Source organism: Phragmites australis, chromosome 2 (genome assembly GCF_958298935.1).
Source record: "Phragmites australis chromosome 2, lpPhrAust1.1, whole genome shotgun sequence".
Lineage (NCBI taxonomy): Eukaryota > Viridiplantae > Streptophyta > Magnoliopsida > Poales > Poaceae > Phragmites > Phragmites australis.
The window spans coordinates 43,138,710-43,257,142 of NC_084922.1; the positions used below are offsets into that span (position 1 = coordinate 43,138,710).

Below are 118,433 nucleotides of genomic sequence, written 5' to 3' on the forward strand. Positions count from 1 at the left end.
CGCAAAGGTGCAGCAGAGAGGCCTGGTTACTGTCTACGGCGCAGAAGAGACCGTCAAAAGGCACCCCTGTTGATGATCTTGTGGAGACAGCACTTGGATCTGCAAAAAGGGCCACTTTGAGAGTAAAGAACATGGATATACCAATACAGCATCACACCTGCATCAGCGTGATTCATATACCGGTAGATCAAGCAGGGCTTGTTCGGTTATAATCTTATAGTGACCATTTGAAGTATCAGGTTTGCGTGCTAAATCAAATATATCCATTGTTGGTTCACGGTTGAAGATAAAAATGTGCCTGTAGCTCCAGAATTGTGGCAATCAAGGCCTTGTTTGAGGTGATCGATCGACCTGTTGGATTGCTCGGTTCGTCGATGTGCTCAGAACTGGGCCAACCCGCTGGCTAGCTGCCAGGCGAGTCAGGATCGAAGTGACCGAAACGCGCACACGTGAACGCACCCGGCGCTGTGCTGGTGCCCTTGTTTCTCTTGTGATCGCTTGCTTGCTTGCTGAGTGCACTTCATCCTCTGATTTGTCAACTCCCTTTTGTTTTCTTGGCCCTACATGCATGGTGGCCTCTGACGCGGCCATGGCGTCACGGTGACGTTACCGGCCGCGGCGCGCCCCCACGACCGCTGTCGGGGCACGTCGGTATCGGCTTGTTCGAATTCATTGTTTCGCCTAAATGCTTGACCCGGCGCCAGCAGGAGAGAGTACCAGCGTATCATTTGCATGCGCTGGGGATGGATGGGCTGGATTGGCTGTCGCCATCACGTCCCGGACCCGACGCCTCTGCGAACTGAATGACCCACGGTCTCCATGCTTTTGCTGTTCATAGAGAGCCCGCGACTGATTTCGATCGAGTAGAAAAGAGTCAGACTTTCTCTCATGTCTTTCGCAGCAGAGCAACGTAACCACCGTTCGGTCTCCCAAACAAACTGCACCAACCCCACTGCGACCGCCGTGACTGCCGCGCCGTCCCATTCCAAAACGACGTCGCGGTTCACGTTTTCTTCCCGCAAAGCCGTACCCGGCGCACGCTCGACTCCCAGACGATTCTCGTGGTGCGCCGTGACCCGCCAATCCACCACCCTTTGTGCCGCTAGCGCTTGGCCATGGACGGCTCGGTCCACTGGGTTCAAGACCCACCGCCCGGCCGCCCGAAGAGCCGTGCCCTCTCGGGCGAGCAACGACGCTGCCCGTGCCGAGTCGGCGCGCGAGCCAACTCGATCGGCAGAAGGAACACCCACAATAACGCTGCGTTCTGTTCTACCCCTGTCGGGCCGGCCACTGCCGTCACGCCGCATCCGTTGCTTTCCTTTCCGCGCTCGCGCATTACGGCCTGTCACCGAGTGAGTGCTCTCCTTTCTGCTCGTTTGGTCGCTCCTTTCCTTTTTCGCTTATACGGCTCGAGTGAACCGAGTTCATACCGCCTTTCCTTCGCTTGTACTCACTCATGCACGCCTCTTTTCCTCACGCGCGCGCGCACACACGATAGGAAAGTGTCCGGCGTTTCCATGGATGGAATCGACCACTAACCGACGTTATCGATGGAGTGTGTTCGTCTAATCTTTCCGGTCCGGACTCTTCACCGTCCAGTAACATAAAGCGCACGCACGCACCGGTTCCATCCATACAAATCTCGCGAATTCGTCGCTTTGCATGTAAAAAGAAAGGCTAGGTCACGGCTACGTACGTGCGTGCGGATTAAAGGGAAATGCAAAGCGATAAACGGATGGTCACCAAGCTAGTCAGTTCACCGGTACTACTGTAAAAGGTTGAGGCGTTCACTCATCCGCTAAAGCTAAAGGGATTAAGGGAATCAGCGAAGCGTGCGAGGACGTACGTAACCGCCATTATCGTTATGAGCTAACCTACGCGCCCATCCGTCCCGTCCCTTTCCATCGTAGTACGACGGACGATGCGGCCTGCCTTCTGCGCGTGCTCTTGGCGTTTTTCATAGGTAGAGCAGTGAGCAGTGGAGAACTGGACCACCACGGGCCGGCCACATGCCACGCGATGCGACCGACCGATCGAGCCCTCGCGGGGGAGAAGTATCAAAAGCTCCGCGGTTACAGGACACGGGCACGGGGGGAGCAAGAGATCGTCATGAGCTGCGTCATACGGTCCGCCGGGGCCCGGGGCAGGTCCAGGTGTACCTTTCACCGTCAGGCGGTGGATACTACTCGATCGCTCGATTTGGCTGGCCCCATGTGCGGCGATGCAGAGCTGCAGACACCGCGCGTGCTGATCCCCAGCCGACGCGGCGCTGTTGCTGCCCAGCGCTCCCTCAGACGCTTGTCCGTGCGCAGGTTTTCCGCAGTCGATGCTGCTCCGCGCAATGCGGATAAGCAGCTGGCCGGCCTGTATCTGTCGTACAAGGACTAACGTTGCACGACCTTCCCTCTGGGCCCTGTTTATTTTAGCTGAAGTTTTAAAAAAGAGTCAATAGATCGAGAATTATAAAATGTTTATAGATTATGGAGGATGGGTAATTCGGTAAAATGGAGTTTCTTAATATGTGAAAAATTAGGGAAGATCACCTCGTTGGATTGCAATAATCTAATAAACGGATCGTAAAAAGCTTTAAGTAAGAAATTGACTCTTTTGTTTTAATTTAGGATTGTAAAAATTAAATTCACAATCTCAAATTAAAACAAATAAGGCCTTAGTGAAATACAACTCCACCTACCCTTAACTATATCCATTCCTCCCAACTATTATTCATCTTTTTTTGGATAAAGGAAAATTTTAGTAAAAGTTTCCTATTCTCCATCGTTGCCATGTTGTGTTCAATATGGACCAATTTAAGGAGAGAAGTCTGGCTTGGTTCATCTGAGATGTGGAGCACGGATCGGTTATTAGGTCGCTTAGCTAAGTAGATAACAACCTGGTACCTGGGCATTTTTATCATGTCATGCTAACCGGAGAGGATGTCCCGATACTTCTCAACGAGCACATTTGGGTTCTGTTTCCTGTCACGACCAGTTGAGCCCAGCAATAGCCGGCGCTGCTGCTGCATTTAGAAAAGGAGCATCGCCCATGGCAATCTAACCATCGCAAAAACTGAATCAAATTTCTCCAAGTGACGTGTAGGATTTTTGCGGCTGGGAAATTAAGGGTGCGAAAGGGATCGATAGCTCTAGAGCGAAAACGAGATCTGCATCAGGCGATGTGATCGTTTGAGGCTCCGGAAGAGACCAACAGACGCCCTGCTGTGTTAATTTGGATTGTGATTGGATGTCTGTATGAGCTGTGTATGTAGATTAAGTGAATTTATATTTGTTAAAAAAAGAGTATTTGATTGGTGGTATATGTCTGTGCAGGCTGAACTAATTTTTTATTTATTTAACTGAATTTGAGACTGTATGAGTGGATGCAAGAATTTAGACCATGATTGATTGCTCACATGAAAATAATTTTGATACTGACAAATAGATCCGCCTGCATGAACAGATGCAAAAGCTTGTATGTATCAGGCCAGGTTGTAGAGATAAGCTCGAATCGTTCTTTCCTCCCGAACCAGACTACGGATATATATTTATATCCATCAGACCAGACAAAAACAGTGTACATGAATAACTAAACATATTTTTCTCTAAAATTATATGTATCACCAGATTAAATTACTCGTATACAAATAACTAATTACACCCTTGATATACATGTCCAGTCCAGGAGGAATGCTGATCGAGGTCGTTGGTTCATCTCCGCAATTGTCTTATTCTCGTCTATGGCAATAATTGACACAGGAAAGTGATTTCGTCACGAATCAGAAATTTGTCTACACATATATATATGTTGCGTGATGGCTCGTGTGTACACATTTCAACATCAATCCATCATTCCAAATGTGATAATTGGGTGGTTCAGACTGAGAGCAAACAAGGTACAACTAGCTATCTGAATAATCTGATAATAATATTACAAGTGTACAGCAATGGCTTTTTACAGGAAAAGAAAAGAACAATGCTATTTATCTCTCAATAAAAAGAGAGGAGACATCTGTCAATTTTCTTATTGTAGGATATGCGCCAAGATTCACGTGGCTTTCTTCCCGGTGATTTCTTCAACGAGCTCAAATCTTCTCCAGCGAGGGCTAGTGTTAGGGTTCTGGTTCAATTTTCAAGTTGGGGTTCGGGTTTTCAAGATTTTGAGGGCTATCGGCTTAGAGGAAGGCTCGGGGAGGCTGCTGGCCTGGCAGTGGTGGTGGATGGTGGGTGGGACAGCGAGGTGGAGGGGGCGCCGCACGTCGTGGTGGTGGGGGCGACTGATTGGCCTATGGTGGTTGCGGGGGTGTCGGGATTGAACAGGTTAGCGATGGGCGGTGACTCCGGTGGTAGTGGCACCGTCAGAGCCGGGTGGAGTGGCGACGGAGGCGAGGGAGCTTAAATCCGTGGCCAGAGACGGCAAAGAAGAAGCGCGGTGGAAGGGGAGGGGATGTGGAGAGAGGATGGGCGACGAAGGAGGGAGGGTGATGGAGGTGGGCGGGTCGTGCCGGTGCAGGGTGGTGGCAGAGCGATAGAAGCGATGATAGGGCAAAGTGGATGAGATCGGGGAGTTAGGAGCTCGGGAGGATGAGTTAAAGAGGTGAGGGGGATCTGAATCGTTGGATTCTCGTCTAAGGGCTAAAAATTCGACAAATTTTGTCCTCTAAAATCTGTTGACATATAACTAGATAGTTCCAAAAGAAAAACAACTAGAAAGAATACTCAAAGTTCAACCTAAAGCCCTCGCGTCGTCTCCGTCGTGCGACACGGGGGTGACTCCTCCACCACCACCTAAAGCCTCCTCCACCTTGAGCCTGGGTGGCTGTCGCCGCCACCTCTAGTCGGCGACACTGCCAAATGGTGGCTGCTGCGTTCCTCCTTCTTCCCCTTCCTCCCCCTTCTCCCCCTCCATTTATCTAGGTATTGGCCACACGGTTTGAAGGTGGTGGACCAAATCGGTGTTGTGGCGGCCAGTTCTTGAAAGTGCATCAAGGCCCCTAAGTAGGTTTTGGTGATAATGACAAGATAATTAAAAACTAATGAGTTTTCTGAGTTATGGAAAGGTGTTAATTCCATCAAGTAAAAAATGTGACGCATTGTGAACCTCCCAAAAAACGGATAAAGGAAAGCGTCTTGGCTCCTATGCTTTTTAAATTCTTTTATGCTTTATATTTGAGTTTAGGATGCCGTACTATAAAAGGGGATATGGAATCTACTTGGTTGTACAGAGACAATGTTCAAAAGTCCAAATAAACCCATGAGAGTCATAGAAAGTTAGCCCTAAATCTTTTGTTTCAGAAAAATGCAGAAGGTCTGCACTTTTCTGCGGAGTATCCGCACTTGTGCGGAAGGTCCGCACTTTTTTGCGGAGTATCCGGACTTGTGCGGAAGGCCCGCACTTTTTTGCGGAGTATCCGGACTTGTGCGGAAGGCCCGCACTTTTGTGCGGAGGGTCCGCACTTTAGTGAGTTCTCGGCTAACTACGGAAGGTCCGCACTTTTCTCAGATTTCGCTTCAGTTCAAGTTTCCCCAAAAAAGTCTGGAGTATCCGCACTTTTCTGCGAAACCTTCGGACAAGTGCAGAGGTTCCGGACAAAAGTGCGGAAGGTCCGAACTTTATCTGATCCGCTGTTTTAAGTTTGCAGAATTTTTAGGTTTTGCCTATTCACCCCCATCTAGGAGACATTTCAATGGGTATTAGAGCCCAACCTCCTATAAGGTTTCACCGCTTGGAGGAATACGAAATGTCAACATCCGGAAGTCCGAAGAGTCTAAAAGATGATCCGTCAAAGAACGGCTGGTGGTGGTAAGGGAAAGAGAAGTGAAATACCTTTCAATTATGATCGTTTAAATTCTTCTAGCATGCACCATTCTTAGATGGTACACATTATGCCATTTGGAGGCACAAGATGAAAATGCATCTAATATCTCTTCATCCAAGTATTTGGAAGATTGTTTGCACAGGTTGTGACTTGCCGGATGAAGATCAAGAGCCCACTTCCAATGAAGAGCAAAACATGCGCCACAATGCTCAAGCTACAAGTGTTTTACTTAGTGCATTGAGTCCAGAGGAGTTCAACAAAGTAGATGAGCTTGAGAAAGCTAAGCAAATCTGGGACACTCTCCAAGTTGCACACGAAGACACTACAAGCGTGAGAGAGTCTAAGATAGAGTTACTTGAGGGCAAACTAGGAAGATTCGTCATGGAAGACCATGAAACTCCCCAAGCCATGTATGATAGGATGATGGTGCTTGTAAATAAGCATAGTGAAGACATTGATGATCACAAAATGGTGAAAAGATTGCTTAGAGCTTTTACCCCTAGAAATCTCACTTTAGTAACACTTCTCCAAGAAAGAAGAGATTACAAAAGGCTCACACCGAGCAATGTGCTCGGAAGGATACTTGCCCATGAGCTCATGGAGGAAGAAGCCAATGAAGTGAAGATTCATGCCAAGCAAAGCTCAACCTCCAAAAACAAGGAGGTTGCATTCAAGGCAAGTAAAGCCAAACAAGTTTAAGAATCAAGCTCAAACGAAGAAGAGAACTCCGAAGATGAAGAGATGGCTTTCTTTGTGAAGAGATTCAAGAAATTAATGAGGAAGAGTGGCTATGCCAAATACAAGAGAGATATGCCCAAGAAGAGAACATCTAAGAGGGCATGCTATGAATGTGGCGAAATTGACCATTTCATAGCCGATTGCCCCAACAAGAAGAAGGGAAAAGACAAGGAAAAAAATAAGAGCAAGCCATTCAAGAAGGACAAGTACAAGACCCATAAGAACAAATATTCGGGTCAAGCACACATTGGAGAGGAGTGGAATTCCAATTCCGACTCCGATGATGAAGGGGTTACCATCATCACCATTCGCGAGCCTACACCAAGAAAATCACTCTTAATGAGTGATGATGATGACTCCCCCAAGTGCCTCATGGCTAAAGACCGTAAGATAAAATCACAATCCAAGCTCCTAGATAGTGATAGTGATTATGATAGTAATTGTGATAGCATGTTTAAGAGTTTAAGCAAAAATGTTATGTCTAAGATAAAAGAGCTAATGAATACAATAGATAGTCATGAGGAGACCCTTGAGAGACAAGATGACTTGCTCATCCTTGAAAAGGAGAGAAATCTTGAATTCAATGAGCTCCTTGCTAAAAAGAAGGAGAAAGTTGAGAAATTATCCAATAATTATGATTTGACCAATTCCTCAATTGCTAGTCTTGAGAGTAACAATTCTACACTTCAAGAGAAATTATCTTGCTTGGATAAAAATTATAAAACTCTTGAAATGCAAATTGATACCCTTAAGAGTAGCTCATTCGACTCTAATGATGCAAACTTGCTATCAAGTGCTTCCACTAGTAATTGGTGCTCTCGTTGCTTTAATATTGATATAAATGCTTGTACTACTAATGTTGATTCTTTACAAGCTTTACAAAAAGAAAATGAGAAGTTAAATGCCTTGGTCAAGTATGGGTGCATCAAAACTTATAAATCCAAAAATGCACTATACAAGACCATTCAAGCTAAGGATAACAAGTAAAAGAGAGGGCTTGGATTTGATCAATACACGAGCAAGTCAAATGGTCGTGTGATGATGAATGGAGTGGAGTGTCTCAAGTTCATCAAGGGAGGCAAGCAAAATGATCACACTGCTCAAGCAAAGCAACCAAAGGCCTATACTTCTCAATCTACCTTTTATGCCTCTTATATGTTTAAGAGAAACCACCGTGGTAAAATGGTTGCTCTTTATGTTAGTCCCCGCACAAAGGATAGAGTTATCAAAAGGAATGTGTGGGTACCAAAGGTACTTGTGACTAACGCTAAAGGACCCAAACAAATTTAGGTATCTAAAATAAAGGTATAAACTTATTTTGTACCTGGGTGATCGATAGTGGATGTACAAATCACATGACCGAAGAAAAGAGTATGTTCTCATCTTTTGAAGAAGATAGAGGACCACATGAAAACATCATCTTTGGTGATGATGGAAAAGAAGAGGTAATAAGTTTAGGTAAAATTATCATTTTCGATGATCATTCTATTTCAAATATTTTGTTAGTTAAGTCTCTCAATTATAATTTGTTATCCGTGTCACAATTATGTGAAATGGGTTACAATTGCCTTTTTACTAATGAGGGTGTGATCGTCTCTAGAAGAGAAGACGCATCAATAGCTTTCACCAGTAGGTTGAAGGGTAAACTTTATCTTGTTGATTTTTCAACGGATGAAGTGAAGCCTAAAACTTGCTTGATCGCTAAGTCTAGCATGGGTTGGCTATGACATCGCCGACTAGTTTATGTTGGTATGAGGAATTTGTCCAAACTTCAAAAGGGCGAGCACATCTTAGGACTAACAAATATTTTTTTTGAGAAAAATAGAATTTATAGTGCTTGTCAAGCGGGAAAGCAAGTCGGAGCACCTTATCCCACTAAGAACGTGATGAAAACCACGAGGCCATTGGAGCTTCTTCACATGAATTTATTTGGACCAATCGCCTACATAAGTATTAACGGTAATAAATATGGTTTGGTTATTGTTGATGACTATTCTCCTTTCACTTGGTTATTCTTTTTGTATGATAAAAGTGAAACACAAGCCATATTCAAGAAATTTGTAAGAAGAACCCAAAATGAGTTTGAAGTGAAGATAAAAAGGGTGAGAAGCGACAATCGAAACGAGTTCAAGAACACACAATTTGAAGAGTTTCTTGCTGAAGAAGGGATTAAGCACGAATTCTCGACAACTTACTCCCCTCAACAAAATAGGGTTGTTGAGAGGAAGAATAGGACTCTAATAGAGTTAGCAGGACGATGCTTGATGAGTACAAGATCTTGGATCAATTTTGGGCAGAAGCAATCAACACCGCTTGCCATGCCATCAATCGACTATATCTCCATAAGATCTTGAAAAAGACTGCCTACGAGCTTCTAACCAGTAACAAACCGAATGTTTCATACTTTAAAGTCTTTGGTAGCAAATGCTTTATTTTGAATAAGAAAGCAAAGAGTTCTAAATTTACTCCTAAAGTAGATGAAGGCTTTATGCTTGGTTATGGGTCAAATGCCTACGCCTATCGTGTTTTCAACAAAACCACCAGTTGTTGTTCAAATCGCAAGAGACGTGACATTTGATGAATCTAACGGCTCCCAAGTGGAGCAAGTTGATCTAAGTGTTGTAGGTAACAAAGAACCTCCTTGTGAAGCAATAAAAAGGCTAGCTCTTAGAGAAAATAGACCTAAGGAAGCTCAAGCTCAAAAGGAAGTCAAAAAAGAAGGTGAAAATTCCTCAGCTGCTGGTAAAAGTGCAGAGGACCCGCACAATTATGCGGAGGGTCTACACATGTGCAGACAGTCCGGAGAAAAGTGCGGAGAGTCCACACTTAGCCAGAAAAATTTGAAGGGTCCTACACATGTACAAGATCAAGTCCAAACTCAAGGTGGAGATCAAGTATTTGATGAAGATGATATTCAAGGACAACATCATGGCAACAACAGTCAATCCATCCATGATGATGAAGATGAAGGACCCATTCAAGCTCACTCCCAATTGCCCCACCCACGAGTTCACCAAAGCATCCAAAGAGATCACCCCGTCGATAATATTCTTGGTGATATACAAAAGGGGGTAATTACTCGTTCTAGAATTGCAATTTTTTGTGAATATTACTCCTTTGTTTCCACTTTGGAACTTTTGAAGGTAGAAGATGCTCTTAGAGATCCAGATTGAGTGATGGCCATACAAGAGGAGTTAAACAACTTCAAAAAGAATGAAGTCTGATCTTTGGTGGAAAGACCGAATCAAAACGTAATCGGTACAAAATAGGTCTTCCGCAATAAACAAGACGAGAACGGGATCGTGACAAGGAACAAGGCAAGGTTGGTTGCTCAAGGATTCACGCAAATAGAAGGTTTGGATTTTGGTGAGACTTATGCTCCTGTAGCTAGGCTTGAGTCAATTCGCATATTATTAGCCTATGCTACTCACCATGATTTTAAGATATACCAAATGGACGTGAAGAGTGTATTCTTAATAGACCAATCTCCGAATTGGTATATGTGGAGCAACCATCTGGATTTGAAGATCCTAAGTATCCTCAACATGTCTATAAACTTCATAAGGCGCTCTATGGGCTTAAGCAAGCACCAAGAGCATGGTATGAATATCTTAGAGATCTTCTTATTAAAAAGGGCTTTGAAATAGGCAAAGCCGATTCTACTCTCTTTACAAAAAATATTGATAATGATTGACAAGACAATTAAATAACTAATGAGTTTTATGAGTTATGGACAGGTGTTAGTTCCATCAAGTGAAAAATATGACGCATTGTGAACCCCAAAAAACGGATAAAGGAAAGCGCCTTGGCTCCTATGCTTTTTAAATTCTTTATGCTTTATATTTGAGGATGCCGTACTATAAAAGGGGGCATGAAATCTACTTGGTTGTATAGAGACAATGCTCACAAGTTCAAACAAATCTTTTGTTTCAGAAAAATACGGAAGGTCCGCACTTTTTTGCGGAGTATCCGCACTTGTGCGGAAGGTCCACACTTTTTTGCGGAGTATCCGGACTTGTGCGGAAGGTCCGTACTTTTGTACGGAGGGTCCGCACTTTAGTGAGTTCTCGGCTAACTGCGGAAGGTCCGCACTTTTCTGCGAAGTGTCCGCATAAGTGCGGAGGTTCCGGACTTGTGCGGAGGGTCCGCACTTTTCAGAGTATAATGGCTAGTTTTTGAGTGTGGAGGATAAAAACCCCCACACCCTTCAATGCAACAACATCTGAGCTTTTCAATTCCGACCAACTTTGAGACAAAAAGGCTTCTAACTTAATAAAAGCTCCTTTCCACTCCCCCTTTGTGATTCTTGTTGAGATCTTTGCTAGGGTTGAGTGAGTTTGAGCAATAGTGCTAGTGAGATACAAAGCCATTCTTTTGAGCACTCGTCTCTTCGTCAAGCCGGTGGTTTCAAGTTCGTTACTCTTGGTGGTTAGTCCACCTAGATGGCTAGGTGTCACCCGTTAAGCTCCCAATTTGCGGTGAGCCCCGGGACGTTTGTATCACCCTGACAAGTTGAGTAAGAAACCCGAAGCTCGATCTTTGTGGTCGCTTTGGTGAGGATAGGGTTGAAAAAGATCCGGCTCTTTGTGAGCTCCTCAATGGAGACGTAGGCACTTCTTTGTGGAGTGTGTCGAACTTCGGTAAACAAATTCTTGTGTCAACTTTGTTCAATTTCTTGCATTTGGTTATACTCTTTTGTTTGAATAGAATTCTAGGGTTTAAACCCAATCTATCTCGTTGTAAAGTTTGAGTTGCAGGTATTTGGTCTTATAGGTTGGCATACATCTACTGATGCTTGGTAACCTGTAAAATTGTCACACCTTATCTCAGATTTCGCTTCAGTTCAAGTTTCCCCAAAAAAGTCCGGAGTATCCGCACTTTTCTGTGGAACCTCCATACAAGTGCAGAGGTTCCGGACAAAAGTGTGGAACGTTCAAACTTTTTCTGATCTGTTGTTTTAAGTTTGTAGAATTTTTAGGTTTCGCCTATTCACCCCTCCTCTAGGCGACATTTCAGTTCTACGAGCTGGAGGCATGCGAGCTGGTTGTGGCGACGTATCTGCTCGGCTCCTCTGTGGTTCGGTCGTCAATGGTATGTTCTGCGTGATGCCAGTTGAAATCCGCGCGTGGGTGTGAGTAGGTACCCTTTTGCGCGTCGTCAGTGCGCTACTAGTATAGAAGCAGTCACATCTACTTGGCTCGTCTGTGTTCTGAGCCGCTCGGGTTCTGCGCGTGGGTAGCTTCCTTGTGCTCCACTGCCAGGTGTGTGCCACTAGCTGGCATGCCACTGTCTCTGCACCTGGTGTGCCCCCTTCATTAGGTGTGGTTGCGCTTGGCGAGGCCGTGGTGCGCTGGTTCGCACGTAGTGGTGCAGTTCGGTGGCGTGGCATCCTAGTCCACACGCTCGGCTGGTTCCATAGTTCTGCATGGTTGGTTGGTTTGGTGGCCCAATTTTTGTGTGCTCTCGCGCGTGGCGCCCTCTATGTCTGAGGGCGGTGGTGGCTTGTGCGCTTGTCAAGTGTGTGGCCGATGTGTGCTCCGCCCTTAGTATCTCGATGGCCCCTCTTCTTGCTGGATTTCTCTTCCCCGATCCTGCCTGTGGGGTGCCTCATGATGTAGGGGAGTGCACTTGTTTAGCCACATATTGTGCTTGGCGTGCTGCGACTTGGCTTCGTCTCACTGCTTCTTCGGTTGGCCTCAGCCCCTCTGTGCCATGATGGCTCCTCCCCCTGCCGAATTCTCTCTTTCTCCGGTTCGACTCATGGGGAGAATTGTGGCGTGAGGGGTTTTGGGGCGTCTAGTGCTCGTGGTGTGCTGCCGTGCTGATGATGGGGCTCGCCATGTGCCGTGCTGTCATTGTGCCTCTGCTGCTGCTCGCGCGCTCTCTCAACATTTCTCTCGTGTCGATCCCGACCACTGGCATTCTACAATGCTCCTCCCCTTGCCCGGCCTCCTCCTCTTCGGCAGGTTGGGCATGTGGGGAGTTTCATTACGCTGGGTTGGCCGTGGGATGGCACGGCTGCATAGAGGCTGTGTTGCTGCTTCTTTGGTCTTGGCCTAGCATGGGCTGCCCGTTCCACCTTTTGTGCAGATTTACGAGGCAAGGAGTCATGAGCGAAAGCTTTGCCTGTCTTGCTGGTGCAAATGTTGTTGACGCCCTCGGGTGTCATTCCCTCCCTGGAGGCGACATTTCACGTCTCCTTCACCCTAGATGCTTCTCCAGGTGAAAACCTTGTTCGGGTGTCCGGACGGGCGGCAACGACTTTGATGTCATTCCTTCTTGAAAGTGTCGCTTCGAAAAACCCCTGCTCTCTTCGTTTGTTCCGCTGGCTTCTTCTGTAGGTTTACACCTTCGTCTTCGATCCGTGATGGCTCCTCATTCTCGATTGACGCTTCTCGATAGTGATTTGGTCCAATGCACGCTCCTTCGAAGCGTCGTGTTGTCGGCTTGTATGTCAGAGAGGTGCGGTGTGGGAGCAGGACCCCATCAGCCGAGTTGTGAGGGAGGTGCGGTGTGTGAGCATGGGCTCCACTGACTTAAGTTGTGATGTTCTTAATTGTTTGTTTGGTTGGTGCGTGAGTTGAGTTGGATTGAACTTATTTATTGTATGGTTGTATCTTTTGGTGTGAGGGTTTGTTTCGAGTTGATGTCATTTTGTCGTCTCGAGGTTATGTGTCAGGTTTTTTTCTGCACAGTTATGAGGTTTTTTTAGCTCGATTTTTCTCAGACAATTCTCTTTTTCTATAAAAAATTTCAGCAATACTTGTACCGTCCTTTCGAAAAGAAAAAAAATACTACATCAATGTTGCAGCGGTTCAATAAAATGTTATGTTTGTTACAAATATCAAGTGTAACACTATACGTTTGGACACTTGCATTTTTCTATTTATTTTGGTTTATGTTTCATTTACAGTTCGGTGCCATTGCAACCTTCCACGTGAGCAACTAACGCAATCTTTTTTAAACCATCTCCGCACTAGCGAAACTGCAAAACAGTATGCGAGCTGGTACCGCAGCTAGTAAATTGAAAAATAGCACCAAACATTTACCCATGATTATAAAAAAAAACACCATAAAAGACACCGCTCAAGTGAGTATATTTGCATTCAACAAACATGGAAATAAATGTGCCCTGTCATGTTCTTGCAGTCTGCTCGCCACAGTAGTATTATACATATACCGTTGCCTGAGCTAGGAGCAGCGGAGTTACTGCGGTAGATGGGGGTGCCGGTGTTGGTTGGATCTGGTTCCGCTCTGATCATTTCGGTAGTTTGTCTTTCAACGTGTAGCCTAGGAGTAGTGTTGTTGCCGTTCTTTTTATGTTGTTTTTTAGTCGTTTTGGCTGTTTTTTTCCGTGTTGTCTCTGCGATGTTTTAGTAAACTACTTTTGTAGCCTACTATATGATTTTTGATTTTACTCAGTTTTTCTTTAATTAATTGAGTATGTCAGTCCGTCAAATCTTCCTTCTTATTAATATAATTAACAGTTCTTCTATAAAAAAATATGAAAATATTCATATGGTTTCTCGAATAGTTTTTTTTAAGACTAAGGTAGCACGCCTCTATTTAGCATGCTTCCCAATACCACCATTCACACATATTATCAAATATAAGAAAAAAAAACATACATTACATTACGCAATGACTACTCAACTTGAGGCGGAGCCTACTATTTCTAGCTCTCTTGTGTCTACAACATCAGAATGTAGTGTCAATTTCATCAATGGACAATTAGACATTGTGGACGAACAGTCGAACATTATGAAAAGATGCATATTATGCCAGGAGTATGGATGATGCAGAAGCTATGATAATCTTTATTCCTTTATCAAAAAAAAAACCAAGGAGGTGATTCAATTATCCAAAAAAACAAGGAGGTGATTCAACTATGAAATGAACAGTTCTCAATATTCAATGACAATTATGTATGCTCACTTGCTTTCGTAGGGATACAAGTGATGCCTCCCATTTTATGATTGGACAGATAAGTATCCTTCTCTCACATGATTTGACGATGTGGGTCGCGAATACGCATGTCCTTTATATCAGTTTTCTCATTTTATTCATCCCCAAATCCTATACACACACACACACACACACACACACTAATACTGAGATTTTAATTTCTGTTTTTTTGAAACAAACATGCGTGAGGATTGCCCGAGATATTTTTGTTTGCTGACGGCATGCTTCCAGCAGCAGCATTACCGAATCTACTCCGGCCATTAGCGAGCAACAGCAGGAGACGAGTTTATCATCGCGTCCACAAACAAGAGGTGTCCAACAAACCGCGCGGGATCGATGGCAAATCTGCATTCACAAATGGACAGAGAAGAGCGCGCACTTTCACTTCGTCCACAACCTCTTTTCTCTGCCCTTTTGCGCTCGCGGGCGCTGTCTGCCCTGCATCTGCATGCATGCCTTCTCGGTGCGAGGCATGTGACTAAGTGTAATCGAATCAGATACAAATAAGTCATCATATATTTTATTTTATATTTTTTTCGAGCTACATCAAACACGTATAGTACCAAATAATTATTTTTTTTTAATCATGTATCATATTATATATATTTTTTTAGTTCGAGTCGGAGCGAATAGTACAGCAAACTTTTAGTTAGTATGACATGAAATTTTTTCACTTCATTTACATCCTCACATATCACATTAAATAATAGAGTGTAATTAAAGTGAGCACAGATAGTAGTCGTTGAGATGTGAAAAAAAGAGTATTAAGTATTATCTTTTTATAGATGTATGATAATCTATCTATATATTATAATGTTTTTAAATAAAATCATAATATGTTATCTCGTAACTCCTAATATTTAGATACTTCGGACAAATACTAGTTATCATGTATTGTATTTTTTTTCTTAGGTTTGAAATCGGACACGAATAATATTATAGATAGTCGTTATTACATCTTATATTTACTTCCGAGACTTCAAATGAATGGAAAATATCCAGTCATATTTTTATAACATGAACACATGTGGTGAATGACTTTGGCGCATCGGCCTTCTCGCTCATTCAACAACCACCGCCGCCACTACGCCCTCCACCAACACAGACAATCCCATCTACCACACTAACTCCGCTGCTCCTGCACTGTATATGTACAGTATAATACTGCAGCGAGCAGACTGCAAGAACATGACAGGGCACAGGGGACTGAGCTTAGTTTGAGCTTGTACCGATGTACCACAGAGATCCATCTAACATAGCTGGAAGAGACGAGATGGCTTGGATGCACTGTTGAACTATAAAAAAATACTACTGAAAGGTAATAATGTCGAGAGTCACTGTCCAGGATTAAAATTTTGTGAATTTTAGAAACTTTGAAGAGAAACGAAATATCTGATTATAATTTTTTTCACGTGAGATCAACAAAACATTAGACGAAAAATGATCAAATTTTCGGTAAAATTTAAAAAATTCAACCTTTTCAATTGTGAACGAAAAAATATAAAATAAAATTGAAATCCCTGGTCACTGTGGCAGCTTACGAGATTTGAGTTTATGAAAGTGAGTCCGAGCTGAAGTGAGCGATCGATCGGACGAGCCGTCACCGACGTAGGGCACGTTGCAGTCTCGCCGATCTGGCCAACCAGGCACATAGACCATAAATGAATCAGCTCAGCTCACCAGAAAAATATTGGAGGTCGCTAGCTTAGCCCATCCGTCTGGGCTCGATAGATTGATGGCTCTGCATGCTTTCGGCGAATAAATATCATTTGCACATCCAAGTACGTACACGGCTGCGAAGACGGAACTGAAGTTTTTTCATTCGCAGTGCCATCGCACAACATGTGAGAGGACCACGAGAAGCCGATGGATGGATGTATCGACCTACCCATCGATCCTTTAATGGCTAGCTCCGCATCACATGCATGTCAGATGATCAGTATCTTGCTGGGTGGTAAAAAAACTAAAAAATAGGAATTATGCAGTTATGTTTCGTGTTACTGCTCTTGTCGGAAGGAGTGACGGGTCATTGCGAGTGTTCGAGGTAAATGAGCTACCCGAACTGGTCGGTCATGGCATTGAAAGACGCGACAGGTGGTAATGCATTTGGAAATGTCCAGAGAGGTCATCACCAGAGATGGGCACAGGTACAATCTTGAACCGTTGAACGTTCCTTCACTAGATCTTTCATGGGCCACTGCTGCGTAACTTTCATCATCTATCCGATGTCAGTAGCAATATCACACGCGTAAAGACTGGTCGACACGGGTGTGGAAATCTTGAACAGGGAGGGGTTCATCTCTCTATCAGATCAGGGGCCACGCCCAGAGCCAAACCAGACGCGCGCATGCTTACGGAATGTGGAGACGGCTACGGCAGAACCACGCCACGGACACGGGATTCTCTTCGGCGCCGATTGGAGGAGGAGGAGGCCTGAGTATGACTCTCCAGCCGTCCAGCGCTTCGAACAGCACGGAGCTGACGGACAGTTATCCTGACTTTACCTCATGTACTGACGACCCCTACAGATCTGGCGTTGTACGCCTGTATAACTAACAATCGGGTTTGGACACGTATAGCTGCCTAACAGTACCTCAAAGTACGTACTTCGTATCCAACAACATTGTGCTGGTGTCTACATAAACAAGGAGTATAAATACAACGATTCGAAAAATAAGAGGGTGGAAATTGTCGCTGCCATATGCCCTCACCTTGCATTCAATAACATGGGAATAGCAGTATAGCGCTGCCTGCAATGGACCACTCATATGTAAGTAGTTGCGCACCCATAAATAAGTCTATATAAGTCCAAACAGATCATTCATGGTTGCTTTGACGCACTAAATGCGAATTCCAGATCGACGAAACCTCTTAGGACTGCAAAGTAGTACTGTAATACCAAAAGGCCAACATGAAAACCTGAATTCCTTTCAAGTTTTAATTAACCATTGATATAGGCATATACATGCACTGAAAAGGTGACCACCCTGCTGCACAATATCTACTCATCTCCGGCTTTTCTGTATCCCCCTCGGGATCAGTCAAGGAACCAAAAAAGACAAGAAGAAAAAGAAGAAGATCAAAAGAAACAAAAGCTACATCGCCTACTGGCAGATGCTTGATGGCTGTATGGTCACTAAGATTAATCGACATAATTAATCAGGCCCTCAGATCAGAAACTTCTGGAGCCTTGTTACCACCTACGAGGTTAGCTAAGCGGGCAAGGCATGGCGTCCTTGCTGCGGCAGCCGGTAGCCTCCCGGCGAAGCTGCGGGACCGCGCGTAGAGGACGGTGCAGAGCAGCGTGCCGACGGCGCACGTCGAGCCCCAGACCACGAACGTCTCCTGGTAGCAGCCGGCGCCGATGCACCGGTGGCTGCCCCTGGCGCCGCGCTGGTAGAGGTAGGCCGCGAAATAGCCGAAGCACAGGGAGCCCACGGGGATGTTGGTCACCACCACGTTGTGGTTCACGCCGAAGTTCTTGGTGCCGAACAGCTCGCTCGTCGCCGACACCGCCACCGACGTGATGGCGCCCGTGCAGGTGCCGATGATGGCCGTGCTCAGGTACAGGAAGAAGTCGCTCGTGTTGAGCAGCAGAAAGAAGGCGCCGGACATGGGCGCCATCAGCGACGCCATTGACGCCGTCCTTGATATGGAGTAGCCGCTTCTGCAAACGCATATGAACAAAACCATGTCAGCACACATTTTTGAAGCCGATAATCAGACGGGGCAAAAACAGAGAAGATGCAAACTCTATATGTAGCAACAAGTTAGTTAGCACGTCAATTAAAAACGACCTCGTCGATCTTGAAAGTTGAAACTACCGAGTCTTTGTGGACTGACTCCAAGATCTCAGGATGCTAAATCAAACAAAAATCGACATGTACTCCTAAATTTCATAGTAGTAGTATTAAATTACGAAGTGGTGTGAACAGAATGCATGCTTGCTTACTTCGCGGAGTAGTAGTCCAAGAACGACGGGAGCAGGCGGCCGAAGAATCCAAACGAAGACGACAGGGAGACCAGCGTGGAAATCTGCCCGAGCCGTCGCGACTCGGCGATCTGTCCCAGGTTGTTCAAGAAGACCAGACCCAGGGTGCCACTGAACATGTAGCTGAAGAAGTAGAGCCAGAAGTCCGGCTTCCTTAGCAGCTGGAGACCCCCGACCTCCTCTTGCGGTTTCTCCGTGACACTGTCTCCCTCCTTGCTCTCGACGTCGGCGACATCGATAGCGACGACAGTGTCCATGGCTTCGGCCTCGTCGGTGCCGAGATCGTAGATTCTGTTCTCCCGCTTTGTTTCCCATATCTTGTTCATGCTCTCCCGGACCCTGAGAGCCAGCGGGATAAGTATGGGAGTGGCCAGTAGCACGCTGAGGCTGATCATGTGCTCCCTCGACGACAGCCCGTTCGACGTGGAGCCTATGCTGCCGACGACGGCGCATGCTCCGGTGGCGAGCGTGATGGCGAACATGACGAGGAATGCGGCGTCCGTGCTGGCCTCGCTCTTGAGGTCCACCACCCTGAGAGACGGCGCCACCACGACGGTGACGAGCATCGGTACGACGGCATTGAGGAGGAGGTACGTCTTCGCCTTGGAGTTGGCCAGGCCGGGTATCGAGTCGGCCAGGCTGGTGTAGACCTTGGCGCTCAAGCCGAGGTAGCTCGTCGCGAGGCTCACCGCGACGCGGCTGCTGGACCCGAAGTTCCGGATGCAGAGGAGGTAGCAGACGGTGTTGATCCAGCAGATGCCATTCCCGGCCAGGGAGGTGAGCACGAACAGGTGCCAGTACCGGAGCCCGGCGCTGTCCAAGAACAGGTACTGGACGCCGTAGCCGACGAGGCCGAACGCGGCGCCGATGAAGGCCACGAGCCACAGCGGCAGGTACAGGGCCGCCACCCCGGAGAACCAGCCGAAGAGCTTGCCCGCGTCGGACGCGAAGGCGAGGAAGTTGAGCTGCACCTGCGAGATGTGCTTGAGGTCCTTGAGCTGCGACGAGTACACCGGGAAGTCGGAGTTGGGCCCGTTGATGGTCTGCAGCCAGATGCTCCCGACGAGGCTCAGCCAGTGGGCCGAGGAAGGGGAAGGCATGGTGAGGAGTCGTGTCCCGGTAGTGGTGGCACTTGAGCTGTAATGCCTGTGCGCGCTAGCTAGGTATTTATGCAGCTCCGGTGGTTAAACCGGCAATTGAATGGTCGATTACGATGGTTGTGGCTGCAAGCCAGATATGTGGTTTGTTGTTAGCCAGTATGGGGGCTTAGCCCAGTAGCCTAAGTGCGATTAGGCCAACATAGGCGGACTAATGGCGGCAGCAGTGCCAAGGCCGGCCGAATAGAGTGCTTCAGTTCAGAGTTCAGACTGTTGGTTGCTTGGGAGCCTTTCAGTCCCGCTGTGTTTTTTTTTAACGAAACAGTGGCAGGAGCACTAACATCCATTAAAGAAAAACATATGTTTTTACATTAACAGAACTACTGCCGAACGAAATCGGCAGGGAGTAGCTGCTAAAAGGAACAACTAGAGATTACTGAACACTATGTTTTGCCGTGGCCTCATCTATCAGCCCTGCCGTAGCGGGACATCTGTTGCTCCTTGCTTACTGAACACTATGACAAGTTGCTGAATCTATTTTCTGGCCGAAAACATTCAGGCTGGTTACGGTTACCCTGCAGCCACGACGGATCAACACTCAGCAGAGGCTCGCAGGCTCGCAGCCAGAGTTATTGCATTGACATAGTCTAGGACGTCGTCGCGATTTGCCCGTCATCAGAAGCTACAGCGAAATCAAACACTTCGCTGGCCAAGAACACAAGTACAAAGCTGTGCTTTGTGTGCCGAGTTGGACAACCAGCTCGCTAAGCGAGAGAAACCGAATGTTTAGGCGTTCAGCACCGGAACTAGAAGTTTCCGAACTGCGACGACAAACAGTTTACATCCTGCATGCGTATATAGCAGGGGTTCTTGGCCTAACTCAGGTGATCTAAGATTCTAATCCGAGTAGGAAACCTGAAATAAACTACTTCTCCTAGTTCTAACCCGAACCGGCACTCCTAACCCTGATAGGATTCGATTTCAACAGGTTGCAGGAGAGGTATTCGTTCCATGTTGCTCTGATGCCTAGTAGTTTTTCAGCAACAGTTTGGCCCGGAAGCGCAAGGATCATCCCCCGGCATTTCAGCTCGGTTCGTCTGTCGACGTGAAGCGTTTCCCGCCATCCAGCTCATTGAGCTCCATGTTTAAAATACATTGAATCACGAGCAGCACCGGCTGTGACTTGTTCTCCGGATCTGAATCCATGGTTCGTTATGCTCTGACGGTCACGCTCGGGCCACTTTCTTCACGAAATGTGGGCACCGGCGGCATTAGGACAGTTATGAGTCGTGACATCACGCCCCGTGTAAACAAGGCATGGTTAACTTACTCGCCCTCGCCGGGGTGCTCACCCGTGTCTGGCCATCCTCACCGCTGCGGTTACTATCAGGTATCAGCTCGCCTTTGGCGCCATTAAAACCCGAGACCAGATCACCGTGATCGACAGCAAATGGAGATATCAGGGTGCTCAGAAACAAGCATGGATTCGTGTACACATTTCTAACCATGTCTGCAACAGAAGCCCAGGGGCCGGCACTCACATTCAGACTCTCAGAACGCCTTCTACGTGAAGCTGAGATGCTGAATGACCGTGGCCATAAGGTCACGGTGACATCACGCGGCGCAGCAGAGCAGGAGCTGATATCTTGGACTGCTGTACGGAGTGCAACCTGACCATACCTGAGACCTAATTCTCTGAATTTCTGCATTCAGACCGCCACCTTGGAGTTGAAACTGAATTGCTGTTGTCGTTCGGTAACTGGTGGCATCAAAGCATGTTGGGTCTGGGCTTGCAAATGGAAACGTATACTCATGCCCAACCACGCTTTCCAAGATTCCTGAAACCGAGGACTGGCGTCCAGATCGATCACCTTCAAGCTCTGTGACCAGACAAGATCACTCCGAGCTAATGCTGATCTCATCTGATGCAAGATTAAGCTTACTATGCTGCTCGTATGTATACTGTCCTTTTCTTCTTTAAGTGAAAAACAAAATGGAAAGGTAAAAAAGGAGACCAATAAGCCCGATGTCATGATATGTGAAACACAAGCACATGATAACACCCGAAAAAGCAGCAACATATTCTGTTGAAGCATCACAATAGTAGTTTATTTCAGGTTTCCTACTCGGATTAGAACTAGGATAACGAAAAAGCAGCAACATATTCTGTTGAAGCAGCAACATGATAACGAAGTTATCTCACCGTGAGAACGAAAAATCAGATCCCTGAGCCAAAGAACTGCTTCATCAAAGTGCCATGGACTGGGAAAAGATGAGAAATCAAGTTGTTGAATACACTGCAACCGTAAATCTCTGTGTGATATAGGCTAATATTTTTTTTCTCTCTTGAACGGACGATTACGCTAGCTATTACGATTAGCATAACTTCTGTTTCTCGAACGGGTGATGAGGCTAACTAGGCAAAGTGCTCCGACCTGTTGCCGTGCCGCTGAGCATTGTTCAATGTTCCAATCTAATGAGTTGACACAAAGCTTTTGCGTGTTCGAAAGAAAACCTATGCATCCCGTTCGCTGATGAGCTTGCTTACTGGATATGACGTGCCGCTTCTGAATACTCGAATTTCAGTTTCATGGAGAGAATGACACGCTGTGATAGTGTGATGCACGATCTTACTGCGATGCGATTTCTACAAGCAAATGGCAACTCGAAAACTCACCTCGTCCCTTTCACCTTGTAACTAAAATCTCAGCAGAAGGGAAGCGATGAAAAGCTCGACACCACATTGACAGAGAACGAACATTGCAGATTTCACTGGGGGCAATGAAAGAAAATGTGTGTACCTGCGCAATGGCGTCTGGAATGCGGCGCCCGAGAAGAATCGGCCGTCTCCACCGCGCCTTTGTCCGGCAAAAATCTGGACCGCGCATGTGGACAATGCGAATGCCGCTTACCCCTGCTGCCGGAGTGCCGGCAAGGAGGGGGAGCCCTAGCCGGCTGCCGGCGGACGGAGGCCAAAGGCAGGCGGAGAAGGCCGCATGGCCCGCGCGCGTCTTGTAACTGCTCTGCGGTTGCCTGGGCAGTGGGGCCGCAATGTCAGAAGTAAGTGCTAGCAATTCGAACAATGAATTGGTCTGGGCCCAAGAAGCGAGCCAGGCTGCCTGTATTAGCTGGGCTTCTTTTTTACTCGTATTCGGCCTACCCAACACAATTATTGAGATGGGCCTTTTCTCTCTCTTTCTTTTCTACGTACTAGCATGGCCTGTAACTTTTTTTTAAATACAAGTCAGACACATATACATACCCACACCACCCTGTAACATTTTGGTGTGTGTACAATCTTGTTTCTAAGAATAAGATTTGCATGAGAGTTCAAAACCTTATTCAACGTTGGTGTAATGTTTATATATGATGAGGCCGGAGCGACAATAAAAATGGCAACAAGGAAGTCCCACAACTAGAATAAAAAGTACATACAACAATATATTTAGGATGCCAATATGTGTGGTGAGGAACGGATAACAAGAGAGGGACGTCAGGGTCGTGTGAACGTGAACAGTATTGAAATGCAGTGTGAACACGTGACGGCGACAGAATACCTAACGAACGGCCGATCGAGCGTGTATACCACGTGACAAACAAATGCACACTCGAAAATTAGACTTTACCATATGTTTATTCCATTTTGATTAATGTTCTTTTTATACGGACGTAAGAATATGTTTATCACATTTCCATGAATAGAAAATGCTAGCGTGTGTATTAGAGGCACTGCACGGGCGACATGGCCGCCGAGATGGAAGTCTGACGACGAGAGGGTCGCTTCTTGTTGGTGGAGCACGGCCACGGGGAGAAGCAGAAAAAACCATGTGCAGACGCGGTGGCTTGTGGCCATATAGCCATCGCGGTGGTTTGGAGAATTCTTTTTTCTCGTTTAGATATGGGGAAAGAAACTTCCGCAAGAAAATTGCAATGGATTCGATCTACTTTCGTTACAAGTGTTTGTGTTTACACTCCAGGTTTGAGCTTCGAAGACTTGAAATGTGTGAAGAGGCCAGATGGTTTAAATTTGCAGGAATTAACCTGGTGGCATGATTCTCATTGAAACCTCCGCAGAATACGATCAAATTTTAATGGTTTGAATTGATTTTATTACGTCAAGACATATAGGAAGTGGCATCGCTGCCGCCCAGGTAATTCAGAGAAAAGGGGGCATATTCCCCTGATGTCGTATGTCGCACCCACATATACATGTATGCTTTATTGTGTATGTCTGTATTTTTGTCAATCATCAACATATCAAGAAATGGTGTTTGTGTGTATGTGTATGTGTACGTGCACACGCGCCTGACTCAGTGAAATATTTTTTCCAGTAACCTTCCAAGTACTTCCTGGTAGGGGTTTGTACCGTCTGGTACAGTTTGAATTTGGACAAATTTTGCTCATTTTTTTACATTTTATTAAGATTTGGTAGTTTTTCCCCGAAAGATCATGTCTCTAGGTAAAAGTTGGATCCGGCAAAGTGGACTAAGACTAGTAACCTATCAAATGGTCCTGGTAACTTTTCAAACCAGTACATTTAGCACTTGCATGACTCTATCTAAAATAAAGATTTTCGCGTAACATTAAGCTGTCAGGGGCCAGCTCCCAGTACGTAGGTAGCGATCTCTAGTCGCCGTCAAGCTCAAAGGAGCAGAACGCCAAGGACATCACCTTGTGCAGTTCTAGCCGTCGAGGAACATGAGGTTGCCGGTCTTGCGATTCGGTGAAGAACCTGCGTGCAGATGTGCCATTGTCAGAGCCTTAGAGGCAGGCTAGAAAATCTGAACATTCAGTCTGCACGATTCATTTGTGAATACATATGCTTGTGTTTATCCCACTTTCATGTGTATTCTTTTTCTACACACAAAAATATGTTTAGCCCATTTTAATACAGGTGAATGGAAATACGGTGGCGCTCCACAGCACACGCATGCTAACATTTCCATTCTATTCTTGAATTGTGCACAAAGTTTCTCTCGTGCGTGCACATGCTCTTACGCACACAAAGAAAAGCGAAATGGATTCGATTTATTTTTCTTGCAGGTGTTTGTGTTTACACTCCTAGTTTGAACTTCGAAGGCTTGAAATGTGCAGAGACCGAGAAGCCATCGGGTTTTAAATTGGAAGGAATTAATCCGGTGGCACAATTAGTGTTTAGAAATGGTAAACGCTATAGCACCGTGTCTTGAAAAAAAAAACTCTGAAGTGCTCCAAAGAAAATGTTAGCCGCGTGATTCGTTTGCACTGAGACTTCTGCAGAAATTTGAAAACTCAAATGGATTTCGTACGTGAAGATAAACAGGGAAAGCACTGCTGCCGCTCAGATGATTACGAGAGAAGGAGCATAGTTTTCGTGAGGCCTTGGTCTTTCTCTTTCAGATTCAAAATCGTGAAAATTAAGAAAACATGAGGGTTGAAACAAACGGAAGAGCTGGATCGTGCCAACTGTTGTGCCCTCTGCCTGCGCGGCCTCGTTTCTGCCCTCACGGGGTTCGATCATGCGTGGCGGTGCATGTAGCCATGGAGATAAAAAGGGAAATGAGAAGTAGTATAAATTTTACGTCAATGGATACTTTTAGTTATAACATGACAACAATGTAAATATATGTTTAGATTTCTTGTTAGTGACGGATGCAGTAAGCTAGCCTAGAGTGGGTCATCTCCTTCCTCCTCTAGTTCGTTCTTTCGGGCTTGAGCCCCTTCCCCTGCCCGTGGATCCGCCGCTGTGCTCATGGATGGTGAGGCAGTTACATTTAGCCGTGTGCAATGACAAGATGATTCTGCATATTGCATCTAATAATAATGTTACATATTTCTCTGTTACAGACCATGTTTTATGGCGCACCCACATGAACAAGCATAGTGTATGCCACACCTGTGTTAGTTATTAAAAATTTCAGAAATGTTATGTAATTACTGTAACATAGACTCATCTCAATAGTCTAGAATAAATGGATAGAGAGAAACTATAAATGGCACACTTATCGACATCCTAAAGCATATATTCGTAGGATCTGTTGTCAGAGTTCCTCCAAATTCTAGTTAGAGAGTTGCTCTAGGTGCTCTTTCAAATATCAGTTTTCAGTTTTTTTCTCAGAGTGAAATTTGTAGGAATGATTATTTGAAATGAACTAGATGCTGTTAACTGAAAAATAGCTTTTTCTGATTTACTTCTTATATAAAATCATATCATCCATATAGTTTATTATAGTGAATCACTTTCAGCTATATAATTAATTTCTTTAGAGAATCAGTCATCTAATACGAGAGAGCTTATCAAATATGCCCTTAGTTATTCACCTAGCACTGCTCTAGATTAGGTTTGTACAGCCCTACTGTTCGGTACTATTTTTATCTACGGCCTCGACCTCGCCCTCTCGGGGCTCGTCGACCGCAGCCGCGAGCTTACGAACACGCGCAAATGTGCAAAGCAATGAACACCACGAATACCGACGCACACCCCGCAGATCATTAGGATCTTGGTGATCATGCCACGAAAACTGGCGCTTGCACCCTTCTCCTGCCGCGCGGAACTTCACCCAGTAGCTGTACCGGCGGCTCCCGCCGGTCACCTCCCTGGCCCCCGGCGTCAGCGTGACAGCGTGTAGTGCGAGCACACGCCATGGTTGACACTGCGTGTAGTGCGAGCACACGCCATGGTTGGCAGTGGCGACGCTGGCGTTATCCTTCACAGCTCCACGCGCCGCCGCAGTCTGAGCACCGTGGTGACGCCCCTTAAGTGGACCATGCACTCATCAGCGCATGTCCCTTTGCAGAGGTTGTTGCTGCCATTGCCAGCACGCGCCGGTCGCCTGACGGTGTTCACAGAGAAATAGACGCATTTAATTTCCCGCCTTCCCGGCGGCGGAGCAGACATCACGGACGCCGCAGGAGAGCGGGAGCTTGCAGAACCCCAGATCCTTGTACGAGGCCCTGAACTTCTGGTGGTGAGCGTCGTAGCAGTACATACCCAGGTTACTCCGTTTCTGTCGTCGCCCAGCGCCAAGAAGCTGAAGCTGACCGGTGGCTTCGTCACCGGCGGCGAGATCTGCGCCACCATATCCCTTGCGGGTCCAGCATCCTCAGTCCCGACCCGTACAGTCTCGCCGATGCCATCGTCCAGTTGGCGATAGGGCAGGGGCCAGCTCCCAGTAGCCAGTAGGAGTAGCTGGTCTGCCCGAAGTTAACGTAGGGGGCGATCTTGTTGGTGTCAAGCTCGAAGGAGTAGAACACCGGCCGAGGACATCACCTTTGTCGAGGACGCGATGAAGTGCACAGGCAATCTGCGTTGCTGGCCGCATAGGAATTTGTCCGTCGGATCCTCCAAGCTTTGCCACCTTGTGCAGTTCTGGGCGTTGAGGAGACAAGGCGGCTGGTCTTGCCAATGTGTAGAGCCTGCATGCAGATGTGCCGTTGTTGTTAGAGCATTTTAGAGGCGAACAAGAAGACCTGAACATTCAATTCGATGATAAAGATCTGCTTATGTTTAACCCACTTTCATGAAATTTTTTGTACACACGCAATAATATGTTTATCTCCCACGTTTATCCCAACATGGGCAAAGCATGCATACTCTCCTTTTCTTTCGTGTACAAATCAAGCACACGCACGTATACACATCACACTTACGCCCACACCGTGTAGAAAATATTAAGACTATCTATATATTATTCACATGAATATTTTTGTCATTTTAATACTCTATTTTGCCGATATAAAAAGTATCCACAGAAAAATATATAGCTGGTCTGCCCGAAGTTAACGTAGGTGGCGATCTTGTAGCCGTCAAGCTCGAAGGAGTAGAACGCCGAGGACATTACCTTTGGCGTGGATGCGATTAAGTGCGCAGGCAATCTGCGCTGTTGGCCGCGTAGGAATTTGTCCGTCATATCGTCCAAGCTTTGCCAATTGCCACCTTGTGCGGTTCTGGGCGCCGAGGAGGACGAGGTTGTCTGTCTTGCGATTCGAAGTGTAGAGCTTGCTTGCAGATGTGCCGTTGTTACAGCATTCTATGGGAAAACAAGAAGACCTGAATATTCAATTCTCATGATAAAGATCTGAACATTCAATTCGCGTGATAAATTTGTGAATACATCTGCTTGTGTTTATCCCACTTTCATGAATATTCTTTTTTTTTCTACACACGTAAGAATATATTTATCTCATTTTAGTACTGGCACGTGGAAAAACGGTAACACTCCTACACTGAATATTCAATTTGCATGATAAAGATTTGAACATTCAATTTGCATGATAAATTTATGAATACATCTGCTTGAGTTTATCCCACTTTTGTCAGACCCTACCTTTGGGAATACACTTGCTTGTGTTTATCCCACTTTAGTCAGACTTCACCTTTAGGTCTTCCTGTGCAAACATTATCGGTCCCTGTATTAGTAGTTGATAATCACAATTTCAACAAAAATGAATATCATAGACATACTTCGAAAACTATACCTGATTTAAAACCTTACGATATAGCGGAACTCGACGGGTAGATCCAAGCCTTATAAGCAACTAGGGTGCGGACGAAACTTTAGTCTTCTACTCTTCATCTCCATCAATATAGATTTTCTCTGAATCTTCAACTAAAGTTCAACAAACCAAGAATGAGTACATAAGATACTCAACAAGTCCTACCTTAAGGAAATAAATAAATACATAAGGGTGGAACAAGAATAAGGCTATAGAATCTTTAGCTTTTGGCGAAAAGCCAGTTTTGATGCAAGGGTTTAGTTTTGTAAAACCTTTTTCAAAACAATTGAGAAAAACACAATTGAGTTTAAGATTATTGGGTTGTTGGCCATGAGGGAGATGCAATTCGTCCCGCGAGTTCCCAAGTGTTATAGTTGATGGGCATCTTGTCCTCGCCAACTCAAGGCACACAGCCTGTACTTTCTAAAACATAGGCACTTTGTCCACACACACACCAAGGAATACTCACAACATGGAGCTAATCATCAAGACAACACTGTAGCATCATCTATGACCACGGGTACGACTATTTGAATAAATGTATACTCTGTAAATGTTGTACAGCTTTAACCACACGATATGCACAAATGCACACCACATCGTGGTTGGAACTAGCATAACAAGATGCAATACACTTTCAACCTAGCCACGATATCCACCCACGGGACACTAAGATACTAGGGGCTTAGAAAAACATAAGGGGAAGATCCTTAGCCGCCTCATGGCTCAAACATGGACTGAATAAATCAAGGGAAGGACCACATAGCAATCCCATGAATCAAATGGTCGGACCTCGGGTTGTACATTGCATGAGTCTTTTCCTAGTCCCCGTTGCTACTATCGGCCTATGAGTGGGTATCGAGCTAAGTCGAAAGGGGTTGGATCAAGTTCTGCCCATACAAGACGTGTGGTTGCACAATGGTCGCTAGGTGAGATGTCAAAATGAACCGATCCTTATACGACCGAAGTGAGTGTCTCCCAACATCATGCTCATCATACTCACCCCTGTCAAAACATCTTTGGGGTTTCTTTATTAACACACTCACTCACAACACCGAACACTCACACCACATTTTACACATTTCAAAAAATATGATTCATGTTATTATGATAATTTCTTTGTTTAAATAGAGCAGTCCTAAGCATGCTAGTAGACAAGCAATCATCCAAACAATCAATATAGTTATTGTTGGGGATCTTCTAGGGTTTCAACGGAATTAAGTTAATCAATAACAAGGCATGGCTATAACAAGCTATGTTATAACTATCTCAACATTTTAAATTAGAGTTAACAATTTAAGTATGCAAATTATTATAGTTTAAAACAAGGTTCTACTAGTTGTGTTTGAAATCATAGGTGCAGCATGATCAATGGTTAGGACTTGCCTTCGTTGTAGTCCTCATCTTCTTCTTCTAGTAGCTCGGTCATCAGCGCCTTCTTTGAACACTTCTTCTTCTTCTTCTTCTTCTTCTTCTCCTCCTCCTCCTCCTCCTTCTTCTAATCTACGCAAATGAAAGTCGATAAGCGCTTGATCGGAAAAGCATCTACACGGATTTCTGACGAGGAACGAACATAAGGGAGAGTGGGTCTACCGGCTCTAAAGCAATAGGCTCTATTGCTATCTACTACTATTTGAAATTGAGGCATGAGGTCTAAGTGATTACTCTACACTATTAAGTGCATGTGTGACATATTCTCTAATTCATATTTATCTATCATTTTTACCTAATTAACATGTATTTACTTATTAATTATTCCAATTAAGCTACTATTTATTCTAAACAAAAATTACTTTTAGTTATTATCTACACAAACTAAACTAGCATGAACTAGGCACTAAGATTTCTTGTATAGCCTAGGTCATCATTATCTAACATATCTACAACTAAAACAACTATAAAAAACTAGCTACAGGGCTAATTCTAGGTTTTTAGCAACACATAAATGATTTAAACAAATTATATAAAAAACTAATCAGATTACAGATATTATGAAATTAACATGTTTTGATAGATCTTGAATTTAGATGAATATCAGTGGAAAAAATCGTCGAAAACAGAGGTAGAACGGAGGAGAAACGGGCTTTAGAAGATTTGCCGGGAGGTTAATTTAGAAAAAGGAGAATGGCGGTATATTCCAATTTTGGGCTCGGCTTGGGCTCAATTATAGGTTGGCTCAGGTCATGGCTCGGATCAACTGGGTTTTGGAGGTGGCTCGGCTCGGCTCACTATTCGGCTCGGGACTTGGCATGGCTCTGGACCTTCACCCCTGCATCTGTAGGTGCCATGGCCACCGCCTCATGGATATGAGCCTTCGCCCTTGTTGCGACGCGCCACTCCATCATCCCAGCGGAGTATGACCACCGAAATCATCCGCTCCAGAACGTCGTCCCAGTTGCAGATGAGGAGGCAGCCCTATCGCGCGAGGTTCGGCTACTACGTCGAGCACGACGTCACCCAGCGCACCTACAACAGACACCCGATGCTTAGGCTCGCGTGCGATGGTGACGAGCGTGACAAAATCGGCAACAAGCTCATGGGCTACTCTAGCGGCCAACCGATGGTGCTCAACACCAATGTGCGGGTCAACGACGACGGCAAGAAAAAGCACCCTGCAACCACGCCTACCATGTGTTCGATAGAAGGCTTCATCCACGTGCTCCACCTTGTCGAGCTCACCACTGGCCGCGCCTTCGACATACTCGTCGGCCACCATCATGCCACCAATGACGAAGTGCTGCAGAGTTGCTGCCATAGCTGGCGTAGTGCAGGCACTAGAGCAGCAATGAGATTATATTCAGGTGACAAGCACGACTTAAGGATGCTCTAAATGAAGCATTGAGCGATGAAGTGTAGTGATTGAGATATGTTGCCGACTCTATGTCAAGGATCCGAGTTTATGTGGTTGGAATTCCTCAGGGCAACGATGTTGAGCGAAGTGTTGGGGCTAACCTTTAACAGACTGATGAGGCACCTGTGTTTGGAAAGCCTCCTCGGTGGTTTACTTACGCTGAACTAGAACTTGCAACTCGTGGATTCTCCCAAGCAAATTTCTTAGCTGAAGGTTGGATTTGGCTTTGTTCATCGAGGTGTCCTTCCTGATGGCCAGACAATTATTGCTATTAAGCAATACAAGTTTGCTAGCTCCCAGGGTGACGTTGAGTTTTGCTCAAAGGTGGAAGTTCTTAGTTGTGCACAACACAGAACTGTTGGAGAAATACAAATAAACCTAGCTAGCAGTAGAAGTCACTGCTTATACATTTTCTCATTACACCAGGGATCCACTTCAAATGAGAAATCACTTGCAATCAATGGAGTGATAACAGGTGTGGTTGTCAGCTATCAATTTACTAAAGTCCAAGGTAATGTACAAGATGGGAAAAACATGCATGGTGTACTGCTGGTGGCTTCTTCAGTATACTTGTCGAACATTTTCTTGAGTTTCAGAGTACATGCGCATAAAGAAGAAGAAGCTATGATTTACTCTACACAAGGTGCAATCATTGATGAACTGGGAGGGTTTTGGAGGTTCATCTTCACAATACCAATTTTGCTATTTTGGAATGAAGGTGATTTGTTCCTCTCCTTTGGTTTGGCTGGTAACTCAGTACCGATTAAATTGGAGTTTTGGCATACTGGACATGAGTATATGTGCAGCAAAAGCTTGGTGAAATTGTCATTTGATATAGGGGATTGTCTATTGAAGTGTTTTGTTGTTGATCAGTGGGTAGTTGCATCACTGGAGGTGTGGCTGTTGGGATGTGGAACCTGCTGCTAGCATAGTGGGGGGTATTGAAGTGTTTTGTTGTTGATCAGTGGGTAGTTGCCATTCCTTGCAGCAACTACTCTTGCTCCCTTCTGCGCCATTGATGTGGAATCTGCTGCTAGCATAGAGGGGGTATCTAGGAGAGCATGTTGCGAAAGTGACAGATTTTGGGCTAGCTTGTCACCAGGATCACGGTGTTGGTGCTATGGCAGCTGATGGTGCAGAGCTCATAATTACTTCCGGGAAGGAAGAAACACCCTGGGATCTAAGAGGGCTCAAGCAAATGGTGTCGTTCTTCATGTGCCAGTGTTCATAAGCTCGTGAGATCGGCTTGAGAGCAAGCCAAATTTCAAGGAGGGTGAATGTTATGAGCCAACTGACAGGTAGGGCCTATACGGCTGATAGGCGGGGGCTCAACTCACAGGGAGCAGATACAAAAGAAAGCAAGACCGTGGCTCAAGACATCGAAGAACATTTAAGAGAACAATATCTTCTTCCTCCTCCAGCCTCCGACTTCCTCTGGACTCTCCTCTCGATCCCACTCCCCCCTGTTGTTCTCTTCTCTGATCCTAGCCCCTTTCTCTTCCTCCTCAATCTAGATTGCTTCCCCCATCTATGTTCCACTGCTGCCAGTTTGTACCGAGATATTGTGAACTGAGTTGGATCCGGCAGTAAAACTAGCTGAGTTGTGGTGATTTGGGTGTTTTTGTGCTTGATTTGTGTGTTGGATCATGTGGGGTTGCTAGAGAGTTATTAACGGTAGCATGCAACATGCCTTTAAAAGGAAAACCTGACGTGCTCCAAAGAAAATGTTCGTCGTGTGACTCGTGTCTGCTGAAACTTCTTTGCAAATCTGATCGAATAATGAAAACTTGAATGGATTTCTTACGTCAATAGGCAGACATGAAGAAATGGCATTGCTGCCGCTCAGAAATTGAGAGAACGGAGATGGTTTTCTGTAAAGCCTAGATTTTTTCTTTAAAACTCGAATGAAATTTAGTTCTCAAAATGGGAAAACGCAAAATTTTATTTGGAGCATATCTAAGCCCTCCACGGCATTTATGCTTGGAGATATTTGCACATTCATCAGCATCATGTCGAGTAAACTAAAAAGTTGAGAGCTGATATATATACGAATGTGGTATTCTTGGAAGTATGTACTTTCACATATGTACCTTATTACGTAGAGAGTATCTCATGTGATAAATGGTATGTACGTGGAACATGTGAGGATATAAGATTGTCCAAATGGTATGTATAGTTTTTTTTTAGTGATTTGCACATATTTTGTTGAGTGTATTACATTTTATGTACAAATATAGAGGTATAAAATTGATGGACTTCTTTTCTATTTTTTCATGTAATTCACATTGGATTAGAATGAGTATATAAGTATATTTATAGTGATAAATGAGTATATCTAATTTATTTATGTGGTATATTATAGTAGGAGTATGCACTCTCGAAAATACAGACTAGTTTTCTTTTATATATATATATATAGTCACCTTCTATTTAAGAAAGAAAGGTGGTTATTTCACACAAAAAAAGAGAGGGAGAAGCGTGGCGTCAAATTCAGCATGCCAACGTGAGGGTTGAAAGAAACGGAAGAGCTCGATCGTGCCAATTGTCATGGCCTCTGCCTGCATGGCTGTGCTGTTACGTGCGGCCATGGAGAGAAAGAGGGGAATGATGAAGGGCCATAATAAAGAGAAAGTATATATGGACAACTACAAATTCTGCACCATTGGATACTTGTAGTTAACAGCATGACAACAATGGAAAGACGTGCTTAGATTTCCCGTTGCTCATGGTTTCATGGATGGCGAGGAAGTTGCATTTAGCAGTGTGTAATGACTAGATGATTGCACCTGATAAAAAATAATAATACTCACGAATGAAAAAGTTGATTTATGGTAAGATTCTTTGGCCAAGATCCAGTTGATTTCAGTTTTCTCTTTGCCCATATCTTGGTTCATTTTAGATCATCTTCAGTAGCTATTTTAAATTTTCATCCTCAAAAATACTATTACAGTATCATCTATCACTATTACAGCATTCCTTATTTTTTTCATCTCCAGCAGCTAACCCATTTTTTACCTTCTACTCTCCTTTTCTCTCTCCGGTCCCGCCGTCAGTCTCTGCAAACAGTACTACTACAGTGTTGCTACGGTGTTACTACAGAACCCGACAGTGTTTTCCTACCCCGGACTCACCGGTAGCCTCTGTAAACAGTATGCTACAGTACCCGTGAAACACTGTAGTGCCGCATCTGCAAATTTAAAAGATCTGCTGGAGTTGGCCTTAACATTTGCCAGCCGATTGGCTGCTACAGCCGCTATTTTTTAACAAAATACAGGGGTAAAATATCATGGGATCATGGGCTAAAGAGTCTCAAATCCCAAGACCTCGCTGTCGCTACCCAGCATCCAGAATTCCAGAACCTCTGTGGGCTGTTGTATTCTGGGTTTGTGCCTAAGTGCCGTAGCGTACAACCAGTCAGTCCTGAGAGGATCCCGATCTTCTGCCGTGTATAAGGTAATGCATCTACTGTAGTAGATGAAACAGTAAAATGTGACTATATGAACAGTGCTTTGCAGTGGAACCGTAGCAGAACACTGCGGCAACAGTATTGTATTCTGTAGCGACGATTCCTACTGCTCATCAGTTACTGTAGCATCACTAATATATTTACTTTAGCAGACGAAACAGTAAAAATGTAAGTATACGAACAGTGCTTGCAGCGACTGTAGCAGAAACATTGTGGCACAGTATTTCGCTATAATGTAGCAACGATTCATACTGTTCATCGTTACTGTAGTATCAAATCTGATATTTTGATTCTAATCTAACGGTCGAGAAGAGGACTAATATATTTTGCTGTAGCCCCGATCAATCGCATTTTACTGTAGCAGACGAAACAGTAAAAACTGAGTACGTGAGACGGGGAGAATCAGCGCACAAACAGCATTTTACCTGGTGGTACGAGCAACAGCAACTCAAGAGATGGGGAGAATTTAGATACCAACAGATTTCGTCACAAGCATCCACCTCTGAGGATGCCATGCTAGTAATCATTTATATGTACATCAACAATCTTCTACATCTCTGTTTAACTTAAAACTGTAGCACCCACGAATCAACCAATGCAACCAAACGTGTCAAACGAGGGAACGGTGATATACAGCAAATGTACATTGAATACCGAACCAAGGAGTAATAAATAACAAGAAAAGCCACTACTGATCTCACCACCAGCCATATAGACAAACCTATTTCTTTCCTCCAATCATAGTCCATTTGAGTTACCCATGGTAGTGGGCCCACCCATCTTGTGTCCACCACTGAAACCCTTCAGGTCAATCAAATCACTGAACAAATTATCAGGTAGGTAGTATGGTTTGCTAGCCGCGACAGAGGAATCCTTTGGTTGTTGATTCCCATTCATCTTAGCTTGAGCCACATTCAGTCCATTGCTTGGTGGAGAACCCACAGAACTGTAATGTCGAATTGACTGGGAGGTTGCAGGGGGTACGTAAGACACTGAAGGAGAGGCATACGAAACCGGGGGAGGTGCATAGGTGGCAGTTTGGGCAACAGAAGCAACATGAGAATGCGGTGGCTCCTTTGGCTCCTGGTACGCGGACGAAAGGAAAGGATTAGAATCAACGGTTGCAGGAGTAGACGCCCATGGTGCTGCTGGATAGCCAGATGCGTATGATGGAGGCTGAGGTGGATATGCTCCTGTTTGGGCCCAAGGTGCAACATAACTACTGTTTTGTGGAGTATATACCTGGTTTGTTGTCTGAGGCGGGTAGTTTGAAGGATATTGTGGCACAGTAGAAGGATATTGTTGCCCATTTGCTGGATATTGTGGCATAGGAGAAGGATATTGTTGCCCATTTGGAGCAGTAGGTTGCTGAGGTCCATTATGATTCTGTGTTGAAGAATCAGTAGAAGTTTCAGGAGTAGGGCTGCACAAGGTGAGGCTTAGAAGGTCGATCATATCCAGCTCTTTTGATTCAGTGCTACTGCTGGGAGCTGGGTCAAGAGGAACCAATGCGTTGCTTGCAACAGAAGATGAGGACTCTGAACCTGCTGGGTCAGTGGGTACAAGGGCAAGGTCCCCAGTGCTTGATGATGCATCAACGCTACTTACCACAGATTTGTTTTTCCTGCAGATGCATAAAGCAGGAAGCATTTTAATTACTGTGTAGGGAAGTAAAGCTGGAATGCAGGCTACTAAGAAGTACCTTTGCGCCAGCTGGGTGAACTCATCTTCTTCTCCATCAGCAGCATCATTATGTACAATAGGAGGTGCAGATGCCTTCACTGCAGGAGCCTCTCTAGGAGCCTCAACTGTCTCTCTCACAGGTGCTTCAACAGCCAAAGGAGCACCAGAGGCGATAGCATCATATTTTGAAAGTACACTTTGTAAGAGATCATTTATTTCTAGTCCTTGCTTTAGTAACTGCTCGTTCCTAGACAATGTAACAGAAGATCTCAAACATCAATAACTTAAGCTAATCTGGTCATGAAAGAACAAAGGGGGACCATGCAAGACTATCGCAAATCAAAGAGAGGAGCGGATATTTACCCTGTTGAACTGACAAACTGTAAAAGCTTTTGTTGATTTGTGCGACACTGGGTCACAAGATCTGCGATGATTTCACCTTCAACAGCCTGGGTCCACAATAAAGGTCATTTGCACACATCAGTTAGAGCAAAACCTACTGCCAATTATAAAGGATGGTCATAAGAAAAAAAATCGAGAAGAGAATTCTTTTACCATACGATCAGATGGGTTCAAAGCATACACCATATCGTTTAGTAGCTCTGTCACATTTCGAATATTATTCAAGTCCCCTAAGCTGTAAGCCAAAAAAATTGGGAGACACTGTTAATATCACGAAACAGGGTAAGTGGGTGAGAACAAGCAAAATGAGTCCAATGCATGAAACAGGGTAAGTGGGTGAGAACAAGCAAAATGAGTCCAATGCACTACATAAAGGAACATAACCTCAGAGTCTCAACATCTGAAGACATTCTGTCATTCAGACTTCCTGCAGCATACCTGGGTGAACCATAGGTTTGAGAATTATGTGTAGGAGGAGTAAATATTGGTGGGGCATCTATAGGACGTCTTGGGAACACCACACCTGTTGTCTGTAACAAAAATTGACAGTTAGCAAAGATGGATGCAACTGAAAGGATTATTTCCAGAGAAAAAACAGAGGCGCGAAACTGGATCTACGCCACTCAATGTTCTATACATGGGAAGATCCACTCAAGTTTCCGGTTGCTTTGAAATATGCAATTTTCTCTCCTTGTCATTTCCCATGTTTTTAACCTATTTTATGATATACTCAACTACAATCCTGCCTTTTCTCCTAACTCCAACATATCTTGTTTGGATCAAATCCATTGAGGTGGCCAAACCAAACTACACAATGCATGATGGACCAGACCTGTTCACTCTCTTTCACTCAGTTAGTTGAGCAACCTGGCAATGGGCAGCTGCATGGATTGTCGGATGGGGAATAATAGGGAAATAGAAGAAAAGGACGGAAAACAAGAGAAAAAGTAGAGAAAATGGTATATTTGAAAGCAATAAGAAACTCGAGTGATGTACCCAAATAAAGGAAACTGAGTGGCATTTTTTAAAATGCCATGTTTTGAACTAGCATAGACCCAATTTTGCTGGAAAGAGGGGATGCTTTGGCATGATCATATGATAAATGCATCTCGAACACAGCACATGCACAGTGGGAACAATATATTGATGACGACATATAACATAAAAGATATGCCCAATGATATTCAACATTTCCTTGGGAACAAGCAGGGATCAGTTGGATACCTTTACTTCAAGATATGCCCAATGATATTGCGGGTATTTACTTCCAGGTCCACCAAATGCCTCTTGCCAGGAGTCTAAAAGTAATAATATCTTACCCCTTACTTGCATATCATTCTGAGAGCAAATTCCAAAAGAGAGAGTTGCTTAGAATAATAGCACAGATATGTACAGTTATTAGAGCTAGTAGAACAACAATATAGGAATGGATCACAATTAACTTAATGACGGTTCGACTCAACCAAATTAATATTGCAAAAGTCAAATTGGAGTGCAGATTATGGCTTATCGCCTTATCAGTGCACAGGACTTTGAAAACAAAGGTTATTGCAAAGGAGAAGGTGAGTTCTGGTAACCGCAGAATATGGAATTCAAAGCAGAGTAGAGCAACTAACCATAATAGAGCTTTGCACACCACTTTAGTAGTACTATACTAATAATGATTCATCGTTGTAGTATTTAACAGGAGCAATGAACACACACATACACCGCTTCCGCCACCGAGATGATGAGCAGAATCTCACATTTTGTGTTGTACTCTTGTTTCGATTTATTGGATTTTTAGAGAGAGAAGAGGTTTTTGACACACAACAGTTCACAAGTGCTGCAAACTGTCATCTAATCACATCATAAGACTAGTTTATTCCTGGTGTCACCCATGACCCCATGAGGTCCTAAATTTTTCACATCAAAATATTCATGGGGACTACAGCGCTCTCCAATCATACAATGAACTACTTCAACACATGCATTGCCATTGAAAATTCTTAAGGCTAAAAGAACCGACTTAAAAATGGTACTCTATGTGCAGATTTTAGGAAAGGTGAAAGTAAAGTGAGTATTATATCATATACCTTCTTCTGGATAATTTTAACCATTTCTTGTAGAACATGCTGTTCAGCAACTTCAAACTGAACATATTCACCACAGTTCTTCATCATTGTCTCCAAAAGCTGCACCAGTTTGCAACTGATATGAATAAAACAAAATAACAGCTGGATTCTTATTGTGTAGTAAAGTATACAATAATTCTCACATGCTTCATCATGGCATAGTGAAAGTACATACCGTCAAAGCATAGAATTGAACCTTTGGGTCCTTGTTCTGCAATCTCTTTTTCACTGCCTTTATCACATCCTTTGTTTGCCTGATTCAGATGTTCAAAAATCATTATGATAAGTAGATAGCTACCTGGTCCAAAAAAACTCTTAATTTATGGAATCACGATAGTATAAGCGAAACCATACTATTCGCTTATCACTGAGTAAGACATAAAAATATAATTCTTTTAGAAAAAACCGAGTCAAGACTCTTCCAAGAGGGAAAGGTTGAATGGAATGCTAAAGTCCAAAACCCATGCGCCATACAGTTTCAAACAAGCATGTGATTAGACGCTGGCTCTGTCAGCATCTCAACAGCATGGGGCCTCAGTTTGTCCTTATCATGAATAATCATTGCAATGCAAAGTTAGCCAATGTTAGCACGATTGGTTCATCTCATGGAACTCTCATGAAACAGAATGTTTAACACTTCATTGAAAAAAATGGGGGTACCACTTACTGAAATCAATCCACGCAAACCTCCAAATGTTTTTATCTTAAGACTCCTAGTTCTGGCCTTCACGAATTTTGTCACCCCACAGTCCCATGTATGCAAGTAGAGTTCATGATCGAAAGGGCTGTCAGAGACATCATGGGAGAGGGCAAAGGCCGAGGTCATCCCTTTTTTTTCCCCAACGCACGCTAAAGGCTTAAAATCAATCAGCGCAATTTTCACCATAACAAGCATCCGATTCTAGACCAGAGTCTAGATGTCATATTTCTTCTACTTGAAATATGCATGAAATGCTAGTTTCTTCTCATCCTATTGTCAAGACCCCAAAACCGACAAAAATTTCGGCCAAAACACAAAAGCAACTGCGCCTGCCAAAACCCACTACAGCCTAAGCGAAGACCAATTTTTTTCCACACAGCACCCAATCCCCCCCGCAGGAACGACGGGGAGGGGAAGGGCAGTGCGCTCACCAGATGTCGGCGTTGATGATGTCACATATTTCGAGGTTGACGGCCCAGTCGGGACCCATGAGCAGGTGGCTCGTGGCCTTCTCCACCCGAACCGCCGCGTTCGGCGCCGCCGCGGGCGCCGCCCTCACCACGGCCCCCGCCTGGTACATCGCTGTTGCCGGCGGAGAGCGCTAGGGTTCGCTCCCCTGAGGAGACGCCCGATAATTATCCCACCGGCGCCGTTACTAGCAAAAAGGGGTTGCCGGCGGAAGCAGCCTTTCAGGTTTAAAGAAGAATCGGAAGAAGAGCATATAAAAAAGAAAGGGACTGCTTATCTGTCCGAGTCATGACAGGTGGCCCCTACTACGATACAGTCCGTAAAGTACTCCGTCCAACTATAAATACATGTTCTTTTCAGACTTTTAGACTAGCAATAGCTTTTAAAATATTTATTTTAAATATTTTAAAATTATATGGATAGATTTGTTTCATAATATCAGACTAGCAGTAGCAACTTAATTTCTTTCATAATATCATAAATTTAATATATTTTAATAGAAAAATAATGATTAAAATTGTGTATTGAAGATCATGCTTTATATAAAACGATATGTATTTATGGTTGGTTGGAGGATAATCAAAACTCGGTTAAGTGCTTTGCTTTTGGTCAAACTATAGCGCGTCTCGAAGTATATGCATTTTGAGGTAAATTTCGTGGTAAGAAGGTGTCGTTTCATCGTGTTCCTCCGTACTTTCTATATTCAAAACGGCGAGAACATGGAAGGTTCAACATAAAAGTATTCGATGAGGGTATGACTTTGTACTAGTATTGTAGCGAAATTCAGTTGGGAGTTTGACGAATTGTTTAGAGATACCATGAGTTCATGACACGGTATTCGTTAATTTTCTATGATGGACCTTAAATCGATTTGGTGACTCTTGTGTTGTGGCGATTGAATTGGACGGTTAATTTGGAGCCATTTTTGTGCTATTATCCATTTGGACGATGGCGTCCATGGATGACAGGATGAGAAAACTAAACGATGGCGTCCATAGATGACAGGATGAGAAAATTAAAGGGCTGTTTGTATTGGCCCCGTCTCACCCGGTTAAATCGGCGGCTAGCCAAATTTTTGACGGACGATTTGGCTGCTACCGTTCCGTCAATGCTCAGGTGCAAAAATGAACTAGCTCAGATGTGTGGGCGTAAGCGCAGGGGCAAACACGAACGCGGAGGTATAGTCAACGCCAAAAATTTAGCTTGGCGAAGCTGCGGCCATCCAAACACGCACGCGGAGGTATAGTCAACGCCAAAAATTTAGCTTGGCGAAGCGGCGTCTATCCAAGAACCCCTAAATTATTGTTGTCGCGTGTGCAACTATTCCACAGCTAACCATTCCTTCACGCTGATGCTAGTGAACGGAATTCATCGTTTAGTATTGTTATTGGTACCACGACTAAATGCGACACAAAAATGGGTCTCTTTACTGGCCAGGAACAATGATTGACCAGCAATGCTTCGGAGGACACGAAATGAACGTTGACAGAAATTAAAGAAAAACATAAGCAAAGCCACTAACAGAAATAATTTGAAAAGTTTTTTAAGAAGCATCTGTACAACCTATACACACGCACTCATACAATAATTTGAAAAAAAAAATTAGAAGCTTAGAGATTGACGAAGCCACTATATGTGTCTCGCTATCGATAGGTATATCATTTAACACTAAAAGAAAATTTTGTCTTAGTCAAATATCAAATATAAGATTTGATCCCTAAGGCCAACTCCAATGGAGCCAGCTTTTCTCTCCCACATCACTGTGCTGATGAATCCTACTGTAATTTGCCGATTGCTGCCTCCCGCAACTCACTCCAACAGAGCCCATATCGGGCCAACAGTGATACGGACAGAGACTCCCGGTGACATTTTTGCAGATGAATACGGGAGGCTGCAACACTGTTCAGAGAGTATACGCGTGGGTTCGAGGGAAGAAGGAGAGTAATGGAAGGTAAGAAATAGGGTAGCTGTTGGAGATTAAAAAAAAATAGAGGATGTTGTAATAGTGTTAGGGGATGCTGTAATAGTCTTAGGGGATGCTGTAATAGTGTTATAGGGGATGAAATTTAGAGTATCTATTGGAGATAGCCTAATAGGCAGTAGGCAGTAGATATGGAGAACTTCTACTAAGAGGGTTTTTTTTTTACTCGCTCAATGGTAAGTATAAGTTCACATATTTCTGAATCCTTGGAGCTTGTGGATCCCCACGCCTTACAAGAGTCAGACGAAACCTTTTTACCAACTGTGCATCTGCCACATGAGTTAAGAGGGAAAGAACATACATGTAATAGGACAGTTAGTCTAACTAGATATAATCGTCATATTTGTAACCAATCCTTTTCATAATGAAAATGTTCCAACCACTTCTGATGGTCTTATCGATGGCCGGAAGATCATACGAGGGCCCTACGGTTTTTGGATCGTCTGGTTTGGACCTCTGTTTGGAGTGTTCAGAGAGTTTTTCCTATGTTGTCACGGCGCATAGGCTCTGATTATTCCGCCTTGCCCGTTAATTAGGCTCTCAAAGCGCAAGATACTCCTCGGCACGACAAGTCTCTCGGCGGCGACCAGTGCTCGACCTGAGTGGAGACTTGTGGCCTCGCGGTTGTTATCCTGGGCCGTTAGTACCTTTGCCATTGTGCGAGCAGCGATCCCACGCTGTGCCAGCGCCCACGACCAACTGATCGTTTTAACTTCCTGATCGCCAGGTCTTGTAGTTGTCGGAGAGTCAATCCGGTGGGGGTCCGTTGTTGGTCATAAAATCCTATCAAACAGAGAGTTTAGTCTTTCAAACTTTTAAAAACTTACAATTCTTATTCCACGCTTGTCCAAAAGGTTCTGCACAATAAAGAATTAGGTCCATCTTCGAGTAACCCTACATGTAGAACTTGCGCAACAAGAAGATGTTCTAGGAGTTGTGTAATTTATGACCGTCCTCCTTGGCGAGCTTGACCGCACCAAGTCGGGTGACATCGACTATTTTGTAAGTTCCTTCCCACATTGGGGAGAGTTTATTCCGACCAGCCTTATTCTAAATTTGCCTAAGGACGAGGTTGCCTACAACCAGTCTCTGCTCCCTCATCTCACGGTTGTGATAGCATCAGAGGCTTTTCTAATATTGGACAACTCATATTAGAGCACGCTCGCGGAACTCTTCGATCAGGTTTACATCATCCTCACGTCGCGCCACCTGGTCATCGTCTGAGTAGATGGCCACTCGAGGCGACTGAAGGGCGATCTCTGAGGGAAGCATTGCTTCTACGCCAAAAACAAGAAAGAAAACGATTAGAGTACTGTGGGTAGTTCGTCCACCCAGCGTATTGAATAATTGATAAGCCGATCAAAGACCCAGGTTTTGATCCCTTGCAGTATCATCCCATTTGTCCTTTTGATCTGTCCATTGCCCTGTGGGTGTGCCACCGACACATAGTAAACTTTGGTCTCACTCTCTTCACAGTAGTCCTGGAAAGCACTACTAGTGAATTGAGTCTCGTTGTCCATAATTAGACGATTGCTACGAATAGGAATTCAAAATAGCTTGGGGCTTTAGGGAACGGTCCCACGATATCGAACCCCCAAACAGTGAAAGACTAAAAGAGTGGTACAGCTTGTAGTGCTTGGGATGGTAAGTTGGTTTGTTGGCCATGGAACTGATATAACTCGCACCATTTCACCAGCTCATAAGCATCCTGGAGGGCACACATATGTCTCCATGGATATCAGAGAGCATTATGCTTCACTCTTCCTGAGTGATGCATTTCAGTAAAAGGTCGTTGCTCCCCAGTGGTAAAGGCGTCCATCTATCAGGGAGTATCTGTGGGATTACCACGAGACCTTTTTTGCTAACACATCATCATCAGGGATTGCTCGATTTTGAAGGTAGTCTGAGATCTTATTGATCCATCCAGGTCATACACGAATCAAGCAGAGCGACCACATGATGGCCACCCGAGATCGACAACACCGAAGGAGGCATTGCCTCCAAAGGTGTTACCTCTGGTGCTCCGTTTCCAAGTGGAGCATCCCCTTCACCTTGATCTGAGACCGCGGTGGATGATCATATGAGTCTTTCTTCAAAGATTCTGACTAGGACCGGTTCACAAGAAGAAGCTAGACGAGCCAGCTCATCGGCTAGAAAGTTGTCCTTGCGAGGGACGTGCCTGACTTTGAAACCAAAAAAACATAGTGGGCGACGGCCACGAATTGAGCAATCGTCGATCGCCCCAGGATCATGTTATAGCGGTCCCAAAATCCGCTACATCAAACATGACTTTTTCAATCATGAAGTTACTCGATGAGCCAAAAATTATTGGAAATTTGGCCTGCCCCAAGGGCTTAGTCTAGGAGCCCGGGATAATTCAAAAAAAGGGAGAGACGGTATCAACGCACTCATTGGGATTTGCAAGGCGTCCAATGCGTTGAAGAAGAGAAGGTTGATAGAGCTTCCTCCATCGATCAGCACGCAACCCAATCGGATGTTCTGCACGGTGGGTTCGACCACAATAGGGTAGCAACCAGGTCGCTTACACTCATAGGGTGGTCAGCCTGACTGAAGGTAAGGGGCACTTCTGACCACTTCAGACGTGAGCTTGGGTCCGACGTGGTCGCCCATACCTTCCAGACCACCGACTTGTATTCTTTGTTTGAGGAGTATGTTGTGGCACCACTGAAGATGTGGTAGACCATGTGATCGACTTGCTGGTACCCCCAGTGTTGATTGGTCGGGGTCGGCCCCATCCTCACCATCCTCGTTGGGCTTGGATTTACGCTCTCCAAACTCCTTGTAGATGATGCCCCGCATGATCTTACACTTGGTCAGGTTATGGGCATCGGTGCGGTGGATCCGGTAGTAGCCACAACCCTTCTTTCCCTCTTTTTTCTCGAAGCACTGGCGCGATTGGCCGGTCTGCTCGACCACCATGACGTCGGACGGTCCTCCCTTGCATTTGTTCTTCCTCTTCTCCTTCCGATCGACCCCTTTGGAGGGGGCGGCATGGTCGGAGGTCAGCCACAACCTGGCGTCAATCTGACGCTTTCGTGCCTCGATGGCCTGTGTGCACTTGTTAGGGAGCTCGAAGAGCTCATTAGTGCTTCGTATTACCTTAGTGGGCAGCTTCTTAACCATCTTTTAGTCTCTGACCCCTCTTGAAAGCGATGACCACGGATTCACCTGTGATCTTTGGAATGGTGTTTCGACGCTCGGTGAAGCGCCAGATGAAGTCTCGCAACGACTCACCTTGTCACTACCTTACCTAGTATAGGTCGTCCTCGACCCTAGGTCTGCCATAGTTTCTGTCGGAGGATGAACTCCTATCGCAGGGATCCCGAGAGACCCCTTTTTAGAGATTCGGCCGGGGGGATGATCCTGGGAGAGCTTGTCTGGGAAATAAGCGGGAACGGAAATAAATGCGATGGCTAGTGGGAGACGATCACCCTAATGCGAGAAAAAGGGGTACACTGGGGTTTAGACAGGTTCGGGCCGCACGAAGGCGTAACACCCTACTCCTGTGTGAGTGTTATATCTGCCCTTGAAGGGGATTCTTCAAGGAGGTATCTGGTTCTAAGGGGAGAACTGTTTACAAAGAGCTTGAGGCTCTTATGTTCTAGCTTAACTTGAGCTGGTTCGAGTATCCGTCAATCTATCTTTGACCTGGTTCGTCGGAGATTGTTGGTTGTCTGGTGGTCGGGGGCTGTCGTTCTTCCTCTTTTTCACACACCCCTTCATGTTCTCCATCCTTTTCTTTTATAGGTGCGCCGACCTCAACATATCCTGAATGGGAAAGGGGGGACGCGAATGCCAAAGTCCCACGGAGAAAGGCGCAATCATCTCACCTTGGTGAAGTGACAGGGGCGGTGGAGAAATGCGGCGCGCATTCGACCTCCAGCCGCTGCAGAAGCCTCGGGGCGCCATGCAAGGGGCCCACCGGGCAGCCTCAGAGGTGCCCGGTGCGCCCACCCTGTCTTGTTCTTCTGCCAGGGCAGGGTGGCAGGCCGAGCGCTTCGATTCTGGCAACGTTATCCCGAGGCACCTGGATGAAAACGGGACGGGACCCGTGCATTTAATGGACCCACGCGCCCCTGCCAGTGCATGGCAGGGTCTGACACTGGGGCGTGGGCAGCCGAGAATGTCAGGATGTCAGAATGTCAGACCGTGCGTGCCTATTAAATGCGGCATTGGGCCTTTGACTGGATGACACCCTGACGACGGGACCCTTCGGGTCTTTGAATGATCTTGCGCGAACCTTCGGGGAACCGAGTCCTCGGGGGCTGCCACGTGCAGCCCCGAGCACTCTCTCCTGAGCACTGCGGTGGGGCCTTCGGGGCACCGAGTCCTCGGGGGCTGCCACGTGCAACCCCGAGCACTCTCTCCCGAGCACTTCGATGGGACCTTCGGGGCACCGAGTCCTCGGGGGCTGCCACGTGCAACCCCGAGCACTCTCTCCCGAGCACTTCGGTGGGACCTTCGGGGCACCGAGTCCTCGGGGGCTGCCACGTGCAACCCCGAGCACTCTCTCCCGAGCACTTCGGTGGAACCTTCGGGGCACCGAGTCCTCGGGGGCTGCCACGTGCAGCCCCGAGCACTCTCTCCCGAGCACTTCGACGGGACCTTCGGGGCACCGAGTCCTCGGGGGCTGCCACGTGCAGCCCCGAGCACTCTCTCCCGAGCACTTCGACGGGACCTTCGGGGCACCGAGTCCTCGGGGGCTGCCACGTGCAGCCCCGAGCACTCTCTCCCGAGCATTTCGACGGAACCTTCGGGGCACCGAGTCCTCGGGGGCTGCCACGTGCAACACCGAGCACTCTCTCCCGAGCACTTCCTTCTTGGTATTTGGGCTCGGCGGAGCATCGGGGAACTAGGGTGCTCGGGAACCAGAGGCGGCGGTCCCGAGCACCTTCTCCCGGGGCTTAGCCTCTTCTTACCTTGCAGGGTGGTGACATGTGGTGGATGGCCGGCCTGGCCTCGGGACTTAGGGACCCCTGGTTCTGAATACACCGACAGTAGCCCCCGGGCCCGTTGGTAGCCGATGGGACGGAGACTGCGAATGGGCCCTTCGTCGCGACCGAGGCCAAGGCTGGCGCGGACGCCATGTGGCAAGCTTTCGAGAGGTGGCCCTTGCGGACCTAGACCTCAAGTACGTTCCAACGGGAAAATGAGTGGACGCGTGTCCACACAACTTCCGAAGGGTATGATAACCATACGGGCGGCACGCGCGGTCGCCGCGCAGATCGAGGAAAATACGCCTGGCAACCGCTGACATCGCGCGATCGGCGGGAGATTCGCCTGACAGTTGCGTCGATCGAGGCGACGCTTCGCCGAGCGAACCGTCTGGGGCGGCAGTTTTTGAATTTTTGAACTATAAAAAGGGGGAATGGATCGGACCGTTCCCCTTTTTTACGCTCTCTCGCACTTGCGCTCCTGCCTTCTTTGTGCTCCGAAGCCCTCAGGAAACTCCCAGGCGACCGGAGCGTTCTCCCTTCTCTCTCTCTTCACCACCAAAAAACACCCTCCATCCTGACGAGATGACGAGGGTTGGAGGAGGTCGCCGGGACAAGACTTCAGACAGCATCTTGCCGGAGTCTCGTCTGAGGAACGAGGAGGCGGCAGATAAGATTAGGAAGCTGTTGGTACCGGAGGGTCAGGAAGGTGCCGTGGTGGTGAGGCCGGCGACTCTGACGCCGGCGACGACCGTCCCTGGGCGGACCGTCCTCTTCACCTCTTTCGTGGCGGCGGGGCTAGTGCCGCCGTTCTCCGCCTTCTTTCTGCAAGTGCTGGAGACGTACGGCATTCAAATGGTGCACCTAAGCCCCAATTCCGTCGTGGCGTTGGCGGTCTTCGCGCATCTCTGCGAAATGTTCGTGGGGGTGATGCAGTCGGCGACGCTGCTTCGCCACTTCTAATCGGTTACCCCTCCTCCTTTACAAATCGGGTCCTCCTCTCTTTATATACAAGAGAGAGGGAGAACTTACAATTGAGCCCAATTAGCAGACCCATGCATAGCTAGATATTCAACTCTAAGATCATATCCTAGAGAACCGGGTGAGCCCAACTTGCCCTGAGAGCTTTGAGTGCCTATCCCAACAATAGAATGTCTCCACGCCTGCCTTCTCTGGCAGCCCGACCTGTCCCATCGTCTTGCACCATAAGATCGTCTGCCAAGTTGTCCTATCCCTACGCCCCACGAGTATACATGGAAAACCGTCCACTTGTCTGATCGTTCTATAGACCTTGTCTTGTCAGTCGTGCGGTGCTGCGCTAGCCCGCAAGGTCCCATATGTAGCATTTAATGATACGGGATGGGGTAGTGCCCAACCACGCCGAACATGACATTGTTCACTGGATGAGGTGATTGGGAAAGAAAAACACTTGAGTAGATAGCAATAAATACGATTAGATGGGTTAGGTAAGAACCGGGCTCATGACCAACAAGGGCTAATCGTAGGATCTCATAATATCGTATCGAGGCTAGTCACGCAAGCCTTGCACTAGTCGTGCGAGCTTGAATCTAGTCGCACGATGGGCCAGGGTTCAGAAAATATTCCTTACCAGTCATCATACCTCTCGTGGGTAGGGCCCGTTAGTTAGGACGCCCCCTTACTCAATGCTCTAACAGTTATGGAATGATTGTTATATGAGTCAATGGTTCGAATAGAATCACAAAATAAAAACACGGTACGTAAAAGCTATTATGCTAGTAATAATAACATAGTAGCATGAAAAAAAGACAATAACATAACACCATCTAGGCATACATCACATTGACGATAAAAGGCTGAGGTGATGTTCCTATAGCTGGACTCAAATTGGTTCATATTGCAAGTGTGGTCGACCACAGTCGACACCTTTCAGTAGTCAACTCACTTCCCCTTGAAGCCGTGCACCTGTCACGAGTAACCCGTCTTCACGCACTTGACATCATATTTCTTCTTGTTTGACTTCACAACATAAAACAACCTTCGAAACGATGTTGCCCATTAAGTCATTATATCCTTCATGGTCTGACTGGTATAATACTTAGTACATTGGGTCACCTCATTCTGTGTATGCTCTTAAGCTACTTGATTCCCCTCGTTCACCATAAGATTGTTGAAATTAGGATTATTCCAGTCCGTAGAAACATGAGCATCATCCGAGATGTCATACTCAGGGGATTCGTCAGCCTGAAGATCATCCCGCTTCATCTGTTCAATTAGAGAAGAGATTCGTTCTCCCTCGTCTGCCTCATCGGGGATACTCTGATGAATTTGCATCCGGATGGACATCATGCTCATACTCTTCCTCATCACCCTCCTCCTCCGCGTACCCTCACCCTACATCTCCTCACCGACTCCTTATTCTTCTATTGCACAAGTAACATAGGAGGCTAACCTCTGTGCACAACATCCTGCAGTTACCTCTTCCACGCTAAATCTTTTCAGAGCGGGTACACCTCCTAGTACACACCATCTCTCAATCGGTTGTTCATAATGTTAATGTTCATCTCTTGAACCTCGGGGTCTATTTTAAAACCCCGCATCAACCAGTCATACAAGTATGAGATACCTTTGTCCATTGAGTGAAATACGGATAATACTACCCTTTCAGATCATATAATATTTCATTGTCTCCATAAAAAATCCTAAGCTGCTACATATTTGACATACCTGACAACCATCGACGAAAACACTAACATTATTATGACATAACATACATAATTATGTAAAACCACATCTACAATGAAAAATTGATTATAAATATAGCCCAATAAATAATCTATACTGCAATTAAATATCTCCATATCGCTATATCAAACATCTCTAAATTCTACATATACTACTCAGTTATGCATATATTATATTTAAATCATACATCTAATACATAACATATGTCTAAATACTATATCTAATAGCTAAAAAATACATATAAAAATGATCTAATCGCTAATCTGTATCTAACACTAATTTTAAAAATAGATCTACATTCTAACCTACATCTATTAGCTACCTTATCAGGTTTATAAAATATTCTAGATTTAACATCTACCTTATATCAAAATCTACCACTAGTGACTATTCTATCGGATTTATAAATAAATTAAGAAAAAAAGCATACATTCTTCCTTCAACAGAGCTTCATCGCACAATTTCTCCCTGTGAGGAACCGTCCAAATAGTATTCTAATTAATCATCAGGAGGATCATTATTCATAATCACAACCTCGACGATTAACCAGAATACCATTCCGGTAGTCCCGGCACGTGTTTTGTGCCCAGGATCGGAACACATGCCTTCCAACTCAAATATCACAACACAGTTTAATAGAGAGCAAATAATTAAACTGAATTACCATTATTAAACATGCAACTGCTTCCACAATTTACAACAAAACAGGAACAACAACAACTATGCAGCGGAAGAAAAACCTATACAACAAAAGAGTATGGAGCCGTATGCCCTTAGGCTCCATACCAAAAGCGCCGGAGTTCGGAGTAGAAGGTGCTACTCCTGCCCGCCACCCTGATCGGCAGGCACAAAGTAGCCGAACACCGCCTCTTCCTCGCCAACCTGCGGACCTGAAAACAACTTAAGGGCAGCACCCTTAGTACGAAGGTACTAGCAAGTCTTACACAGTATGAGTATATATATTCTCGACTCCAAGGATCATGCATTTAAAGCTGTAGCAAGGATTAAGACATGTTTAAGTTCATTAAGCGGTAAGCAACCTAGACTCTAGGTGTAAGCAACTGACTTAACCAACCACCGACTCAAACCCTGCCAACCAACTGATCAAAACAGATATATAACAACAAGTGTATAAAAGCAAACCATTCCCACCAAACCACCAACCACATACCGACCAAACCACCCCAATCCAACCATGCCACAACCCACATCGAAACTCTACGACCAAAACATGGTCGCTCGGTGGAGATAAGCGATAGCGATGCTCATGACCGAGAGCGCGGCAGTTCGAACTGATTATACACCCTGCAGGGGATACTCCTGGACCCACACGACACAGGGACCATACGGCTTGTGCCACCCGCTAAGATGCGCACAAGGGGGTACCCGTGACAACCTTTCCCAACCAGGCCCAACCATGTGGATCAACCATAGCTCGGCACGGCGGTATTAGAACTACTCCCCGAGCAAACTAATACCGCTAAAAGCCCGGACTCAAACCGGACTCACACCGTCTATGACGAGGCCCACATGACCACGTCTGCGAAGGTAATCGGCTCGCCTACCATTATATCAGCATGTGGTGAGTAAGGTATGTGCTAAAGCCGACTACACCGATGATCGGTGCTTAACCGGTGCAAGCGGTCTACAGTGTCCGGGTTCCCTCCCCGAACTGCCTGAGGACTCCTCGTGAGCAGATGACACCCCTAACACCGCCCACACCTCGTCTCAACTCACCACTCACCAAACCGACTCATCATCAACACAACCATAAGTGCGAACAAATAATAAGTCCTAGGCTCGCGACAACGGTGGACGCCGTCGTCGACTTCTACCGGAAAGCCCAAGTACCACTAAGCATAGCGAACTAAAATTAGACCTCGATGACACCACTAGGCTCCTAGGAACAACACATGACACGTGACCGAAATGGGATAATGCATCGGCATAGGTTCTACCCAACTCAGTACCCGACACATGCAATGTATACATAAGCGTAGATAACATATTAAAATTTCAAGTAGACACGGTGCAATATGAACGATGCTTGCCTTGCTGCCCTGAATCAGAAAGGTGGGACGCCTCACGATCGCCCACGGCCTCCGGGATCGACGGATCGGCGTTCACTACAGAGAGCAACGCGTGCAATGTAATGAGCATGTATGAAATGCGATCATGTAAGAAAAATATGCTCCACAATACATGACAATATTATTCCAAGATCGTACTGACCAAACTAGAATTTTCCAAGTGGTCTCAAAAAGTTTGGAGTTCCTACGAATTAACTACGAATTTTACAAGCTATCAGCTATCAGGAAAGCCTGATAAACCGTGCTCGGGTGCCCGGGATGAACAGTACTCACGGGGGTACCCGGGGTGAACAGTACCCGGGGGTGCTCGGGATCGACCGTGCTCGGGTGCTCGGGGTGAACAGTACAGGGGGCGCTCGGGGTGCTCGGGTGAACAGTACCCGGGGGTCGTCGGGTGAACAATACCCGGGGTGCTCGGTGAACAGTACCCGGGGGTCCTCGGGGTCGACCGTGCTCGGGGTGCTCGGGGTGAACAGTACAGGGGTGCTCGGGGTGCTCGGGTGAACAGTACCGGGGTCGTCGGGTGAACAGTACCCGGGGTGCTCGGGTGAACAGTACCCCCGGGGGTCCTCGGGATCGACCGTGCTCGGGGTGCTCGGGGTGAACAGTACATGGGTGCTCGGGAGTGCTCGGGGTGACTGCGCTCGTGCTCGGGTGAACAGTACCCGGGGGTCGTCGGGTGAACAGTACCCCCGGGGGTCGTCGGTGAACAGTATCAGGGGGTGCTCGGTGAACAGTACCCGGGGTGCTCGGGTGAACAGTACTCGGCGCTACAGTAAAATCAGCCTCGCGCAGCTCCAGAACAGCAGCCATTACGAAGGGAAAAACTGAGCTAAACTAACCTGGGAGTCTCTCTAAATCAAAAGTAAAAATGCCTAGAAGGGTGTACAGGGTCTAGACTTTGCTCAACCGCCTAGCAACATGATTCCTAACTCAAATCCACATAAATCCTCATTTGTTCCCAGACTGTAGAACTTTAAGAACTTTGCAACCCTAGTTCCAGATTCAAGATCTATCCAACCAAAAATGAGCATACTTGCCATGGGAGCCTAGCAGACTCACCTAAGGTCCTTTGCTGAGGTTGGTGACCGCCAGTTGAAGGAGGAAACGACGGAAAATGGCTTGGAGAAGAGAGGAAAAACTGCTGCTTCCTTGCTTCTCCCAAAGAACACCAAACAAGTTCAGAACCAGCTCGAATTCCTTCGGGGAAACTGAAAATGAATTGGATGGACGAGTAGTCCTTGAGCTGGTGGTCTCGTGAGTACCACATACGTACCTTGATCTTGCTCCCAGAGGTAGGGATCCAAAAGGGAAAAATGGAGCCTAAGAGAGAGAGTGAGAGAGACAGCCAACTCCAACTTGCTTCCTCAAAAAGCCTTATGTGGTGGAGTGGGTGAGGAGTACGTATGGGCAAGTTTGAGGGGAGAGAGAGCTGTTGCCCACTTATAGAGAGATATTTTCCACCCAAGTGGGCCCCATTTACCTAGAGGAAAGTTCAGACTTGCTTCCAGCTCCTTTATTTCTCTTAGTTTTTCCTTCTCCCACCTCATTGACTCAAAGTGAAGTGCTCCAGTGACCCAAACTGGAACATGAAGCTGAAATTGCATGTTTTAGGATTAAAACACACAATTATGGATTTCGGGACGTGACACTCCCTCTCCCTCTCCCATCCCCTCCCCTCCTCTCCCCTCCTCTCGGCTGTATGGGAATGAAATAAGCAGTTGACGTCAGCAGAGCTAACACGACCAAATTAAATAGCCAAAAGGTCTCCCTTGTTGGATAGGTCCGCCCGATGCCGTAGCTACGAAGGTTTCACCCGTTCATTGAGTGAGCGGGCGAGACTAAGTTCTTGCTCACTGAACGGATGAGAACTTCCTCTCTCCAGTTATTTAATGCACTGAACATCGAGTCCACAAATTCTTGCCTGTTCAAGAGGCAGAATATTATTCTCATTCATTGAACGAACAACGATAGCCTACGCATACAATATTTTCAAATGTACATGTATTCTCCAAAATATTAAAAAATATAAAAAATTCGAAAACAATCAGCTCACGACGATGGGCCCGGCCCGCACAATCCCAGCACTGCCCGGCCTGGCCCGGCCCGGCCCGCTACATTACGGCCCGAGAACGACCGCAGTAAACAACCCGTCCATAGCTATCACCTGAACGAAACTCCGCAAGAGGCCTCCACTTCCTCCTCCGTCTCGCGACCATCTCTCCCGACCACGGCGATGGCCGCCGCCGCCGCTCTCCGCTCCTCCTCCGTCACGCGCCGCCTCCTACGCCTTGCTCCGGCCGCCTCGTCGGCGCTATCCGCCGCCTCCCGCCCCGCCGTGGCGGTGGCGCCGCTCTTGCGTCCGGTCGCCGCCGTCTCAGGTTCTCCACGCGCCACATCTTTTTGACTGCCTGTTGATAATACTATACTACATGTCGGTGTATGGATCACGACGATCTATATTTTGGGTGCCGCTGGAGTCGCTCCCGATTAGGATGTTTCTAGATTCGTTATTAGCGTGTCGATACGGAGCCCTAATTACTAGGGAGATTTGAACTCTGGCGTGATGCAATCTGGGAGATTTTATTGTAGGGCCAGAAACTATGACTCCATATGCTAGGGTGTATTATACAGAAAGTTTGGCGGGAGTTATGACATATTAACATGAAGATTAGGAGTTGCCTGAACTCCATCTCAGGTGTGAAATGAGGTTCTGGAGTGTTTTTTTTTTCTGGGTTGATGTCTAATCAAACTATTGAACGCGCCCACTTTCTTACATATAGCATTGCTGGGTATACAGGATTTGGGAAAACTAGCAACGACGAAGTGTTGTTTGTGTTTTTCACGCATGGGGTCAGGGTCTCAGGGACAGCATTAGAGTGTGACTGTTTAGGGTTGGTCCGTGCTACGCTAATAATTGCACGGAGAGTTGGTTTGAAAGACAGGGAAGGGACATGCTTGTGTTGTTGCCACCCACGCTTAGCATATGCGGTGAGCTGTGCTGATAGAAAGGTTGAAGGGGGGTAACATAACCCCACCGTTGTATTTTCCAAAATTTTGTGGTCTCAACTATGAACTGATTGGAGTAAGGGATATAGTCATCAATTTGCTCCTGTGAAGGTAATTAACTAAAATGAGGATATGAAGGGACTTTTTTCTATGTTATCTGTGATGAAAATTATTGGTTGTTGATACTCATCTTTCACCCAAATATATGCTGGATTCTGTGAACAAGATGGTTAAATTAAAGAAATTCTAGCATACAGGAGATTATGGAATGATAAAATCTGATTGATATGTGATTCAAAGTGGTTAACTTACTTTTAATGTGATCGTGCAATTTTCTAGATTTTTTTTTGTGTGAAGTTGTTATGGATGTCAGTTTTTTTTTTTCCTTTTGATTTTTATTTTTTGTACTTGTGGTTATACATGTTAGAGGAGTCAATGATGCCTTACCAGTTTTCATTTCGCTGTGATGCTAACACTGTACTGTACTTCAAACATCTTATTGTTGATTGTCCATGTTATAAACTCAGGTGGGAACAATCCTATCTCATGGAACTTGAGGCGCTTCTTCAGTTCAAATGAAAAGCATTTGCCTGCAATATCTGACCCAGAGATAGAATCTGCATTTAAGGATTTGATGGCTGCTAGTTGGAATGAACTTCCAGATTCTCTTGTAGATGAAGCAAAGAAAGCTGTATCTAAAACTACTGATGATACAGCTGGTCAAGAGGCTTTGAAAAATGTATTTCGTGCAGCTGAGGCATGTGAAGAATTTGGCGGAGTTTTAGTTACCCTAAGAATGGCTCTTGATGATCTTTGCGGCCTGACTGGTGAAGTCAGTACTTATTGTCTCTATCTCCTCATGTTTCTTTTTTGCGCTTATATCATTCTGATCAAGCCTAGCTTTTTCAGAATGTGGGTCCTTTGCCTGGTTATATTGAAGATGCTGTTAAAGCTGCATATAATCGCTACATGACATATCTGGAGTCCTTTGGCCCTGAGGAAAATTATCTACGAAAGAAGGTGGAGACTGAGTTGGGGACTAAAATGATACACCTCAAAATGCGATGCAGTGGCATAGGTTCTGAGTGGGGAAAGGTGTGTTTCTCTCGAATTTTACTTGTCCCTGCAGTACAGTTTTATTCAATGTCGGCTTTTGTTGTAGAAATCGAATATCTGATACTTTTGTGGTTATTGATGCTTGCAAAAGTTTCCGTCTGTTATAATTGGGTGTCTCATAGTTCCATTTAAGATTGTTTTTAGCTTTTGTTTATTTGTTACATATGCAGTTGTACCGTAATTCTAGCAAAATTTCAGCTTGGTCACTGCTTGACTGATTTGTATCTTTATTTTTCATGCTTGCTTTTCTCCTTTCCACAAGATATTACCTGTCTCAGAAAAGCTATTATATACTTTAATCTATATTTTCCCTAACGGATCAGTTTTTCCATACCGAGACCAGTCCATGATTTACAGAAACCGGCATATCAGCTATCGCTGGGATCTTGGACCCCGGTATCGATACTATTTTGTTTATACAAGAAAAGGTAGGGGTAGCATGGAATGTCTATAAATACTTTGGCTTCGTCAAACAATCTATCATTCAAGATTCAACTATGATAATCAATTCATCATCTTATTCATCATTTGGTTTTGTAAAGTAAGGAAAATACACCCAACAGCCAACCATAGCTGGCTGTGAACGTTCACCGAGTGTCATACTCTCTAACATCCTAGGAACATGTGGCATATTGGCTTGATTAATCAGATTGTTCTGTATGCCATAGAGCTCGTGATACCAGAAAATGCACGACTTTTCCTGTTTCTTGCACTTCCAGTTGAGCACTTACAGACAGTTCACATGTTAAATCTGAAGAACCAAGAATGGTTCCCTTCTGTCTGTAATGTGGCAACAAAAAACAGACAGCTGTTTGGTCACCACCAGACACCAGTTAATGTCAATCCTCTCAGCAGGTAGGATTTTGTGAATCTCAGTCTATCAGATATTTTGGAATTGGTGTAATATGTGTGTTGGACTGGGTTATATTGATTCAGGGTAATTTAGTTATTTCTAAATTGGTAAATGCTTTCTTTTTCCCCCAAGTTTCAGCAGAAACCAGCAAAACAAGCACGCGTTCTGGCTGATTCCTGGCCAGTGTTGTTGTTGCGGTGTGGGCCACAGACCCAAGGAGAAGACCCAGAAGGATATCGTGGTATTGTTCGTGCGGTACTGTAGCAGGAGCCCGCACAGGAGATAAGATCAGTTAGCTTGCCCGTTTAGTTAGAGATAAATTAGATTAGGGAATTAGAGATTGTTAAGGATTAGTTTCGTTTAAGCAGATTTGTTTCTATCTATTAGTTACTTGATTGTTAAGTAGCCTCTCTATATAAGGAGAGGTGGATTATCAATAAATGGTAAGCAAGAATTAAGAAGGAAAAGTCCTTGCTGTGCTGTGGGCTTAGGACCCCGTCGGCCATCTCTTCCACCACCCAAAGCCAATGCATATCAGTTGTCTTGTCTTCCTCCATGTTCTTTCCCTTGTGACAATACAAGCAGACAAAAGCAGCTTTATAAGAATGGTATGGCTTTTTTTTTAAAAAAAAAAACACCTTGTGCACGTGATTGTAGTTTCGCCTTCGTGGGGGATGGATGTGTCACAGTGTCGCTCCCATGTCATGATTGTTAATACTGGAAGATACATTTTCTTTTAGTGTTTTGGCTTTCCAAATGAATTATTTCGTGATGAAAATGGATGAGGACCTGCTCTACTTCATACCATGTGTGGAATAATGTTCTCATTTCGACGCACAGCTGGTTTGCCTGTTTTGCCAGGATTGAAGCTAGTGAATTTAGTTATACTTACTCATAACATAATTGTTCTGCATGCAGATCACCCTGATTGGCACCTCAGGGATCTCAGGTTCCTACGTTGAGTTAAGGGCATGATGTAAGTCTGCAGATAAGAACCATGGAATCATCAATGGGCTGAGGAAGTCTGTAGATCAGGATCGGCTGTTCCATTTTTTTCCTTTCCCTGTGTAGCTACCATGTCAATAACGACGCGATCATCAAACTGCTGTGCACTTCAAGTAACTCTAGATGCTCCAGTCTTTGTCGCTGTAATAAGAATGTGTTTCCGAATGGTCACATTTTTTTTTGCTCCTTGGTGCATGTGCTTGAATCCTGTTGATTCTGTTCACTGTTAGCATGCGCTTGACTTCTTCTACCCGTGTGAATCATCAATTATACTTTGTCTTTATTCATGAAATAGTGCAATGACTTTGCTTGCAAATCGAAGAGTCTGAAACATTGCAAAAATACCGTGACCTGCATTTTTTTTATGCGAGGGTTTAGCAATCTGAATGTGCATATCTTATCAATATTCACTGTGTACGGGTGTTTGCATGCTAAATTCAAACCTATTAGAAGCAATTAAAGTCTAATCTGTTATGTTATTGAAATGGTGTTAAAGGAGTTTCCACATTTGCTCGCTCTGCAAGGCTAATACTTAGATATTGGATAAATTCCTTGTATGACATGGTATGCCACTGGTGACTGCTGTAGTGATGTTAGTGAAATCACTGTAATTGACATGTGGACTCATCTTGTCAGTGACACGTGAGTGGCATATAAGGATAAGGCTAGTGATTGGGAATTTTTTAAAATGTATTTTTAGTACTGCAAACAATATTTATTATTACTATTGTACACAGTAATGTATCACCAGTACAAGCACAATAATGGCCGGGGGTTGTTGGGCCAAGCTTGCATCTCATGAACCGAAGCAATATCTCATCATTCTCTCTAAGAACAAAACCAAAGAGAGGAATGTTACACGCGCAGGAATCTTCACTGTGTTGGGCTGTATACGATGACGGCACGATTTATCTGCTAGCTACATGACCCCCTCTGACTTTGTCGCTGGTGGAGCTCATGATGTTTGAGGCAATGGCGATGCTGCTCGTGATCACAGCCAGAATGATCATCGTCGCCGCTAATGCCTTGTCCTTCCGTTTTGCTATTCCATGAACATCCCTGGAAAAAGAAATCGATTGTTAGATTCCAAGCGAGCATATTTTTGAAAGGAAAAGTGTTGCAGGATTTCTGAATTTTTCTTGCGTAAAGCAATTAAGCAATGGCGTACCTGAGGACAATGGCGGCAGGGAAGATCAACGAGATGGTGACAGCGAACGTGGATCCGGAGTACTCGAAGAGCGTCCAGATGCTGGGGATGGCGATGGCCAGCGCGTAGAGCACCGCCATGAGAACGGCCGTTAGGGACACGAACCGCCCCGTGTCGGTGGCCAGTGGCCGGCGTCCAGGGAAGAGGAGCTCATCGACGTTGACCCGGAGCGAGAAGAGGAGGAGCGGGAACACGAGCACGAGGTGCAGCGCGTAGCTGAGGCGCGCCGCGTCGTTGAGCGCCTGCGGGACCCCCGCGCCGGAGCTGCGGTCGAAGTTGGCGAGCACGTCGGCCATGGTGGCGTCCCCGAAGAGGAGGTAGCCGAAGAAGCCGACCGCCGCGTAGATGGCGGCGCAGAGCACGAGGGAGATGCGCACGGCCGCCACCATGTCTGACGTCTTGCTCAGCTCCGCGCGGATCGGGTGCACTGCAGTAGTTGCAAGCGACGTGCGTGTCAGGCAAAGTTGAGACGCGCGCACGGTGCACGGGACATACAATGTTACGATTGCTCAAGAAAAAAAGATGATACCGTTGAAGTGGAATGTGAAGGCGACGACGATGACGGGGACAGCGGTGAAGAGCTCGAACGGGGAGGAGAGGGTGGAGAAGTCCGGGAGCATCCGCGGCATCGTGGCGGTGCCGGTGAAGAGAGCGTACACCGCGATTCCCAGGCTAATGAGCACGAACACCACCGCCAGTAGGATGGAGATGGCCGATGTGTATCTCAGTGAATCTGCAGAGCAAGCTTGTGAGTACCCACGGGCAGGCAGGCAGGCAGCCACGAAACAATTCTTTACTGCTGCTGAGACAGCCATATTATCGGGCGATCAACTTTGCACTCTTCGAATCAGCCAAGTTTCCCTACCCCACAGCAGGACCACGCTACTACGTCCTGAAGTCCTCAGCTAGTATAGTATGGTTGCCCCATGTTCTATGCATGTTCGCGTGTATGTACCACAACGGCACTACCTGACCAAACGACTGAAAACGATGCAAGAGCCAAGAAGTGCCCACCCATGATCTGTGGTTTTTAGCTCCAAACCCTTCCATAACCAAAGAAATGGTATGATTCTAGTCCAGACGCTGTAGCTTTGCCGGAGTTCGAGCAGAAAGCAGCGCACAAGCTCACGTACCGACACGCTTCCGGAGCACGAGTGGAAGGAGAATCACTGCGGCCGCCATCAGCACCACCTCCCGGCTGGTCCACCAGTGGTGCCCGAACCACTCCTGCAGCACCCCCGCGTGCGCCTCTCCGCCGCTCGCCGCGCCGGACATCACGTCCCCTGCAGGACAGCCTCTAGTCACTCGCACAGGGCGACCGGAACAGGTTAGGACGCTAGCGCTAGGACGGTCGTGGCCTTACCGATGATGATGAGGTAGACGGTGAGGGTCCCGAACGCGTTGAAGGCGACGAACAGGTTGAGCAGCGCGGCCCCGGCGCGGCCGAACGCGTCGCCCATCAGCGCCGAGTACGACGGCGCGTCGCGGGTGTACCGGAGCATGAAGTCGACGGAGGCGTTGGCCAGGACCGCGACGCCGGCGATCAGAGCCACCGCTGGCGCCACGCCGAGCACCCGCATGGCCGCCGGGATCGACATGATGCCGGCACCCACCACGCTCGTCGACACGTTGAACACCGCGCCGAGCACCGACGCTGAGCCGCCGCCCGGGGCCCACGCGTGCTCCGGCAGCAGAGGCGTCTCCGCTGACCCCATGTCACTGCCACCGCGGCCGCCGCTGCCGGCAGAAACGGAGGACGGCGGGTTCTTGGACACCATGGGTAAGTGGGAGAGGAGTGACACGCAGATGGAGGGGCAATTCGGCGTGCATGCGTGTATGTTGGGGAATCGGCAGCTCGAGAGAGCGTGTAAACGTGGCGAGAAAGCGACGGGGGAGCTGCGCCGAGGCTTGGGATAAGAGCTGAGTCAGGGAGAGGAGTGGTCGTGCAGCCGCGCTCACCACCACCGCCCACAAGCCACAGTCCTTTGCCTTACGGAAAGTGACAAGTGGGCCCAAAAGTGGTTCTTGGCTGCTCACGTCTCGTGGTCCGTGTGCGCTAATAATAATGTCGTGACAAATCTTTCAAACTTGCTAGGAGAGATAATCTACATATAATGTCCAATAGTTTATTGCAAAGTTTTAGGGGAATCAGCAGGAACGGAGCTAAAATTATCAAGGGGCCAAAGAGCAAGAGCTAAACAATAAAGGGTGCAAAATAGTGGTTTTTATGTTCTTTGCATGCAAATACAAAGTGCTAATAATGGAGTTAATCAAGCATTTAGGGGAGCCACCTAGCCCCCTGTTGCCAAATAGTGGTTATGTCGGGTAAAAGCATGTAGCCCTAAAGGAATATACATATGTAAAACAAAAGTGCTGCAGGTAAGATGTATTGTGTCTGCTATAATATATAAAGAGTAAAGAACTATAATACGTAGAAAAAAATCTGATCTAGTCACCGGTTGAATGGAAAAAAACCAAACCGGTGACCTCACTGGTTCAATTCAGCTTAAAGATCATCATGCAATTGAATTGATATGGACCAGTGAAAATCGATTGAACCAGTGGTTTTTCTATTGAACTGGTACTGGTTGGATCGGTTTTGCATTGGAAGTGACAAAAATATTATGTAGCCATAGTCACTTGAACACATAACGTGAGGCAAAGCTGCATGCATTACCGCATTGACCACTACCCAAGTGGACTATATGAACTTATCAACTTAAAAGGGATGTTGTGTATTTGATCTTTATTATTATCTCTCTATGTGACCTCAAATAACTTGTCTATTATTTTTATTTGAACCGATGGTTGAACCAGTGAACCAATAGTCTGATCAGTGAATTGTTGAACCAGTGAACTCATCAGTTTAGTCACCGGTTCGTTTTTTAGTTCGATGCTATAATACCCGTGTTTCTAATAGCCCGACATTTACCTTCTATAACTGTCAGGGGCAAAGTTGGAATCAATCGCATCCCCTCATGTATATAAACTTATAAAGGACCCCATGGGACAGCAAAACCATCCAACATCCATTTTTTCCAAATCTCTGGATGTGGGGGTCAGTGACACGCTTTTTGCAACACTAGGCACAAGGATGAGCGCGGCATGAGGCGCGACGACAGGTGTGGCATGGTTCATTGTGGCGAAGGGTGAAGCAATGGCGTGGGTGCTCTGGACCAGGGTGGTGCGCAGGAGGTTGAAGCGTCTGAGCAGAGGATCAGTGGAGGAGTGAAGGCGCGCAGCCATGGCGTCCTTGCTCTGGATCTGGAACACATAAGGCTAGGAGCAGCGGCCAAGCAGAGGAGTGGACGGGGGTGAGACTCACGAGCGAGAGCGGGCGAGAGCGTCGGTGACTTGGTGTCGTGTGTGTGGTAGTTGGGGAGGGGGTCCTTGGCGAGTTAGGGTTAGGACAGTCGGATGGGCTGGACCGGTTGGGGTTTAGGCAATCAAGCCTTTGACTTTCTCTTATCTCTTAAATTCTTACATACACATGTAAAGCTCATATATCATATACTCAGGGCCGCATGGGGAATCGAAGAATAGAGAACATCTTTTTCTCCGTTGTACATGATGCGGTGAATTCCACCCATTTACATCCCATGGGGGCAAAAGTCGCTCAAACCTACGCCCCTAGTAGGTGACTTCCCCACCCGGAAACGGGGAACGGACCTTGTTGACAGCCCTACTTTCTACTCATTTCCTCTCTCCCTTCTCTACCTCCCTTCTTGTAGTGTTTAGTATGTTCTGTTTGGAATGCGGCATCCTTTCGCCGATTCAAAATCAATCTTTTTATAAAGATGTAGCATTTCAAACAGGAACTATATTTGGAAGCAATTCTCGGAAGAAGAATGTTAACGTACAACTAAGCATGCTGCAGATTGCGGGCAGTGGACATTTCTTGCCTTCCTTTCTCACTAGGGATACATTATTCTTGTTTTTATCACATCGTCCAGAATTTTAGTTTAGTTTAGTTTACTCTCAACACAAGGATGGCAACAAGTAGGGATGGGTATGGATCTATCCATGAGTTAAACTAGAGAGGATCCATACCCATCCCTAGCAACAAAAATGACACTGTTTATATAAAAAAAGGGTTGGTTTTGTTTGAATTTCGAAGGCCAATCAGACAACAATATAACCTCAGCCTCTCAGCTACCTTCAGGCGAAGCCAAGATAAGCTTGCCGAAACGAGGGCAGAGACCCAATCATTTCTTGCTTATGTTAGCGTAACTGGGTAAGCACAATGTGAAACATTCAAAAATCCAACACACACACACACCCTCCAACTAAGTAGCACTCCCAAATAATGCATCCTTAACGTTCAAGCCAAATCAATGGCCACAGCCTGTAGGTCATTATCCACCAAACAAACTGTTTTTCAGATCAACAATTGGAGATCAATTTCAGAATGTCAAATCAAAATGATTCATAATCAGCAGTCTGGCTGTCACCGTGTCACGCAATCTTAACCGAGCTATTGCTCCAAGAAAATGTCAACTAACTTGTCTGGAAGAATGAAAACAGTAATGACAGATGGAATGTGAACTTACCGACGCGGCGGCGGAGCACGAGCGGCAGCAGGAAGAAGATGACGGTGACGAGCAGCACGAACTCCCTCCCCGTCCACCACCGCGCGCCGAACAGCTCCTGCAGCACCCCGGCGTGCTCGTCTCCTCCCCCGACGCTCCCAGACATCACGTCCCCTGCGACCATGAACACAATGTCACGAACTCACGATCTGAATTCTTAATGGGGTCAGGAATGGACGTGCACCACGCCTACACGATTCTTGAAGCAGCAGCTGCGCGTTCTCGTGCTTAGGCGCTCGCGTGTCGCTGTAGCTTACCGATGATGATGAGGTAGACGACGAGGGTACCCGTGGTGGTGAATGCGATGCAGACGTTGAGCACGGCGGCGCCGGCGCGTCCGAACGCGTCGCCTATGAGCCCCGCGTACGTGGGCTTGCCGGCGCCCGCCCACCCCGTGTACCGCAGCATGAACTCGACGGAGACGTCGGAGAGCGCGGCGACGGCGGCGACGAGGAACAACGCGGGAACCACCCCGAGCACCCGCATTGCCGCGGGTATCGACATGATGCCGGCGCCGACGATGCTCGTCGAAACGTTGAACACCGCGCCGGAGACCGACGCCCCGCCGCCTCCGCCGTGGCCGCCCGAGAACTCCGGCAGCAGCGGCTCGTCCAGCGCTCCGGCGCCGGCTCGCTTGTCCGTGCTCGCCGGCGGCGTCATTTTCGTGGGGCTTTCTGGCGTGTGGGTGGCCGTTCGTCGACGGCCGGGCCCGGGAGTGCTTAAAATAGCTCGCGCCAGGTATCGATCGCCAAATGACTCTTGTACCCCTTCCGTGGTGACGAAGGTTACGGGAGAGCTTGTAGCCGGTGCAGGGTGCAGTATGGTAATTCCGTGCGGGAGATGCACGTCGTGAGATGCGAGGTACTACTGTGATCGGAGGGAGAAGTGGCTGCTGCTCGCTGGTGTACCTAGACGGGAATGCGGGCCGGGTTCGCGTTTTGCGATATGAGACGGTGAAACGGGACTTGTTTAGCAGAAGCAGCGGCGGCGGCGGCAGGAAGCTTGAACCATCCAATGATTCGCGTTTTGGCATATGGCTAGCAGCAAATGGCACTTTGGCTACCATTAGCCACAAATTCCTCTCGCCGGAATCCTCACAGGTCACATCACGACGGCCAGGATTTGAAACCAGTGGCCCGACACCGACGGCTCGACGTAAACGGTTTAGACAATCTAGCTTACCCATTTTCCTTTGCTGTCAATACTTGAATGAGGCTACCATATTATTCGCGGTAAATTAGTCTGGATCAGTCTCAACTGCTATACTTTAAGTTTCACCAGAGCTAAGTGTTTTTTTTTATGTCTTAGTGTTTTAACTTCGAGATCTATATAAAATTTAGAATTTATAGAATAAAATAAATTAGTTTAAATATCTATTTTTAATCTAAAATAAAAATAAGATGTCTAAACTAAAAATACTCGATTCGTCCATAACTTAACTCTAATAATCAGCACTATACATTCTTAAAACCGGAGCTCTGTTAAATAAGCCATAATCAAGATGACCTTTGGAAAAATTTGTCTGTATCCTCACAGAGCCCAATAGAGCTTTCTTGGACTTTTAGGCCCGACATGGGTTTTTTTCTCTATCGGCCCGCGAACATAGGCATAAGGTTGATTTTTTTTTCAATATTTCAAGATTATGCTGTTTGAAAAATAATGAGATCTATCCTACTGTCATCCATTCAACGGGTGAGAACAAGATCTCACCCGTTGAATGGGCGAGACTTTGTAGGCCCCGGCTGCTAACGAATTTAATAACCGAAGAGAGGAATGTCTCGCCCGTTCAGCGGGTGAGAACTTGATCTCGCCCGTACAATAGGTGACATATTTGATTTAATTCATTTACAAAAATATATGTATAATTAGTTTTTTAATATAGAATTTGTATTAGGTAAATTGAAAAGTATTACACATTCATTTGGCGAAAAATAGTAGTTATGCATACAGTTGTCCAAACGGTTCATTCTATCCTTAATTTTAGTTGGATGTTATTTTGTCGATATTTCTTTATTTAATTGGTGTAAAAGTATGTGAAATTTTTTTTATGTGTGAGAATACAAAATCTAATTTGTCGAACAATAGTAGTTATGAAGCATAAATATCATATAGCCCGACACAGAGTTTACATACGCTGATAAATATTATATGGAACATGGAGTTTTTCGTCACTGCGCGAATAGATCTTAACCATAAAGAGATGACAACAAACGTTAACATGTACGGTATGTCTAAAGACTAATATAATAACGTGTCGCTGCTAAACTTAACATGCCTTATGGAATAAAAATAGACCAGAGTATAATAGATGCTCTCTACTCAGTGCATCTAGGATATTTGCCCTTTCCCAGGACATCAGGGCCCTCAGCCTTAGCGCAACAGGTCCTCTCCCGCTTCCTTTCCTTCTCTGCTTCACGTGCTTCACCTGCAACGCTCTCCTCCGCTGCCTTCCTCATGTGCTCCTCCTCTTAACGCTTCAGCCGTAGTTCCTCCTGCTGTTGCTCGTACTCTCGACTTTCGTAAATTTTTCTGCTCCACCGTATCTCTATGTCAACCCATCGCTTCTGTTGCTCATTTTGCTCCATGTTCAGCCGTTCTATAAAGTCATAGATAGGTGGAGGAGACTAGACAAATGAAACAAGAGAGGAGATTAGTAAGACAATGCATGAAACCGTATGTAAAGTGGCACATGAATGATCTATGTCGCTATATCGTTGGGTACTCATACAGTCCATGTCGATGCGGGTCGTACTAGTAGTTAGCACACATGAAGAAGCGTTTGTCATAGGTGTAGAAGATGTCCTGGGACTCCCAAAGCCTACAAGGGTCGTCACAGAAACACATCGGTAGTTCGACCCCCTATGGGATGAAAATCCCCTAATGTTTCTTGGTGGGTTTCGTGGAAGTGAGAAAGATATTGCAATTGAGAGAGCTGAGAAAAGAGTGATCTATCCATAGTTAATGGTGGGGTTATTTATGGTGACTAAGGGCTGATGCGTGGACTGAGTGCATGGGCATGGCTGGGGCTAGAGCATCAAATGAAAGCTGAAAAGTTTGTGGCATTGATGCTTGGCAGAGATTCTCTGTGAAAATTATTGTTTGGTGTGGTCATTTCATTCTGCAAAAGTTATGTAATGAGTTATTGTTACATCTACATGGAAGACAGGGAATCCTATAAAAACATTGAGCTTAGAAAAAATATATTGGTAAAATGAAAAATTCCGACCAACAATGCAGAAACACATTAAAAATTTCAAATACCGAACACAACTATTACGCATAAATTATCGCATAGTCCTTACATCATGAACATAATTAATACACAACTAATACAACTTAGTTCTCACATATGAACATCAAATTGTAACTTTTCGACGTGTATGTCGTATGGTAGTGTTATTATGTTATGTAATCATACTCAAATGAATTATCACCGGCTCTTATTGTACATATATTTTTACCCCACATATTCGTATCTCCCTCCGATGATCTGCTTTCATCAACTACGTGACGAAGGGTATATATGACGTGTCTAGTCTTACATATTCGTATATGTCTACTTTTTATGTATTACATGTTAAAACGTTACTACTTAAAATGTCATTACTGTAATTCTTAATCCCATATGACATCACGCTACTAGCTTCTCAGATTGAAGTCGCCGCTTGCTACCACCTTTTCAGGGAGATGCAACCCCTCACTGTCAGTGTTCAGATTGATGTAACCTCTCGCTACCACCTTTTCAGAGCGATGTGACCGTATGCTGCTGACTATTCAAAGTCTAGTGACCACTCGCTATAGGAAGACATCCAATGCACGCACTATATCCTAATTACATACCTATATCTAATCCGTACACTATCGTTCCCTGCTTATAAAATACAAGGCTGAGGCAACGAGAAGGTCATGACATCATAGTTTTCCAAAAAACCCACTAGCATCTGATACTTAATACCACACCATGGCTGCCTCCTCAAGTAGATATTTCTCGTGGACATCCAAATTCTCAATGATAACCCTACAGACTATGAGGGAGACCAAACAAAAGGTGACGATGTGTTCAAGGAGGAGACCTGAACAAAGTGTTATTGAAATGGTAGACCATGACCTGTTGTCCCTGTTTCACCACGGAGGAATGGTGACGAATGGTAAGCTCAGTGACCTTCATGGACCTAAAGATGCACTTATTAGAATATCAGGGTGTGCGAAATTGCCGACAGAGCAAAATATTTTAGCAAGCGAGCACACACCATATTTATGCACCCTCAGCAGTACGAGGAGCACATTAAGGTACGTTCATTGTTATTACATCTCTTAGTTATTTTCTTTGGTTGCACTTCTAAGACATGTTTATATTTTTATATGCCCTTTTTTATACTAGGTATTCCCTCATGATGAAGAGTTGCTAAACCATCCCATCGAGAACTTTTTAGGGCTGCATCTGCTTTTCGATGACGACTGCCTGTCCGGACATAACTGGAGATGCGGAGGCGGTCATTCGAGACCTTCATGCCATTGTGATAGAGGCGGTGGTTCGAGCCACCGTGAAAGAGGTGGTCGTTCGACAACCACCACAAGAGGACATATTTCTACCACTTCCGCCACAACCGAATGGGTTGGTTTCGACGATGGTTACTTCATGCTTACTCCTCAGAGAACTCCACATCGTACTCCACGCCGTTGTGAATTCTCTGACGACGAGGCAAATGACTAGGATCCTAACTTTGATTATTTTTTGTATACATCGGCACCACATAGACCAAAATCCCCATAATACGATTACAATTGGATGAACCAGGAGATAAGGCATATAAAACTTCAAGGGCCATTTCATCCATAATGTTTATGCTAATAATGTTTACCTTAGCATTTTGTTATATTTTCTTGTACCATGTTGTTCGTAATTGAATAAATTGTACCCCGTCATGTAATATTTTATTGTAGTTGCAAGTGTTATAGTAGTAGGGTTTTTTGATGTGAAGGTTTTTTATTTTCGAAAGTTGCAAGTAAATGATTTGAAAGGGGATATGACTGCACGATGTTATGCTTTGGGATGGATCGAGAACACAGTTAATAAAAACATAGCTGATAATAAAGATCCGACATAAACATCCAACATGATATAACAACCATATAATATAAATACTAGCACGGAGTACACGTAAAACAGTAACACATATACTAGTACATAACACCATGAAAGTAACAATGACATAAAATCCTACAGGTTACGTCCCCTCTTAGGGACGAGGTCCCTGGTCGCATCTGTCCTAGGGACCCTGTGCCTTCTCGCTCGCACCTGGTGAGCTGAATATGTCAGGCGGTCCGATGGAACGAGCGACCGCTCAGGTCGGCCAACGGGTGGTGGAGTGGCATACTCGTCCTGGGAGGGTGAAAGTGCCTAGAGGGGGGGGGGGGTGAATAGGCTTTTCTAAAAATTAAAAACTAAAACAGCGGATTAAATCTGCAGGATATTCCGGTGAAGGTCGGATATTCCGGTCTGGTCCGGAGTCTCCGGTCTATACAGGAATTCTAGAACAACTACGAATTAAAGCTAATAGCTAGAATCTAAGGTTGAAGCTAGGTCTACTAGATATCACAGAGCCAGAATAACACTTAACACTAGCAAGATGAACACTAGAGCAATTTGTATGATGAATCACAAATTTCACACAATAAAACAAATTGCACGAATACGAACACAAGAGATTATCCCGGAGTTCGGCCACCTCACAAAGAAGTGCCTACGTCTCCGTTGAGGAGCTCACAAAGAGCCAAGTCTTTTCCAACCCTATCCTCTTCTAGCGACCACCAAGATCAAGCTAGAAATTATTACTCAATTCGAAGATGTCTACAAACTTTCCGTGGCACTCCACAAGTTTGGGTGCTCTACGGGCGACGCCTTGCCGTCTAGAAGCACAAAGCTTCAAGAGAAATGATCGCAGCGAATGCTCGATGAAGAACTCAATGCTCAAGTGGCTTAAACCCTCTCCAAACACAAACTCTCTAAATTTTTGCAAACTTTGCACTAGAGGTGGTTGGAGGGTCTTTGAATGCTCTTAAAATGCTCAAGAGGTCTAAAGTTCACCAGCAACAGCAAGCACTAAATGCTATGGGGTGTGGGAGCATTTATAGCCCGCTCTCAAAAACTAGCCGTTACTGTTTTGTCAGAACTGACCGGAGTATCCAGTGAACACCGGAGTATCCGGCCCTAAATCCAAAAACGGCGTTAGAACGGTCACAGAACGTGTCAGAACTAGCTGTTACAGTTCTGTTAGATTACCGGAGTCTCCGGTGAACACCGGAGTCTTCGGTCCTGACAGGGCTTCCAAAAACATTAAGTCCGGAGACTAGCCAGACCCTACGGCCTCTCCAGGTACCGAAGTATCCGGTGCACACCGGAGACTCCGGTCCTTTTTATCAAAAAGATTAAAAGCTAATTGAGACTCTCTGCCGGAGTCTTTCTCGGAGACTCCGGTTAAAACTAAATCTCTTACCGGAGTATCCGGTGAACACCGGAGACTCCGGTCCTTTTTAATTAAAATAAACACCTAACTGAGACTCTGTGGCGGAGTCTCCCTCAGAGACTCCGGTCTGTTAACCCATAAATTACCGGAGTATCCGGTGAACACCGGAGACTTCGGTCTTTTTCCAATAAAAAATAAACCGTAACCGAGACTCTCTGCCGGAGTCTATCTCGGAGACTCCAGACTAAATACTGAGTATCAGAGTATCCGGTGAACAACGGAGTATCCGGACTCGGTGAATTTTTGCAGAAAAAACTCGGTGTCCGTGGGTGATTGTGTCTCTCAACTAGTTCGTTCTAAGGGATATCTTGAGCATTGAGACACTAACCAAGCAATCAAATGCAACCCTCTTAATAGAGCGGCCATCCTAGACTCAATTTCAAAAATAAAAGAATTTAAATCCTATTGAGTACTCTTCGTTGATTCTCCATTTGTTTCGACGGACGTCAAACGCCACTTATCTTTTCAACTAATGCTTAAATCTGTTCATAACTTAGATTAGCATGTTACTTCCTTAATCGTTTTGTCATCAATAAGCCAAAACCCACTTAGGGGCCTAGATGCACTTTCAGAGGGTTGAGTCCCTGGGAGTGGTGCTCTCGGTAGCTGCGATGTACCGAGCTCGTTGATCCGTCCAAAGATGAAGTCGTACCCAGAGAACTGATTAATGTCTCTATGAAGCAGCTCCATGGAACAACAAAGAAAACATGTTAGCACCGGTAAACTGTGACATACGTAACAATATGGCATGCATGAAGCGAGTGTCATACCTGCGCGCGAGAGCTCGAAGAACCAGGGTCCACAGAGGAAGGGTGCATTGCATCACTTTTGGCGTGCAAGTGGTCACCGGCACTGATGGAGGGTGGCCTAGACGTTGTGACACCGTAGTCGAGGCAATGTGCCACTGTAGTGGGGGTGACCAGCCCTAGTGAAAACTGCCTCACCGTCGTAGGGGTCGAAGAGGAAGTCGGTGTCGACGACGTCCTCGACGGCTTGACGGTGAAGGTTAGAACTACCGGTTGGTGCGGTGCCACGGTGAAGGTGTTGGATGGTCATGCCAGGATCTGAGCCAACACTCGTGGTCCCATCGTAGCATCCAAGGATGAACTGCAGCTCATTGATCTGAAGGCCTTGGTCGCATTCCGGATAATACGACCAAACGCCGCTCTCATCTCGGCCCTGGGGACCTCACTACCATTATCGAGCCGCAGTTTCAACTCATGTGCCTCGTCATCAATCTAGCGCAGTATGTCCCTCTGCAAAGAAATACTTCATTTTGGTTCACAATTTTATAACTAACAATTGAAGTAAATGAGGAATCACGTAGGGTTATGTGTACCTCAAGCAAACGAGCATAGTCACTGTGTGTAGGGTACATGTCACGTACGTTCGCCATGTGCCGTGAAAACTTGGCCGGTGTGTACATCACCTGGATCCTTGTCCGACGCGCGAACCACGAGAGGTACTCTGCATACACCTCCTCCGATTGTGGCCGCTCCTCGTTCACGATGTGCTCGACAGCTTGGTCCATTTCTTCAACCCACCTCTGCACACGCGACGCAAACGCACTCATGGAATGTGCCCCCCCCCTCCGCATCAACCTACAGAAACATAAGTCTATGAATACAAGATTTATACGTGGGTCGTATGAAAATATAATTACAACGTTATGCACCTGTTTAAGTTGGTAGGAACCTGTTTAAGTTGGTAGGAACCGACCTAGTAAACGATAGCGGGCATGCCTGGAACTCACCAAACTATTGCATCACGCGATGCAGTGAGTACTCCTCGATGCAGATATCGAAGATGAGGGCATAAGTCGTGAGCCAGTACTCACAGTCATGTACGTAGAGCACCAAAAGTCCAAGCGGAACACATCGAAGTGCCTCAGCCTTCGTGTACGACCACCAGCGCACACAGTCCACTGTTAGCTCATTGAATTGGCAAATGAAGTCTGGGTACGCGCGGTGTGTCTGCACGCTACCAACTTGGTTGTGTAACCAAACTAAGTTAGAGAATAAAATGAAGTAATCAACATAAACTTTCATAAATAGCATAGCACTTACCCTATGTCTGCACCACAAGGACCCTATGGTCGGGTCATCGATGCCATCCGCAGCATACTAGTACGCGCTAAGGTCGACAAAAGGCCTGCTGATGGTGATGTGATTGTACGACCACATATGAAGCAGCAGAGGACACCAGGTGAATATCGTGTTGTCATCGGTCTTCATGCACCCATCGCACAGGCCATGCTACGTTGCAGCCAGCACAGCTAAAGCCTAGTTGTACTGCGGGACCTCCGTCGGGTCAATATCCGCAACCTCTCTACCGTAGGGGATCATGCTCCTCGAGACCATATTATCGTGGATCTCGGTGAACATGACCCACCGGAACAACTATAGGAGGTACGCCACCAGGTGTCGACAAACGTCCTCATCACCTGCTAGTGGATGGATGGTGTCCGCCTATCAAACAAGGAAGAAGTACAAATATACGCATCTATTAATAGTGTAAAGGAGATGCAAAACCATTAAAAGACATATGTACCGCAAACTGAACGAGAAAAGGCCTTCGTCGTACCGTGCTTCTCAGTCGCTGAAAAAGGCCTGAACGGGGCTACGCCGTCCCTTCGTTCAACAATAGAGAAGCGGCCCAGTATCTCGTCCCACCAGCCCACGCCCACATCCCTAGCCCCAACAGTGCCACACACGTAAGGCAGACCCCTTAGGAGCGAGACGTCCTCAAGCGTGGGCGCCTCAGGATGCCACCTATCGACAAGGGCGCGAGGAGGGCCCTGTTGTAGTTGAACCGCATGGCCGCCTTTGAGGTCCCCGCCAACATGTCCACCTCCACAAGCCGACACAACGGAAGTAGGCCAGTAGCACGCAATCTGCAAACATACTATAGTTAGCGACCAATATCGTGTCTAAATCTGTATGAAACGTAAATTCAAAATTAACAAACCTCGAGATCCAGCGCTTGTCAATCCTCTTGAGCTCATCTGGCACACGAGGTCAAAATACCAAGAGGTCCTCAGCCTGCACCGCGATGCAGTACGAATGGTGCCTGACATCGAACTGGGGGTCGAGCGGCTCCAGCTGCGCCATACCTGCATGTTCACAAGTTATTTACATTTTTATATGCAAAACAAAGAGTAAGAAGTGCCGACTAGTATAGACCTGGTCTAAATTGGTCTAGACTGGTCTTTATTTGTGGGAACTAAACAAGTACGTCCAATATATAACATGATATAATAGATTGTTCAAATCATACAAAATATATGAACAAATCATAACATAACACGTTACTTGTGACCGTCTCAGTACTAACATAGTAAAATATAATGATGTGCATATGAATATCCATCACACCACAAATTACAACATTAATCGATATCAATGAGCCGATGAAGCCGACGATCGACGACTATGCGGATGTCTCCCATCTGCAGCAGACCCGGAAGGACCTGTTTCCGCGAAGTTCACATTTAGGACACCGATGGTGCATTTCTTGTAAGTGTGTCATGTTCCGTTTCACTTGCTACACCATTTCACGTGACGTCCAATTTCTACTTCATCCATATCATTATGGAGCCTCGTAGTCCCGCGCCGCCCTTTCTTCTGCTTCATCTTGTCGGTATCAGGTATGAACATAGCATCAGGCCTAGGTTCCTTCGTGAAAGAACCATAAATCCTGAAACCATAGACCTCATAATTTCATATATCGAACAGAGCTTCCTTCTTAAAATAGTCAAAGACGTACCTCCGAGTCATCATCCCCGTCATAGCACACGCGGCAATCACATGGGAGCATAACTTATGCAGTAGCATCGGCTTGTAGTAGGTGCAAATGCACTTATCATCGATGGTGGTGCACTCGTGGATAACTCTCTCACGCTTGCCTTCTCTTCTTCCTTTGTCACTACATAGAATTTTGTATCTGTGCTATGCAGTTCCTATGATCTTCACCCGGTGCATCTTTGCTTTCTCCGCCTTGTCTTCCATGTACTTAGTCATTTTCGTCCTATAAATCATACTCATTATTCAACACCATATACGCTACTGCATAGCGGCCCCTGAAATACTTGTATGTTCTTTGAAGTATGAACTCTATAATCCCTACCTGCGGTAACCCCCTCACATCTTTCATCACTCAGTTGTAAACATCTGCTAAATTTATAGCCATAATATCGTACCTAACCTCATTTGTGTCATAGAGAAGAGCCCACTTATACTTAGACTCATTCTCAATCCACTTGCTAAATGACCTGGTAGATGATCCGCTTCTCCACATGATGCTAGCTTCATCGTCATTTGGCAGGAACTTAAGAGGTACTGGTATGTCCTTCGGTCCCGTCACGGGCCTCCTTGCACGCTCCTATGTTTGCTACTTTGTCAGCTCATCCAGTGTCTGTCAAAGAGCATCGAACTTCCGCTGCTGGTTCTGGCCACACAACCTCTTGAACATGTTCGTGAGGTTCTTGTTCTTGAATTGGCGAAAGAAGTTTGCACCCAAATTTCTCATGCATCACCTACTCTGCAGATCTGGCCACACAGGTTCAATCAAGCCATCGTTCGTTCTATTTTGTAACTCCACATTGCCTTGAGCATCCCTGCATACCGGTCATGTATAATACACAAGTTCGATCGAGCACCAACAATTATCATCCTCACACGGTACAAGAATCGATACCAACTGCTTATGTTCTCACTCTCCACAAATGCAAAGGCCAATGATAGAACTTGATTTTTCCATCAACCCCAATAATAGTCAGGATCTATCCAGTGAACTTGCCAGTAAGGAAAGTGACGTCGATGCACAGGATAAGCCAATAATGCTTGAAAGCTTCGATGCATGCCCTTATTGTGAAGAAACATCGTTTCAGGACGTACTTGCTAGGTTTGGACAACAATGTATACTTATCAATATCGTAATACGTCCCCAGGTTCATTCGAGTAATGGTCTGCAGCAAGTGTGGCAGATTATCATATGTCGTTTCGTAGGTCCGAACCTCATCTCAATTGTCCTCCTCTTTTCCCTTCATACCTTTTTGTAGCTGATAGTGTACTTGTACTCCTCCTCAATTTGCCTGATTATGGATCCTGATTTGTAGTTCAAGTTGTTCATAATATGAGGGTACACTACATTGGCGACAAAGGCTAAGGTGATGTTCCTGTGGCTGGGTTCAAGTTTGTCCATCATGCAAGTGTGGTCGACAATAATCGACACCTCCTAATAGTTAGCCCACTTCCCATTGAAGTTTTACACCTGCCACGGGCAGCCCTCATTCACGCACTTCACATCATATTCCTTATTGGTTGACTTGACAACATAAAACTGGCATCAAATCGAGGTCGCCCATTGACTCACAACAACCTTCATGGCCTGACTAGTAAGATACCTAGCACTTTGAGTCACCTCAATATGTGTATACTCCCAGCCCATTTGATTCTTCCCATTCACTACAAGGTTGTTAAAGTTTGGATTGGTTCTATCCGCAGAAACTGGAGCATCGTCCTCATCATTCGAGATGTCATACTCAGGAGTTTCATCAGTCTGAAGATCATCCTGCTCTATTTGTTCAATTAGAGAAGGGATTCGTTCCCCCTCGTTTGCCTCACCGGTCGGTTCAATCGGATAATCCGATGAATATGCACCAGTTGGTTTAGTCGGATAATCCGATGAATATGCACCATCAGGATCGACATCTTCATCATACTCTTCCTCATCACCCTCCTCCTCCGCGTACCCTCTACTCTGTATCTCCCCAACTGTCCTTATTCTTCCATTGTACAAGGAACATAGGAGACCAAACTCTGTGCACGACATCCTGCAGTCACCTCTTTCATACTTCATCTTCCCAGAGTGAGAACACCTCCCAGTACATCCTTCTCTGAAACGGTTGCCCATAATACTAATAGTCATCTCTTAAACCTCGGGGTCTATTTTGAAACCTCACATCAACTAGGCATATAAGTGTCTGACACTTTTATGCATTGGTCTGGATATACCCTTATCCATTAACTTAAATACGCACAGTACTACCCCTTCCAAACCATATAAGATTTCAATGTCCCATAAAAATCCTAAATTGTCACATATCCGACATACCTGACAACCATAAAAAAAACTATGACATTCTTGCGACAAAACAGAAAAAATCATGTTAAACTACATCTATAATGTAAAATTCATTACAAACGTAGCCCAACATGTAATCTATACTGCAATAACATATTCTTGATTCACTACATCAAACACATCTAAACCCTATATCTAATACCTAACATATATCTAAATATTATATTATGACTACACTATATCTAAATCTTACATCTAATACCTAACATATGTCTAAATACTACATCTAATACCTAACATATATCTAAATATTATATTTAATTGCTAAAATATACGTATAAACATGATCTAATTGTTGAACTATATCTAACCCTAATTCTAAAATTAGACCTATATTTTAACATACATCTAGTGGCTATCCTACCATGTTTGCAAAATAAAAACTAGATCTAACATCTAACTTATGTCAAAATCTAGCACTAGTTGCTATCTACCAGGTTTGTTAAAAAAATTATCTCTTTTTTCCAGCAGTGCTTCGCTGCACAAATCTCCCTCTCATTCCCTTTCCTCTCCTCCCTCTCATCTAGTCTTCTCTCGGTTGAATGAGAATAAAATAAGATGCCGACGTTGGTAGGACCGGTCGCACCGGCCCAAATACTCAAAAGATCTCACCCGTTGAATGTGCGAGAACTTTGGGTGAGCTCACGTGGCATCGCAGCCACGAAGGTCTCGCCCATTATTAAATTCGCTGGCAGCCAGAGCCCATGAAGTCTCGAGACCTTATTTTTGCCCATTAAATGGATAACGATAGGGTAGATCTTAGTTATTTTTCAAACGGACACGTAAACTTAAAATATTTAAAAACACACATATATAAAAGAAGCATATTTATTACTCTGGGAGTATGTACTCTCGTATACGTATATCATGTGATAAATGGTATGTATATGGAGCATGTGAATATATAAGATATCCAAGTGGTATGTATATTGTTTATGTGGTTTGTATATATTTTTTATATTATATTTTATATATAAATATAAAGGTATTATCAAAATCTATTAAAATTGATGGACTTCTTTTTTAATTTTTCATGTAATTTATATTAAAATATCTTAGAATGAGTATATAAGTATACTCATAATGATAAAGAAGTATATCTAATTTATTTATGTGGTATATTATAATAGGAAGGAGGTACAATACAGCTAGTCTTCTATATATATCTGCCGGATGCTACGCCCAGGCCCAGTCCAAGCTGAAACTAATCGACTGGAAATTCTCCGGCTTGCTCCGTGTTGCCCACTTGCAGAACATTGGGGACTCCGCCGACGACTGGTTGAGGACCGGGGTCGGAGACCAACAAGATTCGGCCGCGGAGTGCCGGAGACTTGGAGACTTCGAGGTGCGCGCGCATGTCGCCCAATCCTCCCGTTGGTTTTGCTTGCCCAAACTCTCAGTACGCTTCGGCTTGTTTCTCTGCCCCTTCGCTGTAGTAGTTTCCAGTTCAGTTTGTTGAGATCATTCGAGGAACCAGTGATCTTGGAGACGCGTGCTCTCTTCCCTGGCAGTCAATCTTGTGGTGCCGCCTTGGTGCCCTCGTGCACGCACGGCGACGGCGGCTGAGCGCCCTTTTCAACTCCCGCCGATTTCGTTCACATTGCTTCGTGAGCACACTGCGCAGCACGCGGCGCTCCAGCATTGACTGGTTCGCCGGATTACTTTTATCTCGAACAAAAACAGTCACTGGCAAGTTGCTTCGGAGTGATGTCATGTACTCAGGTGTCTGAAGCTGCCCAACCGCTTTGTTCGTGCACAGAAGGACTTTCCACGGGGAGATGACAAGGCTGCACCGACCAACAAACCAAAGTCACCTGCTTCCGTCCTAAGGAAAGACTCTGTTCCGTTTACTGGAGTCAAATTTCCTGACGCCCGGTGTCATTCGGTAAGATTTGAAGCTCGGTTAGCTGCCAACCAACCCCTTTGCCCTAGCTCAGGTTCTCCCCACAGCTCCAGTTCATCGCAAGAAGCTTGTAGTGTCCTTCGAGTCTGCTGCGCTGTGGGTTCTGATCAATCAAGCAGTTGTCCAACGAGTTCTTTGGGGGATGCTTCTTGCTCTGGTAGTTTGGTTCAGTTTTCTCCATCTGAGAGGTATGTTCATCTGTGACATGGCTATGCTTTCAGAGCTGTAGTGTATGTGTTTGTGAGACTATTGGATTTGGTATGGTTTCTTTTGTGCCTATGCTTTTGAGGCAATTCATAGATAATATTGAGTTCCCTTATTTTTGCATAACTGAAGTTGAAATGGATTTGCTTGTATACCGAATAGGCAAATAAGCCCCCCCACCCCCCCACCGCCTGGAAAATTTCCACATTTGCATCACATTTAGCTGAGTTAAATGAAATAATACCGGAATCATTAGTTGGCATGTTGATTCTTACATACGCACACGAAACCGGACTGAAATGAACAAGTATGACTAATTTACAGCAATTATTACGTTTAGTGGTTCACTGGATTTGAATAAAAGGTTTAATCCCATCTTACAGAGTCGTAGTATCATAAACATATTCTGGTTATGCAAGTATATGTGATGTGTGTGATGATGCCTCTCCATGTCACATGCAGTTATTCAACCTACTGAAGTCACAAATCCAGGATTCCAACTCTGTTCTTTCACATGTTCAACAAAGTGATGTAATTCCTTTGACAGCCGCCTTTGAATTGATGGTCCTTCCATAACTACATGGCGCGGAATATCACTGAAGATGTTCCATCTTCAGATCTAAATTCAACAATTCTGACTGAATATCATATCACGGTCCCTACTCAACATGATGGACTAGTGCAAGGGTCAGTCCCTCATGAAATACGGCTTCTTGATTTCCTGGAGGCCACGCCTTCGGTGCAATGGCTAAAGAAGATTGATCTTTGTTCCCCATTGACAAATTTTCAGCTGCCATCCACTGGCATCCACCGCTATCTCCATGTTCACTTCATCAGAAGAATCAACTGGAGTTCAGTCTTCACCATATGCAAGAAATGGCTCAAGCATCCTCTGAACATTGCTCTCCTCATATGGCTGCTCTGTGTCACTGCCTCTGGTGCCATGTTGATCTTGCTTATGTTAGGATTGCTGAACAATGCATTTCCTTCCAAGTTCTTAAGAAATCACTGGGTAGAGATTGACAACCAAATCCTTAACGCCCTCTTCACCCTCATGAGCATATACCAGCACCCAAATCTCATCCACCACACTGTTCTCCTCTGCCGTTGGCAGCCAGAGGGTGCAGCCGAGCTTAGGAAAGTTTACTGCAAGAATGGGGCGTGCCATCCTAATGAGAGAATACACATGTCTTTTGTGGTGGCTCTCCTCCACATCACTTGCATCTGCCAGTATGTTGATTGTAGCCTCTACTGGGGCTATCCCAGCATATCACGCTCTGAGTTTGCTGACAACTTCTTCTTCATCCTAGGCATCGCTGCACCGGTCTTTGCCGGAGTGTACACAGTGTACAGCCCTCTTGGCAGAGACTCCGATGCTTTGTCTGATGAAGAAATAAAAAGACCAGACATGGTTCAAGTCGAGTTGGCAGAAACAAGAATTGTGGTAAGCAATCCTGCGTGGGCAGGGGGGCTGTTTGACTGCAGCGAGGACCCCACAGCATGCTACCTCTCTTTCCTGTGCACGTTCTGTGTGTTTGGCTGGAACATGGAGAGACTAGGGTTCGGCAACATGTATGTGCACACCGTCATGTTCCTGCTGTTGTGCGTCACACCATTTTGGGTGTTCAACATCACAGCGCTCAACATCCATGACTACGTTCTTGGTGATGTCCTCGGTGCTGCGGGCATCGTGCTGTGCTTCTTTGGCCTGCTGTACGGGGGTTTCTGGAGGATCCAGATGAGGAAGACATATGGGCTGCCCAGAAGAAGGTGGTTCTGTGGATCAGCATCATTGACAGACTACGTGCAATGGCTGTTCTGCTGGTCGTGCACTCTTGCGCAGGAGGTGCGCACGGGGAACTTATATGATGCAAAGAATGGCAACTTCTATGAGAAACTGATGTACAGTGGTGATGTGGAGAGTGGGTCAGGATCATCTGTTACGGCGGAATTACCGGTTTCTATGGGAGTAGAAGAGCAGAATGGTACTGGTGTCGAACTCTTGGTGGATGGTGAAATGATCCCGCCCACCCAACCTTTAATAGAGTTTGAGGAGAGGGAAGGCACTGATGCAGAAGTTGTCTAAATTATGGACCGAGATCTTCTGACTTCAGTAGTCAAGTGACATCAAGTGGATCTGAGGTGAACAGTTTACATATGGTGCTACAGTAGTTGATAAACAATAAATCCGTGCTACTGCATTGGTGAACAGTATCCATGCTACAGCAATCGGTTGCAAAATACTGTTCATCTAGACTCAGTTTACTGTTTACCTCCGACTTCACACGTCTGAAGTTGGAGGATCTCGATCCATAAATAATAGCATCCAGACCAAAAGCTAACCCACATCTAAAGGATGATTTGATCTTATGGTATGCAGAAGAAGTTTCGCAGATTCGAAACATGCATCGAGTTTGTATTGTAACTTTGGAAACTTGTAACTTTGGAAACGTGTAAACTTTATTCATTTATACCGAAATTATAAAGTACAGTTTTTCTTTATGTACACTTTTACTCTGACTATCTTATATGTTTTAGCGATTATTTCGTCTTGGTTTCTGAGTTTTATGAAGCTCTCTGGTTCATTATGTTCGTACTCGGGTTACCTCTGATTAAGCTATGCTGATGGTCGTCATATCGATATCTTTTCAAGTCTTCAAGGTTGTAGTCACACGCAATAAAAATTAAGCAAACTAAGTGTTAGAAATAAAATATAAAAGAACAGGATATCAGTCTAACATAAGTTTTTTGGACTGCTTATGTATCCTGAGTCATCATCGATCACGTATGGTCTTAGAATTGTATGTGTATGAAGAGGTAAGCTAGGAGTGTGGCACGACGCGTAACTTCTGTCGGAATCAGCATTATAGCTACGATCAGGAGCTCTGACGTTGTGCTTGACTCACTAACTCATTCTTTGAAACTTCATATGTATCCTCATCGGTCGTCCAAAGGCAACCGATGACGTGCCACACAAGTAAAGTCACAAAAGCAAGGGTGATTATTTATGGGCCACACATGCTCCAGCTACAAAGGCACCTATTCTGGTGACACTAAGCCACGAACGCGGGGGTGGCATAGTGGGACACAAAGGCCCTACATTTTCTACAATAAGATAGCATGAGGAGCAAATGGTCACGGCAAGGGTAATCACATATGCTTGATAGGGCAGACAACAACGAGCCACAATAGCATAGTAGGGCACCAAAGGACAACATTACAGCTGGCAAGAGGGCCTCCATGGTAACAGCACAACCAACAACAGTCTCTACAGAAATAGCATGACCAATAGTAGGGTTCACACAGCAACAGAGCTAACGCTGAATGAGACGTGACAATGGGTGATAGTCAGGAGAGGCAACACCATCGTCAGACCATTCACCATGAGACCGGCAACAGAGAGAGTAGCATAGTGCCATCTTTGACATCAAAGTAACATGAAAAACACATCTAAATTGAAAAGCTACCCACAACGGCACGCACAAACAGAGAGGCAGCAGCACGACGACGTGCATGGCAAGAGACTGGACTATCCTGACTCACGGCTAGAGCCTGGACTTCACTAGCGCATGACTAGAATATAAGATTTCTACGGCGCACAGCTAGAACCCAGAGCTTCTTACAACACACGACCTAAGCTCAAGCGTTCAAAGCCAGTCACAGAGACAAACAGTACCTCGGCACGATGGCCGTCATCACACAGAGGAAGGGAGAGAGCAAGCTATATGGCCGGAGCACCGGCTACTACGGTATGACCAGGCTAAGCTGAACGACGTGATGGTATTACCTGTAATGCCCACGGGACACTAATGAATAATCTGTCAACGGAATTAGCTGGAACGATAAACCCAAGAAGAATTTGGGGAAGGAAGCATCAGCACGGGACTGGGAGCAGATGAATTCAGGAGGGAAGAGTTATGTTTGTTTTGTACATCCCTTGTTACAGCGGCCTGCTCTCCTTTTACAGCCGTGTACACGCCCGAGTTGGGCAACGACATACACACACCTACGGCCCAAGGCTGAAGCCCAATACTGGATTCTCCTCTTCCCGCTTCATTTTCCCGTCTCTGCGTTCTGATGTGCCGAGCTTGCCGCGCCTCTGGTTATGGGAACAATCTACGATTTACCACTGAATAAGTGTCTGTTCTATGATATACTATCTATTGTAAAAATAACATGTGGGACCTGAATCCACATGTCATTGACACACTGATGGCATATCGTAGAACAGGCAACTTATTCATTGGTAAATAGTAGAATCTCCTCTGGTTATGACAGTACCACCGCCTGAAGAAACAACTTGTTCCCAAGCTGGTGCAGACGGAAAACACTCCTTCAAGGGATAATAATCTTCCCAGGTAGCCATGGCCGCCGGCAAACCAGTCCACTGCACTTGAAATTGAGTGATTGCAGAATTCCCCTTTTTTACAAGCCTGCGATTGAAGATGACCTCCGGCTGAATATCAAGTGTGCTCATGTCAGTAACCTCTGGAATCTCAGTGAAAACTGGAGTATAATCTGGAACAGAAGGCTTCAACTGAGAAACATGAAAAACCGGATGGATCGAAGCATGAGATGGCAGCTCCAACCGATAAGCAGCTTGTCCAATGCGTTCAATAGGATGACCCTTCTGAGATAAAACTGCTCCAACCCCAGTGTCACAAGCATCAGTTTCTATCTCGAATTGGTCACTGTAGGGTCTGGAGTTAACCAGTACAACACCAGGGATAAGGGAAATAGCATGATCATAAGCTCTTGAAGGTGGCAGAGCATTGGGGTCTTGAAAAATATCAGCATACCGAAGTATGAGATGTTGAACAGCAGCAGGAATGCCATTATCAGAGGAAAAGTCTTGAGTTTTCAGAGTCAATTACAGCCAAAGCCCAAATATCATTTCCTTTTTCCCACTTAGCCAACTGCTCTACTGAAACTTCCTGGAGGACATAGTGTCATGAGGGAGCACCCCTTGCAGCCGAATGAGTTTGCCCTGGTATTGAAATTCCACCCATTTTTCCAACCAATCACAATTCATGGGTCTGAATGTTTCCATTCAATCCATACCTAAGATCATGTCATATGCACCAAGAGGCAAAACTAAAGCATCAACAGAGAAAGTGTGACCTTGTAACCACCAACTAAATTTTTTCACCATTTTAGAGCACCATATAACTTGGCCATTGGCCACTTTGACCTCCATGGGTGTGCTATCCTGCACTCGACAGTTAATCCTCGGCAACATGCTTTCGCTAATAAATGTGTGTGAGCTGCCAGTGTCAAAAGGTTGCAATAATACTTGATTCTGAACACGAGATCTTAACTTGATCACTGTAGAATTTTCAGAGCCAGTAAGAGCATTAAGGGAAACATAAATGTCATCTTGAATCAAGCTATTCTCATGAGATTCCAATAAATCCAATATCTCATCTGAGAGAAGCACACCCCCGTCACCGCCATCTTCTACAGCAATGAAGTTCAAATGAGACGGTGCTGGTTGCTTGCACTTATGGGCTGGAGAATATTTCTCACCACATTTAAAGAATAGCCCATGAATTCTTCTGTATTCTTTAAGTTGTCTAGCCTTCCACAAGTTACCGGATGGTAGAGTGGGCTTGTTGTCAGATTTGGAATAAATACCGGGAACAGGTTTGGGAACAATAGACTTCACTGCATTTCTCTTAGTTCTTTCAAGCAAATGTTCTTGTACTGTAGCTAAGGTAGCGGCCTTTACTAAAGACGCGTTTGGTAGGGATCCAGATTCACGTAGAAACGTTTCAGATCCAGATTCTCTCTGGAAACGTTTCTCTGGTGAATCAGAATCACTTGCTGAAACCGTTTGGCTAGCTATCTGGATTCAGATTCTGGAAAGAGAAGGAAGTGTTGGAATTGACCAATGTACCCCTGATATTTGTGATGAATTTTCAGTATATTTTTACATGGCAAATGAGGTACAAAATACATGCATCCATAATTATCGCATAACAGAATAATTGGCCCACTATTTGAGCATTGAAAATATGAGAGGTACCAAAATACATGCTTCTAAAACAACATTACAAAATGATAAATTGATCTATGACCTAGATTCCATAATTGCTTTCGCAAGATCATCACGAAATCTGTCCATATTAATGTCATTTGCATCGGACGTAGACGCATTGGATGAATTTTGAGAGGGTTGATGCCTTACATATCTTCGAGGTATTGTGGGCATGTAATCCGGATTCCGATCACATCTTCGAAAATGTTTATCAAGTGCATGATTTTCACGAATGAAATTATGGAGACACATGGTAGATGCCACAATCATATTTTGTTTGCTCATTGGATATGTAGGCATCTTTAAAAGTATCCTCCACTTCATCTTCCATACGCCAAAAGTGCGCTCAACGACATTACGAAGACTTGAGTGCAAATAGTTGAATACCTCTTGCTCACCAGAAGGAGCGACACCCCTTCTCCAGGCAGGAACATGGTGCCTCTGTCCTTTATATGGTGATAAGTATCCCAGTCTGTTTGGGTAACCAGCATCGACAACATAATATTTTCCTGAATAAACATGAAAGAAATCAATAAATGTGAAAGTAGCAAAAAAAAAGGGAAGGAAGATAGCAATAAATTTTACCTAGCGGAGGATGTGGAAAGGCTTGTGTATCATGTTCTATAGCATGATATAGCACACTTGTGTCATGCATAGAACCTGGCTGTCCAATAGATGCATAGGTGAAACGCATGTCAAAATCAACCACTGCCATAACATTTTGGGTTGAAGTCCCTGATCTGCCAATGTATCTTACATAATCTCGAGGAGGTGGTGTCGCTAAGATGTGTGTTCCATCAATGGCTCCAATGCAATCCTTAAAATTTGGTCACATCCTTTGGTCACCACTAATCCTACTGTGCACATCGGAGAAGTTACGGTCCTGAGGTCTTATGTAATCTTTAGCCATCCGAACTAGGCAATGCAACACATCATCAAACTTCCTACTGATTGTCTCCCCTGAATGCTTGAATGTATTCTGACTCCACATAAAGTAACAAACATGTCTCAAAACCTTACACATGACCATATTTGACAAAGTGCTTCATAGTGAGCCAGACAAACCGGTCTTCTGGAGTGTCCAAAGTCATAAACATCTCCCTCTCAGCTCTCTTAGTGAATAATTCAGAAGCAATGAAGTGTTGATTTGTACCAGGAATAGCACCACACTCCTTCACAATGGCCATTACTTCCTTGATGGAACACCCTAAGTTGTCCTCCCTTCTTGCCATTGACTCAACAGAAGCTGTGGATCTCTCATTTAAGGACACAATTTTACTAATTTGGTCTTCTATCCACTTGCCTCCACTTGTCTTCGCTTTTTTTCCCTTGTCTTTGTCATCACCACTAGGTCTCTTGCCTTTGCCCTTGCCACTTGGTGTTATTTCTTCTGGCTCACTGTCATCATCTGACTCAGCCTCCTCATCACCACCATTCGAGCCACCATTAGGACTTTGAGGAATTACACCTGATGAAGCACAAAAGTGGTCATCACCTGTATTACGAAGGTCTTCAAACATAACCTTCAACTCATCTTCATTTTGAAGTACCTTGTCTTTAAACTTGCCACATCCTGGAATTTCTTGAAAACATGTATGTATATGTTATAAATTTATTATTGCTCGAGGCATGAAAGAACAAATAAATTACAGCTTGCAAACTTACTTTTCTCATCTTCTTCCACCAATCATCGCTCATGCGAACTGTCCCCTTCTTTTCATCCCAACCTATACTTGTTTGTTTCAACAAACCCTTCCAAGCAGTATATTCCACCATTCCTAGAACATCTATGCATCCCCAAACCCACATATGTGAGCTCGATCAAACAATCAACAGATGTGAGCTTCGGCAGGCCGCTTCACCCCCCAATGTCATCTCACCATCACCGCTCTGTTGTCGAGCTTTTCTAATCAAGTACATGCACGGTAAACTTCACGGAATGCAAGAATCAGTTAGATGTTTATTGGATCATGGCTTTATAAACGTCAGCAACAGTATGTGTATGCATCCATCTTTTGGCATCGTCATATATCAAATCAAGTGTCTAAGATGCTAGCTTGTTAACACAAAATGAGATCAAGTGTTGTAGTATTCAGAACTCATGTAAGCTATACCTCTCCTCGTAGCTCCTGGCCTCCTGCCCTCTGCTCGTAGCTCCTGCCTCCTGCCCGACGTGCGGATCCGGGGAGCTAGAGTAGCACCACAACGCTCAGTGCGAAGAGCCTGTGCCGGAGGGAAGGCGCCCAGATCTGGGGACGGCTCGACGGGCGGCAGGCTGCTCTGGGACGGCTCGAAGGGCGGCGCGAGCTCCAGGACAGCTCGAGCGACGACGAAGGGCAGCGCGCTGCTCCAGGACAGCTCGAGCGGCGACGGGCGGGAGGCCGAAAGGGAGGCGCGCAGCTCCGGGACGGCTCGAGGGATTGTGCGAGGGCCGGCGCGCAGCTCCAGGACGCCGCGAGGGCCAGCGCTTAGCTCCAGCATGGATCGAGCAGCGACAGAGTGCTTGGGCAGCGGACGAGTTCAAGGCACCAGAGAGAGGGGATGAAAAAGGGAGCTGAGCTGAGCTGTTGCGGTGGGTTGGGAAGGACGCTATGTGCTCGGGCAGTGGCAATGGGTGCAAATACTGATAAACTCCACAGGGACGTATAAAAGCTAGTGGGGACAATCACTGAGAAACGGCTCTTTGGGCGTTTCACGCGCGTAGGCTATTTCTTGAGAATCGTTTCGTCCGTTCCTATCAGAATCGTTCTACGTTTTCACCGTTTGGTAACGATCCTGGTAGAAATGCACAGAATCGGAAATGTTCCGACCATCCAAACGGGCCCTAAAGTATCTGGAAGCTGAATTTCAACTGCAGCTTTAAGCTCTTCTTTAAGACCAATGACAAATTGAGAAACCAAGAATGTATCACTGGTAACTTTGTCATATAGACGAATGTGATACATTAACTGCTCAAATTTCTGCCTATACTCCTCTGCTGTACCAGTTTGCTTGAGAGTTAGCAATTCCATCACTAAATCCCTATGAGTAGTGATTTCAAATTCAGACAGCACCGCTTGTTTAAATTGTTCCCAATTCTGAGCTCCATAAACATCTTTATAAGATTATACCAATGAGCAGCAATACCAACCAAATGCATAGTTGCAGCAGTAACTTTAAATGCATCGGGCATTTGATACAATGTAAAGAATGCGTGACATTTATCCAACCAAATCCTGATGGCTACCCCATCAAATTTTGGAAAATCCATCTTAGGAACCCAATTACGCCTCGGCCCAGAATCATCACTTCCTATGTGAGCACCAATTGTTCCAGTAACAGCTTGACCAGTATCCACACCACCACTAGTACCACCAGGATAAGGAATGCGAGGAGCTGGAAATGATACCTGAGGTGGCTGCTGTGGAGGAGCTTGGGTAAGTGGCAGCAACGGTCTAGTCCCCATCAACCCGTCACCAGCCCACGAACTGGAATCTGTAGGGAGGGCGGAGCAGAAGTCTTCAACGCACGAGCGACATCAGCCTGCTCCTGCTGAACCTGCCCCAAGGAAGTCAGAGACAGATCCACTTTCATCTGTAGCTGCTCGAACTGTTGCGACTGGTCGGCGAACTTGTGGTCCAGATCTGTAAGCTGGCCCTTCACTGGATTGATGGCGTCCAACTGCTCAGACAGGGACTAGAACTTCTCCTCGAACACCAACTTTATTTTCCCGTCTCTGCGTTCTGACGTGCCGAGCTTGCCGCGGCTCTGGTTATGACATTGCCTCGCTGGTAGCGGTGGCCATGTGACTCAGCACGGCATCCGGCAGGCAAGGGCCTCGGCCTTCTTCACATCTGCGGGCGGCGGCGACAACAGAAGCACGGCGCGGTAGGCCTTTGGCTAGGGGCACCACCCGGCCTCCTCGCGTTCTATTCCTTCGGCGATGGCAGCAGCAGGTGCTCGGCCTCAGCAGGACACGGCGCGGCAACCAGGCGGATCCGGCGCGCGGGGTGATGTGGCACGGCCGGCACAATGGCACGGCGCACAGCAGGGGCACGCCAGCGCGCAGCAGGGACGGCGGCACGCAGCAGTGCGCGCACAGGGCAGCGGCGGGCAACAGGGCTTCCGCCCTCTCCTCTCCATGGGCAGCAGCAGGATTGGCGGCGCGAGGGCAGCGGCGGCCACAAGACTTGGAGGCGCGAGGGTGACAGCCAGCAAGGGCTCCGCCCTCCTCTCCTCTCGGCCTCCTCTTCACAGATCGAATTGCTGTCCACCCGGTTAAAAAAAAAAACTAGATGCATTTTAGGTATAATAGGTTATTATATAACGATAAGATTTATATAAAATGACTCGTAGATCTTAAAAAAAATACTAAGATAATTTTCAGCGGTAGCAAATCTTCCATCTATCTATAGATGTTGTCCGGGAGAGCGTTAGTCTAGAGCATAGTCTTTAGGTCGAAGACTTCCTTTGTGTAGAGCTCGGCTTCTATCATATGGGATGTCCTCGAAGTCTTCAACTTCTGAGCGGTATTAAGAGGTTGAGAGAAAGCAAACGTGAATACATGGAGTACTCAGTAAATGTGGAAAAACATGACATAGAGGCTTAAGATAAGAAAATCTCGACTCAGATTGACTGCATATATATTATCCTAATCTAACACTCAAAAAGGGCTTAGCAACTCTATTTACTATATATGACAACACCAATATTAGAAACAGCTTATCGGATTTCATCCGGCTACCAAACTCACCAGGTATCTCATATTCGACTAACAACTCATCAGGGTACCACTACCCCACTACCCAAAACTAACTATTCAAGATCCTTACTAATTATGAAGAAATTCAAACCCGCTCTTGATCGTGAGTACGGGACCTATCAGTTTTTATACTCTACAGAGTCTACACATTTTACTCACAAGTCGTGAATAACTCTTTTGCCAGTACCTGTCGGTACCTTACACACTTCCAAGGTGTGCACCGAAAGATCACTATAAGACCATTACAAATCTCCCGCCGAATTACAAGCACCCACTGAGATTTCACCACTAACAATAATTCCATCACTGCAGATACCCCCTTTTGTACCACTCAACCGTCCAATGTTGCTCACAGAACCGGAGGGGTGGCTAATTAATTGGTCATGTTGTACTCATATAGGCCTCGTGGTTGCTCTGTTATGTTGGGTTACATGTCCATGAACCGGTCTTTAGAATCTCAAGCAGGTACTCACACATCACTCAATGCGCATACAACTGCCATACCAAACAAATCAACCTGTTTAGATCTCTATGTTCTATGTTGCTTAAAAAAGATTATCCAAACCGGTTCATTTTGCATAGACCATTAATCAAATTAGCATTTATCCCACCTGACTTGACAACACAACTAAGTATGTCTACCCTTGACACCCAACTACAACACATGTGACAAGGATAATCATGAAAATTACTAATAAACCATAAACATGGGATTCATATTGATAAAGCATGCAATTAGAAAGTAAAAGACACACTTTCCTACAATAAGATTTATATGATCAAGGACACTTGTCTTTAGCAGCGGGCTGCTCAAACTCTTCAAAAGTCCAGTCCTGTAGATTCACGAACTGCTCGTCTCTTATTGCAATCGCGTACACCAGAAACAAACAAATACAAACATCTAAGAACAGTACACTAAACAGAAACAAAGCTCTATGAAAAGCCTACTAACATATAGTACTCACTGCTACGATCGTGTGAGCGTAAGAATCGTCTAAAACGGAGCTCGTATGAAAAAGTTATGAGGGTTTAAGCTACCCACGGCTTTTCTGAAAAAGAAAGGGATAATTTGTAAAAACAGAAAGTTCCAATGCTTATTTGTAAAATTCAGGGACTTATTTATAAATAAGTAAAATTTAAGATGGTTGAAAGTAAAATAATTGTACTGAAAGGGCATAATTGTGAAAACAGTAAATGCAAGATCACCTAATTTCAGATATTAAAGGATTTATTTTTGAATTAAAAAACCTAATTAATGCGTCAGCATGCTGATTGGGCTCGGGTGGATGACATGGCATGCCACATAGGACAAAAACATCAACATGGCATATTGACGTGGATCACATAAACCCAATCATCAAGGTGGACACGTAGCACGATCCTATTGGCTAGCAAAGAGGTACGCTGACGTTCTAATCTCGGTTGTTGATCAAGAATCATGCGGCTTACTGGCTTCCTTCTTCCTCTGGGTGACGCGAACGACGGCACAGGGCTCCGGTGTGGCGGTGTTGGCTCAGGTGGCACCAGAACTTCACCGCCGGCGTCAAGGGTCTCTGGCGAGCGGTGGAAAAGCTTCACCGAGTGTCGGGGATTTTGTTTGAGGCACGTGTTGGCGTCGGCGTGCGGCGGAGTGGCTCAGCGATGGTGAAGGGTGGCAGCGGAGGCTCGGTGACGGCTAGAGCTCAGCTCCGACGGCAAAACTCGACGGCGAGAGGTCGAGGACATCTAGCTGCAGTCGGCAAACGGTGTCATGAGCTTAAACAATGTCGAGGAGGCGCGGAACGGCACGGTGACGGTGACGGCGACGGGGTGCAGCAGAACTATGGCGATGTCACAAGAGCTCTTGGGTGGGGGAAAACCGACGGAATTTGGGGCTTGGGCGCGGTGGATCGAGATGAAGGTCGACCGGGGGTTGGATCCCGATTTTATAGCTACGGGAGGGGCAGTTGCGGAGTCGAGGGAGATCGGTGTCATGGACGTGAGCCAACGGTTTTCGACGGCTGTTGCACCGCGGTGTGGGAGTAGTTGCCGAGTCGAGGGGGAGATCATGGCGACAGTTTTGACCGAGTGGGCGCGGAGGCATATCGGGGCGAGAGCGAACGCGGTGTGGGCGTGAAGAACGGGCGCCACAATTAATTCATTATATATAGACCAGGAGCCATGGTTGAGATGAGGAGATAAAGCACAAATCCGTTAGGATTCAAGCGGATTGATTGGAGATCAAGGGAGAGTTCGATTCTAAGCTTGAGCTTATCCAGTTTTGATCCCAATCTGTTTGGGAAGCGGCTTGGAGATAGAGGATCGAGGGGGGGGGGTTTCTAGCGTCTAGGAATGGAGGCAGAGGCAAGGGAGAGAGGAGACGACAGTTGAGTCATGAAGAAGAAGAGAAAGGTGGAGGGGGTTTAGCCTAGGCCCACCCTCTATGGGCCGAGAGCTTGAGGAAGGGGGAAAAAAGTGGGCCTGCCCTGGGTTGATCCAGCTGGAGGTAGCACTTGGTCTAGATCAAGGAGAGGAGAGGAGAGGAGAAGAAGTGCACATGGGCCAAAGAGGGAAATAGCAGCCAAAGCTTCTCTCTCTCTCTCTCTCTCTCTCTCTCTCTCTCTCTCTCTTGTTGCTGTCGGTGAATTAGGAACCGGGGGTCCCCGAATCCCGAGACCAGGCCAGCAATCCGCCACGTGGCGCCATCCCGCGGGGTCGCCTCCGCAAGGCGAAAAAGATTAAGTCCCGGGAGAGGGCGCTCGGGGCCACAATCAGTGGTCCCCAAGTACCCAGGTTCCCCGATGATCTGCGAAGTCTAAGTGCCGGGAAGACAGTGCTCGGGGAGGTATACGGTGACGGGTGACCCCCAAGCACCCGAGTCCCCCGACGACCAGGAAAGCTAAGTACCGGGAGAAGTGTACCCGGGGCCACGAGCGGTGCCCCCCCGGGCACCCAAGTATCCCGAGGACCCACTGAAGGAAGTTCCGGGAGCGAGTGCTCGAGGCTGCGTGTAGCGGCCCCCGAGCACTCGGTCCCCCGAGGATCCGTACAAGCATGCCCGGGAGAGAGTGCTCGGGGAGGTGAACAGTAGCCCTCGAGCACTCGGTTCCCCGATGACCCAGGAAGCCCCTCCGTCAGTTGGCCCCCATAGGGGCCACTGATGAGGTGTCAGCCAGTCAAAGGTCCGAGGCCGCATTTAAGAGCGCGCGTGGTCTGTCACCTCCAACTGCTCCCGCCACGCTCAGTGCCAGTTCCTACCACATTCTGGCAGAAGGGCGTGGGAATATTAAATGCACGGGTCCCATCCCGTGCCATCTGGCACATCTCGGGATAACGTCGTGAGGGCCGAGGCGTTCCGTCTGCCGCGCTGCTGTGGCAGGAGAACAACACAGGGCGGGCACGCCGGGCCGCTGTGCGGCTGCCCAGTGGGCCCTCTCCATGGCGCCCGTTGCTAGTGCATTTATGGTGATGGATGACCGGGCGCGGAGCGCATTTTCCACCCCCAGTCACTTCGCACAGAGGCTATGCTGACGCCCTTTCCAATTATGATGCCTTGAAACTCGTGCCCTCCCATTCGGGGCACGCTACTGCTGGCGGGTATTTATGGCAGCCGGCAGCACGGGCAAAGACAGGTGGTTCTGGCTCAGGAAAAGCTGAAGTAGTTAAGGAAGTAGAGAAGATCGAGAAGCCTAAGAGCACCCAAAGCCAACAGATACACACAGACCGAAGAACAAGGAGCCCCAGGCTCTAGGATAGACAAACATTCTTGTAACTAGCAACATCCTTGAGGGACATTCTCAAGGCATTTATAGTAGGGTGTTACGCCTCCATGCGGCCCGAACTGTCTAAACCCCAGTGCATTTACTTCGTTCCACACTAGATCATTTCACCCCACCAGTCATCGCACTTATACCCATTTATTTCTCCGGCAAACATATTCAGGATCATCCCCCCAGCCGAATCTCTAAAAAAGGGTCCCTCAGGATCCCTGCAACAGGAGTTCACCCTCCGACAGTTGCTATGTATATTGTACATATTTATGACAAAATATCATCGCACACAAGTACCCAAATCAATCTTCGTTTTCCTGAATTGACATCATCTTTTTTATGTTATGCTCATCTTTTGCCAATTTCTGTCCAATTGGCAGTAGTTAATCCCTTTATTTGCAAATAGATATATTTTAGCTGTTCTATATTAAAAGGAAAAATGGAATGAGTGGGCACTGATTTTAGAGAATTACATGTTGGAATTGATCTCGGTCTTATGTTTTGACGTGTTCTCTAATGTAACCGAGGAAGAGGGGGAGTCTGTTTCCCTCTCGTGCGCAATGATCGGGAGCCCCAACCAACTCATGGTTGCAATCCCACCTTGTGCTGCGCTATATAAACCAAAGGAGAGGACCGACGGCGTGAGATCACGATTCTCACGTTAGGCCCAACTTCCCCCACATACTCTAATATATCTGATCCTAAGAGGGCACAGTCAACAAGGTAAAGACCGCTGTCGTGCCATTGACAGCATCCACATCTACATCGTCAAGAACTAATGGTGTAACCGAACGCAGGTACATGTCCATATGCTTCCGTTTAAGATGATGTTTGATTTTAGGGCTAATGATCTTATTAATTAAGGCTTAATCAAGTATAACAATGGTACCAAAGCCACAATTAGCCCTAATCAGACCCAACTATACTTAACTAAGGCTTTATTATGTTCGGTTCACACCAATTAGTGGTCAATTAGACTTAATTTTTGATCGGATTAAGCATATTGATGATCAAATATGTGTTTAAGTTCAAATTAGAATCGGATTAGATGCAATTATGCCTAATTTTGTTTCAGTTAATGATTAATGTTGATGAACACCGTCTTTTTGCTTCAAAAGCAGTTCCATTTATGTTCAGTTAGGCTCGGACTAGACACACATTCATGTTTTAAAGTTTATTTGTTTCGGTTTGATCATTTTTATGTGCATGTATGAGTATGCTTGTGTGGTTTGGGGGTCCGTATGGGGGCAAATCGACATGTTTTGGCCTCAGGTAGCATAGAGAAGGAGGGGATTTGACCAATTTTGATGAGACCTAACGCAAACCCGAATTTCCCCATTTACCTGAAACCCTAAATCCCAAAAATTCCTAAATCTGAGCCCAAAAATCCCAAAATCCCGAACCCTAGAGCCCATGAAGGTGGGTTAACTTACGATTTTGCGGTGTTTTTGGTCGCCGCCGAGGCCACCAGAGTTTCTTCGTCTTTGCCTCTGATGGATTCCCCTCCTTGGCGTCAGGTGCGTGTGGATCTTCCTGAGCCATCAGCATCTCCGTCTTGTGTATGCACAATGGAGGTCCGCCGCTGGGCACTCCTTCTCGCCGTGCGAACCATCCACATGGGCACCACCACAGAACAACCAATGGAGGCGCACGCAATCTCGGTTGCACGTGCGCTCCGACAGGTAGGCCCGTAGCACCGCCCTCTTCTCTCTCTCGCCGTATCTGGCTCAGGCGCCCATCTCTCTCTCTCTCTCTCTCTCTCTCTCTCTCTCTCTCTCTCTCTCTCTCTCTCTCTCTCTCTCTCGTTGCGGCCGCATTTTTCGGAGGGAAGCAGTAGGAATGGGGTGGGGTTAGGGTAACCAATGTCGGTCGGGGGTTTTGATCCGGCGAGAAGGATGAAGGACCGTCGAATCTGATCGGGTGGCCAAGATTTGTTGGGCTCGGGTGGCTGGGCTGGCAAGGGAATGTGGGCCGGCTCTCCCTCTGGGCTGGGCATGCGCTGAGCTATGGGCCAGATGCGCGTGTGTGTGCCGAGCGGTTGAATAGGCCAGTTGGGCCATTTTCTTTAAAGTCTTTGGGATTTCCATTTATTAGAATTTTTAGTGGTTATCTAATGCTTTTATTCATTTATGCACTGGATTATGGCCCAAAATTAAAAAATGATTAGTGTACAAAATTACGATTAATTCTCTGGATGAATTCGAACCAACGGGAAGATTTTTCTGGGGAATTTTACGCTCAATTTTATGTGGGTTCATAATTACTTTTTGACCAAAGTTGACTGTGATTATGCGCCATTTTATGTGTTCATTCAAATTCTTTTCCGTTTTCTGCCCAACGATGATGCGGATTGGAGTTTTATTTTTGGCATGATTTTAATCAGAACAATGTAAGGTTATTTTCGTGTAAATTATTTCTTTATAAAAATTTCTAATCCGGCCCAATTTTTCTCTTCAGCTCTTAACGCTTCCTCTGTTGCCGCCACAATTGACGGTATAGAGCAACTTACGGGGAATAACTTCCCCGCTTGGAAAGCTAAGGTGACCATTGTCCTTAGAGTTTTGGACCTTTACTATGCACTCAGGGTTGACGTTCCCACTGCTCTCACCGTTGGCGTGGAGAATTATGATGAACTAAAGAAAACTTATGATGCACTTTGTGAGAAGTGAGAGCGGTCCAACCGTATGTTACTAATGATTATGAGGAACTCGATCTTAGAAGCTATAAGAGGAGCAATCCCAACATCAGAAAAGGCTAAGACGTACTTGGCATCCATGGAGGAGCAATTCAAAGGCACCTCTAAGGTTTATGCCAGTACATTGACTAAGTACAACTTTGAGTCTGGCGGTATAAGAGAACACATCATGATGATGACAAACATGGCTGCCAAACTTAATGGCATGAAAATGGAAATTTCTGATGATTTTTTTGTCCATTTCATTATAACCTCTCTCCCACCTGAATTTTCTCCATTTAAGATTAGCTATAATACTCAGAAGGAGAAATGGACGATGAGCAATTTGATCGCGATGCGTGTCCAAGAGCAAGAGAGACTGAGGGCTGAAAAGAAAGATTTTGTTAATCAAGTTAGCAGCCCTAGAAATAAAAGGAAATTCCAGTGAGATTACAACTCTAAGAAGAAGTTGCATTTCGTCACTAAGCATGACAAGACAGCACAGAGGGCGCTCAAGGCACCTGCTTCTTCTGCTCTTGCCTCTCAATAACTTAAGGATAACGGATGCTACTTCTGCCACAAGACTGACCACCACCAGAAAGATTGTGTTGGTTTTCTCAAGTGGCTAGCAACGAAGAGCGATGATTTAATAGCATTCATTGATGAATCTCTTTATATTGATTTTTCCCTTAATTCATGGTGGATTAACTCATGTGCCACTGTGCACGTTACCAACTCCTTACAGGGATTCCTTACCGCGAGAACTTTAGGAAAGGGGGAGCGAAGTCTTAGAGTGGCCAATAGGAAGGAAGCTGAAGTTCAAACTGTCAGATCCCTTCCATTAGTTCTTGATAGTGGCTTCACTCTTATACTGAATAATGTAGTTTATGTTTGTTCTATGACGAGTAATCTTATTTCAGTTTCAATATTAGATGATGATGATTTTCATTATAATTTTGGAGACAATAAGTGCATTCTTAAGTTTAATTCAGATGTTATTGGTCTTACCATCTGACAAGATAAACTTTATATGCTTTCTCTTAATGAATCATCTGTGTCTATGAATGTCTGTGATGTAAGCCATAAGAGAAAGAGAAGTACAATTAATAAGACTTGTTCGAAACTGTGGCATTGTCGTTTAGGCCACATTTCGAGGAGGAGAATGAAGGAAGAGATTCTCCAACCCTTAGACTTCTCCGACTCTAACCACTCCATAGATTACATTAAAGGAAAATATGTTAAGCAAATAAAGAAGGGGGCCACTCGGAGCACAGGATTATTAGAATTAATTCACATGGACATATGCAGTCCTTTTCCTGTGACATCGGTGGATGGTTTTGATTCATTCATTACCTTCACTGATGATTTATCTCGTTACGATTATATCTACCCCATTAAGGATTGATCTGAGTCTCTCGATAAATTCAAGATATTTAAGGCTAAAGTAAAAAATCAACACAACCTAAAGATTAAAGTAGTGAGATCAAATCGCGGGGGAAAGTATTATGGAAGACATGCCCCATATGGGAAAATCTCTGGTCCCTTTGCCATATTCCTTCGAAAATGGCATAGTAGCCTAATATTCTACACCTGGTGAACCTCAGCAAAACAGGGTAGTCGAGCGACGCAACCGCACGCTTATGAACATGATGCACAATATGCTCAGCTATTCTAGTTTACTAGTTGGACTGTAGATGGAGGCACTTAAGACAGCCGCGCACATTCTTAATCGGGTTTCTAGTAAATCAGTTCCAAAAACACCTTACGAATTAAGGACTAGGAGAAAGCTCTCTTTGAAGTATCTACGTGTGTGGGGCTGTGCAGCTGAAGCTAAAGTTTTTAATCCACATATTGGAAAATTAGATCCTCAGACAGTTAGTTGTCACTTTATCGGGTATCCCGAGAGATCGAAGGGGTATCGTTTTTACTGTCCAGACAGGATCACTAAGTTTGTTGAAACAAGACATGCTGTATTTCTTGAGAATGGAGATCTGGTGCCCAGGGAAGTTGATCTCGAAGAAAAACGGGTTTATGTTCCTACACCGCTGATCCAAGAGCCCTACATCTTTGTGCCCCAGGTGGTTGCACCTTCAATAGAAACTAACGTCAGTACACCCCTGTTGAGGTCTCTGATATTCCTAACGATGCATCTAACAATGAGCCTCAGCAGTCCCTTGCAGTACCCAGTCTTGGTCCTACAGTGCATAATGAACCGATCAGGAGATCACAGCGTGAGAGGAGACCTACCATCTCGAACGATTATGTTATCTATATGAATGAGGATGTTAATGACATAGGAAAGACAGAAGATCCCAACTCGTATAAAGATGTCATGAAGAGTGGGCATTCGCGTGAGTGGCTTAGTGCCATGAAGGACGAATTAAAGTCTATGAGCGATAATGATATATGGGATAAGTAGAAATCCCTGACGGAGCCAAAACAGTAGACCGTAAATAGGTCTACAAGATAAAGCATGACTCTAATAGAAACATCGAAAGGTTCAAAGTAAGGCTTGTAGCTAAAGGCTTTTCACAAAGAGAAGGGATCAACTATAATGAAACTTTCTCTCCTGTATCAAGTAAAAATTCCTTCAGAATAATTATAGTGCTTGTAGCACATTATGATTTAGAGCTGCATCAAATGGACGTAAAGACGACATTCCTTAATGGTGACTTGGAAGAAAATGTTTACATAGCTCAGCCGGAAGGTTTTGTCATGGAAGGTAAGGAACATTTGGGATGTCGCCTTAAGAAATCAATTTATGGTCTAAAGCAAGCATCCAGGCAGTGGTATCTCAAGTTTGATAAAGTCATTAGAAATTTTAGGTTTAAAGAAAATGAAGTTAATAACTGCATTTATGTAAAGTTTAAAGGGGTGAAATTCACCATCTTAGTTCTTTATGTGGATGATATCTTATTAGCCAGCAGCGATAAGGATATGTTGTTTGAGACCAAGAGATTTCTTTTCTCTAATTTCGATATGAAGGATCTCGGTGAAGCCTCTTACGTTCTTGGCATTGAAATTCATCGAGCTCGGTCCAAAGGAGTATTAGGTTTGTCTCAAAAGGCATACATTGACAGAGTACTGAAGAAATATAATATGCATAAGTGCTCTGCTACGCTTGCTCATATTATTAAGGGTGATACGTTTGGGACATTTCAATATCCGAGGAACCAATATGAAATTGATCAAATGAAGTCGGTTCCTTATGCTTTAACTGTCGGATGCATTATGTATGCTCAAGTATGTACACGCCCTGACTTAGCCTTCGTAACTGGGATGTTTGGCAGATATCAGTATTATCCAAGACCGGACCACTAAAAAGCTGTTAAGAAAGTCCTTCACTATTTGCAAGGCACTAAAAACTACATGCTCATATTTAGAAAATTTGATAACTTTGAAATTGTTGGTTATTCAGATGCAAACTTTGCAGGGTGTGTGAATACTAAGAAATCCACGTCAGGTTATATCTTCATCCTCACTAGAGGAGCTATTTCATGGAAAAGCTCCAAACAGACACTTACGGCATCGTCAACAATGCAAGCTAAGTTTGTGGCATGTTATGAGGCTATCGGGCAGGCTGTATGGCTAAAGAAATTTATTCCAGGATTAAGAGTGGTCGACAGCATTTCAAAACCACTTACGTTATTATCGGGGGGGGGGGGGGCGAATCCCTGACAATGATCCCTGGGTGTATCAGACGATGGGTGCGTGATCTTTGTTCAGGGAGTGCCTGCTGAATTTGTTTGTGTATGTGCAACTCAAGAATACCGAGGATTATTCAGGTTCAAGACCCCCTTAGAGTAATAGCCCTACATCTTGTGTATTCTTTTCTTGTGGTCTCAGTTAGTTACAAAATGGTCTTCCTGCCCAACCTTCTTCGCCTCTATCCAATCCCCTCTTACAAGCCTGGTACTCCTCCCTTTATATATCAGAGGGAGAGAGGATTTACACGTGAGTCAAGACATAGACCCAGGCCTAGCTAGAGCTTCCCACCTAGGCTCATAATTATTAAGAGTAGACGTATCCCACTTGCTCTACGGCGCTTTAGAGCATGTCCCATCGCTCCATCGCCTGCGTCATCCCGGTCGCCTGGACTGCCCTGTCCCATCCCCACGCGCCGCCTATGCACTTGCAAAAAACCTTCTGACATGCCTGTCAGGCTATCCCGTAGCGTTTAATGCTACGGGACGGGACATGGTAGCTTTGCGCCGACCACGCCTTGGTCGACCAGAAAAGAGGACTCGGGGAAGGAAAATACTCGAGTGAAAAAATATTTACTGTGATTAGACTGTTTAGACACATATCTGCCCTGCGACCAGAGGAGACTGGTCGCGGGGTTTGCTCCTGCGACCTGGTGATTGGTCGCAGAGCTTGGTCGGAGAGCCTGGTCACGCGATCGCTGGCTGGTCACGCGATCGCTGACTGGTCGCGCGGGGTGACCATGGTTCTGGACAAACGTGGTATACAACATCTGCTGACATTTTACCAACATGGGTCCACCTACGAGGGGACCACACTGTTCTTTACACCGACAATTATAGTGCGACAATCAACCCATGGTTTTTTATACAAGTAATAACAAGTCGAGTGGTGCTGCTAAACACATCGACATTAAGTATCATGTTGTGAAAGATAGAATCCAGGATCAAACAATAAGTTTTAAGCATATAAATACTAAGTCAATGCTTACGGATCCGCTGATTAAAGGCTTACCACCCCATATTTTTCGTGATCATGTTGCTGGTATGGGGTTATTGGAAAGCCTATGATTCTGGATTGAAAGGAACATAAAGCAAACTAACTCCCATTAAACATTACAAACTTCCATTTCGAGATGAAGTAGTATACTATAGGTTTTTGAGTTTCAGTGGTATTTAATTAGCTGCTATAATGCTTTGCCTTGGTATTCTGTTTTATTGAGATTAGGCTCATGACGTTAGCCTTACGATCAAGAGTAGAATGTTAGAATTGATCTCGACCTTATATTTTGATGTGTTCCCTAACGTAACCGAGGAAAAGGGGGAGTCAGTTTCCCTCTCGTGCGCTCTGATCGGGAGCCCCAACTAACTCATAGTTGTGGTCCCACCTTGTGCTGCGCTATACAAACCAAAGGGGAGAACCGGCGGCGTGAGATCACGATTCTCACGTTAGGCTCAACTTGCCCCACATACTCTAATCTATCCGATCCTAAGAGGGCGCAATCAACAAGGTGAAGACTGCCGCCACGCCATCGACAACATCCACATCTACACCGACGCTCTTTGACCTCACCGTCAAGCACTAGTGGCGTCACCAAACGTAGGTACATGTCCATACACTTCCGCTTAAGATAGTGTTTGATTTTAGGGCTAATGATCTTGTTAATTAAGGCTTAATCAAGTATAACATTATAGTGATGAAGAAATGCAAAATTATTATATTGATACCAGAAGTTGAAACTGAGATATTGTATAACAAGTATCCATTAATAAAATTGCTCCAGTTTGCAACGTTGATCACTGTTTCAATAGCAGGTTTAAGCCTCTGATAGAGCAATAATAATTTTGGTCTGGTGATGTATATCAGGAACTTTAGAAGGAATTGGTTGGAGACAGTTCAAAAGGAGATTCTTATCCAACCCATTCATGTGGTAGCCTTTGGCTGTTCTAAGTGCTCCTTTTCAAGTGTGAAGTGTCTGACCTCAAGAGCTATTGTAAAGTGCACGCTTTATTTTCACGGTGGAGAACAAAAGTTGCCGTTGCTTGCAGAAAAGAGAAAGGTACGGATACAGCTATATAAGCTTCAGGATACAGAGACAGACATCTCCAAAGCTTTTGCGAGTAGTGGATACACAGTAGTCTCCTGCTCTACTCTCCGAAACCATGGCTGTAAGTTGTAATCAGCTCTTTTGTTTATCACCTGAACTACTTGCATCAATAAATATATCATGTTTACATATATATTCACGGCAATCTTGAGTCTGAACGTTCACATGGCCACAGGTTGTGGAGTTGAAGGTTGGAATGCACTGTGACAGGTGCATCAAGGCGATTAAGAAGGCGATAAAAACGATCGATGGTAAGCCTTTGGTCAACCTAGTTCTTCATCCCACATGATACAAAATATTCACTTTCAGCATTGTATCACTAACCATGCTTCTAATTGTGCACATATGTGTAGACATGGAGAGTTATCAACTCGAAACGGAGATAAACAAGGTCACTGTGACAGGAAACGTCACCCCAGAGGAAGTTGTCAAGGCTCTCCAGAAGATAGGGAAGACAGCAACTTGCTGGGGTGAAGACTGAGAGCTGATTGTTCTCAGTCTCACTCTAACAATCAATTAGCTATCTAGTTACTTGTGAGTATTAGTTTATCTCCTTTACATGTTTTACATGGATACCAGGAGCTATTTACACTGCAGATGTAGCAATAACCACAGACTGATGCTATGAATTGCAGAATTGGCTACTGCTAGGCGTCGTTGCTTGTTGTCACTCTTGGTCCATATCTGATTTGCATATGTTACCTACTTATTTAACGTTCCCATAGGTCAACGTGCATGATAAACCTGGCCTATTTGAGAACGTGTCAACCAGGTTGCCTGGTAATGTTCCTTGACCATTTCTGCTCTGCAGACGTCGATTCAACTGTGTCGTCAGTTGACCTGTTTCATTTACCCCGGCATCTGCCAGAGCGCTACGTGAAACGCTGCAGTGCGTTCTTCTGCTACTGCTGACAGTTACTACCCTGCTGCTTCCCCGTATGTCACGGTGCTCTGGTTCAGAGGATCGTTACTTTGTACGATGTATAGCAGTCATCCGTTTGAATAGTTCTGTTGGACGCCATATCGAACTCGTCAGATGCCGCGTGAATGATGTCCATGCAAATAGTTGGGAACTTTCCAAATTTCACCCGTTTAGCAATCTTTCAGCATTCAGGTAACGACTGCCGTACCACAATTTTTCAGATAGACGGGCCGGGCACACCGGATACTTGCGCGAAAGAAACAAGAAACCACAGGCGAGCATCGGTTGGTGCATTGACAGAGATAGGTATGGTCGTATGGAGGACTGGTTCTTGCTTCGATGAATTGCGTACGGCCAAATTGATAAGAAGGCATCGATCGTTCTCAAGCTTTCTTTTGCCCTGGGGAGGAAGAACTGAACATGCCTGGCCTGCAAACAGCTCGGCTGGGGCTGGCAATGGCAACGGCATGCTCTGTTCTTGTCCCCGCTCGGGAGGCGTCTTCCAAGAAAGTTTTCTCCTCACCGTCGCGAAGAAAAATCAACCCTGGTTTTCCGTAATTTATTGGGATTCATTTTCACAAGATTGAAGCTACAGGATCCAAACTATTTTTCAGATAGTAGGGCCAGTGTCTATCGGTTCAATAATCACCGATTAAAACACATCGAAAAAGCCGTAATCAGACATCTCACGGCTGTAATCAGCATCAACAAATAATTGCCGTACGTAGTGTTTACCATAGAGTTGAACCGAGCGGTCCCTTCGTGTACGCTTGTACCTCGTGCGTATACAAAACGGAGGGTCTTACCGTCCTAGGCCTGTTCAAAGTGTGAGCAATTAGGTCGTCCCTGCGCGGCATGAGCAAGAACAACGCATCCAGGCGGTGCTGTGCACGGTGGTGCAGAACAGCAGAACCGATACAGCTGCCTCGCAATCCTACGACGCACGCGCTTGCATCAGCGTACAGAACAGCTGACCATGGGCGAAGCTCCACCCTCGTGCACCACTCGACATACCTTGAATGGGGACATACACTTGTGGGAGTGAAAGACTAGTGCCTCGTGTATACATACACCTGAGACAGTGAGGCGCACAAAAGGTGAGGTATAGGCCTACTAAAACAATTTTGGGCCCTGGTGCCAATGTACCAGGGGTGGCCCCATTGGGTTCCCCCTGCCGCTGACTACCAACACGAATCACTTAACACCGGGTTACTGCATTTAGACATCTTTAGCAAATACTTTAAAATTTTATCTAATATACTACTATATAACATTATTTAGCATTATTACAATATCTCTTATTATTTTTATCTCTAGCAGCTACACTATTTCATACCTTTTATTATTTTTCTTTTCTTTTCGAACCCACGTAACAATCTCTAAACAGTGTTGAGAGGAGGAAAAAGTACCTCAAATTTAAAGTACTCTCTCCTCTTCTCCAATCCCTATAGCACCAAATGGAGGAGCTGCTGGAGCACTCCTCCACCCGATTGGAGCGGGAAAAAAGCATGGCTGTTGGAGTGGCCCTCATGTTTCTGATTTGAGTGTTTCTTTTCTTTTCTGAAGGGTCAGGTTTCTGAATTCTGACGAGTGAAGAACGAGTGATTGGAGAATTCAGAAGCATGTATGTCCTCAGAACTTCCACGAAGATGGGGGGACCAGCGATACATCTTCCGTTTCTAGGAAAGAGACGAAGAAGTCTGTCCAAAGGACAGCAGAGATGGGTCGTGGAAGAGCGGTATTCAGCTATGGTTGAGCAGGACCTCACAGAATGTCAGAATCGGTGCTGCTCACCGAACACCGTATAGAAACGACAGCCCGTGGACCCATCAGTCTACGGCCACAAAATTCCGTGAAGAACAAGGAACAGAATCAAAGGATGCATCTTTAACATCTGGCTCCGAAAAAATTTGAATAATCACGCATAAGACCTTGTGCTGGTCACTTGCAAAGGTGCAAGTTGGTATCGTTAAACAATTCGTAAGAGAGATATCTAGTGTTCCTGGTTCGCCGGGGGTGTAGCTGCAAAGTTACGTGAAGAACAACAAATTGTCCTGGTGACTTCGTCGCGTTGAATGGTCTGCAAAGAGCTGCTTGCCAGCAGTAACGATCACGGGAATTTTGTGCAGCGAAGGCTTAAAAAAAAGGGTGATGATATATTGCCAGATGCCTGATTTTTCGTTTCCTCTCAATCGACGTATCTGGGCCGCCCGATCAGGATCGGACACACCGAGCATCATCATCAACCTCCATCCTAGCTCATGCGTAGTCTCTCTCTCTCGTGCGCGTCTTCTCGCTGCTCGCCCCCGCCGCGCCGCGCTAGTCCGGCTCTGCCATGCCTCCCCCGTCCCACCGTCTCACCGTCCTGCCCTTGCATCCGCCACTGCCGCCGGACTACCTTGCATCCCACGGCCTCTCTCTAAGCCGGCAGCAATGAATTCCCACCGGAATCAAACCACCGCTACTCACCTTGTCGGAAATGTCGTCGCCTGAAGAAAAAAAAAACATGCGCAGGTAGTGTAAGAAGCGTGCTGAAAAAAATATGGAGAAAATACATTTAAACTCTCACGAGCTGCTGCTCTATATGATTATAACTTGGGACGAAAGCCTCGTTACACATCAGATATATTTCATATCTACTTCAACTGCGAGAAAGATAAAACAAAATCATATTACGGGCACTGAATTTCGAGTCCATCGGGATCATCACAGGAAGCACATGCCTAGCGATTGAAACCATGTCGTCGGAGAAGAATTTTGTGCAAACAAAACGCCTACACTTGCGTCCTACACCTTGAAAATATGTCTAGCATCCATTCTAGAGAATCACATGAAAGATGCATGAAAGGTAGCCAAGAACACAGCTATCGGTCATGCTGCACAACCAGTTAAATAAAGCTAAATCAGTTCAATAAATCATGTATTTTTGTTATTTACTAGCTTACATCATTTACCTGATATTTTAAACTAAAATTGTTTAATCAAAATCAGTCCATCTGATCCCCAAAATACCATTGGAAGTTTGAGCAGGTCAAACAAACAATCCATGACCACCAACCCCTCTTCACCGGAAACATACCCGCTACCGCACCAGCATGACACGGAGCAGCCACGTTGCCGCCAGTGCAGCGACGAAACCCCTCGCTAGTGGTGGGTATCGCCGTCAGTCTGTCGCGCAGGCTCGCCTGGCTGCGCGCCGCCGGTCAGACCCCACGAGCTTTGACCGGTCAACAGTCAAACTTTCCAAGGCCTATATAGCCCTCGCGTCGCGAACCGTTCCCTCCAGTCCTCCGCATCCCCTCCTCCTCGCCTGATCACCTCCAATCCCCTTCGTCCACCGTCCCAGCCCGAACGTACACGCCGGTCACGACGTGACGCCACCACACGACCGGTCGTCGCAGCGCAGCGCCGCGGGTTTGATCCCGATCCGTGATTTCTTCTCTTCTCCGATGACCACCTCGACGTCCGGGAGCATCGAGGCGCCGGCGAACTCGCGGCCCGGCTCGTTCTCGTTCGCGAGCACGAGCTTCACGGAAATCCTGGCGGCCGGCGGTGCGGCGGGCGGGGGGTCGAGGTACAAGGCCATGACCCCGCCGTCCCTGCCGCTGTCGCCGCCGCCGGTGTCGCCGTCGTCCTTCTTCAACATGCCCAGCGGCCTGAACCCCGCCGACTTCCTCGACTCGCCCGTCCTCCCGAACTTCAGTGTAAGCGCGCACGCAAACCCCATAACAAAGACCATACCGTCATTGCCTTGCCGTTTCTGCACGGGCTGGCTTCACATGTTGTTGCGTGGAATGCTCATGCGACCGTGCGTTTTGCTCGTTTTCAGATCTTCCCCTCGCCCACAGCGGGCGCATTCGCCTCGCAGCAATTCAGCTGGATGGCGGCGCAGGGCGCGGAGCAAGGCGGCAAGGACGAGCAGAGTCAGTCGTTCCCCGACTTCTCGTTCCAGACTGCGCCGACGAGCGAAGAGGCCGTTCGGACGACGACGACCTTCCAGCCACCGATTCCACCAGCCCCACTGGTGAGATCAGCATCCATCCATCCTCTGCTGCCACCCTCTCATGTGCTCTTTGCTGACTTTGTCCAAAAGAAACTAGTACTAGCCTAGTATACTACTCTACTTGTTTAAGCACACAAATATAAAGAACACCTGTCGTAGTGTCATGTCATGATCGCGTAGCCTTTTTATGTTTGTACTATAATTGTCAAAGACAAAATTAGACTAGAAGGATCTCTAATATCCTTTGCAACACGTCAGGGTGAAGAGTCGTTCACAAGTCAGCAGCAGCCATGGGGCTACCAGCAGCGACCAGGCATGGACGCGGGCGCCAACCAGGCGACCTCCGGCGCGCCGTTCCAGGCGACCTCGTCGGAAGCCGCTGCGATGGCGCCGAACGTGCCGGCGAGTGGCGGGTACATCCAGGCGCAGTCGCAAAGGAGAACGTCGGACGACGGGTACAACTGGCGCAAGTACGGGCAGAAGCAGGTGAAGGGGAGCGAGAACCCGCGAAGCTACTACAAGTGCACCTTCCCGAGCTGCCCCACCAAGAAGAAGGTGGAGCGCTCGCAGGACGGCCAGATCACCGAGATCGTCTACAAGGGCACGCACAGCCACGTCAAGCCGCAGAACACGCGCAGGAACTCCGGCACGGCGGCGCAACTGCTGCAGAGCGGCGGCGACGCGTTCGAGCACTCGTTTGGCGGGATGTCGGGTAAGCCCGTCGCAACGCCCGAGAACTCCTCGGCGTCGTTCGGGGACGACGAGATCGGCGTAGGCTCGCCGAGGGCCGGAAACGTTGGAGGCGACGAGTTCGAAGAGGACGAGCCGGATTCGAAAAGATGGTGAGCGCTTGATTACAAAATGTTCGCACCAAGTTGTTTCTGTTGCATGTTTGGAGGTTTGAACAGGTGGAATTAAATTTGTGTTGCCTTTCACAGGAGGAAAGACGGTGACAGCGAGGGGATCTCCATGGCCGGCAACCGAACGGTGCGCGAGCCGAGGGTCGTTGTCCAAACCATGAGCGACATCGACATCCTCGATGACGGCTACCGGTGGAGGAAGTACGGCCAGAAGGTGGTGAAGGGTAACCCAAACCCAAGGTAAGAACAGTTATCCATTTTTTTTTACTCCGTGGAATGAAGTAAGTTTCTTGCAAGTGTGAGCTTGTACTTATCGTAAATGTCTTGTGACTACAGGAGCTACTACAAGTGCACCACGGCCGGTTGCCCGGTGCGGAAGCACGTGGAGCGCGCGTCCCACGACCTGCGCGCCGTGATCACCACGTACGAGGGCAAGCACAACCACGACGTGCCCGCCGCGCGGGGGAGCGCCGCGCTCTACCGCCCCGCGCCCCCGCCGCCGGCGCCCATGACGTACCAGAGCGGCGCCGCAGGTGGGCAACAGTACGCGCACGGGTTCGGCAGCCAGGGATCGTTCGGCTTCAGCGGCGCGCCGGTGCAGAGCAGCGCCGCGGGAGCCAGCTTCGCGTTCTCCGGCTTCGACAACCCGATGGGGTCGTACATGAGCCAACACCACCAGCAGCAGCAGAGGCAGAACGACTTCATGCACGCGCACGCCTCGAGGGCCAAGGAGGAGCCAAGAGAGGACATGTTTTTCCAGCACTCGATGATGTACACTGACTGAAGAAGAACCGCAGACATTGAAGAAAAAATGGCAAAGACGTGACGTGATGTCCATAGCTGTTTCTTCGCATAGTTGTTTGTAATCTGGGGGTGTTGTATCTAGGATAGAAACATTTCTTTATTTGTTTGGGGGCTCCATGTTGGCAAAATGGCAGATGCTTGCCGAAAGGGTGCGTTCCTTAACACGGAGGGGAAAGAAATGATGTAGCTTGTAGGATATTAGGGTACAGGGCAAGTTAGAAAAAGGGTTTCAGCAGTTTTGTTCTGCAATTTTTTACATGGAAATGTTGTATTCAAAATTGAATTTTACAGGTCATTCGTAAAGCATTGTTCAAGAATCACATTGGCCGATCACCATCTTATAATTGCAGACCGATGAACTGAAACATGTTTGGCAATTTTATCATTTGACATAACCGATGTCGCTCCCTGCCAAAACAGCTGCTCTGTTCGGAGACCGTCCCAGAGTGGACTCTTGGGTTGAGGATGAGGTGAGATGACTGGAGGCTATTCCTGTTTTTATGTTGTTTGATTTAGAGTTAATAGGGGATGAAATGATCTCTAAGAGGAAATATATTCTCAGATACGGGATGAGTCTATCCTTAAATATATTACGGACGAAGCCATCACCATTTACACGCGAGTCTTCCGTTCACCTCCCAGAGTTTAAAGCTCCTAAAATCACACTGATTTTTTGTGCTCGTAGAATAATAAAGAACCCATTTTAACTGATTCTAACTACACATCTCTTACAAATTTTAAATGAAAATTCTCCAAAATTGACTACTTTTGTACTTAGCTTGAATTGTTAGGGCACAAATTTAATTCCAAAAAATCAGACAAAATTCATGAATATCTATCTAAACTAATATACTAATTTCTAAAATTATTGATAATCCTAAGTTATATGTGAAATTTTAGTATTTAGTACGTACTGCGCATATATAGAGAGGTGGTCACATCCTAAATTCAGCAACTCTACAAGAGGTGACCACATTCACTTGTCCATCTCTATCCCTTCAATCACATTCCACTTCATCTCTGAACAAAAAAAAAAGATTCATCTCATCTCTTTAACTAAACAAAAAAGAAAACCATCTCATCCCTGAAAACAAATATGACTATATCCTATCCCAATTTATCTTCCAACCAAACTCATCTATACCTCCATTTTTCAGGTGCGCCATGCACGCACGCGTAACTGATAATCCAGAGGCAATGAGTAGAACTGGTCAGCGTGCTTGTCCCTTGTATTTGAATTTTGAAACGTGTACAAGGATTTGACCGTGGATTTTGACCATGGTTCGTCCCTACCTAACTGGCTGAAATTTCAGCTGACCCTGTGCCCAAAAACAAACGGGCAGCAGACCTGAACGACGCGATGCGAGTCAGCCATGTATGTGCCACGAGTGAATCAAAAAGAAATTTACACTTATAGCTTCCAGTCCCTTCTTACGTCCGTTTGGGTTCTCTCGTTGCCGCTCCTAGAGTTCCCTGTCACTATCACCTTGGCCCCCTCTCTCTTCGCCTTCGACGTGCCTGCCAGCGATGAGAGGAGCGGTGAGGCCCTCCTCCTACAGATCTAGTAGTTTAGTGGTAGTTAGTTCCAATAAAATCTTGTTTGGGTTCGTCCGGAGGTGTTGATGGTATTCTGCTGGCTTTTGTTCTCCAAGCCGGTCTCTGGTGAGGTCATTGGTTTCGTCGATCTTCCCTGTGATAGGCTTGGGAGATACGCGGTAGTAGTTGTTGGGTTGAAGTTGCATTTGGGGAGGGGGATTTCTCAACTCACGTTGTGCGACTGGGTCATCGAATCTTGGTTCGACGGTGTTGGAGAAGGTTACTAGGTCTTTGACTCTGGTGAGCCGGTAGTCAGTGATGCCAGTTTTAGGTCTTCCCAGTGGAGCTCCACGCTGAGGCTGTTGATTCCCGTTCAGTGCTCCAGATGCGACTAGGCGAAGCTTGGTAGTTGGCTGATGCGGCTTCAAAATGTTTTCACGTGGATTCCAATAAGGGGAATGGAATGCTTCTCGTCCTCCTGCGTCGCTGATTTTGGGTTGGCGGCGATGGAAGGCGAGGAAGATGATAAAGGTTGTAGAAATGTCTTTTATGGTCCATTTTGTAATTTTCAGTTGTTTGTTGAATCTAGATATAATACGAGATGCACTTTCTTGATATATGAATGAAATCCTCCCCTTAAAAAAGAAATTTGCATATTATTATACGCGGTGCGTGAGGTCAAAATCTGTTCAACACACTGACAGTATGGCTCACACTATAGGCTCTGCTCCTGGACCACTTGATGGAACCAGTTTCCCCTTCGCCGCTGTGCCGCGCCAGCGTTCCAGTTATGTACGAGCGCGTCGGCCGCGCGGGCGCAGACGGCGCAGAGGTAGCTGCGTGCTGCGACCTCTGCCTGCGAGCCTCGCGCGCCCCCGTTGAGTGCGACGGGCGTGGTGGTGGTGGTGGTGGCATGGCATGCAGGACCGGATCAAACAGCAGAGGTCGCTGCTCCCGCCCCTGCCGCTTTCCGACGACGTTGGTACGGCCAGGTTCTCGGCCCCTCGATAGCGTGCGATCCAGGGATTTGCGTTACACGATTCGGTGACTCTTGCCGCTGCTCGGTCGCCGGTCTCGTGCATATCGATCGCGGTCGTCGTTGACACGGCCGCGCGGGGCGTGCTGGGTCGGTTGGCTATTAATAGTCGAGACATGCTTGGCTGGGTCATCAGATGGACGGTAGCAACTGAAGTTTGATGCCTGAGATAACACTTATGCGCCGAAAGCGTTGGAGGAATACGAGAGTTAGTGGTGTACGAACTTACTTTGCCTAGTGGCGATGGTTAGAGCATTTTGACTTCACTATAAAAACGCTAAAGTAGTACTGTACATTGTACCTTCAGATTAAGTTGGCTGTAAGTATTTTAAGGTGAACTGGCGCATTCGCAGGTTCTCATGGCTCCTGTACGGGCCATAATCGTACCCCTACTTTTTTTTTCTTCTGGAAACGTACCTTAAGAGGTGGATCATACTAACCTATGTCTTTTCCTAGCTGCCAAAAAAAAAAAGAGAAGAGAATGACATATGTCTTTTCTGCAACCACCAGGCTGGATGTACCTTTGTGATATGAGCCGGTTTAAGTTGTTTGGTTTGGGTAATTGCGTCCTGTCCCTCTCAGAAAACAAAAAAAGGGTCAAAATCAGTTCAAATTTGTGACGACGGTACAGCGTGCATATCAGCATATAATTTTTTTAGGGGAACATGGTATCGGCATATAAATGATCCAAGAGAGATATTACCATTTGTGACCTCGGCCCAACGAACCCCCGGGCCGAAAGACCAACCTTTCCCCACTAGTTTTTTTTTATATTTTTTATTAAAAATTAATAAATAGATTTCCCACATGAGAATTTGCAAAACTAGATGTTTGCAGCCCTCTGATAGGGTGGTTAGAGCACCTAACCGTCCTCTAAGAAGGCGGTTAGGACATTTTTTTCCCTCTAAAAATGTAATTTTTTTTAATTCAAGAAATAAAAAGGAAGGGCTTTAAGAAAATTAAGAATTTAAATTTGGAGTAGATTATGTAATAGTCGAAGAATAAAAAATCAGTAATTAACACTCGCAGCATTTTACGTGGGTATAAGGTACGAACGAGGACAAACATAGTATGGGCTGCGCTTCTTCATACACCTATGGGCTGCGCTTCTTCATGTGTATGCCAAACTACGAGTATGACAAGCCTCAACATGCAACAACTGGTTATCGACCGGTACGATAACAGATATCCGTATCATCTCTTCGATTTCGCAGTCTCTTTTACTAACCGCTCATCTTGTTCCATTTGTTCAGTCTCCTCCACCGCTTTGTGATTTTATTCAATAGCTCGACAATGAGCAAAATGACGCACAGAAGCAGTGGATCGACATGAACATGAGGTGGAGAAGGGAAGTGTACGCACGTCAGGAGTACGAGCAACAGCAAGAGGAACTTCGCCTCAAGCGGGAAGAAGAAGAGCGCATGAGGAAGGCGGCGCACGACCGTACCGTGGCTCAGGCTCGGGAGGCTGAGAGGAAAAGGAAGCGGGAGAGAGCCCGCCGTACTAAGGCGGCAGGTCCCGATGCCCTCCGAAAAGGAAAGTATCCTATGTTTTCACCCTATGTTTAATACTATGTTTATCCTCGTTCGCATCCCATACCCACGTAAAATGCTACGGTGCTAATTACTAATTTTTTATTCTCCGACTATTACATAACCTACTCCAAATTTAAATTCTTAATTTCCTTAAAGTCATTCCTTTTTATTTCTTGAATTACACAAAAAAATTACATTTTTAGAAGAAAAAATGCCCTAACCGAGGGCGGTTAGGTGCTCTAACCACCCTCTCAGAGAGCTGCAGCCCCCAGGGCTGCAGGCATTTAGTTTTGCAAATTCTCCTACAGAGAATCTATTTATTTAAATTTTTAATAAAAAAATAAAAAAATAAAAAAACTCCTTTCCCCGCTGTCTTCCAAACTTCGCAAAACTAATCCACAAACGTCAGAAAAACTAGCCCACATACATAATTTCGTGGCTGGGATCGGCCCAAAATCTGGCCTCACCCAGAGCCTCGATTCGCAGCTTAGTTTGGTCGCTCCGTTGCCCTGAACAGTTCTGCACATCAAGGGCTAAAACGGAAGGAGCAATTGGTAACAGAGTAATCGGTGATTTTGATTGTTATCAAGGTTTTCTTTTAAGCATGTTCTGCGTTTCACTATTTCTTCAAGCATTGAAGCGCTTCTCTGTCTTTTATTGAAGTGGAAAGAAAGTAAAGTAAAAAGTTAACAAAGGACATTTATGTTTGAAAAGTTTGGATGAACTCAACCAAATCTCTCTGTACAGGTTGGGGCTCTTACAATTATTTTGTCTCAATTTTCCCCTCATCTCCCGAGCTAAATTTAGACCGCTCAACCCTGGACATTGCAATACAGTGTCGTCAGGGGATCGAGGCGAGAACTGGCCGGAAACACGTACCTTCTCGTGGTATTCACATCGGCAAATCAGAAAGAAAACCAAAAGAATAAGCGGAACCAAAGAAGAGAGATCTCTAATCTGAGGCCTCTTCCACAATGCTCTCGAGCTGCGGCCGCCACACGCCGACCCGGGCGCCGCTCCGCTGCCTCCGGTGGCCGCCGCACGACGCGGTCTTCTCGGAAAGCAGCTCCCTCAGGTAGTTGTCCTGCTCCGCCGTGCCGCCGGTGCTCTTGGCGTGGTGGCGGCTCGAGCGCTTGCTGCTCTTGTTGGAACCGCCCTTCTTCGTCCTCCTGTCGGCCGGCAGGGTGGCCGATGGGATGAGGAAGTAGATGCGGCCGCGCTTGAGCTCGGAGTCGGAAGACACGATGACGAGCTTCTTGGAGGCGCACCCGGCCGCGCCGGAGGGGGACCACGCCGTGGTGAGGGTGTGGTTGGGGTGCGCGGCGAGCACGGAGGCCGCGGCGACCGGGCAGCTGAACTCGTCGACGTGCCCGCTGAGGTGCACGATGCGGACTACGTCGAGAGCGCCGCAGGGGATCATGCAGGCCAGGCAGCACCGCAGGCTGTTGCCCATGTCGTCGTTGTCGTTGACGGCGGTGGTGTACTCTCGTCGACGTGCCGCTGAGGTGCACGATGCTTCTCGATTGGTTTGCTGTTGGTTGGAACTCCTTGTGATGGGAGTGGCAGAGGCTAGCTGCGCGTATATATAGCGCGCCAAGTGGACCTGGGGGTGAGCCATGCTGCCATCTCAAAAGTCATAACTATCTTGCTGGCTTTGGGGTTGAGTTATGCTAAATGATTCAAAATAAATCAAATAATGCTACGGGTACAAATAATTTAAACAGTTCGTGCTGAGGTACACATACATTTACTACATGACCTATATATAAAACTCTCCAATAACACTACTAGAAATCAATGGTTTCCTTACAGCTTGAAAGGCTCCCTAGTGCCTGTGAGGCAACTCAAGGGAAATAAAATGTCTCTAGAGTCCAGGGATCCAAACCCAAAGGAAATAGACATTTCCTATTATTCATTTAGTTGGTAGGGGCTACCGGTGAAAGGGCGGTAGAATAGAGCCACATCGGCACCCATATGGCAGCAACGAAGCCCAAAGGGAGAGTGAGCGTGCGAAAAATATTTCCTCTGCACTAAAACTTGGCGCACAACCGTACGTAGCCCGTGAACCCAAATATTTTCCAAGTCCTAAAGCCCACTACCGAGAGCTCCTTTCTCAATCGCTTCCCCTTCATTCCAGAACCACGGTTCCACCTACACCCCCTAAATCCACCAGCCTTTGCCCCTAAATCTACGGCCTCCACCCCCAAATCCACCTGCCACCGCTGTCCGCTACCCCCAAATCCATCGGCCTCTGCTCCAAATCGCAGCTTCCTCCGATCCTCCACTCCAAAAAATCTCCACCCTCACCTTCAACGCTAGCATCCTCTCTCTTTTCCCAACGTCGCCACTCCACACGCTGCCTTCTCCTGCTGACCCAATCCACCTCGTGCTCGTGGCCTTTGGCAGCCGGCTCCCCGCCAATTTGTGCTAAAGAGGAATGGTCACACCAAGAGGGCCTTGTCGGCAGCTGCTTCCAGGTGGTCTTACCGTTTGTCTCCTCTCACTTGCTAAAGAACGGTGCCAACCAAGGATTCTTTCCTCCAGAAAGTGTGTTTGTAGCTTTTTTTTTAATTTTTTCATTCCTTTGATTAATCACTTATAACTTTTGTTCTTTTTTGTTTCTGATTTAGATTGAGTGGTGTAGAAATTGTCTGAATTGAGCGAGGTTGCTATTCTGTGCTTCTAATTGGGAAAGGGCTTGTGCTCTTAATTACTTGGTGGCAAGAGAAGACAGGGATTGCAATTCCGTGTCATTATAACAAACTAAGGTAAAAAAGAATCTCTATACCCCTTCTCTTCATGATTTTATCATAATTTTCAGCGTGCAATTATGTGTTGTGTCTAGTCATATAATATTTGTTTGGGTCTTGAACTAAATTTTTTCTAGCAAATCATTCTCATCAGTGGCTATTTAAATAAAATGTTCAAATCTTTTGGTCTTCCTGTATAGTTGATTGCAATTTAGTGATGCTATGATAAATGCAACAGTCTTATTACAATTATTTTCCATATATATACACTTGAGAGTAGTTTAGAGAAATATTATGATAATTATAGTAATCCAAATACATGCATTAACTTGGAGCATTATGTTTCAGATTTAAACTAAAAATCTAATCATGTTACTAGAAGAAGAACGTAGGTGGATGTACAATAGGTGGAATAATGATGAACGATATTCTGAGGAGTGGATACGAAGCACAAATAATTTTTTGGATCATGCTTTTGAAGGCCGTAATTCTAAGTTTGGGATTGCTTGTCCTTGCTTGTCCATGAAAATATTGATGATTTTAGACCTTATATTTTGGTGTTTGTGTTGTAAATAAATATATTGTGAGTACAATGCAATCAATATTCATATTTATTTTCTAAATTGTGACTTATACCATGGTCATGCATCATAGTTATTTATATATGTTTAAAATTTGCAGATGGCAATTGGTCGACAACCGTCTCACCATGGTACTGAGAATAGGGCTACTGAGAATGGCGAGAATAGTGCTGATGAGAATGGGGCTACTGGTTCTGTTGAGGGTTACCTGCGAGGTATTTTTGAACTTCTACTTGTTATTCCTAACGAGCACGATCGTCCACTAATTCGAGCTGATGGGGACATGTGAGTTTCTCAATCTTTTGCAATTGTTTTTTTACGTGTTACCATGTGTTTAATTGCACAATCCCTTTCTTGTAGGCACTGGCTTGAACTCCCTACAGTAACCAAGTGCAGGAAGCCATCAAGTGTACGTACATGTCTTCTAAGGAACTATCATCCTGGTTTTGTTACTTAACAAGGTAAATCTGTGGCAGCCACATCCTGAGAGCACTATGAAGAGCAAAAGGACATAAGTGGTCATTCTGTTACCGACACAATTGAAGATGAATTTTGTGTAAAATAAAAACTCCTTGTTGCATATAACTTAAATTAGGAATCACCTTGGCCAAATTCAACATATGAAACTAATATGCAAGTAAGGTATAGATATGAACCTGATAGAGCAAAGGATACAAAGCAACATGTCCCTAGCTATTGCAAACTGCTACTAACAAGTATTATGTACTACGCAAGAATCCAAGCCATAATGGATCACTGTCAGACTGTTGAAGGAAGAAAAGTCTACGACAAGGTAACTGGTCGGAGCTATTTGATGAAGTAAGAGTACATCAATCAAAGGTCTAGGTGGTGCAATGCATAGGCTTGGGAGGCTTTGGTGACTCAATGGTCTTATCCTGAGTGGATAGAAAGATCAATGAAAAATCAAGCCAATTGTGTCAACTTAAAATATAAGCCTCATAGAAGCGGTTCAAAGTCCACTGCAACAATAAGCCAAAAGCTAGTTATGTGCTTAACTAGAATTCAATTTGCAAAACAAAACTAGCGAGTGTATGGAACTAATTTCATGCTTCTTTTTATGTAGTCTCAAAAAGAAGGACGGCAAGTGACTAAGATTGAGGCTTGGGTTCACACACATAGGGGACCGAATCCAAATAATCCTCTTATACTAAACACTGAAGAGGCAACTGAGTGTTTGGTGAGTTTTTTTTTTTCTATCATCATTCCATTGATACATAACTTGCATCTATTTCAGCATTGCATACACCTTTTGTTTTTTGCTTGGACAGGCAAGTTACAAAAGGAAAGTTGAAGAGCTAAATGAGGAAGGGTTTGATTGGAAGACTAGCCCTATAGATTCTAGGGCCCTTTATCACTGTTCTTCTGAGAAGCGTCATGGTAAATGGGCTCTTTTGAATGGGGTCATTAATGATAAAGTGGTCCTTGTTGAGGTGAAAGCTAGTGCTGCTTCCTCAACAATATCCAAGAGTCATCGTGTGGAAACAAGACTTGAGATAAGAAGACAGTTAGAGAAGACTCGAAAAGCACAGGCTTATGCCAACAATGTGCTATCATGGGGCTTATGATTGTATAACACATGTAGTGGGATGCGAAAGCTTCTAGCGGTGCAGTACTCTAACTTAAAAAATATGTTTATTTGTGTTTACACTACTAAAAAATATATCTTGTTACATTCCAATTCTTGCTTGCAGACTATGGCAGCAAACCAAGGAGTGCCTTTCAGTGAAATTCCCCTGCCAATACCAGTGCCTCCACCTCCATTGTCTCCGGATTCATACTGTCCAGATCAGTTTCCTGACCATGTATGGGGTAATCTTTGCTAACTTCATATATTGATTTGATGTGTTCATATACATTTTTCTACATGTGCACCTTATTTTTGCAATCTAAAAAACTTGTGATTGTTTACTAACTTCCTATTATGCTATATTATAGCACAAATTGGATAGACTGTGATGATGACCTTTTGATTGTTGTGCCCACCGATAGAACAATTTTATGTATTATTACTCGTTTCTGGCCTAGTGATCATGTGACTACTCTTTGCTGAGCTTAATTATTTGGATGACATATAGCATGGACATTACTGATGCATGATGGAATTATTTTGCAGCCTCATCTTGTGAGTTCAGCTGTTGGACTGCATAACCAAGATCATGTATTGGATGCAGTTGAAGAAGGGATGTTTTGAGGCTTCTTAAGTGCAATGGCTGGAGGTGGAAACTTCGACACTGAACATGGGCCTTTCTAATATTAAGATTGACTGGAAAGTGACATATGTGAACTTCTAGTAGTACATGGTGCTCATTTTGTTAATGCTACCCATTTTGTTCCCATGTGGAGATGTTTCATTCCTAAATTACTACAAGGGGTGGTTTGATACAAACTTATATACAGTAACATGCTGCCCTTTTGTTGGGTTTTGGCTAACATGTATTGTTGTATGGTGACAATGATATTTTAACCGCATTGCATCCTGCTATGAATTTCAAAGTTGTGCTTCATTCTTGTTGTATTTATTTGAATATTCCTTTGGTTTTATACCATGGAACTATAGGGTGAGCACTGATATGAAGCCAATTAAAAAGCACACATGTTTCCCCAGTGCATAATATTGTTTGAGGATGTGAGCAGCCCCTAGGGGGTATACCACGTCAGGCTTCACATTTGGTTTTTCTTGCCATGTAAGCAACCCATGGGCCAGGTGAGCAAGTTCCCTAGATCTTGAAACTCTAGAGAAAGGATTCTTTCCCTTAGGTTTAAGAAAGAGACTCTAGGGAAACATCCCCCCCTCCACCCCAACAAATGTCTTCCTAGAGGGTGTTCCCTAGGGTTAGCACTAGGGAAATATATTCCCTATGTTTTTTTTTAGCTCTTCCCTATGGTTCACAACACTAAGGAAACCGTTGAGTTCTAATAGTGTAATAGTGTGGTGTGTAGAGCTTAAGGCCCTGTTAAGACATGATAATTGAGTTGTTTCATGTGTAAAACTCTAGAAATTCTAACATTCCAAACAAACCCTAAATAAAATATAACTTTTAGACATTCTTATGATATTTTATGATCATCGGTTTTCCGGTTTCCAAATTAGTATTTTTCTGTTTTGTAATAGAGATTTTGCAGTCGTCAGCTTTCCTGTTTTATAATGTGTGATTCGACGAGTATTATTCGATGAGGATGGATTGGCAGCGCGTTACCACCAAATTGCATAACCATCTTTAAACCAAAATAGTAAATATTTGGGTTGAGTTTTTCTAGCAATTGTACATACAGCTATGAGGTAGATGGGGGCTTCGACTCCGATGC

The 118,433-nt window shown here is 45.7% G+C and overlaps 9 protein-coding genes across 15 annotated transcripts; 4 read left to right on the forward strand and 5 right to left on the reverse strand.

Moving 5' to 3' along the window:
- Nucleotides 1–17,406: 17,406 nt before the first annotated feature.
- On the reverse strand, nt 17,407–19,668 carry LOC133909040 (protein NUCLEAR FUSION DEFECTIVE 4-like). The gene is made up of 2 exons (XM_062351310.1): nt 18,468–19,668; nt 17,407–18,182 (listed from the first exon to the last, which is right to left on the reverse strand). Exons 1-2 carry the CDS (start codon nt 19,604–19,606, stop codon nt 17,675–17,677), a joined length of 1,647 nt encoding a protein of 548 aa, XP_062207294.1. The 5' UTR covers nt 19,607–19,668; the 3' UTR covers nt 17,407–17,674.
- A 15,208-nt stretch (nt 19,669–34,876) lies between these two features.
- On the reverse strand, nt 34,877–39,989 carry LOC133909042 (TOM1-like protein 6). 2 transcript variants are annotated; one of them, XM_062351312.1, is made up of 9 exons: nt 39,726–39,989; nt 38,770–38,848; nt 38,556–38,654; nt 37,705–37,818; nt 36,919–37,010; nt 36,634–36,715; nt 36,442–36,527; nt 36,098–36,325; nt 34,877–36,019 (listed from the first exon to the last, which is right to left on the reverse strand). In XM_062351312.1, exons 1-9 carry the CDS (start codon nt 39,872–39,874, stop codon nt 35,134–35,136), a joined length of 1,815 nt encoding a protein of 604 aa, XP_062207296.1. In that variant the 5' UTR covers nt 39,875–39,989; the 3' UTR covers nt 34,877–35,133. The 2 variants fall into 2 exon arrangements, with proteins under 2 accessions (XP_062207296.1, XP_062207295.1); XM_062351311.1 differs by having other exon boundaries at nt 36,865–37,010.
- A 13,683-nt stretch (nt 39,990–53,672) lies between these two features.
- On the forward strand, nt 53,673–57,682 carry LOC133909043 (succinate dehydrogenase subunit 5, mitochondrial-like). The gene is made up of 5 exons (XM_062351313.1): nt 53,673–53,893; nt 55,049–55,353; nt 55,431–55,616; nt 57,409–57,495; nt 57,527–57,682. Exons 1-4 carry the CDS (start codon nt 53,749–53,751, stop codon nt 57,463–57,465), a joined length of 693 nt encoding a protein of 230 aa, XP_062207297.1. The 5' UTR covers nt 53,673–53,748; the 3' UTR covers nt 57,466–57,495; nt 57,527–57,682.
- A 506-nt stretch (nt 57,683–58,188) lies between these two features.
- On the reverse strand, nt 58,189–63,982 carry LOC133909044 (amino acid transporter AVT6C-like). Of its 3 annotated transcripts, none has more exons than XM_062351316.1 (5): nt 63,549–63,982; nt 63,253–63,405; nt 59,232–59,435; nt 58,664–59,129; nt 58,189–58,554 (listed from the first exon to the last, which is right to left on the reverse strand). In XM_062351316.1, exons 1-5 carry the CDS (start codon nt 63,949–63,951, stop codon nt 58,404–58,406), a joined length of 1,377 nt encoding a protein of 458 aa, XP_062207300.1. In that variant the 5' UTR covers nt 63,952–63,982; the 3' UTR covers nt 58,189–58,403. The 3 variants fall into 3 exon arrangements, with proteins under 3 accessions (XP_062207300.1, XP_062207301.1, XP_062207298.1); XM_062351317.1 differs by having other exon boundaries at nt 63,579–63,981; XM_062351314.1 differs by lacking the exons at nt 63,253–63,405; nt 63,549–63,982 and adding exons at nt 59,836–59,985; nt 60,066–60,648.
- A 13,186-nt stretch (nt 63,983–77,168) lies between these two features.
- LOC133909045 (uncharacterized) lies at nt 77,169–80,577 on the forward strand. 4 transcript variants are annotated; one of them, XM_062351320.1, is made up of 3 exons: nt 77,169–77,307; nt 77,402–78,053; nt 78,532–80,577. In XM_062351320.1, the coding sequence occupies exon 3, from the start codon at nt 78,650–78,652 to the stop codon at nt 80,153–80,155; it is 1,506 nt and encodes a 501-aa protein (XP_062207304.1). In that variant the 5' UTR covers nt 77,169–77,307; nt 77,402–78,053; nt 78,532–78,649; the 3' UTR covers nt 80,156–80,577. The 4 variants fall into 4 exon arrangements, with proteins under 4 accessions (XP_062207304.1, XP_062207305.1, XP_062207303.1 ...); XM_062351321.1 differs by having other exon boundaries at nt 77,414–78,053; XM_062351319.1 differs by having other exon boundaries at nt 77,722–78,053.
- Nucleotides 80,578–84,701: 4,124 nt separating this feature from the next.
- LOC133907558 (zinc finger CCCH domain-containing protein 43-like) lies at nt 84,702–86,587 on the reverse strand. Its single transcript, XM_062349623.1, has 2 exons — nt 86,221–86,587; nt 84,702–85,688 (listed from the first exon to the last, which is right to left on the reverse strand). Exons 1-2 carry the CDS (start codon nt 86,585–86,587, stop codon nt 85,123–85,125), a joined length of 933 nt encoding a protein of 310 aa, XP_062205607.1. The 3' UTR covers nt 84,702–85,122.
- A 14,479-nt stretch (nt 86,588–101,066) lies between these two features.
- On the forward strand, nt 101,067–101,728 carry LOC133910141 (copper transport protein CCH-like). Its single transcript, XM_062352655.1, has 3 exons — nt 101,067–101,140; nt 101,255–101,330; nt 101,433–101,728. Exons 1-3 carry the CDS (start codon nt 101,135–101,137, stop codon nt 101,558–101,560), a joined length of 210 nt encoding a protein of 69 aa, XP_062208639.1. The 5' UTR covers nt 101,067–101,134; the 3' UTR covers nt 101,561–101,728.
- Nucleotides 101,729–105,289: 3,561 nt separating this feature from the next.
- LOC133909046 (WRKY transcription factor WRKY24-like) lies at nt 105,290–107,971 on the forward strand. The gene is made up of 5 exons (XM_062351322.1): nt 105,290–105,705; nt 105,831–106,025; nt 106,263–106,846; nt 106,943–107,104; nt 107,201–107,971. The coding sequence occupies exons 1-5, from the start codon at nt 105,451–105,453 to the stop codon at nt 107,646–107,648; spliced, it is 1,644 nt and encodes a 547-aa protein (XP_062207306.1). The 5' UTR covers nt 105,290–105,450; the 3' UTR covers nt 107,649–107,971.
- A 4,508-nt stretch (nt 107,972–112,479) lies between these two features.
- LOC133910142 (uncharacterized) lies at nt 112,480–113,314 on the reverse strand. The gene has a single exon (XM_062352657.1). The coding sequence runs from the start codon at nt 113,226–113,228 to the stop codon at nt 112,728–112,730; it is 501 nt and encodes a 166-aa protein (XP_062208641.1). The 5' UTR covers nt 113,229–113,314; the 3' UTR covers nt 112,480–112,727.
- Nucleotides 113,315–118,433: the final 5,119 nt, after the last annotated feature.

What these genes read in the sequence shown, in the direction of transcription:
- LOC133909040 (XM_062351310.1), bottom strand. Translation starts at nt 19,606, where the DNA reads ATGCCTTCCCCTTCCTCGGCCCACTGGCTGAGCCTCGTCGGGAGCATC. An exon ending in TTGGACTACTACTCCGCGAA is followed by an intron (nt 18,183 to 18,467) that starts GTAAGCAAGCAT and finishes ATGCGTTTGCAG; the next exon opens with AAGCGGCTACTCCATATCAA.
- LOC133909042 (XM_062351311.1), bottom strand. Translation starts at nt 39,874, where the DNA reads ATGTACCAGGCGGGGGCCGTGGTGAGGGCGGCGCCCGCGGCGGCGCCG. An exon ending in ATCATCAACGCCGACATCTG is followed by an intron (nt 38,849 to 39,725) that starts GTGAGCGCACTG and finishes CATCTGAATCAG; the next exon opens with GCAAACAAAGGATGTGATAA. An exon ending in TGAACCCATCTGATCGTATG is followed by an intron (nt 36,528 to 36,633) that starts GTAAAAGAATTC and finishes TTGTGGACCCAG; the next exon opens with GCTGTTGAAGGTGAAATCAT.
- LOC133909043 (XM_062351313.1), top strand. Translation starts at nt 53,749, where the DNA reads ATGGCCGCCGCCGCCGCTCTCCGCTCCTCCTCCGTCACGCGCCGCCTC. An exon ending in TTTGCGGCCTGACTGGTGAA is followed by an intron (nt 55,354 to 55,430) that starts GTCAGTACTTAT and finishes TAGCTTTTTCAG; the next exon opens with AATGTGGGTCCTTTGCCTGG. An exon ending in TAGGTTCTGAGTGGGGAAAG is followed by an intron (nt 55,617 to 57,408) that starts GTGTGTTTCTCT and finishes TTCTGCATGCAG; the next exon opens with ATCACCCTGATTGGCACCTC.
- LOC133909044 (XM_062351314.1), bottom strand. Translation starts at nt 60,480, where the DNA reads ATGGTGTCCAAGAACCCGCCGTCCTCCGTTTCTGCCGGCAGCGGCGGC. An exon ending in CGTCTACCTCATCATCATCG is followed by an intron (nt 59,986 to 60,065) that starts GTAAGGCCACGA and finishes GCTGTCCTGCAG; the next exon opens with GGGACGTGATGTCCGGCGCG. An exon ending in CCTGCCGCCATTGTCCTCAG is followed by an intron (nt 58,555 to 58,663) that starts GTACGCCATTGC and finishes TTCTTTTTCCAG; the next exon opens with GGATGTTCATGGAATAGCAA.
- LOC133909045 (XM_062351318.1), top strand. Translation starts at nt 78,650, where the DNA reads ATGGCGCGGAATATCACTGAAGATGTTCCATCTTCAGATCTAAATTCA.
- LOC133907558 (XM_062349623.1), bottom strand. Translation starts at nt 86,587, where the DNA reads ATGCTGGAGCTAAGCGCTGGCCCTCGCGGCGTCCTGGAGCTGCGCGCC. An exon ending in GCCAGGAGCTACGAGGAGAG is followed by an intron (nt 85,689 to 86,220) that starts GTATAGCTTACA and finishes CATGTTTTCAAG; the next exon opens with AAATTCCAGGATGTGGCAAG.
- LOC133910141 (XM_062352655.1), top strand. An exon ending in GGCGATAAAAACGATCGATG is followed by an intron (nt 101,331 to 101,432) that starts GTAAGCCTTTGG and finishes ACATATGTGTAG; the next exon opens with ACATGGAGAGTTATCAACTC.
- LOC133909046 (XM_062351322.1), top strand. Translation starts at nt 105,451, where the DNA reads ATGACCACCTCGACGTCCGGGAGCATCGAGGCGCCGGCGAACTCGCGG. An exon ending in CCGTCCTCCCGAACTTCAGT is followed by an intron (nt 105,706 to 105,830) that starts GTAAGCGCGCAC and finishes GCTCGTTTTCAG; the next exon opens with ATCTTCCCCTCGCCCACAGC. An exon ending in AAGGGTAACCCAAACCCAAG is followed by an intron (nt 107,105 to 107,200) that starts GTAAGAACAGTT and finishes TTGTGACTACAG; the next exon opens with GAGCTACTACAAGTGCACCA.
- LOC133910142 (XM_062352657.1), bottom strand. Translation starts at nt 113,228, where the DNA reads ATGGGCAACAGCCTGCGGTGCTGCCTGGCCTGCATGATCCCCTGCGGC.